The following is a 108691-nucleotide window of genomic DNA, read 5'->3' on the forward strand; positions in this document are numbered from 1 at the left end:
CTGTCTCTTACATATGTTTGTGAATATGAGCTTCCATAGGGACATCCTCGATCGGTCATTATATCAAAGGTTTTCATTGTCACATTAGAACTTTTCTGTTGTGGATGTTGATATTTGGGGTATGCCAGTGACGGATCCAGAAATTTTAATAAGTGGGGTCAAGTTATCTCATAAAAATTTATATAAAATTTTATAAACGCGTAAGCGTGCGAAAATTATATAAAACTTTATAACGCGTAGCGTCAGTCACAACATTTTTCAACAAATATAATAGTTTATATTATAATAGTAGTTATATGTTCTTGCCAACGATATTCTCTGAGATAATTGGTTAAAGATTTCATAAAAGAAAATTTTATCTTAAAAATAAGCATTATTTGTATCGATATAATAATTATAACTTTTTATAAAATAAAAAAACTACTTCTTTTGATTTATTAACTAGTGCTCTTAGAACACTCATTATCCTTCTTAGTTTTGTAATTTTTATAATGTAATAAATAGACTATGTGAAGACAATAATACTATATAAACAGGGGTCAAACTATATATATATATGTGTGTGTGTGTGTGTGTGTGTGTGTGTGTGTATGTATCTAATTTTGGGTTAAAAATACAATACACATGTGGAGGCAAGTGGGGTCGCTTGACCCCATTGCCCCCACACTAGATCCGTGCCTGGGGTATGCTCTATGATCTTCTTGCCTAACCAAACAACTTTCAATCACGTGACGCTGTGTAGATCAGACTCTAAGGTTTTGTTTTCGAGTTTGGAGGAAAATTGAGGGGAGGGTTTGAAAAATGGAAGGAGTAAGTGAAAGAAATAGAGGATATTGAGAAGAAAAAAAAAAGGTTTGGGAGTTTATTTTTCTTCCAAATATAAAACCCTCATCATTTTCAAGAACTAAAAAATTGTATTGGAGGAAGGATTTAGGGAGTTTGGAAGGGTTTATATGAATTATTCAAATTAATCTATGTTATTATAATATTTTTAAAATTAAAAATATATTACTCACAAATATTAATTTATCATCTTTAAAAAAACTCTCTTATAAAAAATGTGAAATATTTCTCAAATTTTCCCTATATTTCTCACCACTTAAAGCTCTTCATTCCCCTCTCCTTCAAACTCCCAAACAAAGCCTAAGATGTTGATTACTACCATTAAAAAAGGGTGCACTAAAATTGTCAACCTCAAAGGTCTCTTGATCGAAATCCTCAATTTGATAAAGGAAAATGCTAACAAATGCTCTTAAGGCATTGTTTAAAGTATTCAAAAGTAATAATTTTTATATTAAAATTAGTGTAGTTATGACTTTTACATGTATTTAACTTGTATTTTCAAAATAAAATTTCCTATTTTAGGTTCCTTAAGCAATGCATGTATGGTACTTGTTAGGCTGGCCCTTTGATAAATGATTCTACCCTATGGGTTCATTTATAGGGTGATTTTTTTGGACTATTTTGGAGTTGGGACTTGGACGATCTTCCCCACCTTTTTTGTGTCTTCCTTTACAATTTGATGTAATGAGATCTACTTTATTCGTTTTGTTTCTTTGCTTTTGAAGTTTAAACTCTAAGGTCTTCTCTATTTTAATTGATCTATCATCCTCTCACCATAATATTTTTTCAACAAAATAAATTACTCAATCATTTACATTAGAAGTCAAACATTACTCCCTCCATTCCTTTTCTTTTGATGTTTTAGAGCTTAAACTTTATTCCAAAACTTTTGATGTTTTAAAATTTTTAATACTTGTTATCCAATTTTACCCTTGTTGAAAAACACACTTTGAAAATTGGAAGTTTAAATAATAAATGCAATTTGTGTGGTGAGTTTCAATAATTAAGGAGATTAGAATTTTGAGAAAAAAAAATCAAGGAGTAAGTAAGGGTATTTTAGTATAAACCATACAATTATTCCTATAATTTAATGATTCCTTAATATTTGTGCAATCACCTAAAACATCAAAAGAAAAGGAGTGGAGGGAATATTATTTTTGTTCATTAATTTGTGTTAAATTTATGCTCCATATCAAATTTTTCTGCATTCATCCATTTCTTCCAACTCTTGTCTCAAAAAATAATCCATATCTTTGTTGTATATTTTTTATGTGAAAATTTCATTATATGCTACTGATAAAAAAAATTAAAATACCTGACAAACATTAAGTTTTCAAAGTTTTTATGGTTCTTTATCAGTAAAATATAAATTTAAGAAATCATAATTATGTTCTGAGTTTCTCAAAATAAAATCTCTAGAAAATAGACATAATATTTTTTTCTTAATTAAAAAGAATATCAATTTTTGTACAATTATAAATAAACTTTGTAAATTACAGAGTATTCTTTTTCTGAAGATAATTTTTATTTATACTTAAACTATTGGGTTGTACCCAAGTGCATTTCATAAGATGGTAAAAGAGATTGGTCTCTTTCCCTCAAAAAAAAAAAAAAAAGAGATTGGTCTCTACAATTACGTTTAGGAGTACCGTTTAAAGGAAACATTTGGATTGTTGAAATAGCATTATTGTGGTTAGACTGACATTAATTGAGGTAATGAGGTCCCCTGTTTATACGGGGCAGATAAAACATGGTTAATTGGTTTGTGAAACACCAACAATGTTCACAACACACAAACAAAAATTGTACCTTAGCAAGGTGACAGAAGGTGTGAGGGAATACATTAATTGAAAAGAGTCCTTCTGTACGCAATTGCTCACCAACACACTGAGTCACTGCACCACTCTGGTCCTGTGTCCTGCTTCTTTTGCAGTCACTGTGACACACCAGTCACTACCATCCATCATTCTCTTCTCCCACCCTTTTGCCCCCCTGTTATATTCTCCTTTTTTGTTTTCACCCTAATAACCTTCTTTTTTATCTTTGTAATTGTACCTACCCTTTGCTTTTTCTTTCCCCTAAAATATGCAAGGATTAAACAAGACCTGAAAAGTCACTTTGGCTTTAATACATCTTTGACTCTTTTTCATTGCTTCCTCTCTCTTTGTATCTGTTGTTTTAATGTTTTTACACATATTAGAAAATGTGATTAAGTTCTTATTATGAAAATAAATTAGAATGATTTTGAAAAATTATTTTTTCTTGAAGACATGGGAAAAATGATTAAAAAAATCGAAAAAAGAGAGAGTGAAAAATTGTGAAGTGTATGATAAGAAGAAATCATTCATGATGCATTAGTATTGCAAAGTAACTTGAAATAAAACATAAATATTTTTTTCAAAATAACTTAAAATACATAAATGAGTCAAAGAAAATAATAATGTTTGACTTCTACCGTAAATGATTGAGTAATTTATTTTGTTGAAAAAATATAATGCAAAATGGATGTTGACGTATTTGGAAAAAAAATGAGTCAAAGAAAATTGATGTTTTTGAAGTAACGTGTGTTTTATCAATTAAATGGTACAATTGAAAAAGAATTGTAGTTAGTAATTTATTCAACAACCAATAAAAATGATTCACATTAACGAATTGATAAGTGGAGTAAAAATTATTTTGTGGATACCACTTGAAAATTTACTCATGTGGCTAATGCTTATTAGTTGTTGGGTAAATTATCTACTCCTCCGGTCATTATTATAAACGAAAAATCATTTTCTAGATTCTTCAAACAGCTGATGTATATGATAAGTTATATAGACTAGATGTATTAGTTATTCAAAAAAGCTATAAAATTGTTTTTTTTCCTTATAATTGTGATCAAAGGGAACACAATTCTTCAAAGGTATCATAGACCTCAAATTAATTTATATTAAATTGAATAGTAAAAATAACATTCGCTTCATAATATTTTTTAAAGTGACATTCATTTTAAAATAGATTGACTAATTTCTGCTTATTTTTAGGAAGGGAAACTTATACAAACTCATATACTAAATGTTTATAATTTTGTATGTTATCATCTCTAAAAAATACTACCAAAGCATATTTTTTGGTTTCCTATAGACTTTCATCAAGTAAGGTGAATTATTTGAAAATGATCGATCTAGACTACTCTTAAAGAATTCAACATTCGTCCATTCATACGTTTTTTTTAATAAGCCAAATGAAACTTATATTAAACAACAAAATATTCTCCTCTTAGCACAAGATGTGCAAGAAAGAGCAATAGAGTTCAAATAGAATACACCCAAAAGAAGAAACACAGTAAAAACATTAAGCAGTGATATTGTTTACACTCTGTTTGAATTATGGTGTTTCTTGCTCTGCATACCTTGTGTTAGGAAGGCTTTTTTGTTGTGGTAAAATATTTCATTTTTGCCTCTTTAAAAAAAAAACACTGAGCAGTGTTGAAACAATCCAAAAAAACGTCATCATCCAAATAACCCAATAGAAACATTTACAACATTTTTCTTCAGCCACCCCATCGACAAATAATTGAATTTTTCCAACATATGAGACATGGATTTTACCGTATTATTAAAGATCATATCATTTCTTTCTTACCAAATCACCCAAACCGTAGCAAGCCACAATAAACGCATAAAAGATTGCCACTTTTTTCGGACAGCCTGACAAATAAGTATAATGATGAAAATGATCCACAATAGAATCCGGATCAACTGAAGAAACCCCCCACCCAATCACGAACCAAGTACCATAGAATGCAAAAAAATATTACGATTTAAAAACAAATGGTGATCCGATTCCATCCCACCACAACCAACAACACAGAGAATCCTCATTAAGCAAGACACCATGAACAGAACATCTTTATGTCAAATCAACTCAAAAATCGCTCCAACCTATTGTATTTGCATACCAGTAATATAATGATGGTCATGCAAACTTGTGCCTTAAGGTCACATGTTAAGGAACCTAAAAAAAACAATTTTGCATTGGAAAACATAACATTTTAATTTTTAAAAAGTTGAATGCACGACTTTTGATGCGTATATTTCTATAACAAGTTCCTTAACATGTGTCTTTGAGGACACAAGTTAGCATTTGCCTATGTACCCCCTAGGACTGAATGCACACCCCGTTCATACGTTGCAAGAATCTAACTTTTAATCTCGTTGATTTCAATGCTTATTATTACTCATATGTAGGGGTGTTCGCGGTTCGGTTTGGATCGGTTTTGAGGTAAAAAATCAACCGATCCAAAATAAAAATCATGTGCGGTTCGGTTCGGTTTGGATGATTATGTTAAAAAAATCCGAACCGATCCGATCCAAATATATGCGGTTTAATTTGGATCGGTTTTTGGATATCCAAAGTGCAACATGTAATTTTTTTTATTATATTAATATTAATCATACACCGTAAAATAATATGTTTGATACAAAATATGACACAAATTTATTAAAAAAGTTAACCCTACACAATGAAAATGATTGATTATATTTGAAATAGATGAAGTAGTAATAATATAGATTAAATTAATGCAATATATAAGATTAAATACCAATAAGAAATATATTAATGCAATATATAATACTAATAAAATAATAAATAAGTATAAAAATTTACTTTTGCGGTTTGGTTCGGTTCGGTTTTGAAAAGGTAATCCGAAATCCGATCCGATCATAGCGGTTTTTCCAAAACAACATCCACACACATCCAAAAATATTCGGTTTTTTGCGGTTTTCGGTTTTTATGGATCGGTTTGCGGTTTTATTTTGGATCGGTTTGGATTTGAACACCTCTACTCATATGTGTGTGGAGTTTTTGCATTTTTTAGGATAAAATTATGTGTGGAGGAGTACTTATTCTAGACAACATCAATAGAGTAGCATTTAATACCACGATTGACGATAAATGAATTGATGAATTTTCTGCAGTTTCAAATCCCAATTAGAAAGCATACCTCGATTCACGATGAAAGAGCTGAAGAAGGAAATTTGGTTACATTTTTTTTTTTTTGCGAGAAGAAAATTTGGTTACATGTTAGTCTATGCAAGAAAAAAAAAAAATACAGTACTCTACTCACTCTCATTTCAAATACTAGTTACTCAGTTGGCATGGTTTTGTAAAAAAAAATAAAAAAAACTTAAATATATTTTTAATCCCTACAAAATTATAAGTTTTTAAGTTTACTCCCTGCAAATATTTTATTCACTTTTAGTCCTTATTTGCATTTTATAGGGACTATTTCAGAGGACTAAAAATATTCATTTTTTGTAAAAAGTTTTTAAAATAGGGACCATTCTTACAAACTATAATATTACGGGGGACTAAAATTACCATTAAAATCTTATAGGGACTAAACTTAAAATCTCATGATTTGTAGGGACTAAGTTATTTTTCACATATTTTCAGCTTTCTTTCGTTGGTTTTGTGATTTCGCCGTCTATTACGACTTTGTTTATTTTGATTTCCCGTCTTTTTGCGGTGTTTATTTGATTTAGATTGAAAGAGTAGTTTTGATTGAGCGAAGATTCAATCAATGACTTTTGCATCATCAACGATGCAGATCCGAAAACTTGAGTATTTTGGTGGCTTGAATATGGTCATATTTGTCGGCATATGTTCTATGTTGTTTTATGTGTTAACATTGATGTTGCGAGTTTGTTCGTATATTCATCCATTTTATTTTTAACGATTTAAAATTTGTATTGTATCAATATACTCTATCAATTTGAATTTATTATGATAATAAAAAAAACACAATTATTAATAAGAATTATTTTGTAAAGTTGTACTCCCTCCGTCCCAAATTATAAGTAAAAAAAAAAATCACACTTATTAAAAAAAATTAAAAGATAAGAATTTGGAGTATAGTTTTTTGTGTTTTCTTTGGATAAACTTTTATAGGAAGATGTAAAAACAATTTTCATTGGCTATTGGTTATGGAAAAAAATGAAAGAGAGAGAAAATTGAATGTAATTTGCATTTAATTTTATGAGAATAAACAAAAGTTTTTCTTGGAAAAGAGATTTTTTAAAAAAACAAGATTAAATAGGATAAAAATTTGTCTTTTTTGCTTATATTTTGGGACAAAGAAAATGAGTTTTTTTTGCTTATATTATGGGACGGAGGGAGTATATATATATATATATATATATATATATATATATATATATATATATATATATATATATATATATATATATATAGGGGGCTGTTAACTTGCACCCACCTAAAAATACTAAGGTGCAAGTTAACAAGCTGCACCTACTAGTTATTTACCAAAACACCCATGTTTTTCTATTATAAACAAATATTATTTATGCTATTTACAAAAATGTCCTTTTAGTTAAAATAAAGTTTAATAGAGACAAAAGGGTGTTTTAGTAAAGTACAAGTAGGTGCAAGTTAACAAGCTGCACCTACTAGTTATTTACCAAAACACCCATGTTTTTCTATTATAAACAAATATTATTTATGTTATTTACAAAAATGTCCTTTTAATTAAAATAAAGTTTAATAGAGACAAAAGGGTGTTTTAGTAAAGTACAAGTAGATGCAACTTGTTAACTTGCACCTTAGTGTTTTTAGGTGGGTGCAAGTTAACAGTCCCCATATATATATATATATATATATATATATATATATATATATATATATTATCAGTTCTATTTACTTATATAAAATAAAGTAAATCCAACTAATTTGATTCTACTTAATGTTATCCTTTGCAAAATATTTTTAGTTGGTTCTAATTTATTCAAAATAACATTCGATTTCTCCAAAAATAAACCTCAATAAAAATATATTTTAGTTGGTTCTTAATCTATTTTGAATAAGTTTTCCATTTTTATAGAACAGAGTTCTAAATGAATGATACTTTAAAAAAATAAACGACCTTGTTAATTCTGAAATACTTTTATAAAGTGAGTATAACAAGATATTGGATCAAGAGGAGATGTTATATATGTTATAAGAGGGAGGAAGGGAGAGAGAGGGGCGTTAAATTTAAGAATAAGAATCTAAGGGTGCCTCTTGATTTAATAATGTCGGATGTCCAATCTCATTATCCTTATTCTCCTTTGATTAGAGATTGGATTGTTAATTTTGATCATACCATTCCTCAAGGCGACAAGTGTGCGGATTGACTTGCAAACCCTGATGCTCTGAAGTTTTGAATTTTTTGCCCTCATCAGCTGCAGCACAACACTCCCTCCTTGCTCATGTTCTTCGAGTTGCTCGTCTCATAGTGTAGTTTTTAATTTGTTGTCTTTTTTCTTGATAAAAAATCACATAAATTAACCTTTTTAAAGGAAATTATATTAAGTAGGAAAAATGACTCTCGTCATCCCTTAACTTAATTTTAGGTAACAACTTCGGCTTCTATCTTTTTTCATGTCATTTTCGTCCTTTTGGTAAATTTGTATACGAATTTTCAAGTTTCAAATCATGATTTTATTTCAATATAATCTCTTAGAATTCAAATATATATGTGGTCTTTCATTCATGTACTCTTATGAATTTTATATTTGATGCTTGACAATCGATATGTAAACAGATCAAAAAGACGAAAATTACAAGAAAAAACGGATCAAAAAGACGAAAATTACAAGAAAAAAATACGAAATTGTTACTTGAAATTAAATTAAGGGAGCTGGATAGTCATTTTGCCATAATTATATTAACTAACATATACTCCCTCCGTTTCAAAATGAGTGTCGTTTTAGATGTTTACACACATATTAAGAAATGCAATGATTAAGAGAAAGAGAATGGTTATTTTACCAAATTATCCTTATTAACTATTGGTTAGTTTTAAAAGTAATACTTTGGAAGTAGTGTGCAGAATATTAATTGAAGGGTACAATTGAAAAGAAAAAGTTATTATTGCATTGGAAACTGAAAGCGACACTCATTTTGAAACAAATTTTTTTGGCTAAAGCGACACTCATTTTGAAACGGAGGGAGTATCTAGTTATTATAATTTTTCTGCTATTGTACTTTTAGTTATTTTTGAGTATGAAGGAAGTACACCCCGTCAAAAGAAAAAGAGTACGATGGAAGTTAATTATTGTGACGGTATTTATTAAGGAAATACACTAGTAGTATACTAGTAGTACTTGGTATATAGTATCATAGCATATTATACTACTTTAGTGTATAACTTATAATATAGGTGCAAGTTGGTGACAATATTACAAAGTACATGTAGCATGATATCACCATTATACGGGATGTCAATAAAAAAAAGGAAAAAACATTATACCGGATCGTGCAGTCGTGACGTATAACCACAAGTTTGAAACTTTAAGTCTGGGAAACCTAAATACTAGAGAGATTGTTAACATAGGTTCCTTTATCAGCAAGTTAAGACAACTTTTTAACACTTCAGAAAATTAAGTTAAGTTAAGATAACTTAATAACCATTTCATATCATTAAAGAATTTCAATAATTTTGTCATTGCTCATTGATAATTAGGAGAGGAATTGAAATTGGAGATAATATGTGTAGGAGGATTTGGGTGTGCTGAAAGAGTAAACCATTTTTATTTGAATGCATTTTTTTTCTTCAATTGTGTGGAGAAAAGTGTTGAAGTGGATATAGAAATGTATATGGTCTTGGTGAATGATATGGAATGAACCATTTAAATCAGTTTTTAGGAATATGAATGGAATGGAGGAATGGTGATAAAAGAGAGAATCTTGTTTGTGTTGTTCGCTTACATTCCGATAAATTTGGAAAAGTATATAAACATAATCAAATCAAATTTTCTAAACAAAATGGTTGTTCAAGAAGGTGTGAAAAAATCACAACATGGAGACGATTTGATGTGAAATTTAATCAATTGAGCAATGAGTTGAGAGGATTAAATACTTCTTCTAGAAGTGGTTGTTGGGTTAAGCCTCGAGCCCCCGATAATCACAAGTCTCAAAATTATTGATTAGTAAAACTCGTCCTTTGTTGAGATCGACAGTGGTCATTAGGGGTGGACAAAAAAACCAAAGAACCGAACTGAACTGCTGACCTGAACTGAACCAAAAAAATTGAATCATTACTAACAATTCTGAAACTGAACTGAAACAGTTCGGTTCATTTCGGAATAGTTAAATTCATTTTAGTTTAGTTCGGTAACTAAAATTCGATTTCGTTTGTATTTTTTTTTTATATTTTTTCAACAGTATCAATAATAACAGTTCAGTTCAGAACAGTTCAATTCGATTTGAAACAATTCAGTTCAGTTCGAAATGCAAACAATTCGGTTCAGTTCAGTTATTTTAAATTTAGCAAATAGTTCAGTTCCGTTTTCATCCCGAATCGAACCATGCACACCCCTACCAAATGATATTGTTTTCATTTATTACGCAAACCATGGTTTTAAAGGCACTGTTGATTAGTAACACATTAAGTTGTATTTTTTTTTAGATTTATTGTTCATTAGAATTACATATTTTTAATTCTAAACACAATAGATTTATTAAAATATATACACAGACAAGTGCGCGCGAGCGCCCCTTATTTTAATAACTCACCATCACACTTTTTTTTTTACGGAATACACTAATTATAGATAAATTTAAAGGGTTGCTTCCAAATGATATAAACATCTTCATAACCTCACATTCAAATGCAAGTGAGAGTTGTTTTGCATATTATTGTATACATGAGTACCGTACTTGTTTGAGAGATATGTACAACATTTCATGGATGAAAGATAGGTATGGTTTAATGATTTGTTAAATAATCATCAATAGAGTATTCAACATCATTGGCTTTCTTATTTTGTGGTTGTTTATGGAACAGTGAGAACATGATATGACTCAAGAAACTTCGAGAGAACAATATGAAATTGTAAGTATCAATTCAACTTTGTCCTTATCTATTGTTACTTATATGTATATCAATTCCATATTGGTTTGTACTAAATATTTTGAGTAATGTACAGGTCTGTCGGAGAACTTTAGTAGCTCATGATGCAAGCTCTCACGTGATGCAATATGGAGATCTAAATATGAATAAAGATTGTCTCCTTACATACTTTGGTGCACATCACACTAATTGCATCAATGACAACAATACTTATTCTATATCAATTAAATTTGCTCTTTTAATCTCCCTTGTACTTGTTATAATAATGAATATAATTTGAGGATTTTATAAAACTTATTTAGAATTATATGAGAGATAATGTAACTGCAGAAAACTTTTTGGTGTCTTCAGATCCAATAAAAGTGATGTGACATGAGATAGTGATAAGGTGGTGTTTAAGAGTGGACCAAATGATATTGTTTCCATTTACTACACAAACCATGGTTTTGAAGGCACTATTGATTAGTAACACATTAAGTTGTTCTTTTTTCGAGATTTATTGTTCATTAGATTTATATATTTTTTAATTCTAAACACAATAGATTTATTATTATATAAACACAAACAATTGCGCGCGCGAGCGCGCGTTCTCGCACCTTATTTTAATTACACACTGCCACACTTTTTTTTTGACAAAATACACTAACTATAGATAAATTTAAAAGGCTGCTTCCATATGATATAAACATCTACATAACCACATCTTCAAATGCAAGTGAGAGTAGTTTTGCATATTATTGTGTACTTGAGTACCGTACTTGTTTGGGAGATATGTACAACATTTCATGGATGGAAGATAGGTATGGTTTAATGGTTTGTTAAATAATCATCAATAGGGTATTCAACATAACTGGCTTTCTTATTTTGTGGTTGTTTATGGAACTGTGAGAAACATGATATGACTCAAGAAACTTTGAAAGAACAATATGAGACTGTAAGTATCAGTTCAACTTTATTCTTATCTATGGGTACTTATATGTATATCAATTCAATTTTGGTTTGTACTAAATATTCTGAATAATGTGCAGGTGTGTCCGAGAACTTTAGCAACTCATGATGCAAACTCTCACGTGATGCAATATGGAGATCTAAATATGAATAAAGATTGTCTCCTTACATACTTTGGTGCACATCACGCTAATTGCATCAATGACAACAATACTTATTCTATTTCAATTAAATTTGCTCATTTAATCTCCCTTGTACTTCTTGTTATAACAACTAGTAAGAATACCCGTGTTGACGCACGGGTACCTGTCGGGGTAGACGATTTTTACAATGAATATAATTTGAGGATTTTATAAAACTTACTTAGAATCATATGAGAGATGATGTAACTGCAGCAAACTTTTTGGTGTCTTTAGAGGCAATAAAAGTGATGTGAAATGAGATAGTGATAAGGCGGTGCTTAAGAGTGGACCAAATGATATTGTTTTCATTTACTACACAAACCATGGTTTTGAAGGCACTATTGATTAGTAACACATTAAGTTGTTCTTTTTTTGAGATTTATTGTTCATTAGATTTATATATTTTTTAATTCTAAACACAAAAGATTTATTATTATATATACAAACGCAAGTGCGCGCGAGCGCGCGTTCTCGCACCTTATTTTAATTACACATTGCCGCACTTTTTTTTACGGAATACACTAACTATAGATAAATTTAAAGGGCTGCTTCCATATGATATAAACATCTACATAATCACAACTTCAAATGCAAGTGATAGTAGTTTTGCATATTATTGTGTACATGAGTATCGTACTTGTTTGGGAGATATGTACAACATTTCGTGGATGGAAGATAGGTATGGTTTAATGATTTGTTAAATAATCATCAATAAGGTATTCAACATCATTGACTTTCTTATTTTGTTGTTGTTTATGGAAAAGTGAGAAACATGATATGACTCAAGAAACTCTAAAAGAACAATATGATACTGTAAGTATTGGTTCAACTTTGTTTTTGTTCATTTAATCTTCCTTTTACTTCTTGTTATAACACTGAATATAATTTGAGAATTTTATAAAACTTATTTAGAATTATATGAGAGATGATGTGATTGCAGAAAATATTTTGGTGTCCTTAGAGGAAATAAAAGTGACGTGACAGGAGGTAGTGATAAGGTGGTCTTAAGAGTGGACCAAACGATAGGGGTGAGCAAAAAAACTACAAAACCAAACTGAACTGCTGAACTAAACAAAAAAAACTGAACCATTACTAATAATTCTGAAACTGAAACAATTTAGTTCGGTTCAAAACAGTTCAGTTCGATTCAAAACAGTTCGGTTCAGTTCGGAACAGTTCAGTTCAGTTCGGTAACTAAAATTCGATTTCGTTAGTTTTTTTAATATTTTTTCAACAGTATCACTAATAACAGTTCAGTTCAATTCGGTTTGAAACAATTCAGTTCAGTTCAGTTATTTTAAATTTAGCAAACATCTCAACTTAGTTCTACTTTTCATCATTAAATTTTTTTTATTGGTTCCCGTAAAATAACCTGGTGTTGTATGATTGCATAATTTGAGCATGACCGTCACCAAACTTTTTTTTTTAATGGAAAATCAAATATAAACAAAAAGTTTCTCCTTTTACTCATTAACTTGTGCCTTAAGGGCACAAGTTAACATTTCCCTATATAAATATACCAAGTTAAAAAATGTGAGGGGCATTTTGGAAAGATTGACGATAACAATAAGTTAATGTTATGGAACTATAAAAGAATGAGACGTTAAATCTTCATCTATAACTCTATGACACTAATTACCTCTCTTATACATCAATACTTAAACTTATTCATTGTGGTTGTGAAACATTACTACATATACAATTTTTTTTTAGGGAATTACTACATATACTTGAACCCTATAATTTCAATAATATGTACTGTGATGTTGCCTCACACTAATTTCAATCAATAAACTTCTTGTGACATTGCCTCTCATTTAAGCTAATAAATGATGGTTGTTTTAAGGGTTATGTAACCAATATCCTTAGGACATTAGTTAAGGAAACTAAAAATAGTAAGTCTGCATTGAATTCAACAATTTTTTAACTTTTCAAAAGTCAAATCTACCACTTTTCATTATTTTCCAATACAACATTTCTAAATTTATACTCTTAACTAAAGCCCCAAGAACACTTTTTAACATTTCCCTTGTTTTAAACAAAAGGATGAGTATCATACCCTAGGGCAATATAGAAATTAGGTTCAGGAGCAATTGACTGGTTCAGAGAAAACAAATTTTTACAGGCCACATTCGCATGACATATTGATGTGGTTCAAACTTAAAAGCATTATTTTTACGGTTAATTTTAGAGTCAATATTTTCAAAATAAATTGACCTAGTTTTTTTAGAGGCCTACTACTCAATTTATCACACCTTTTTCCTTTTTTATTTACGTAGTTCTTTATACTTACTTGATCAAACTTTAATGAATAACAAGAAGAGTCACAATATTCATTTTAGTAATAAAATGTCACAATAGTCACCTTGTTAAATAATAGGATAAATAGTCATTTTTGTTTTTAAACGTGTAACGAGTAGTCACAATAATCCATTAATGCATCGAAACTTTAAAATAGTCTCTAATTATGCAGGATGTTAGTCAAAATATTATCTTTATGTGTCGTTAATATTGTCATATTAGTATCTTTTTTTTTTTTTTGTGGTGTCTAGGATTCGAAACCCAGACCTTGCATATATTATGCATTGTACTTACCAACTGAGCTAAACTTACGGGGACATTGTCGTATTCAGGGGCGGATCCCTTCACAATGATAGGGTAGCCCTTGCTACCCCAAAAGAAAAAAAAATTGTTGGATTGATTGTATCTATTTATATTTAGCTACCCCAAATAATAAATATTGAGCTACCCCAGATAAGTTTGGTTTTAAAACATTAGCATAAATAAAAAAGTGAAAAAATTATTACATCCTTGATAGATTTATTCGTATTGGTTTGATATTTTTAGTTTCAATAACAACTATAGAGAAAAAAACTCAACAACAATAGTCAAACAAATGAAATGGATAATAAGTTCTTATAAATAACATATTTGTTTACATTGAAAAGACATTAATAATCTTTTTATTAAACAGTCAATTATGAATAAAATTGACTTCTTAAAACATGTTTTGCCCAATTTTTTTAAATATTTGTTGTCAATTTCAATTTTATTTGTTGTTACTTGAATTTACATTTTATATAAGAATGAATTATTGTGATTTTTTGTACGAATTGTTAAGTTTCGAATTAAATTTGTTTTTAGTATTTACAACACCTGCAATTTTTAAGTTAAGTTTCTATCATTTTGTTTAATTTTAGTCCTTAATTTATTTTATGGAGATTAATGCAAGGCTGAAAACACTTTTTTTTGTAAAATTTTAAAAGATGAGACAAAAATTGAATAAATTTTTGTAAGAACTAAACCTATAAAATTATAGGACTAAAATATATTTTATCCTTAAATTTCTTATGTTAGTTTTAAAAATATTTTATTTTTGTTTATATTTGGTCCCCGCGTGGAATTGTTGCTAGCTTCGCCGCTGGTCGTATTGGTCTCTCAATATACTTATTTATTCATATTATTCCTTATAAATATTTAATATAAATATTTAATAAGTGTCATATTAGTCTATGTATGAATAAAGTTAATGTCACTATTGAGGAACTATTTCAATGTGAGAAACTATTTTGATTAAAGAAATACAAAATCAAATACAGTAGAAACGCTTTAAATTAATACTCGGTAAATTAATAAACTCTCTAAAATAATAAATTTGTCCGGTCCCGAGTTGGGCTAATGTAAAAAATTGAAAAACTCGATAAAATAATAAGATAATAATTTTTCGGGAGATCCCTTTATAATTTTCGGTCCCAAGAAAATCGTAAATTAATAATCCATAGAAACTGAAAAAAAATATATTACTAATTTACTGTACTTCAAAAGTCATTATTGATTTCCAATGCATATGAACACAGTAGTTACTAATTTACGTTGAGTCCCAAGGTTCGCTGCAACGTAATTCTAAGAGGCATAGACTAATTTGCCTTTTTGTTTGGTATGTACAGTATAATTACTTAAAAACTCTTTAAATTAATAATTATTAATTTATCGATAAATTAATAACTCTCTAAATTAATAAATTTCTCCGGTTCTGACATTATTAATTTATAGAGTTTTATCTGTAGTACTATTTTAAAATTTTGATACGTAGCCACCCATTACACATTCAGATATGAAAGTGATTATCATCCCTTAAATAATACTCCCTCCGTCCCATAATAGATGACCCATTTGAAAATATGCAATTTTGACCTAACTTACTTTGACCATATTTTTCTACTACTAAAAAGATACTCCTTCCGTTTCAAAATGAGTGTCGCTTTAGCCAAAAAAATTTGTTTCAAAATGAATGTCACTTTCAGTTTCCAATGCAATAATAACTTTTTCTTTTCAATTGTACCTTCAAATTAATACTCTGCACACTATTTCTAAAGTATTACTTTTAAAACTAACCAATAGTTAATAAGGATAATTTGGTAAAATAACCATTCTCTTTCTTTTAATCATTGCATTTCTTAATATGTGTGTAAACACCCAAAACTACACTCATTTTGAAACGGAGAGAGTAAATAATATCATACACCCTCCGGTCACTAATATAAGCAAAAATCTACATTTTAGGTTCATTCATTTAATGATGTACGTGGTCTATAATAAAGACCATGTGCATCATTAAATGAATGAATCTAAAATGTAGATTTTTGATTATATTAGTGACCGGAGGGTGTATAAGATATCGTTAGATTCGTCTCGATGAGTATTTTCAAAATATCAAATTTTCATAATTTTTTCTAATATATTATTCAAGATATTTAAGTTCAAAATTATGCATTGATATATGTAATAGGGTCAACTGTGTCATGTATTATGGGACAGATGAAGTAATAAAAACAGGAGTCGATGAGTTAGTTTTGTTGGGTCAAAAGAAGGAAAAAAATAGTGAGCAGTGACGGCTGAAGCGGAAGGCAAGATGTGGAACGGAACAGTCATTTGCGGGGGATAGCTTAAGGTTTAGTCACTTCAGAAAAGTGAATGAATCATCAAAAGCTGGTAACATGTCAATCAAAGCTACATTGCATGTGCTCAGTATAGTCGTCAGTAGTAGGAGCTCAAGTCAAGAACGGGAGGAGAAGGAAGAAGAAAATAAAGAAATTCATCACATGGTCTTGTTAACTTGTGCCCTTAGGACAGGGGCGGTTTTAAGGTCCGGCGAGCTCGGGCATCCGTCCGGACTCCGGCCCAAATTTTTTGCAATTTCTTATGTAAATCCTCTTGAATTTCTTATATAAACTCCTATAAATTGGGCAATTTCTTTAAATTTTTTATTATTTGCTTGCAATTTCTTATGTAAACCCCTATAAATGTGTTGCAAAAAATTTTTCGCCTGGGCTTTATAAAAATCCTGGCTCCGCCACTGCCTTAGGGCACAAGTTAAGAAGCTTAAAATAGAAATTAAAAATAAATTTTACATTAAAAGTATAACTTTTACAACTTTTAAGACATTGAATACACAAGTTCCAAGAAAAACCTTCTACATTTAATTTCACACCACTCTTCTTTTTTGGGCTATCTTAGACTCAGTACACCCTTTGACCGGAAATAGCAGGTCATGCACCTCGTAGCTTGTGCACCTATTTTATATAGAGAAATGCTAACACTCATTTTTCAACATTTTTTCTATCATATAGACTCGGACATTTTCACCAGATAAAATCAATGTAATGTTTCACCACTTTATGTAATATCTATTTGTAAAATATAAATACATAATTTAAACCAATAAAAAAGAGTATTCGAAAGAGGGAGTTGCTAGCACTTCTCATTTTATATAAAAACTTGTTAGCAAGTGTTTAAGAATTCATAAAAAGAAATTTTATCTTAAAAATACAAGTCAAATCCATGTAAAAGTCATAACTATACAATTTTTAATGTAAAAGTTACTATTTTTATATGCTTAAGTAATATTTTAAGGACATTAGTTATCATTTTTCTTTTATTTATGAATCTTACTAACCAACTTGGACACTCTTTACAGATTCTAAAATAAGAAATTATTTCATTAAAAAGTCAAATATTTTGATTCTCAATGTATCGATCCCACAAAATTTCATAAAAAAGTTAGCATTTCTCTTTATTTATTGAGTCACGCTAACTAGTGTCCAGGGCATTAGTCAAGGAAGTCAAAATAAAAAAGTTTTAAGTCAAAAATAATATATTTTTAGACATCTAAGGAGTTGACGGTACAACTTTCAATACATTAGTACTATATTTGCTTCCTTAGCTAATATCCAAGACATCGCTATACATTTTCCTTTATTATTTTATTTTCAACAAAGAAAACAATTTTTTTTCGTTCATGTCCATATGTACGCAGGGCCTGGTTGAAGATTAACCATAGTACTACTAGTAAGAGGTAATTACTAAAATGCCCTATTTGGTGAATGTGTGACAGAAAAGACAAGTGTTGGGGAAAGTAGTGGAGAGTGTACGGGAGAGGGAGCGGTGACAAACAATATAATAGTGTTGACGCGCACGGTACACGGACGTATGCTGCAGTTTCCAGTGCATAAAGAGAGAAAATACATTCATCATTGCGTTTCGCAGCAAAAGCCTGAACTAACTTAACTCTCCAACCTTCGTTCACACCTTTTTTTACTATGGAAAAGTTGTCCTTCATTTTTTACATTTTATCCAAACAAATCTTTAACCATTAGTTAATACTACCTCCCTCCCGGTATAATTGACCTACTTTGGTTTTTCACACAGATTAAGAAAAGTGTATAAATAAAGGGGAAAGTGGAATATATTGTATTGGGAATGATAAAAGTAGTATTATTTAGTGTTATATTGTATTGGGAATGATGAAAGTTGTATTGAAAATTGAAATGGGTCAGTTTTTTTGGGACACTTTTTTTTAGAAAATGGGTCAGTTATTCCGGGACGGAGGGAGTATTAGATTTTAATTGTGAGTCAAAAATATCAAAAAAAAAAAAAATTACATTCTTAATCTCTTAACTTAATTTTAAATAAGAGTGTAGTTATTTATCATTTTTTTCATTGCAATTTTATCTTTTTAGTCTATTTGTGTATGAATTTTTAAATTTTAAATCTAAGATCTATATGAAAGCATAGATGAAAGACCGTATATTTAAAGATTGAAAGTTCATAAGAAAATTATAGATTTGAAACTTGAAAATTCATATAGAAATGAATCAAAATGACAAAAATGGAATGAAAAAAAGACAAAGCACCTAACCTATTTAAAAGGACTAAACTTCTAATTTTGTCTAATCATCATTAGACAATCGATCAAAGTGAAAAGTACCATATTTTATAAACTCTATTTAAGTCTTATCTTTATTTAACGTGAAAATCGAATTTTCGCCCGTACAATTCTTTAACCCAACATTAATGATGGACTTAATGTGTAGATATGAATAATGGTTTATTTGATTAATAGATTCGGATATTACATTATATTTTTATTTAACACATTTTTACAAAACCGACTTATAAAATAAGGTGTTATCACTCTTTATTCTATATGTGCATTTAAAAGATTGTCACATTTGTATTTTTTTTCTTCTTTCAATTATGTCCTCTAATGAATGTATGCATGAAAAACAAAACAATGGTAAATAATGTTGTTTAATAAAACGTCATATATCTTGACAATTTATTTTATTTCTTAATGAGTGTGTAGAAACATTTAACGACACTCGTTTTAAAATAGAAGAGGAATGAAATAAAAATAATAGAGGATGAATTAATAAAAATATCATATTTTTAAGGATGATAAAAATATCATTTATTAACCATTATTTTATTTAATGCACATGTCCATTTCAAGTTTTTGGGGATTTCAAACTTCTAATTTTAATACTCAGTTTGCACTATCTTCTATAAATCACTAAAAAAAAAATACAGTTTTAGTAATGTCAAATACATTGAAGTCACAAATTCAATGCATATACACTATACCATTTTAGTGCTTATTTAAATGTGGAAATTTAAAATTCGATGAGTAACATACAAAAAGGTTGATATCATCATATCATATCTGCTATATGCCATGTATTTAGATAAAGAAAACTTGATGATTGGATTTTGGATTTAGCAGAAGAGGGAAAAGGGCAAGGAAGATAGTTTATTTTGTTTATTATAAGTTTGGACCGTGTAATCAACTAATCATGAGAGTAAATAACCCATGATTTATTCTTAACTGATATTACTAGTATAAGTATAAATTTACCAAACATATAAAATCTGAAAATATAAATAAAAAAAATTCCCAAAAAAGAGAAGACAGTTAAGAAAATGACACTGATGAAAGACTATAAATAACAAGAATGATAGTTAAGGAAGGTAAAATAATTAATAATAAAGTGATTTAAATATATAAAGATAGATTTTAATGAAGAAAAAGGAAATTAAGTATTGGCTGGTCCATGAAAGGTGTTTTTGCTTGCTCTTGTGGCAGTGTACTCAAGAAACTAAAAAAAAAAAAAAATTCTATTTCTCTTCTCTCTCTCTCTCTCTCACTCTTTCTCTATATAACATTTCATCTCCTTCAACTCTTTCTTTTGCATTTTCTCAAACAAATCACATGCTGTGAAAATTTCTTTCTCATGCCGATTCTTTCACACCTCACTGTAAGCTCTCTCTCTCTCTTCTTTCTCTCTCTATAGATATATATTCGTTCATTTGTTTATATATAGATATATATATATATATATATTCATATCGATCAAACGAATATTTCGATTTTGAGTTTGTCACTGATGGATCTAACAACTTCCATTCTCCGCCGAAACCCTACGATTCGTTTTTTCGTCTTTTCAAACTTCACTTGCACGCAAACTACGTCATTTTCAGATCTATCGGTGCAACTTTCTTCATATTTTCACATCTAGTTTCGTTTTTCTTGATTCTGTTTATTTTCTTTTGAGATTTTTTTTTGTCGTAGCGTGATTTGAAATGTGTTAGTAATTAACAGAGTTTTTTGTTGACTAGTTTTTTTTTTTTTTGTTTCATGTCGGTTAATTTCGTGTCAAAAGAGGATTAAAGAGATCACGCTTTTAATGACCTAGATTAATTTAATAATTTCATCGTTGAATTTTTTGATTTCACGATCACGAATCTGTACGTACGTGATGAAGCTTCGTTGAATCAATCATCAATTTCATTCCTCAATTTCCATGCCTTTTTATTATTAATTTATTTACAGCTATTACTACTACAAAATTAATCATTATTATCTTCATTTGACTCTCTCTTTCTCTCTCGTGTTTGTTTGTGTAGAAAATTGAAATTCAATTCTGATATAGTGAAAGCTAGATACTATTTAGATTAGATCACTGTTAGTACTAATTTTTTATTAGGGATTTCATTTAATATAATATAATCTCATTTTGATGATTTAATTAACTTTCAGAAGTAACGTTGGTGAGTGAGAGAGAAAGGAAGAGAGAAGAAGAAAAAAATTTAAGATCGGAAAGAGATGTCGTCATCATCAAATTCACCGTGTGCGGCGTGTAAGTTTCTCCGGCGAAAATGCACTCAAGAGTGTGTTTTTGCACCGTATTTTCCACCGGACAATCCTCAAAGATTTGCATATGTACACAAAGTTTTTGGAGCTAGTAACGTGGCTAAGCTGTTAAACGAGCTTAACGCGACGCAGCGTGATGACGCGGTTAAGTCGTTGGCTTATGAGGCCGAGGCGCGGCTGAGGGATCCGGTTTATGGTTGTGTTGGTCTTATTTCACTTCTTCAGCATAAGCTAAGAGCTATTCAAGGTGAACTTAATAATGCTAAGAAGGAACTTGCTACTTATATTGGTCCTCAGGCGCTTCAAGGTATTCCCACAACGATTCTTCAGCAACAGCAGCAGCATAATAACCCTTTTGGTAATTCTCTTTACCCTTATAATGGTGGTGTTCCCGCGGTAACCGCGGGTGCACAAATGGTGATTCGTGACCCGCAGCAGATGCCTGCTGCGGCTCAACATCAGATCTTGGAAGCTCAACAATTGGCTGCTGCTGTTGCTGCTAGAGAGCAGCAAGAGATTTTTAGGACTTTTGAGAATCAACAACAGCAGCAACAGCAAGAGTTTTTGAGGTTTAGTGGTGGGTTTGATGTGGATTCAGTTTCTAATTCTTCTGCTGGTGGTGGGTTCAACCAAGTGTCCCCAGTTTCTGCTGTTGGTGTTGCTGCTGATCAATTGTCTCCTTCTTTGGCTTTGGGATCTTTTGATAACACTTATCATCACATGCAACAAGCACAACAAGGACAAGGAGGAGAATCTCATAATCTTCATCATCATCATAATCATCATCATCTTCCACTTCAGGCTCAGCTATTACTTCCACCACAACAGAAGCAAGCACAGCCACAAACTCATCAACAACAGACGGAAAGCGAGGAGTGTAGGAGTGTTGGACTTGGTCCTTCTTGTTGATTTTCAAATTTTGCACCTCTTGCCACTTCCTGCTTTTTCGTCAAACACTTTTCAGACTAGGTATGTTTTTTTTTTCTCCATGGCCCATTTCAATATTCTTATTGTTTGTTAATGAATGATGAATGATTTACCTTTTAAAATTTTGTTTTTTTTCTTTATTGGGTTAATTCATGATGACACTTGATGTAGGACTGTTCACGTGGGTTTCCTTATACTTGGTAATCTGTGATTATGAATGATTTCTATCAATGCTTTTTGTATGTCATTGTAATTATTAGAAGAAAGATAGTACTAGCTTTTTTCATTAACAAGGGCAATCTAGTTTGGTAGCAGGGAGAAAGTTAATAACTCATTGTGGGGTAGTATAGTATAGTAAGCAACTAAGGAAAAGGGTCTGTTAGGGGAATGGTCTTTTCACAATCAGAGAAGTCTAGTCTGGTTCCTCAATTATGAGCACTTAATATATAACAGTAAATATGGCTAACTTTGGTTTTGCCAGCACGGCATATTCTATTGATTTGTCTGTCAAGTTAAAATGTCATCATGCAGGGTAATAAAAACAAAGTTTACACTTTTTAGGGAGAAAATGTTAAAAATATCGAATATTATGCTCTGAAGTCAAGTAAGGTACCTGTAGGTATTACTGGAATTCGGCAATCTATCAATTCAAGACATTGGCTTTTGCAAACATATTAGCTATCCTAGCATCTTGTGTATAATTTGTGTATAAATAATAACAATAGCCTCAAAGTGATTGCTCGTGTTTACCTAATGAAAGAGATTATAAGTTTTGTATATTTTGAAAGGGAATTTGTGGAAACCGACATACCAGCCAAGTTGGTATAAAATACAAGTTATATCCCATTGTGGGCACATCTTGTACTTGGGGTTAGCTACTACTAGTATTGATATATACTTTGATTTACCCAAAACGAAAATATCCCAATTTCAATATTTTTTACAATAGGTAGTTTGGTCAGTTCCTTCAAAAAAAAAAAAAAAAAGGTAGTTTGGTCAGCTTATATTGCATCCTTATATCTTCACAACTATGATTATTTGAAAACACTTTTTCTTGATTTTCCATGAATGTTATATGTCACAAACAAGTTCATGTTGCCTCTTTGAAAAAGGCTTTCATTTATCCGATAGAAAGATAGTAGTCCCTAAATTACTTGTTAGAGGACATGTGGTATACTTTACGTTTCATGCAATGATTAATCATTATATATATATTTAGTGATCTAGCTAGACATCAGCTATTCAAATCTTTTGCATAAATTTACAAGCTGTTGATAACATTCAATGTATTATTTGTTGGGCACTTCTTAACACCTTTCTTAATTTGGCTGCAGTTCTTACCTGCCGGATACTAATGGATAGACAAAAAGAAGAGAGGAGTAAAGCATACTCCTCGTAACAAAATATAAGAAAACTCATTCCAAAAAGTCAAATATTTTTTGTCTAAATTTTGGATGTACATTTGATTTTGCTTTGGATCTTTTGCTTATATTTTGTTACGGAAGGAGTATTTGCGAGATTCATTTATCCGCATTGCTTTACTTGGCTTTGAAGGAAATTTCCAAGACACAATCGGAAAAGTAAGCTGATTATTGATGATTTTGGAGACTTTCTTTATTGAATCTAAAGCAGTGGCTACGTTTTAATTGATTCCTCTTTTTGGTTAAAACCTAAAATGTAAATCAGAATTCAGAAAGCTTTTAAAGGCTTTAATTAGTAGCTCCTTTTCATTTTTTTTTTTTTTGTTAAATAGCTCCATCTCCTTTGTCAAATCACTTTTATCGTCATAGCTTCAATGTCATTTGGCTATAAATTCTAACTAAGATAACACAAAACTTGACAATCAGTTTTGTTGATGCTATTTGAATAGTGCTCTAAATTTACAAATTAAAAGACAATAAAGTAAACACAATATATTGACTTGATGGATCTTACATCTTAGCGATTAAAATTTTGAAAGCCAAAAACTTTTTTTTTTTATATATTTAGATTGATAGTTTTCATTCTTTATGTTGAGATAATAAATATACAAATAAATGTGATGTTTAAAATTTATCTTCTCATAAATAAGAAAAACAATAAAAAAAGGTTTTAGTCTAGTTTTGAGTTAACTCCACTACGTGCAAACAAGTCAAAAGAATGTGTTTTTTTGGTTTATAAAGTTAAAAGAATATGAATGCCCAAGAACAATTTCATAATAAGGTTAAAAGAATATCAAAATACATGCATATGGATAACTAATATATTTTTATGCATGCAATGTATTCTTAAACTCTACCCTTAAACCAATAAAGTATTTGAGGTCATGACCATTAGATTAGTCTCGGTTTTTTTTTTTAGGAATAGTCTCGGTGATATTATGTACTATAAGTTTCATAAACAGACTAATAATTACTATATGTTTATTTTTATCAGAATACATTGTAAAAAAAAAAAAAAATAGTTACTTAATACCGAAGGTGTTGGGTCTAGCGAAGGAGCTTAGACTCACGTAACATCACAAACCAAGGTTCAAATCTCAATTGAAAGTAAGTAGGGTTAAATCGGTTTGTGATGTTACGTGAGTCTAAACTCCTTCGCTAGACCGTTCAAATCTCAATTGAAAGTAAGTAGGGTTAAATATGTTTTTAGTCCTTATAAAATTGGGACCTTCTAAGTTTAGTCCTTGCTTAATTTTAATGGCTTTTTTCATCCCTACAAAAAAAATTACTTGCAATTTTAGTCCTTGCTAAAACAAAGTTTGTTTAATTATCTTTAAACTCTTAGATTTTTTAACGAACTTTTTTAGACAAGTTTAGAGCATTATGAAAGGTTCATTTACTAAAATCTAGAATTTTTTAACATGAAATGAATTAAATATGAATTTTTTAAATGACAAAAGTTCAAGTTAAGAGTAACAAAAATATGGACATAGAAATCAATTTTTTGCGATAATTTTTTGCGGAGGAACTTTTAAAAAAGTTCTTAACACGTCTGCAAAAAAATGTTGAAAAACTTAAGAGTTTAAGCATAAATTAAATAAATTTGAATTGAGTAAGAACTAATATTAAGTGCAGAAATTTTTTATAGGGACTAAAATAACTATTAAAATTAAGTAAGGACTAAACTTAGAAGGTCCTAATTTTATAGGGACTAAAAACATATTTAACCCTTGAAAGTAATACTTACGTCTTGAACAAAATCATCTTTAGTATATCAGAATACATTGTAAAAAAAAAAAAAAAAACAAGATAGTTACTTAATACCGATGGTGTTGGGTCTAGCGAAATTGATACTCACGTAACATCATAAACCAAGGTTCAAATCTCAATTGAAAGTAATACTTACGTCTTGAACAAAATTATCTTTGGTATAAGGAATCTAAAAAAAAAAAAAATTGATACTCAAAGTTACGTAAAATTTCACACATGACACATATTGTATGTCTCCATTAAACATTCGACGATCTCTAGAAACACATCTAAATTTAACTTTAATCAGGCTTTTGTAAACATCGCAATATATTTATAAACAACCATGCTATACACAGCGAGAATAATTATCCCGAATATCAAGAATGAAAACCAGCCAATCAAAAGCAGCTTTGAGCGGATATCACAGGAGGTGGGGAGAAAAATATGGAAATCTTGAAATAGTGGATTAGTGTCATACATGCCATATGTGTTGTGAAACAGTCGAGATGGTTCTTTTCGCTTTAAATAGCATTTTTCATTTATAAAATTGTAGTACTATTAATGACTATTGAATACTTTATCTATGTATATAATGTATCAATAATTGTTAGAAGATAGAAACTCAACAATAGTCATTGTCCAAAATGCAACTGAGCATAGTGAGCTTGGATGCTGATCGGTACACTAAAAAGTTTCATATTGTTTTATGGGTAGTGTTAACTTGTGTCCTAAGGGCACAAGTTAAGAATCTATAAATGGAATTAAAGTATAAATTTTGTCTTGAAAAAATAAGATTGTAAATTTCAAGAATATTGAGTGCACAATTACCAACAAAATGTTTCTATCTTTGATTTCTTAACTTGTGCCTTGAAGACACAAGTTAGCATTTTCCTTGTTTTATTATTATTTAAATTTGGGATTAAGAGTAGTTTATAAATAATGCTCACACTTTCTAATTCAATGAAATGTTGTTTATAAATGACAAAATCACGAGGGTTTTTTACGAGACACCAAAACGAACAATATCTCATAAATACAGCTTGAGGTTGAAACAATACCACAGTCCGTCAGAATTGAGGGTCCAAACCATATAGAAAGGGTGACATGAAGTCAGAACATACATATCTGAATTTTTGGGGAGTTTTGAAAAATCACGTTGAGTCATTGATATTGTTAACGTTTCATCGTTATTTTCAACATCTCTCACCCCTAAAGTGAGATTCCCTTTCCACGGGAATGTAGTTCTGGTGCATGACTCATGTTTCCAAAGTCTGAACGCCATCTCTAATCTCATTTCTGTATAGCTTGACAATCTTTTTCTATATCTTCCTTGGTTGCCAATTATCCCTATTTGTTACTTATAGATGTGTAATATACCATAAAGTCAAAAATGGTATATAAATACTTCAAATAAAAAAGCTACTTCACGGCATGTGCATCATTTTTTGAGTGATTTGTACACAACCGACAATATTACGTAAACAAATTTTCATGTACAATTATAAAGATCATAGTAATTATTTTATATGAAGTCAATGAGTGGCTTCTCGATCGTCAAATATAACGTCCTTTAATTCTACATTCTGCATATACTGTTATTGCACAATCCGTTAGTAAATCGTGGGCTGCTATACAAGGATTTCATTGATTGACTTCAATTTCAATATGGCACAATTGTGTTTTTTTTAGACAAAACGATAAACATTACCTGAAATTAACACATACAAACTACGACAACAAAGTTTGGATTCGAGTTCAGATGTAGACATACAAACTAACAATATTGACATTGTTAGTTAAGTTATGTCTTATGGACAATATGACATGAGTTTGATTATAGTTTTTTATTAAAAAATATTTTAATAGTCTATACTTGTTAGATTTGATTATTTATACTAATTAATTAAAGAAAGAAATTATAAAATAAAAAAAATTCATTTTGTAAATATGACACTTAATTGTAATATAAATAGTAGAAAATAATCCAAAATGCCTTTTTTTAACGTCGGTATTTGGTCTAAAGACATACTAATTTGAGGGACTAATTTCATCGTTCACTGTAGGTATAATTGAAGCAAGAACAAAGTTTTGTATGAATGGATCCAAAGTAGGAACCGTTGATACAAAATGGCATGCAATTGATTTCTTTTGAGTTTTTTTTTTCATGAAAACTTGCTAGTGGGTGGATATGTATTGCGAGCTCAAGCATTTCGCAATATCTATCTATTTATTTATTCAATTATTTACAAGTCATTGTTTATCAATTTTCAATTCACTAATTAACCATATTTTAATTAGTCTTATTTTAATTTATCATAGTGCCTCGATGTCATTGTCAGGCTAGGTCAAAATGTTGGGAAGAAATTCACAAATGATGGAGTGATTTTATTTTAACTCATATCTCGATACTATATAGGATTATAAAATGTCTTGATATTTTTTTTTTTTTGAGGGAAAAATGTCCTGATATTAACACATGTATTTGAATATTTTGGGCGTATATGATATTTTTTTTTTTTAAGGAAGCTTATATGATGTTAAACCTTATTTATTTTTAGTGCATTTTTTACTCATTCTTGGTATTTCCTTTCATTCTTGAAAGTCTGTTTTAAAAGAACAACTTGGGTTTTTCTCGATGCCTCAAAGGCTCAAACAATACCAGCTATATCATCATTTGATTCATGTCTCATTATATGGAAGTCAACCTCTGGCAGGTGAATTCTGATGCCAACAAATCGGAAGAAGATGCCATAGGCCATAGCATAAAGGAATTAGAATATTTCGTCGTATATAATGTAATATTATCATGACTTGTCTTATTCAATATAGTCAACAGGATGGGGATAGAAGTAAAAACAAATAACAGTAATTTTTTGTGTAAAGAAATAAGAATGGTGAAATTTCCCACAACAACACTGCCAGTAAAAACCACTAGTACGGATGTCTATTATTGTGTTTTTTGTATCTTACTAGGATACAGCTCAATATGCATGACCCTTCTTTAAGACTCATTTTGGTAATTTAATTTTGTATGAGTTTTTTTCTTTTAGGATTTTATGAGATTATGCAATTATTTAAACATTTCAATATCCATATACCTAATTTTATCCGACAAGAAGTGTGCTTGGATGTAATGGTTAAGACTAAGCTTTATACAATGAGCTTAATTTGACATTTATGTTAAAATTTTCTATCTTCAATTTTTTTTTTACTAAGACTAACGTTTATAAAATTCAAGTTTAGTCTTCTGGTTAGAGTAATGTAAGAAAGTTAGAGGCGCTATGAGAAGTTAAGTCGTCCTAATTAGGTTGGCACTACGAACATAGACTAGTTAGACAAGGACAACCATCTCAATTAGGTTGGCACCATTGATCTAATCCACAACCACCATCCAATTTTTTAATTAAATTAAATTAGAGAAATTACAAACCATGGGGAATGTAAACCAAAACTCATGCCCATCAAGAAAATCTGAAGTTAGGAAGCATATTCCTACTACAAAAGAATTTCTCATAAAGAGAGGAATGAACTTCCATCAAACAAAGTCATGACTGAAAACACCAAAGTTAACTAACCTATATGCACAAATATTAACTTCTATAGATGTACACAAAAATTAAGCTTCAAACGGTTGGACCACCTATTTTGAAGCTTTCGGTGGACGATATTAATATTTTTAAGCAGCCACAACCAGACTAGAATCACATTATTCGAATCATAAATCAGATAATAACATTGCAACAAGCTGAGGATAACTTACAAATAAATCAAGTTTTTTCATTCATACATTATTTTATTCATTCAGGTATCAATCAAGTTTATTTGATTTAAAACTGGTGATAATATATTCAAGGAAAATGCTAACAAGTGCACTTAAGCATTTGCTAATTAGTCTAAAAATAAAATTTGTCTTGAAATAATGCATTCAAACACATTGAGAGTTTAAAAAATAACCTTTTTTACATCAAATTTATAAATTATTTCTATATTTGAATCCTAAATAAATGCCCTAAAAGCATTTGTTAGGAAGACCATATATACAAATCATGTGTCATGAGAGGTCAGCCTCGCAAATAGAGCCCCATACTTAAGGAATAGTAATCTATCTATATTATATAAATTTAAGACCCTTTTTTCAAGTTTCAATATGGCATTGACACGTGGCACTCTTGAGAAACCAAGCATTCTCAAGCATTTGGATTTCAATAACTTTCTATATTTATATTTGTAACCATATATATCATTTATATTATAATTTATATTATAAAAAATATGTTAATTCAATTATAAATGGAGATTGAGAATAAATAGTCATCTTATAATGGTTGTTTAAGATATTATTAATAATGATTTTTGTGACGGCAACAAGTTTGTTAGACATTCTTAGAAAAAAAATGATTTTATTACTACAAATCGAAGAAGCCCGCGGAAAACTTAGGTACAATTCTTTTGGTGCTTTTGGTATGGTTCTTAACTGAAACTACAAATTTTTTGGATATAATAAACTCTGAGAAAATTATGAATTTAAGAAAATCAAAGTGAATTTAGTTAAGAACCATACGAAAATCACCTAAGAAATTGTACCTAAGTTTTTTTTTTTCTAAATTGAATAGGTGCATTAGTTACTTTCAAATAGAACCATTTTTTTTAAGGAAATAGAACCATTTTTATTGGCACCGAAAAAAAAAATAAGATTATTTTGTTAATGTCGGATACGTAAATTAATATTGACTGTTTTTATTGGACTAAAAAGTATACCACAATTAGTTTATCAAGAAAACGTCAGTTGTTTTTCTATTTTATTTCTTTTTCTTTGTGTCAACTTCGTATCTCTCTATCAAATCAAAATGGCCTCAAGGATCGACTTGGTTTCTGATGTATCCCCTTCCAAAGAAAGTTGGAATATCAAGGTTCGAATCGTTCGTCTTTGGTTTGTGAGAATCCGTACATTAATATGTACTTTAAATGAGTTTTTTTTTGTGTCTACAAAATAATGCAGGTCAACACATCAATATATTCAATAGAAAATAATGCACTTTAAACGCATTTTAATGTTTGTCCAAAAGTTTTATTTTAGTTCAGAATTACCTAATATGCATAAAATAAAAATAATAATGTCTAAACTACCCCACAAAATATGTCTATAAATTAGATATCCATATCAACAACATTGCACATCACATGCTTCTATCCTACTTTTTTTCATAATTTGTTGTTTGTTGCTTTGTAAAATCAAATGACATCAAGTGTGATTATGTTCTAATGTATTCCATTTTAAAGAAAATTGGAATATCATGGTTCAAATAGTTTTTCTTCAACAATTTTTTTTTTTATGCTTATTGTTGTAAGAGACATGTACAAGACAAACTTTCCTATTCTTTGGTAATGGTTTTTTGACGGATAACAGGGTTAATTTATGATTTATCAACATGTTAATTTTTTGATTTAACGTTAGTCATATTTTTTCCATTATTTTTTTATTGATTTAACGTTAGTCATATTTTTTCCATTATTTTTTTAAAAAAATCATTTTTTTTAAGGTTATGATTTCGAAGAAAAAAAGTGTATATGATTTATTTATATTTATATTTTTTTTTTACGATTAATTCATTTTTTTTAACAAACACACGAATATTTCATGGTTACTTTTGTGATATAAACTATTCCTATACAATTTTTTGTTATTGTCGTGATTTTTAATTATGCAATTTTTTTATAGATTAGGAGCCATTATGAATTGTCATGATTTATGTCTATTTTTTATTTTTTAATTGTCATTGAATCGTGAAAATATAAAAATATTTATTTGCATTTTGTCAAAGAAAAAAAAATCAAAATATATGATTATTGATAAATTACCATTAAATTCTTTTTAATTAGCATATTAATGTTAATTATTACCATTAACTCACAAATCAAAATATTGAAGTTGAAAACCCCATAAATCAATATGGTTACTTTTTTATTTAAATATTACGTTTTTTAATCTGAATTCAAACTTGACGTTCTCTTTCTAATCCGAATTGAAAAATGCAACAAGAATTGTGTTATTTTCACTTTAAATGTATAATAGTCATTCATGAAAATTTTATAATAAATCATAAGGTGATATTTTAAAGTTTCATCAATCTTTTTTTATGGATAAAAAGTTAAAAGTGAAAAGAATATATCATTTTAAAATCATTAATGTCATTTTTAAATTGTAATATTGTCTCCCAAGAAGTCACTTGGTAGAGAGTTTCTCTCTTCAACATGAGAAACTCGGTTGGATACCCAGCACCTAGAGAAATTGTAACATTATTTTCTATCATATAAAAGAGAAAAGGTGAAAAGAAAGAGTAATAAAAAAAGTGAAAAGAATATATTTTTTTTAGGAAAAAGAATATATTATTTTACATATTACGGGTAATGAAATGATTTTTCCACTTAATTGTACATCAATTGTATCGGCTTGATAATGTCATTATAAAGGAACTAAGAAGTGTGTCATTAAAAAAATGTTAATTATGTTTTAAATGAATAAAAATCATTAATGACAATTTCAATGTGGAGGTAACAACATTGATGTAGTGCAATTGTTGGTAATTTGATATTCTCTTTCTACCATTATATTTGAAACAATAGCAAAATAAAAAGTGGAGAAATTGTTGATAGTGAAAAGTTAACTCAATTTGCTATCATCTAAGCTATTATTAATAATAGCAAAAGAAAAAGTGGAGATATTGTTGATAGTGAAAAGTTAACTCAATTTGCTATCATCTAAGCAATTAATAAATTAGATTTTTTTAACATAGCAAAACATTCAATGTATTTTCTCTCAACTTTCGACCACAACAAAGCTTGGTGACATTCTTTCAACAAAAACTTAGTGACATGACACTTCACCCTTGGTCCATAACTTATTTTTTTTTTCTTTTCCAAAACATTAAATACATAATATACAATATTAAGTATATTTAGTTTGTCATTTGAAATCGTTAACACTTAATATTTTTTTGTAACCAAAAAAATATTAAGTGTTAACGATTTCAAATGACAAACTAAGAGATTTACTCACCAAACATGTAAATCAAATGACAAATTACAAACCTTAGCTTTATAATATTATATTGATGTTGAGAAACATCTTATAATCAATCACTATGTCGTCACAATTTTGGTTTTCAACGAGTTATCTATGACCATTTTTTGCGGAATAAACAGTGAAATTAGTCCCTAAACTATCACTCTCTCACCATTGGTACACGGAAGAATTAGATAATTTAAGATTTAAGCATTCGTACACTGGAAAAATTAAATCGAGAAATGTTGTAAACATTATTGTGGATAAAGAATGAAAAAAAATGATATTGTGGATGTAAAGATGATATGAGATTGGATTGTAGCCTACAAATTTGCAGTTAAATAAGACATCTTTAAAATTTTTTGAAAGGAAGTATTCCCTTCGGTCCTTAATATAAGAAAGAAAACCAAAAATCATCAAGACCAAAAAGCACATTAACTAATGTAATTTTGTTAACAAATTTCCAGATATGTCCTCATTAAATATATAATGTTACAAAATCGAAATAAGCATCACTTAAAAAAGGGATATACACTATTAACTACACATTGTACGTAGTTTAATTAAATTGCAGAACAATCTAGAGCAATTTGATTTATCAGTGGCTAGCCATGTTCTTTTCATATTCCAACTTAAAAAACACGCTTATAGGAGTAAATTAGAGCAACACACTAAAATTTAAAACAATTTGAATCAATAAATATGACATTTAATAGTAGGAATTAAATAAGGGTAAAAGTCGCATTTAGTCAATAAATATACACTCAAAATTAAGGAACAAAAATTTTTTTGAAAAGTTGCTTATATTAAGGAACGGAGGGAGTAAGACAACTTTAATGGTATTAGTGTTTACGCACCTTAGGTAGGATTGAAAGAATATCCTAAAGTAAAATTTTGGAAGGATTTAAAAGGCTTAATTCAATATATACCACAAGAAGAAAATATTTTTTTAGGAGGAGATCTAAATGGGCATGTAAGGAGTGTTTGATAAGTTTTGAAGGCGTGAATGAGGGTATAGCCTCGGGGAGATAAATGCAAAGGGTAAATCCATCATATATTTTTTGTTGTCTTTTGATCTTTAAGAAAACAAAAGGGAATCTTATTACATACAAGAGTGAGATGTCATGTTTTCAAATAGATCTATTTCTTATTAGTAATTCTGACAGAAAGATTTGTTTGAACTTAAAGTTTTACATAGAGAGAGTTTGACTATCCAACATATAGTATTGGTTATGGATGCAAGAGTTAAGAGAAGAGTGAAGAGGAAATGCCCCAGTTGGGATACAAGGATCAAGCGGTGACATTTAAAGGATGAAAAACAAAGTGTTTTCCTACAAAATATTATAAAGGAAGGTTGCGTGAAGCTACATAGAAGTGAAAATGAAATGTGGAACAAGATGACCATATGAGATTAGAAAAGCAGCAAAGAATCTTGATTTTGGACCTAGGTAGAAGTAAAGAATCTTGGTGAAACTAACATGTTCAAATTAAAATGAGAATCAAAAGGGGATATTTTTAAGTGTGGTATAGGTGTAAAAGTATAAATATTTACGAAAATTATAAGAGAGCTAAGAAAGGGGGCAAGAAGGCATGCAGCAACACAAGCTTTTGATGGGTTATAATAATCCTTACACACCAACGAGGGAGAAAGTTTATATATATTTTTGTTAAGGGACAAGAAAGAAAGAAAAGATATATGGATCAAGTGAAGTGTATTAAAAAGGAGATAGTAAATTTATTGTTCAGGAAAGAGATATAAAGGTAAATAGAAGTAGTATTTTTAAAACGTATTTAAATAAAAGTAGTATTTAATGAAGGTTATATATATATATATATATATATATATATATAACCATACTCAAACACGGGGTAAAAGAAATGTTGAAACAGATGATTAACAATACGGCGGTTGGGCTTGAATATAGATACCTATTGAGTGTGAAAAATTCTTTGGGAAATTTCGTCCTCAAACCTGAACCCGCCCCAAACTTAAAATTTTCCCCAAACCCAAACATATTACCAGAAATTAATATCCACCATTTTTTTATTAATCTAATCCATTTAGTTAGGAAAACACCCAACACCATATTTGATATCAAACAGACATCTCTATAAGGTAATTAGTCAATTTTAAACTAGGGGTAAGATTACAGTGATTAAAAGTTCAAGAATATCTCAAATGTGTGGATAATATTTAGAGACTTGCATATTACATATCAATATATTTCTACATTCGGTACAGGTTCAAAGTGGGTATCTATATCTTTAGAGACTTGCCAATCATAATAGGAACGTGGGCTACCATAGACATTATCGAAAAACCATTTTCAAAAGGTGAATTTGACAATAGTAATTCTAAGTTTTTTTTTTTTAATGTCAATGTAATATATTCTTGGGGAAAATATATTTTGTTGGAGAGATCAAAACAATTGTCCTTTTTTTTATGACAAATAATAGTAATTAGTTGTTAGATTAATATTTACTCCTTCATTTGAGTTTGACCCAGTACTTCCAACTCCTTATTCCTTAACTCAAATCATTTGAACTACTCAACCCCCGAAACAATTTATTAGTTCGGATAAAAATACTAATTAAAAATAAAATATAGTTGTAAACTACATATATACTTTATATTTGTAAAAACAAATATCTTAATACAACTATATAGTATATATTTTTTAAAAAAACTACACAATATAACAAGTTATATTTTTTGTCAAAAAAACTTTATAATTTATACTGATTTATATATCAAACAACTTAACTATTCACTAACTTTGAGTAAATTAATTTTCAATTTAAAATAAATTTTATTAAACATTAATCAATAAATTAATTTCTCGAGTAAAAAAAAATAAGTACGCTTATTTCCCGTGCTTAGCATGGGTATCACACTAGGAAAATAATATAAAGTTCCTTGATATTTCATTGAAAAGGTTGCATTGCATATATTCTCTTGCTATCATTTTTCTTCAGGTGTTAATATTAATTTCGTGACTTTACATTTGATATGCAGATCTGTGTATAGGTGACGATGACTTGAAGAACCTGTGTTTGATTGAAATTGAAATGCTGCTTCAGGAAAACGGACGATCGCTTACAGACTTCAAATCTATGCCCAGGCCAAACGCAGCAGACATGCCAACTTTCACAAACAAGCTTATCGTTGATGAGCTAAATTACAACAAAGATGAACTGGAAAAGACACACACTGATATGTTACTAATGAACAAAGATGTGTGCATGACAAGATCATGGAGTCCGTTGGTTCTGACAACGGTGGATTCTTTTTCTTATATCGTTACGGTGGTACTGGAAAAACCTTTATGTGGAAAACATTGTCGGCTGCTGTTAGATCGAAGGGGTTATTTGTATTAAATGCTGCATCCAGCGGTATAGCGGCTCTTCTATTACCAGTGGAAGAACCGCACACTGGACGATGGCAGTCCCTATTGAGATTAATGAGGCAACATCGCTTACGATGGAAAAGGATAGTCCTATGGCAGACCTGGTGTGTGCTGCAAAGTTGATAATTTGGGATGAGGCTCCAATGATGCACCGATGGTGTTTTGAGGCAGTTGACCGATCATTGCGTGATATCATGTCCAAGATTGATCCCCTAAACGAGTTTAGACCTTTTGGTGGAATGACAGTAGTTTTAGGTGGTGATTTCAGGCAGATATTGCTTGTTGTCCGAAAAGGAACGAGGCAGAATATTGTTGATGCCTCAGTCAATTCATCAAAGATATGGGCTTATTGTAATGTGTTGAGGCTTACTGTTAATATGAGATTGGGTGCATCTTTGGTACCTGCAGAGCATGAAGAAATTGCTAATTTTGGCAAGTGGATACTCTCAATTGGAGACGGCAACGACGCTTCGGATGAGAATGGTGAAATGAAAGTAGAAATTCCTGAAGATTTTCTCATATCAGACACAACAAATCTGTTGATGCCTCTTATAGACTTTGTGTATCCCAATTTGAATGATAACCTTGGTGACCCGCTATTTTTCCAAGAATGGGGAATACTCGCACCAACGCTTGATTCAGTTGAGCATGTTAACGAATATATGATGTCACTTATTCCAGGTGAAGAGAAAGAGTATTTAAGCTCTGATTATGTTTTTCGATCGAGCAAAAATTCTGATGTCCAGAGCGAGTGGTTCACAACAGAATTTCTTAATGGTATTAAGAGCTCTGGAATTTCAAATCACCGGTTGAAACTAAGGGTGGGATGTCCAGTTATGTTGATGAGAAACATCGATTAGGCCAATGGACTGTGTAATGGTACGAGGCTAACAGTTACACATCTAGGGAAGAGCACGATAACTGCTACCGTAATTACATGAAAAAAGGCAGGTACCAAGGTATTCATTCCCACATGAATCTTATTCCGAGTGATCCAGGACTACCCTTCAAATTCAGGCGCATGCAATTTCCATTGACGCTTTGTTTTGCAATGACAATAAATAAAAGTCAGGGTCAATCTTTATCTCGAGTGAGAATTTATCTTCCTAAGCCTGTGTTCACGCATGGACAACTTTATGTCACTGTCTCTCGAGTTACTTCTAAAAAAGGTTTGAAGCTGCTCATCTTGGATGAAGATAATAATGTTTGCAAGGAAACCACAAATGTTGTGTATCGTGAAGTTTTTCAAAAAGTATGATCATTGGTTATGTTTTAGAATTGTTGTTGTTATAATTTAGAAAACTAAAGTTGCGTATTGTTTGGAAGTCGTTTTTTTTTTTAACTTCTTTGTAAGGCGTACTGGTCATTACAGGACATGCAATTTCTATATAAGCAGATCCTCCTGCCATTGACTTTTAATTGATGCACTTTTCAGGTATAACAATACGCGAAACTTTTTTTTTTACATCGTTGTTACCCTAAAATACAATATTTACATTAGACCATTTGTTTTGTAAAAAATAAAAACAAATAACAATCGGCGTTTTGTAGCCCAAACTATATTTATACACACCCGTAAAAAATTTAATGTTTGCATTCACAGACTAGGTGTATACATCTGACACTGACTATTATATAAAAAAATACAAATTTTTTAGTTTTATGATTAATAAAATACTTTATGTCAGCAAATAATAATATACAATATGTCGGCGTATTTTTGCAAAAATATTACATATGCTAAGTTTAACAATGAGTACATCTTATACTACAAATAATTTGTATAAGTATAAATCCAAATACTTTAATCGTTATGTGCAATGTTTAGATATTTCAAAATATATACAAAATTAAGATGATATTTTTTTCCATATCAAATTTAAATTATAACCACACTTATAACTTTAAGATAATATAAAATCTATTCATTTGATAAAAAAAAGTTTTTTATTTCCCGTGCTTGGCACGGGTTGCTATACTAGTATATAAAAAGCATGTACTCAAAAAAATTGAAGATAGAAAACTGCAGTGTATAATATAATAATTAAATTAAGTGTCTTTCTTTTACTGCAAAACCGGGTCAGAGACCCAAAAAAACACCAAGGACTTTTCTCTTGAAAACTCAGTTCCAACACATTGTCATTGATATTGATAATACAATCCATTGGAAACAACAGTTAATTCGTCCGAAAACACATGCAGACCCAGCCTGAGCTTATGTCCTTCAACCAGCAAATGAAGAGGCTCGTATAAGTTTTGTTGAGAGGAAATTGCAAAAATTTGATAACCACCTAGAACCAGCTTCTGTGGAATGCTAGGCAAGGTTAACCACACGGGCGAGGCTCCATAGATCAGCAGGGAGTCACAGAGCAAAGCACCCGAGTAGGGGAAACAAAAAAAACCACCAATGTCATTCTTATGACACTTCTTTTCACAATTACATCACTTGCTAAAGAAAACGAAAATCAACCATGAGGGTGGGGAGCATTAAACAACAAGAACCCTGAAGCATTGGTCAAATTTGTCAGTCTGTAACCTTACAAATGTTCCCTCACTTCTTGTTTTTGGAACCAAGAACAATGTATGCATTCTAATCTGAATCAGATGACAACTCAGGAGGACACAATGTGGCAACCATTTTAGACAACATCTCCTGCATTTCCACCAATTCTTCTTTTCCGAAGCCCCAACCCCTAAGTAACTCTGCCCCAGCGGCTCCTCGTGTAATTCCATACCGGTGAAGATTTTGCAGGTTATACTCCAAAAGTGGCAAGACAGCACTGCTGGAACGTAATCTGGCAGCCATGGGAATGGAATGGACGTCAAGGGATCCTTTTGATGAAGAATTAGTCAGTTGGTCGCTCATTAATTCACCGTACTTGCCAACCTGGTTTCCAAAGATTGATGGAAATGGCAAGGGAATAGGCAGGGGACAACGAGCAACAGATAGATGGCTGAACAACGGCCTTGTATCGGCACGTTGATAAGCAGCATCAACTGCATCTTTTACTTCACAAACAGAAGCACGACGACCTTCTACTGAACAAAAACAGCAAAGGGGTTGAGAAGAAAATATCATGCAGTAAACAAAACTTGGGAACAAACGGAAGAAAAAAAAATTAACCAAATAATGAAGACAAATCATTTGATAATTCCAACAGACCACTTCACACATTCAAGCTTGGGAAGAATATACTATTCATAAAATTTGCACAAGTTTAGCACCTTCTTCAGGCAAATTAAAATTGGAATCATTCCGTTGGTTATAAACATTCTGTGAGAGTGGGGGATTATGGAGGGTAGGTTGGAGTTAATTTGGACTTCCAGGGAGTAGGGAGACACTAGGAACTCTCACATTGCCTATACTATTTTCTTTAATTGCTTTTGCCTTTCCTGTTGTGTATTTCAGAAACAAGATCCCGCAATCCCTGTCATACAGGACTGAATATTTCATCTAATACTCCCTCCGTCCCGGAATATCTGACCCATTTACTAAAAAAAAGTGTCCCAAAATAACTGAGCCATTTCAATTTTCAATACAACTTTCATCATTCCCAATACAATATAACTCTAATTAATACTACTTTCATCATTCCCAATTCAATATATTCCACTTTCCCCTTTATTTATACATTTTTCTTAATCTGTGTGAAAAACCAAACTGGCTCAGATATTCCGGGACGGAGGGAGTACATTTTACCTCACTGTCTGGTACCCATCATATTATTAAGCATTTTATGATAGACAACAATTTGGTAGTTGCCTTTCTTTTCTTTTTTTTGACAGAAGGGAGTTGCCTTTAATTAAACATACATTAACATAATTCTAATCTTTTCAGATGTATAAAACATGTACTGTATATCTTTTTCATTTCTATTTGTTCTTTTGGATGTATGAAGATCTACAAATGTACCAGTTAGTGGGGTTGACAAGATGAAGGATAATCTAATAGTTTGAGATAGAGAAAGACCAAGAAAAATTTTAGGTCAAAACGTCAAGAGAGATTTAGATTTAGATTTTAGAGGTAAGTGGTCTATTTTTATTTTTTTTTAATACAGGATGGGGAATTAGCGTCTTCTGATCCATGTAGCCGAACTCACCTAGTGAGATAAGACATGGTTGTTATAGTTGTTGCTTGATACAGAGACATTTTACTTTGCAACCTCCAGTGATTCACAGACTGGCCAAATACAGAATTACAGATATCCTAAATATATCGTTTTGACCATGATCTTACTCGGAACAGTAAAATTGATTTGAAATCCAAAGAATCTACTATTTACTTTAAACCATTATGCATATTGGATACAGGATATCACTAAACATGATCAATGTCATTGATTCAATGATAAGATATTATGGTGCCGTTTGATCAATGTAATGGATATCATTTAGTGGGAAAATGCTTTGATCGGTTGGTTGGTGTGCTTATTAGATACAGGGTAAGATCATTGAAGTGGAGAATAATGTTAAGTTTAGAAAGACAAGACAAGAGGATACAAGGGAAATCATTAATAATGTTTAACATTAATAAATCTCAATGCAAAATACCTGATGCAAGAGCTCCATGGACTGTCAAGTGTTCAATTGCCTGTAAGTCTTCACCATCCTCAGAAATCATTGGGGTCAACGGCTGAAAGTTTTCTAACAAACACGGTTCATTTTGTCCTCCTGAATTTCAACAAAAAGACCAATCAAATACATATCTTATCAAGATTAACTCAAATTATTCAAATGTACCTGTTAAAGCAGGTGTTGGCATGGCAACATCCAGAATTGACACCATATTCTGCCGTCCTTGCCCTGATAACATTTGTATAAGTCCATGAAAATCCACAGCCCCGGAAACAGAACATGCATCTGCAGTAGGCCCAACTGGTGCCATTCGGAAAGGAAGACTAATGGAGTGTAGTGCAGCAGCATAAACTGCACTTGAGTGGTAATGTTTCTCATCTTCAATATGGAGGAATTTGGAAGCTTTACCTATGAAATTCAATGAAAAGGGAAACTTAAGACCAGAAGAAAAACATCAAAAGAAGGTTTAGTATAATTGAATAAGAGAGTTGGAATCTAGAATATATGTATCAATGAGCCAACAACAATACATTTGGCATCAGTGAGAAAACCGCATTAATATTAGAATAGATTACAACAAAGGAATTTAAGGCCATCAATCCCAAGTAACCATTTAAGTGTCAGAATCTTAAAAATCATTAATTGCAGCCTATTATCAAAGATGGATATTGACCATTGAAACTGATAGTATGATGATAAACTCTACATGACAAGAATTATTACACTTACTTAAGGAGGGCAGGCCAACAGGTACAATAAGTTTACAATAGGATGATAGTCTTGAAAATGATATAGCATCATGAAGCTCCTCTAAAATTTTACGGTTCCGGCTCTGAAGACGTGCCCGTGGACCAGAACCACGGACAGTATACAGCATGACAGGAGTGTTTGTATATTCATCCACAATGTTCTCTAAAAACTCAGAAGCCACGGAGGAGAAACCACCAGAGTCATCAACTACAAATTGAAATCCCTGCCAAATTTTAAAGAATGATTGTTCAAGGAACGTCATACCAAACTGAATTATTTTTTAAAGCCTAACGGAAAAAGGCTATGGCTAAGATCAAAACACCATATGTTTTGTTAGCATATCAATAGTACCATTAATATATAAATATCACACTGAAGTAAACAAAGATAAACAAACAAATAGGTTTGTGGAATGTGATGTTGTAATGTTACCATGTCAGTTTACAGTAGCATTTACAGAAATACGGATACCGTACTTCAATTAACAGGTTCTAAACAAGTTTATGAAATACTTAGTTCGTTGTAAAATAAAATGCATAGAAATAATTAATTTGGTACATTAAATACAAGCACTATTACCTATATTCAAGGCATAAGCATATTTTTAGGACCCTTGAGAAAATGAAAAAAAGAACAAAAATTGACCAAAAAATGAAAACTTACAGAAAAACCAGATGCTTTAAGATATTGCACAAATTCTTTGTTTCATTACAAGAGTGACAGGTAAAAATACGTGATAACTATTCCCCAAATCAACTACTATATCAAAAAAATAAAATTTAGTTACCTGTACATGGTCACATTCTTCAACAAAAAAACGAAGCCTATCACTAATTTCTTCCCCTTGTGAAGCCCATGCAAAAGAATCCCTTCCAATTCCATAATTGTCAAAATCGCCAACATCTGTCCAAACTCCATTTAATTCATATAGACTTTGGGGGTGGAAATGTACTTTTGAGTAATCTGTCCAAAACTGAACTCCATTTTCTAGACTCTCAGTTATATCCCTATCCTGGTACTCGCTTGGAGAACCACTCGTCTCATTTACCATATTTTGGTTTTCTTCTTCATAAAGGCTTTGTAGGAACAAGTTTTTTTTCTGAGGTTCAGAGGCTTGGGTGGAAACTCCACCAGTCCTGCACATAGGTCTATGGACATTAGACGCATTTGAACATAATTTTAAACCAAGAGACTATGAAGACATAGCTGGTGAAGTAGGTTTGATGTCCAACAGTAAAAAGATACGACTAAACGGATTCTGCAAGTGGAAAACAGACCATTTTTAATTTTATGCATACTCTTAAATCTCAGTTTTCTTAAGTGCATCTGTAGCGAAGATCTGACTTCTCTATTACAGTAATCAGGCATTGCATATATAAAACCTATTCACTAACCTTATACGATGTCTCAATATTGCTAATATTTACAAAAGAAATCGCCAATTTTCTTAAAGCTAATAATCTAAAGAGAAAATTTGTACAACAAAAATCAATGTCCACAAGAATGTCAACGTTAGAGTTCCTTCCTCAATCCTCTACAGTTTTTCTACTCTATATCATTTATCATTGAACTTTCATTATAAAAGCATAAGCTGAAAAAGCTCTCACCATGTGAAAACGTCTGATGTTGCGGGAGCAGCCTCCTTATACAGTGTACCGCGTGAGCTCATAGATCCAAGGGATCCTGAAAAGGTTAACAGATTTGGAAAAATAGATTACAACGAGGGAAGGACTGAAGGAGTGATATTCGCACTTGAAAGGAAAACGGATAAGAGATTATACAATTAATCTCATACTAAAATATGTTTACAGTGATACATACTATCATCATGCGATCAGCAGAAGACAGAACAAATGGAAATTGCAAGGATTTTATTTGAGATAAAAACTGGCATCCGAAAAGGAGACACCCGATATGCAAGATGTTGTATTTACTTCAACTCCATAAAGGTAGAAAAGGCAAGCAATGTTGCATAAAATGATAAAAATCTTAAATATGCGGGAATCATGTCAAAAGCAAACGTCAGGAATTGTCTTCAGTGAAAAGTCAACAATCTCAAAAATGTACTATTTATTTATTTTTTTTACGGTAAAAAAAAAAAAGTACTATTTACTACGAAGATATAGTAAATTATCTTTAGCAATTACAAAATAAGTTGTCTTCTGCTTTTGGCATTGTAAGTTATAAATATAATATAGCCAGTCCTCTTGTTTAGATTGTTTCCGATTTTCCCATCAACTTAACAAACCCATCTGATTTCTATCTCCACAAAAAAAAAAAAAAAAAAAAAGCAGGTAATTGGTTTCGCAACATCACTGAACCTTTGAACCAGCGAAATAGGTCCTACTACATACTATTACTATGACTTTTTACCAATACTTCGGGTGTTAGTTCAGGAGAATGTAATACTATCCCTCAGGGAAATAAATTTTGAGTAGGGGCCACCATATATATAAATTTGTAGCATTAAATATATAAAACATTTTCTGTTTAAAAGAATAAGGACACATTATAATTGTTCTCTACGAATTTTAATATTTTGAAAACATTGAACGACTTTCTCATTTACAATGCCAACAAAAATGTGTATCTCTATTTAAATAATTAAAACAATCATTTAGCTATTTCATCTCTCATGCGATTTAGTATGAGTATCTGATTCTTGATAGAATTCATAGCAGAGAAAACTCTTTCATATGTGATGTCACTATAGTCCCTGAATTAAAAATTACAAACACATCGCCAAGTGTGTGTTTTGTTAGTAATTTTATGGATTAAATTGACAAACGAAAAACACATTTGAAGACTAAATTAAGCAAGTAAAGACACAATTAAGAACCAAAAGAACTAACAAAAGATACATTTGAATACCTCTCATGTTTATTGAGAGCAGGCGAGGAGTGTATGTATCAATGCCCTGCACACATTTATGAAAGATAGATAAGCATATATAGAACAGTTGATGCTTCTAATCAATAAATTCAGATCATTTGTCGCTATTTTCACAAGTCACTATTAATAAAAAAAAAGTCATTCGACATTCAAAAGTATAATTAACACTTAACAGAACCTAAGTAACTGATGCTTAAAGTTTGCTTTAATGAACATGGACATGACACATGGAAGCAATAGTTCAAAATTGCGATCTGCATCAACAATGTAAAGGTTTTAGAGGTCTCCACAACGGCATGCAGCCTCGATTGTGGGTGTATCGACTACATTTATCCATACTTTTCCGCAATAACAAGTTCAATGCGCAATCGCAACCTCAATCTAGAACCATAAGCAACAGACCAACTAGATAAGGCCACATACAAGATCATATTCCATCTTGCACCAAAAGACTTTTCTTTTGGCCTTAAACCTCCTGTTCATATGGGATAGTGGGCCTATGGAGTTCGTCTCGGAAATAAGTAAAGTCTGATCAATGATTGTTTGAGACAAAGATCAAACTTGGTTGCTCCTGATAGTTCCACCTTAACTAAAGTTCATTAACCACTCGAGGCAAACCACAAGAGACTTCTAATAACATACAAGATCATTTTTTTCCTCGAAATAATAGTACTTAAAATGAAATAGTTAAAGTAGAGAAAATTGCACCTGTAGTGTCTGACCGGTACGATAAAGCACATCCATGTTAAGATCATGATTCTTGAACACTGAATCAGCTTGAGGGTCCGCGGCCAACCCAATCAACTCATCCTAACAATTCAACACACAATAATTATCACATAGTCATGTAAAAAAAAACACTAAAAATGCTTACTAAAACTAAAAAAAAAAACATTTTGAACAATTGGTTGCAATTTGAAACAGATAAACAAAGCAAAGAGAATGTGAAGTGAAACCTGAAAGTTCCAGAAGTGAGAGCCAACGTAGTTTGCATAATCACCAACTTGAATTGTTACAATTTCTTTCATTTTCTCTATCTATTCTACAACAGTTTCAAAGTAGCATAATCGCATTAATTTCTTCACAGAGCAAACAAAAGAGAGTCTATTTCGAAATTTATCATTGAAGGCACCTTAGACTAAGCAAAGAAGTTGTCGCAGAGCACAGGCAGTAGATGCGGCGGAGGGCGGTGCCGGCGCGAGTTTGCAGGCCGAGAAGCTTTGGCAACGGGTTAGGGGTTATGAGGAAAGAGCTTTTGTTAAACTTTTCTTTTCGTTAAGGACCTCTTTGTAATTAAATTATGGGGAATTAATCACTTTAGTCCTTGAATGGGGAACGATTCGTCAATTTAGTCCCTGAATGCAGATAATATGCAAAACAGTCCCTGCATGGTCAATTTAAGGGACTAAAGTGACTAACGAAGTCTACATTCAGGGACTAAATTGACTAACGGAGTCTGCATTCAGGGACTAAATTGACTAACAAAGTCTACATTCAGGGACTATTTTGCAATTTATCTGCATTCAGGGACTAAATTGACGAATCGTTCCCCATTCAGGGACTAAAGTGACTAATTCCCCTTAAATTATCTACGAATTGAACTCAATACTTTGGAATAATTCGTTCTTTGGTGAAGCTTGTGCTTGTTAATCAGTTCAATTAATTAGTTTGTATTTTTGTTAAATTTTTAATCCTTTAAAAAAAAATTCATCAATATTTATTTTTGGTATTAGTTAACATTTTCCTAGATGAAATAGTAAAGTAATTATAAACTCATACATATAAGTGAACAATTTTATGGTTCAACAAACTTCTTTTTTGTCAAAAAAAAATTTATGGTTCAGAGAACTTATGAACATGAGTTTAGTTTTATGTAATGGAACAGAGAAAATTTAATGGATGTGCGAGGTGAAACATGATCGAAAATTGGTTTGATTGTAGTTTTGGTCACTTTATTTTCACTCGTTCAAAAATTGGTCGCCACATTTTAAAATCAATTGTTTTGGTTTATCCCTAGTATTTATGGACTCAAATATGGTGATGTTGCATGTTTTAAATTGATGGTTCTTTGGAAGAGTTTTAATTGATGGACCCTAAAAAAAAATTGTACATTGATGATGTAGGATGGCCGGTACTCATGAAAGTGAAAGAAACCCTTCGAAAAACTTATATTTCAGCTTCAAAAATGATTTATTTTTTTTGTAATTTGATTAATGACATGAAAATAATTAATCAATCTGAATGACTTTGCATCATCATATAATATGTCAAGACATTTAAAATATATCATATCATCATTTTTAATTCAGAATTTCAAGGAAGTGACCAAAATTGGGGAATTTTAAAATGCAGAGATCAAGTATATAATATAAAAAAGACTATTTTCTTCTTAAAATATAATTTGAAAGGACTATTTTCATCAATGGATAAAATATAAAAATGTTTTATTGATTGAATGTTGAGTATATATACAATAAAAGATACGAGAGTTACCACCTTATTGATGGAATTGTAGACTATATGAGGTATCAATTAATGTTCCTTAACCGTGCTTCCTTTTCTTAAAGTGATTGATGCTAGGAATTGAACTTTGTCCTTTAGCTGTAGATTTTTTAATTGCTTCAGTGTGGTTATTTTTGAAATTTTGTTACTAGACTAAGAAATGCACGTAAACAAAAATAAATGCATAATGACAAAGGAATAAAATAGCAAAAAATAGTTTGTGTTTGATTAATTGTGTGTTGAATACATAGTAAAAAGTAAGTATTTATAAGCAAGCCTATTTCGACTGGCCAAAACGAAATGGCCTACAATGCCTAGCCTTGCTCGGCTATTTGTGTGGGCAGTGTGTTTTGACTTTGAGGATATATGCATGCACCGATGAATTGAAAAGAATAACGGTGATTATTCCCACGCATAAAAGGAGTAATAATAGTCTCAATCATTTAGGGACGGATGCAGAAAATTTGAATAGTGAGGACATTATATATCTATTTCAAGTTTGTGAGATATTTTTAGGGAAAGATTGGATACACATTTCACATGATGGAGCCCCCTTCAAAAAAAAAAATCCACATGATGGAGTCCTCGTTTGGACCATAATGTCTTTCTTCTCTAAAGCTCAGATACTTCAAAATAGATGACGTACTGTATCTTCTATGTATCACGCACCGATACCTGCCTGATACTTCCCGATACGTATCAGGAGAGTATCCGAAGATTAAATTTTATTTTTTTTAAAAACAATTATCCGATACTTTTCAGATACATCTGGGATACGAGAGATAGGCGGTGGAAAACTCATATGTGCGGGCTACCTGATGTTTCTATTATATTTGGTATATATGTAATTGACTAAGTAATGATGTTTTCTATTTAGGATATACTCCCTCCGTTTCAAAATGAGTGTCGCTTTAGGCTCTGGCACACAGATTAAGAAATGGAATGAAATAATCATTGGATATAACGCTTTTACTAAACTGTCCTTACTTTATTAGAAAAAGACAAACTTAAAGTTACATTGAAAATTGTGTGAGAGAAAAGTTTAAGAGGGTAAAGTTGAAAGAAAAAAATTAAAGTTGTATTAGAAATGTAAAGCGACATTCATTTTGAAACAAATTTTTTTTTGCTAAAATGACACTCATTTTGAAACGGAGGGAGTATCATATATGTAATTGTCTAATTGTCGCTTTCTTTATTATCAGTATAACTTACATTTATATTTCTATTGTTACCGTCATCTGTTTTGTGTCTCTTTGTTTGTTTGAGAACGATGTTATTGTTGATTGTTGTGTGAAGACAATTTCATTGTTGTGCCTTATCGTTTTTCTATGTCTGTTTGGTCTAGGTTTTACGCCAATTTTTTTTTGCTTTTGAGTTTTAGTCCATATTTTTTATTTTGAGTTTTAATATGTAGTTTAAATTTAATTTTTTATTGAAGCATTCCAGCCGTATCCTATCTTGAATTTTAAAATTTTCCCGTATGCGTATTGATGCCATATCGTATCATTGTCTGATTTTGTATGTGTAAATTTAGCTGGACTGTTTGACACCAAGAAAAAATTGACAAACATCAAATATTCTATCTAACCCTTTATGTGTCATCCTTAATAAGATCCAGCCAAAATGCTCAAAAGCACATTTATTTCGATAAAATTCAGGCACAAAATCTGTCAATATTCTAATGCTATCAAGAATAGGGTACCAGACAGATTTTGCACTTTATGATCAATGAAGCAGATAAGCTTGTACTCGATCATGTTCAAATCAAGATATCCCAAAATAAACATGAAGATATGGCTAGAAGCCTAGCACATGGATGGATGGCTGAGAACAACACAAGTATTTCGTCCACACAATGAACCTTTTCATGGAAGTGTTACTCAAATAAACACAACATCCAAAATGGAAATTTTTTAGGTGGATTCCATACTGTGTGCTGTGCCATTTGCACAAAATCCAATATCTAAAAGCCAAACAACAACATAAGAAATCAAAGCAAATATCATAAATGAGAATTCATCAATGACAATTGTACAGATAAAATACAGTTACATGCAACTGTACTGGTTATAACAAAAACCTCCATCAATATCAGATATGAAAGATTCTGCAAAATATATCAGCAGCTCTTTCCACAATAGTCTAAAATAACCATAGCATAATTATGAAAAACAAAATCACTATGGCATAAAACTTAATCTCTCTATAGTTCTCTTTGTTAGATATATAATATAGTATCTTTATGTTGTTAACTTCTCATTCTTCATCTATATGTTTTATTATAATATTGTCAGCACTCAGCAAAATTTAGAGGCTTTGATTATTTATTCAGCTTCATGCTGCTGCTCCTGATCACTTTTCCAATTCCTGCAATCTGATTGCTCATCTTCAGCATCCATACTGTTTCTTCCATGGCTTGAAAGACCTTGAACAGATCCACCAAGGAGAAGAGGAGTAAGAGGACCCTGTGGAGAAACAGACTCTGAGAAGTTTCCCTTTGATGTATCTTCTTCACATTGATCTTGAGCCATATACAAGGCTAACTTATTAGCCTCCTGAATTGACGAAACTGGGAATCTTCTAACATGAAGCCTATACTTCTGCATAATCACAAATGTGCTACATCAATTGCTTGACATGACATAACAAAAGAATCAAATTAATACGAAGAAACTAATAATCGTATTAACCATGGATGGTTTGGAGTTTGAGATGAAATATTGTCACTCACTTGCAAATGGCTTTTCACTTCATCATTTGTTAATCCATCCACTTGCATCTTTTCCCTAATTTGCTTAGGAGTGGCTGCTACAAAAAAGAAAACCAGTTAGGCTCATACACACCCTACATAGCCTGTGTACGGTCAAAATTTTTTGCAATCAGCAAGATGGAAACCTCCAATCTTAATCGAACAGTTCTAAGTTATAACAAATAGGTGCCTATACTAATCCCTAATAACATGTCATGTAATCTTGATCCCTATACACAAGAGTGGGATTCCTGTAGTGGTTGTCTCAGTTGTAAGATGCAGATCAGATGGCTTCGATTTCAAGCTGAACTATTTTACACAACTATAAAATCGTATGATATCCATACAACGACTAAGATTGATTAAATACACTAAATCCACATATTTCCTAACTGCAGGTAATCCAGATTGCTCCCCCCACCCAATACAAGACCCACAATTTCAATTCCAAATTGGAGAATCAACTCTATTACCAAATCCAAAACAAAATATACACTAAGAAAATTCCTATACCATAATAAATCAGAGCAACACTTAACACAACTAATTAACAATCAATCTGAACAAAAACAATTTACCATGTGCTCCACCAAGCTGTTGAAGTGCATCAACAAATCGGTGATGAAGCTCCGACGACCAGCACCTCCTTTGTTTCCTGGAACTCTGCTGCAAAGGTTGCGGCGGCTGAGGTTGATTCTGTATCTCAACACGCAACAAAGACGATCCAGAACTACCATCACCACTCTTTGAATTTCCATGACTCACTTCAGACACCAAACTAAAGCTCTTAGCTTGTGAAACCTCCTTCAACAGATTTTCATTAAATCCCATAAATACCCCTCCACCATTACTCTTCTGTAACACAATCCTACCATCATCACCTTCATTGTTCTACCAAAAAAACATTTTTTTTTTATCTCAAATCTCACTTCAATAAACAAAAATCACAATTAAAAAAAAGGTAATTTACTAATTTCTAAAAAAATATTAAAATTACCGTTTTTGTTTCATTAGTCCATAGCTGAGCTGAACTCATCCAATTCTTCTTATTATCACAGTTTTCTTTCAAATCTTCCATTTTCATCAACCCAACTTTTTCTTTTTCATCATTCAATCTTGCTATAGCTACATCAATTAACAGCAAAAATAAAAAATTAACAAAAAAGAAAAAGGTTAAATCCAAAAAACAAGAAATACCACAAAAATTAATTAGAAAATTAGTTACCATCATTAAGGAGGAGTATGGAAAGAGGGAGTTCACGTTTGAAAGCAAGAACTTTTTTCATTTCTTCTTCCAAGCTATGAACTAAGTCATCAAGCATTGAAAGTTTCTGAGACATGTCGTTGGTTTGAACAACGTTGTTGAGGAAATGAGAAACGGTTTTTGGAACAGAGGCTAAAGTCAAATCTAAGTTCAATTGTTGTTGTTCCATGATGATGTTTTTTCTTTTTTGTTACTCTGAAAATGAATGAAAGTGAAAAGAAGAAGATAGAGATTCATTTATATAATGAATAAATAAAAGGATAAAAATTGAGATTCACGACAAAAAGATTTCGTTCGCGCATTCGGGTCGTCGCGTCTTTGTCCCACTAGGAAAATATGCACACATTCTTATTTTTTATTCTCTTCTTTTTAATTTTCTATTTTTATTTAATCAATTTTACATTAATTTTATTAACTTTTTGTGTTAACTCTTCGATTTATAAGGAAAATACGTTGAGTTCAGCCAAAAAATTAATCTATGTAAGAATAGAACTTTGATTTCCTTAAACAATTCGTATTTCGTGAACGCGTTCGTTACTTATTTGAGTCTAATTATTTACTTATTTTTTGTTTAGTTGAGTCTAATTATTTGGATAGATTAAATATGTTTTTGTCACTTATAAAATTTTAAATTTTTATTTTTAATTCTATATAAAAAAGTTGACTTTTAATTAATTAAAATATTTTCCATCAACGATTAAAAAAAAAAGTCAATTTTTTCGGTCAACGAACTTATCTCTTTAAGTCAACTCGTGTTTTCTTTGAATTATTAAATGATTTTATGAAGATATTTCTAGACAAACATACACATATTGCACCAATAACTTAAATTTCTTAACCAGAGGTGGATTAAATATAATTTTTTTAAATGTTTGGATTTTAATAAATCAAAATAACATAAATCTAAAACTAAAATTTAATTTTGCATAGATTACTATCCGAACAAAGAGATCGTATCTGCAAAGTTTGACAATATTATGATAAGATCTTGGGTCATTTTAATTTCTAACAATACTAAAATATTGACAAAAATATTTATGAGAACTCAAAGTGGAAGATTTTTTTTTTTTTATAGAGTGAAATTAAAGTTATATAATTTTATAACAACTATGGAAACATATTTAATTCCAAAGAAATCAATAATTTTACATTTTTTTTTGAAGGATAATTTTACTATTTTTAGTATAACTATGTGTCATTTTTCTATATTATTCATAATTATTATTATTATTATCTATTTCACATGAATATTAAATATTATTTGACAAAATAATACTTAATACTACTTTAAATTTTAAAAACAATAAAATTAAAGAAAGTTTTCCAAAAAAATGATAGTTAAAACGGAGGGAGTATTCTGGTAAAAAAAAAAACAGAGAGAAGGAAGCTGGGAGTACAGTAAAAAAAGTCAATTAGGGGAGAAAAGAAAAAAATGTATGTAGAAGAGATTTTCAGGGATGAAAATATTATTGTGGAAGTTTTAATTTTTTTGTTTGAAGGAAAAATCTGTGAAGTTTTTTTCACTAAATATTGTAAATGGTTTTTTTCCTAGTGGCCAGTGGGAACTGGGAATCTTTGGATTCCTATGCTCTAACGCGGCGAAACGTAATGTAAATAATTTATTATTTAGGCTTAATTAATGATTTGGTCCCTTAAGTTATTTGTTGGTTACATTTTGGTCCCATAAGTTATTAACGTTACAATTTGGTCCCTTAAGTTATTTGTTGGTTACATTTTGGTCCCATAAGTTATTAATGTTACAATTTGGTCCCTTAACTTATTTTTTGGTTTCATTTTGGTACCTTAACTCTTCCTCCGTCAACCACTCTGGTCCTTTATGTTATTAGAGTTAAGGGATCAAAACGAAACCAAAAAATAAGTTAAGGGACCAAAACGAAACCAAAAAGTAAGTTAAGAGACCAAATTGTAACGTTAATAACTTATGAGACCAAAATGTAACCAACAAATAACTTAAGGGACCAAATCATTAATTAAGCCTATTATTTATTATTAATTGATTTTGAAAAAAAATTAATTAATGTTCTGAGTTGATTGATGTGCTTTTCTTAAGATTCTTTTTTTCAGTTGTCTAAGAGCATCCACAATGGAGACACCCATTTTTGGATACTTAAATGGGTCTCACACGTACACATCACTCTTTTATCATTTTTTAATAGTAGTACCTAATAAGCACTCAATCCCTCCAACTCAGATCTCACACAAAGTTCTTAAATGGGACCCACTAATCAACTATCAATAACTTTATATCACTACATTTCAATTTTTTAATATTAAAAACGTGTGGGTCCCGTTTAAAGTTGGGGGTCTTAAATAAGACCCCGGGTCTTAAGAGACCCCCAAAAAATAATTCCCCAATGGGGGTACCTATTAGGTACGGTGTCTTAATTGATAAAGACACCACCATTGGGGATGGTCTAATGATCAAAGATAGTTGGTGATAAATCCATTCAAAATTAATTTTTTTTTTTATAGTGGCCGGAGTTTGAACCCCGAACCTTGCATATTTTATGCATTGTCCCAACCAACTGAACTAAGCTCACGAGGACTCATTCAAAATTAATTAAAAATCGGGGTAGTGCCCTTAAAAAAACATTTTTTAGATATATTTAGAATACATACATTATTTATTAAATAAAATTCGATAGTCGATTTTTTATTATACTCTCTCCGTTTTAAAATTAGTGTCGTTTTAGCCAATTGCACACAGATTAAGGAATGGAATAAAGTAGTCTAATGTCATAGCAATTTTACTAAATTATCCTAATCAACTATTGGTTTGTTTTTCATTAAAGAAAAAATAATACTTTGGAAGTAGTGTGACATAGTATTAATTGAAGGGTACAATTGAAAAGAAAAAATTATTATTGCATTGGAAATGTAAAGTGACATTCATTTTGGAACAATTTTTTTTAACTAAAGCGACACTCATTTTGAAACGGAGGGAGTAATATTAATCGAATGACATAGTTGAGTGAACAACACCTTATCCATGACCATTAAATTGTCATAATAAAGAGTGAGTAAACCTACTAAAGCGTGTCATAATTAAACTTAATCACTTCGCTCTTACAGACTTCGTGTTTGGGGGTTGTGTACATGCATAATAAATATAGTCTCAAAAGGCGATCTAGGGCGATAAGTTCGCCCCAACTATCAGATAAGACCAACACACCACCGACTATTAGATATGAATAACCAATTCATCGCCATCTATCAGATAAGAAAGACCACGTCGTCGTGAGCTTAACTCAGTTGGTAGGAACAATGCATAATATATGCAATGACCGGGGTTCAAACCTCAATCACCACAAAAAAAAAAGGACCACGTCAACTCATATAGCAAACACATGAGATATCCAAGAGCGAGGCTCCCAAGACAATAGGAAAAGAGGTTGTCTACCATATCTATAAATATATCCCCCACTCAAGCAGTAAAACCTAAGTCCAAACCCGGGCTAAACTAGAATTACACGTGTAGCTCTGATTCCCTAAGATCTTTAGGATATGTAGGACCCGGGAAACCCTTATCGAGCTCACGTCTAAATCGCACCATGTATATTAATGTACTTTCAACAAGTGCAACCATCATCACTATTCTATAGTGTTTGACATATTCTTTTATAGACAATGTTAACAAATGGTCTTAGAAGAATAGTTAATGAAACAAATATAGTAAAAAATATCTTGTAATTTGTGTACTCAAACTCTTAAAAGTAAAAAAGATTTTCTTTTCAATTACACACTCTTTTTTCATTAAGGGTATGTTTAATAAGGCTAATAAGTTAGTTTATAGAATATAAACTCGCATGATGAAGAAAAGATTTGTTTAGTAACCGTCTTTTCATTACGAACTTTTACTTTACTATAGCCGTTCCAAATCATAAGAAAAAAATTCACTTTCTATATCCTAAATTATAAGAAAAACACCAACTTGTACATTGTTTAATGATGTTGTTTTGAAAATCATCTATTTCAAAAATAAATTTTTGCTTATTCTCATGAAATTAAATTCAAATTGTATTGAATAAAATAAAATAATATGATGTCAAAAATCTGTTAAATGGTTGTAAATTGCTATGATTATAAGGCACGCGCTTTATTCTGGTTGTAGCTCACTTATTTCCTCTGGTGCTAGCTACAATCTAACTTAGATCATTCAGAACATATCACTTTAAATTGAGTGCTTAGATAGGTCTCTTATGTGCACATCGTTCATTTTACCGTAATATTTAATAAGCATCAATTTGCTCCAACCCAACACTTTAAAAAAAATTATTAAATAGGTCCCACAAATAAATATATATCATTACATTTCAATAAAAAAAATTATTTTATTAAGATTTATTAAATGGGACCCGTAAAAAATGAGGAGAGATGGTGTTTCCATAGCCACCCTTCTTCATAGGCACTCATATATTCACAATGAACGTGCCTATTTAATATGGTGATAAATAGGTAAAGCATCTACCATTATAGATGGTCTTATGTTTGGGGACAATCAAATAAAGCCGTTGAAAACTTACCAAAACATCTTTATTACATTTTAACCCAAGAGCTTTTTATGATCCTCTTATTTGTATTGCTCTCATTATTTATGATCAAATGAAACGAGATTCTTTGCTTAAAAAAAAAGCAATGTTTATCAACACGATGATTGATGATGGCCAGTTCCTTGATGTTCTTTCTACTTTCTTTCTAGTTTCTATTCTCTCACTCTTCCTACAATGACCAAAATCAGACGTGTTCCTTATCTGTCGTTAGTGTATCTTCCAATTAAGAATCTTGCATATTATTTATTAATTATTAAAAATACTTAAAACAAATTTTCACCACCAACCAAATAACAACACGAGGGTTGGAACAATTTTTGACGAACAGTGAAGATTCTTCTTCGGTTATACAGTCATCCTTGTCCGTCCGCTACCAGCTATGTTAATCGTGGCTTGCAGAATTTCTTGAATTATTATTTTCCATCAACGAAACGCACTAAACAACACCATACACCACTTGGGATTCCATTCCTAGATATTGGTTGGATTCCAAGCATCGACACGTTTTAGGACCTTCCATATTATTACATTAAATTAAATTTTATGTATACATTATCCCTTTTGTTTCCCCACTTTCTGACTTTCACATTAACAAGATTAAATAGACAAATTATTTTTTGAACTTGTAAGTATCAATCAAAATAGCTTCTGATTTAACAAAATAACTTGACGGTTGATGAGTATTGAGTTCCACAAAGAACGAACTGTTTAGAAAAATATGAATTCGATTTTTAGATGAAATTATTTTTTGTTCGACTTTACTGAAAGTAGTTTGATGAATTTCTACCGTTAAAAGTTATGACATGCCCTAATAAATAATTCGTGACCCCTCTATATTGTTCATACATCAATGCATGAGGATATTACATATGATTTAAAAGACAAGTTGATTAGGTGAAAGAATCTCATAAATTAACCCGCACATTGATTAAAATTGGATCAATTTTATCCAAGCCCTCTCCATTTATTTCCTTCTCCAAGACTATAAATTAGAAGCCCCTCTTATATCTTCTATATGTGCCCGCCAACAAGGTGAAGAAGCAAAAGCATTACATAAAAAATATGGTCTTAGTTGAAGGAGTTCAAATTACCAGACTTAATAAAATAACGAACAATTTGAATAGTTTCACAATTGACATTAGAGATCATGAAATGAGAAAGCTTAGTAAGAAAACACCTCAATTCGAGCAATTAATTTATTCTTTTATCTCTTTTGCTTTTTTGTTCTCTCTTTAATATTGTTTTTTTTCTCTTTTAATGAAAAGATAAAATCTATTCGGGCTTAAACCTTCTTCGTTCGTTGTTACCAAAAAAAAAAAAAATCCTTCTTCGTTCGTCTTACACTAAAAGAAAAACCTTCATGAGAAGATAAAATCTATTTAACTTTTTTTTTTCTTCTCACTGATTGTAATTAACTTTACTTAAGATGTATCTGACACTAATCGTAAACATCTCTTCTATATGAGATTTAAACATTTAATTTATCATATTGTAGAAGTATAATATTTTGTGCTAAACCCAATGTTAGCTTCATTTAAATATTTCTTATCTACTTAGTTTGGAACTCACATGGGTTGTCTAATTTCTCACAAGTAATAATAAATAAGTATAATGAAATGAAAACTCCTAATATGTGATGTTAGAGATAAGGATAGTAGGATACTTCCGCGATGGGGATTGGCTGATTTAGTTTATGTTGTGGAAACTGCAAAGACAAACGTAAAGAAATGTCCTTTTCCTTTTTCCATTTTCATTGTTTATTTCGTTTATATATCCTATCAAAGAGACCACGAGTATTATTGAGAGCCATTGGTTGTGCCTTTATTTTATATATACTACACTATACCATATGTTTATGTTTATTATCCGCACTGTTGACGGATAGCAACTTAGGATTTTTATTGATATCTTTTGAAAAAGTTAAAGTTCAATTTGTATAAAAATGTTATATGCCGTCTTCGTGAACAAAGTTCAATTGTCAAATATGTTGCTATGTCTAATGATCTTGTATTATCCTTTTATTCATCTTAAAAGGTAAATTTGTAACCACTAAATTATTTGATAAAAAATATTATACACATGTGTCCAATCACAACTCACAAAGTAAATTTAATTTGGGTAGATATTTTAGAAACTAAATGGTATAATGATGAAATTTAATTAGATTTATATGTAAATTAATTCTACACTACCAAAGTTAACTACTTGGGCTCTACAAGTATTGACTTTTAAAAAAAATATATAAAATATATAATAAACATATTTTTTTGAGGAAATATAATAAACATTTTTTTATAAACTAATTAATCTAATGTATTCAATATTTTTTTGAGATCTTATAGATATTTTTCTTCCCAATCAATTCTCAATTTTTATCATGGTACATTGCAATAGGACATATTCTTCGTCCTGTAAAATGGATACGGATAGATATGATGCTACATAAGATTTCAGGTGAAGAAGGCTAGGGATATATATACATTCATCCAGATCTAGCATCTAATTAATAATCAATATTCCATGATAATGTTTTTAGGGTGAAATATGTCTTTTTATTTGTGGAACTGTTTCTATTATGCTCAGTTCGTTGTGTTCATTTCATTTTCAATCCTAATGTTGACTGACATGTTCTTTGGTTCCATGCCAATTTGACTAATGCCATAGCAATGTGAATGTCCTCCCACTCAATGCAACATTACATTTAATAACTAAAGTAACGACCTGCAAACTGATATTAAATAAATGCAATAAAAAAGTTTAGCTCATATTCTCGTATAATTTATAGCAAAAAGTATATATAAATATACCCTTCTTACGATATTTTTTTAATTTTAAAGAAAAATAATGAAAATGCAAGCAATGTAACAAAAAACGTCGCCGTCTGTGGGAATCGAACCCACGACCACGTGGTTAAAAGCCACGCGCTCTACCAGCTGAGCTAAGACGGCTTGGTAGTTGTATATTGTTAAGTATATATAAATATGCATTTAATAATTCATCATTCTCATTATCTTCTACCTTATTTAATGGCCAACTTCAACATGAATTCTTTCGAAAGGTAAGCACATTTGAATTATACTTTAATGTCCTATAACATAGCAAGAAAATGAGAGAAAGGTAAGCATTGAATAAACATTGAGAATCTTTAAAATTCAATCGAGAGTTCTTCCCTACAATCAATTAATAAACATTGATAAATAAACATTCTTTGTGTACTAGAGTTTTAATGCTTACTCCTACTTTGTATACACAATTTTTTACATCACTAATTTGTATAGAGGTGAGCAACTGCTACTTTTTAAGTAGCTTGATAATCACTATCAAAACTGTTAATCATCAGGGGACAATAAAATAATGTCCAAGATGATGCATTTGCGGTTATAGCACAATCAAATAATTTTTTTTAAGGTTATTATGTAATTTAATTCATGTAGCCGGCCTAACTTAGTAGGATAAGATTTGATTGTATTTGTTGTTGTACACCATGTATCATGTGTGTAATTTAGTTTAGTGAATGACGAAAATTGATTTTTAATGAATTGTTTTATTGATACGGAAAAAAAGCAAGGTGAATTGCGTCTATGTCTTTGCTTTAGGTTAATGTACATTACAAAGATAAAATCACATCTAATCAAGAATGCTCAATACACGTATGATTCCCAACACAAGTTCCAAATCGCTCCTACCATAATACCAAACATATATTTATACATCTCAAAATCAATTTTAGGTCTAAATTCACTTTTGCTAACCGTGAAAGTAATTAAAATTTACTTTCAAACTACGTTTTATGCATCCTGTAATTTGTATTTTTTTCCTTCAATTTTTAATGAAAAAAGTCAAAGTACTTTTAATTTCTTTTATGATAATTGAGTAATTGTTTTAAATATATAAAAACATAAAAAAATGCAATTTTTTCAAGCACTAGAAAGTAACCTCTAAAAGGCATGTTGGAAAACATTTTCACCTTTAATTTTGTTTCAAAGAGTATGGTGACTTCAAATCCGAACCCGGGAACATCAAATATGCCACAATCTTTTTCTTCTATCATATCAACTACAACAAAGACACTTTCATTTTTAAACCTAAATCGGGAACCCTCCATGTTGAACGCGCAAGCGGACCATCCCGTAGACATGTCCTAAATCTAATGAATTGGGGCGGCGTAGATCAATATGGACCATCAAAACCCGATCCAAGGACAACTCGTCATAATCTGCTCACATGTGTCCACTAAAGAATATTGCTCGGATAAGGACTTGAGGTGTCTAGAATCCCTAGTTCCTCGCAATAAAGGTCAACTCATGGTCTCATTCCATCATGTACACACAATTTCTACCCTAAATACCTCTTACCCTTGACGCTTACTAACTTGGCCGTCAGAGTGTTTGCAGCTACGCCATCCTCCTTCGGAGAAGAATGAAGATATTGATCAAAGGCCAACGGTTCAAAGACAACTCCATTCATACCACATATCTCAGGTTCGGCAATGACCAAAACCGATAATTTATTTTAATATTTTTTGGGTAAGCAAAGAGGGCTAAATCCAAAAAGAAAGACAAAGAAAACTAGAAAATTATACTAAACTTGTTGGCATACAAACCTCAATATTCTCGTCAAAAAGTAAATGTTGCATTGTCCTATCCTACTCATGCAGACCAAGAAGATAAAAAGAAGTCAAAGTCACGCTACAGCTAACAGGCCAATCTGCACTAAGATTACCGCCACACATGAGAAACTTTTACCTACCAATTGCACGGAATCAACCTTGGGAGGTCAGGCAAATCCTCCTCCCACCCCTCCCAATAAACCAAATTCACCAAGACTGATAGAATGATAATAATACAGATTTCCTAAATTATATTGATAAATAATCTAGATTTTAAGCCGACTGAGTCATGATGCTTACTCTTTTCCTCATGTATTAATATCAACACTATCAATGAATTGTCAGTAGAAAATGGAGTCAACATTATCCTTGCATATTCAGGAACTAAAGATATAACAAAACTTTCCACTACCAAGTGGCAAAACATGTTAAAAACGATAATGGTCAAGTAAAGTTAAATTCTTTGATAAAACTTCACTGAAAATCTGTCATTACACTAATTCCTATTCCTCCAGTTTGCAGACCATGCTGAAAAGATACATAAACGGATGCCTTCCAAAACTATTTTGATAAATAAACAAAATTAGCTGAATTTCCCATGCATAGCCGCATAACAATGTGCAAGCAACTCACTGCTCTGTCTTTATGAAATGAGGTGCCAGCAGTTTTGTAACAGTAAAGCCAACGAAGGAGTCAACATCAAAGAGTTCTTTCAACTTTTCATCACATAATATTTGCCTCTTGTTTGAAGGATCCTTCACAAAGCAGTCAATAAAAAATTCAATTTGTTTTAGCTAACATGTACAAACACAATAAGTTCAAGATATATGCAGCTAGCAATTAGAATTTTCCATGCTAATCAGGGGAAGTTGGTGATTAACAAATTCATTGGTCAGAAAAAGTGTACAACTGTGATAAGGAAAAAAATGGTCAAGCCGATAACAATTGACCAAAGAAAGAATCTGAACAACATTAGTTAAATTAACTTCAGCTTTTTAGTCTCTTATCTCTTATAAATTATAGCTTTTTTATATAGCTGGTCTTATGTTCAACAAATAAGAGGATTGGTTGAGTTAGGTTGACAACCTAACATGAAACCAACGTGTGCATTTTATGTTGTAACAGAAAAATGGGAAAGAGTGGAGGGTCAACAACCAGCAATTAACTGTTTAAAAATGATGCATGCTTGTGCATTACCATGAAAGTTACATCTTTACCCCTCCACCCTTACCAATTGCACTGCAGCTGAGTACCAAAATGAATAAATTTTGAATGACTTTTCAAACTTAAGCATGCAAATTACCACTAACGTACACAAACCATCAAAGCTTTATTTAAGCAATATATATGGCTGGAGGACAATTTAGAGCAATAACAAACCTGAAGGTTGTTTCCTTTTATATAATCCCACATTCTTTTAATGACATCAGATCTTGATAATTCACTTTCTCCAAGGAACTTCGCAAGGGCTTCAGATAGCTGAAGTGGAGCAAGAAAACCTTTTCCTGATCCTACTTTCTGCCGTTTTTCCTTTCCTTTCGGCTCATCCGAATCTGTTATATAAGTAAGGTATTAGACACAAGCAACATGGTATAAATAAATGGCTATTTTCATTCGTAAACATGAATACAGGTAAATAAAAATTACAAATGTGTACCATAGGTTTCATTAAAAAGTTTATCCACTAATTGTGTTTGAAATGATTTCAAATAATGTGGAACTTATAATATGCAGGAAGAGGATGTGATCAGGTAGAAGTATAGAACATTAACCAAATTAATTAACCATACCATCATCGTCTCTCTCTTGTTTCTTCTGCTTTTCCTTTCGTGCAGGCTTTTCCTTTGGTGCCGGCTTTTCCTTTGGTGCCGGCTTCACCTGGATAACTATATCAAGAGATGAAGTGTCAACAAAGAATTGTCTACAAGAATAAAATAGGGAAGATATTATTTGCAGTGTGATGAAATAAAATTTAACAAGTAGAATGAAAAAACATATATTAAAAGTCAGTAAAAGTTCTTTCATAATGCAGTAGTATAATTATATCACGCTTAGAAGAGGATCCAAAAAGCAATTACTTTGACAAGAAATCTCAAAAAGAAAACTTCATAATTTCATGACATTAGAACCCCTAAAATCACATGAGGACCACCTGGAGGAATTTAAAAAAGGATTAGGGGTCTTGTCTAAAAATTTATAACGGAAACTAACATTCTAAAAGAATATCCAATGTCATGTTTTGAAATAACAAAAAATAGTAAGAAGGAAGCGTAAGGTTGTAGGAGCATACCATCATCTGAATCCAATGGCCAGATATGCTTTGCCAATACTTTATTCATTTGGAACATATTGATGGTGTCAACACCAAAAAGGGCACGCAGCGGTTCATCGCAAATGATATTTCTCCTATTGTTTGGGTCTTGCAAATTTTTCTCCCTAATATAGGCCCACAATTGCTTAACAACCTAAGGTCACCATAACAAACAAATGCCGCAAGGCCAGATACAGAATTACACCAAACACTCACATTTAAAGAAATTTTGAATATTCTTAACTGTTAGTATTGGGGCATCCTATCTCTACAAAAGAGGGTGGAAAAAGCAGTAGAAAAAATTATACCTCAGTCCTGGCCATCTCTGGTGCTCCAACGAATTCCTGAAGTTGCGGAGACAGGCTACATATTTTGCAAAAACCGCCGCCGCCTTTTTTCTTTACTACCTCGTCACCTGACTTGTTAGATCTGAAGTACAAGATGAAACAGTCGCTGTTAAAATGAGGGTACCTCCTCCAAAAGAAATATTTACAACTATAGGTATTTGTCTATATTGTCATTGTAATTATATGCTTGCATGTAAAAATACAAAAACAGGACAGTCTTCTCAAATAGTTGTTTAAATTTTATGATCACTTCAAAAATAGAACAAAACTCCTCCCATGTCAAGTTATCAGTTATATTGGCTACCAAGAAGACTGCAATCTTTCTGTAAATATTTTCCTCTTCAATTGATTTAGGTAAAGTTGCATCAGCCTTCAGAACATATTTGCCTTGCAAAATATTGGGAGATCAACAATGCATAAACATTACGACAAATATAGGGAAAACAATTACATGATATTTTGTTTATTTATTGTTTGGAGCAGGGAAGGAATTTAACTTGGAGTTCAACAAGTTAAAAAGGCCAAATGTGGAACATTTCTCCTGCAAGCAATCATGCAAGTGCATAAGTATCAATATTTCACTTCAAGGGTCGAACCATAGCAATGATTAGCTAAACCGACTAACCACTTGTTAAGTAAACTGGATTTGAATATCCAATATTGTGATCAAAAGTTTCCAAGGAAATTCTTGGAAACACAATTTACAGCAATACAGACTAATTTTGCTCAAGCCTCAACTGTGGTTCGCCAAATTTTCTGCATCGGTGGAGACGAGTCAAATGACAAATGAAATCCACTTCACATTCAACAGTTTCAAAAAGGAGGGGGTACGGGGTAGAAAACAAAAGCTCGATCCCAGCATTGTCGAATAGATACACAAAATCACTAATTCGACAGCAGAGTGATAAATAAGTATAGGACGAACAACAGAACCAACAAGTAGTTTAGTGTGTATGAAAATATGTATTAATACAATCTTAACAAATGTCGAGGTCATAAAAATTAAATTTTGATTTCTTATTCGGCATTACAGCAAGAAAATGTATCGATAACAAGATTAAATCATAAGACACTTTTTGCTGATGTAAACCTGCAAGGCAAGTAAAACAAGATGAAAATGCATAAAATAGCTAAAAAAAGTACACTTTTTGCTGATGTAAACCTGCAAGGCAAGTAACCACATCACTAACTTCAAAAGCACACAAATTTTACACAAAACCACCAATGAACAAAAAGAGTAAACGTCCTAGTGGACCCCAATCACAAAACAAACCCATGTGCTTATGTTATCATCATAATCAGAATCATTAGCATTACAACAATATCATTAGAACAACAATAGCAAATGACAGCTATATACATAAAACAAAATCAAAAAATTAAAATTAGGTCATGATGCAATTGATCGATTGCAAATGGCCAAGAATCTATAAGGAGAAATCAACAACTTTCAGTCACTTTTTAGTACTGTATCTCTGCGTAACTGCAAAGACTAAACCCTCGAGCCGGATATCGTCAATCACATTTTAAGTATCATCGAATGCAGAATCAAGTAAATAAAACAATAAATTCAAGCAAAATCAAAATGCAATTTTTTTAATCGAAACAAACTTGAAGGAATAATCATAATCAATAAACAGAAAAAGAAGAAAAAAAACTAACTAACCGTTCTTTCTTCTTGTTCTTCGTCTTTTTCACACTACCTCTGGCACGCTTCGGTTTTTCTTCTTCCTCATTATCATCATCTTCTTCATCGGAACCTTCTTGGCTTTGTTCTGGTTTATCATCAGCATCTTCTTCTTCTACGGCGTCGTTTTGTGGTTCATCGTCTTGTTGAATGGTTTGAAGGAACAAGTCGACCTGTTCTCGAATGAAAGACTTCCTATCGGATAAATCGATACCGAAATCGGATTCTAACTGACGGCGGACGGTGGAGGTAGTGGTGGTGTTGAGGTCGGAGTTACGGAGGAACTCACGGAGGCGGTCGATGAGTTCCGATTCGGATACCATGTTTGGAAATGAATGAACGAGTTGGGTTTTTTCTTGACTCAGTTGAGAAGAGAAGATTTTTGCCCCAACTAGGGACACAGATTGAAATATTTTCGCCCGTTTCTCGTTAAGGAATTAGGACAATTGCAGTTGCAACTCCCCCACACGTGCCCCTAATGTCTCTGTGTTCTCTCTATGTACGTGTTGTGTATACAATCTGCTTTGTTTTCTCTATATTGCCCCTATACGCTGAGGGTTAAACCGTAATTTTCGTCTTTAACGTGGGAGACGTTGTCACTAATTTGGATAGGGTTTCCATGCGTTCACGAGAAGCATGCATTTACACGTTTGGACATTGTTAGTCGTTCGATAAATATTAGACGATTTAGATTTAAGTTTGATATTTTGAATTACAAAATAAAAATTTGTATTTTTTGGATTGTTTGATATTGATGGGTCGACAACTAATATCTCAATTGACAATTGTGTGACTACACGAAATCCAATTTCTACCAGCTCATTGTAGTATCTAGAATGTGTCTGAATTACAAGAACTTGTTTAAGGGTCTATTTGGTAAGACATGTTTTTGAGCTTATAGCTTATGTCATATGTCTTATAAATTTATACGATTAAAAAAACATGTTTGATAATTGTCACTCTTAGATTAGCTTATAACTTATTTTTAGTAGAAGTATGTCATATCTCTATAATTTTATGGATCAAATTAGCTAACAAAATACATACATGGTGACTAAACTAACCAACAAAAGACACATACGAAGATCAAATTGAATAAAAAATTATTTTTCAATATATTTTTGTAATAATTTGATACACTCCGGAAATAATCAGCTAAGGGCTACTATTATAATACACTAAAAAGTCCTACAACCCACATTTTGAATCCAACGGAAGAGCTCAAGTAAAGTCCAAAATGACCAATACCTTAGAATATAGAAATGGTGTTGTGAACATATCCTAGAATTACCTTATTTTGTTGCGTTTTTGAGTGAAGAGAGAATATTCTTTTAATAACTATATTTTCTTTTTTTGCGTACACGATAAAGGAAAATTGACCTCAAGTTTGGATAGGCAGGAAATGGCTTTAGATCCTGCGTCACGTGCATAAAGTTGGGCTTTCGTGGTCGGGTCACGTTTGGAAAAGAACGTTGGTGTTTTCACTACCAATGTTTTTTAATAAAACACCAAAAATCTCAGTAGTTAACTACCGTCGGTTTTCTAGTTATAACCCAGCAGTAATTAATTACTGGTGGGGTGTTTTTGATCTTACATGTGTTATTAGGAAGTTTTGGATGTTAGAAAAGCAATTTTCTTTGAAAAAAGACGTGTGGTTTAACGTCAAAGAATGATGGGCCGAGCTTTTTGGAGTAAAGTTGCTAAGTGGATTATCATGATGGACTTTCTTTCTAGCTTATATTTTGACTATTACTTTTCCCACCCCACCCATTTCTCACGCTCCCTGTAAATTTTACAAAAATATCTATGAGGTTTTCAGATTTTAAAATCCGAAATGATTTTTCACTAATTCGGATTTAATAATCTGCCGTATCTATAGATAATAATAAAGCAAGGTTAGTTTTTCGGCAAGTATGACATTCGTCATCTTCTAAGAGCATGCTTATTTGATACTCTTTTTAACTATTGCTTAATAAGGAAACTATTGTATTTCTTTATTTTTTTATTTATTATTTTTTAATCTACCAAGAGTAACATTGGTATTTGTCTATACTTGTTACACATTTATTAATTTTTTTCTTTTTTAAAAAATCAACATTTTTCCCTTTCATTTGCACCGAAACTATCTTGGAAGTTGGAACTTTCAACTTTGAAACTACCAAAATTATATTGGCATGTAGGAGTATGTTTGATTTTGAATGTGTAAGTGGAGTTATAATGAAATGCTTTAGGTTCCAATGTACAACGACCCAATTGAGTGCTCTTGCTGACAAGTACATTGAAAATGGAAAGTCCTCTGGTCATCTAGCCTTATTTTTGTGCTTGACATCGTTCACATTCTTCCTTTTTTATGCTTCTATTTTTGTTCCACATCATAAGGGTGTAACGGTTCGGTTTGGATTGGTTTTCAGTCAAAAAAATATTTGAATCGATGAAACCTTCATCGGTTTGGATTGGTTCGGTTTTCACTGTTTATCAAAAAAGAAACCGAACCAAACTAATCGTTTTGCTTCGGTTTGGATTGGTTCGGTTGATCGGTTTATTTAAAAATACAATTAAAAAAATTCATATTCTCACAAAATATTTCATAGAACTTTGTATAATTGTATTTCGTATTTTGTTTTTTCATGTTCTCTATTTTTCAAACAATTTTTTATGACTAATCTTACTCAATATTTCATACATATGATCCAAGATTCATTTATCCATCATTCTTCAAAAACAACTTCATCAAACTCAAATATTTCAATCAGTCATGATCCATACATGCATCATTCATCAACAAACACAAAAATTCCAAAAAGAACATCCTAAAATTAAACATAGTCAAAATAACAAATCCATGCAAACTGAAATTAAACATCCTGATATTTAAGCATCATGAAATAATGGTCGCCATGAGTATAAATCAATGGCATAAACATGATAAAATTAACCAAGAGATGAACGATCTCAGCGGTGATCGGTGACGATGAACAATGGGTTTGGTGTGGTTGACGACTAGGGTTTCTTTTCTAGTACAAAAGAAAGAGTCCGACTGATGAGAGGAGATGAAGATGACAGAAAGTGATTGGATTAAAAAATATTTTATGTTTAATTTTGGGCCTAACCATAAGTTGTGTGAGGTAGGATAATATTAGTAAAATAAGGAGTGTGGTTATCATCGGATTGGTTCATCGGTTTCACGGATCTCGAAATGAAAAACCATGAACCAAACCAAACTAGATCGGTTTTGATTGGTTAGGATCGGTTTCAAACCGAACCAAACAAGGTCGGATATTTTTTCACTTTGGTTCGGTTTGGACTTTCGGTTTTATTGGTTTTGTCCGAACCACTTACACCCTAATCATAACCTTCAGCCCTGGATACAGCTTCCCTCCATTTAACAAGGTTTCCATTTCATTTTTGTTACTTTCTTCTTTAAATTTTACTGATACTTTATTTTAATTCAGTTTTATTAATTTTTTGGTTATCTCTCATCTAGGTGTTGGCAGATTGCAAAATGGAAGATTGTCTATATCCATGATTGAAGGTTTGTCTCTTACTATTATTACTCTTCTTCTTCCATTTTGGGGTCTTCTAATGGTGAATATTGTTTTCTAAAATGGGATTGCATGTTCAATAAGGTAATAGAAAGTAATTTTCATTTCTCTTATCTATAAGCTTTGGCTTTCTCTTATCTATTATCAACAATTTGACCATTCTTTGAAAAGGTTAATATATGTATATTTTTTCTTTTTAGCAAAATATATGTCAATGAAAAACTCTTTTTCTCATTATTATTTTTATGGTATCAATTGTTTGCGGTTCTTTGTTTACCTGTTTTTTGGGTACATGTAACTGAGCTTGGTTAATGTTATACTACATACATTTTAGTAATATCTTTGGGCTTTATTTACTATTGCAATATAATTAGTAGTATATTTGCCAAAAAAATAAATATAAATTTTCATTAATCTGTCAAGTTAGTCCAGCGGCGAAGCTAACATAATTTTTATGAGGAGGCCAAATATAAACAAAAAATATAATATATTTTAAAAAATAATATATTAAACTTAATCAATAAATAAAATAAATTTACAATAATTTTTACTTATATTTAATGAAACGACAACGAAGAAAATAAAATCTGAAAATAATTATGTATAAAAGTTGAGCTCTGTGAAGTTTTAATAAGTCAAATTTATCTATAATTGACATTAAACTAAATAAATTATTAATATTTTATTAATATCATCCCTTTTTAAACCAACAAAATTGTTTGGAGTAGCCAAGTAAAAAAATAATGGGGTAGCTACTTACAAATCTATACTAATTATTGAAGTTTTTTCTCTCTTTTGGGGTAGCCAATGCTACCCCATCCATATGCAAGCATTCGCCCCTGAGTTAGTCCATCAATTCCTTTTATGAAATCAATTGAATTTTGAAATATAATTAAAAACATTTAAATGATTGTAAGTTTGTAGGTCTTTTAAACCTTCATTGATGCATTATTGTATTCTTTTTTCTTGAATGATTTTGGTTCAATTTAACAAACCGAAGGATGATGCTTCATTTTTTATTTTTTTTGAAGAAGGATGCTTCATATTGTTAATGAAAATGTTGCCATTTAATGAGAAGTGACTGTCATAATTAGTTGGTTTAATCAACCTAATTTCATTCTCTTGATTTTCTTTCTCTTACTGCTAGAACACCTCATGTCTCCCAGTGCATCAACGCTAGAGATTCCTAAAGAGAACAATTTTATGCCAATCAACTACTTTTTGAAAGTCGTGGACAATTTCTGGAATTTGGTGAATGAGATTGCTTTCTATGAGGAAACTCGATTGTTTTTTATTAATCTCCTGTTATATTTGTTGCTCTATCTCTGTTATGGAACTCAAGCAAATGTCTTCACAAAGTGGTTGAGAGTGTGCTAAGAATCCAGTAATTTTGGTTATTAATGATTGTGGTCTCAAGTCCAATTTTGATGTGAATATTGGTTTTTTTATTGTAGATGAAGAGATAAATGCCGACATGGTTAGTTTAGCTAAACTTTATAAGACTGCAGTTACGAAAGTTGAATGCATGATGTGATCCATGTTTATGTTTCATAGACTTCTACATTTTCTATGAAACACCAAGAGTAAAGCACATTATTTGGAGAGTGAATTTATTGTTTTTTTTCTCTAAAAAATTATTGTTTTTTTGTCAAGTTAGATGTTGTGGTAGGGATTTTTATTCACATTGAAACATTGGCTCATGTAATATTTTTTTTTAGAGATATATGTAATGACAAATTCACACACACAAGCGGAGAGGTTGAAGTTCGAATCTCAACCACAATGTATGTTCTAACAATTGTAACATTTTTACGAATTGATTGATTTAATTATAAGCGTTGAAGTTACAAAATTAAATTTGTGTTTGAAACTTTCTTGTCATATTGCTATTTTATATTTTTTTTTACAAATATTGCTATTTTTATAACTCGCTAAATTTTAACTATAAAGTAGTATAACTAAAAAAATTAAATAACTAGAAAATACAAAGAACAATTAGAGGTTGAATAGATTTAACATAAAGGTAAAAGATAAAATCAATTTTAATTTTAGACTTATATATTTCTTTTTTGAAGGGTTTATATAATTCTTTTTAAATCGAGGTAAATTACATACAAGATAAAATATTTTATATGAAAGTTTATATTTTGTATGGAGTCATTATATTGTTAAATAAAAAATATTTATTTGATGCTATTTTTTTTATTAAAGTGCTTAAATTATCATTAACTTTTTTTTTAGTAATCTTAAACTTTAATCTACATTGTGTATATTTTCAAAACATATGTCCCGTGCTCCCCGTGCGATGCACGAATTAACACACTAGTACTTATGTATAATCAGCAATCAGAACCTCTTTTATTTCAACAATTTTGAATTTTGCTTTTAAAAACAACCAAAAAACCAAGTAAAAAAATGCTAAAAACCTATCAAATAAAATCATAAAAATACCACAAAAAATTCTAAAAATCAAATAAAACTAATGCAATTTTTTTTCCGGGTTTTTCTAAGAATATGAAAAATAAAATAAAAATAAAAATGGGTCTAAACGATGAAATTTTGAGGGGCGGAGTCCCGTAAATAGTCTCTTCTACGGGAGTCTTGATCCTTGATTTTTTCCTGATTCTCTGTGAAAGTTTCGGAGCAATCAGATCAAGTAGTCTGAATATCGTTTTTTTGACCGGGAACAACTAACAATGATCTAAAACTAAGATGATAGTTAGGAAGATTAATATTATTCTTAAATTGGTTATCCATGTTACAAACAAGTTCAGAATTAGCGTTGATACAGTTCGGATTATATAATTCGAACTGTTTTTCCCTTGAAAAGGAGTGTTTAGGGGTGTTTGAATTCTATAATCCGAAAAATCAAACAATGCGCCTTATTTTTGAAGGTTTTTAGATTATAAAATCCGAATTGATATAACTCAGTTCAAATTTTAAAATTTAAAAATCACAGGGACATTTTTAAAAAAAAGTTATAGTCCATATTTTACATACCAGTTTAGATAGATTTTCTATAAAGTGCAAAAGGAATCTCAACCTATTTCTTCGCTTTCTTTGATATTTTGGTGTCACTTTTACATTTCCTATTGAATTTATGATGACAAATACTTGATCATCATCCCTCAAAAAAAAAAAAACGTGATCATCAAAAACTGATCGCGAAGGAGCGCATCACTTTCGTGAAGGAAAGTGCCAAAATAAAATAAGATAATCGCATTGGTTGAATTTATTTTTTGCCTTTAAGTCACATGAAAAATCTTGTATGGACACAATATTATTTAGATACTCTTACATTAAATGAGCAAAATTTAAAAAAATTATTTAATCACATCAATTGGCATTATTTAATTTTATTCTTTTTATTTTTTTTTGGTTTTGTATATGTGGCCAAATATATTTATTTGAGTTTGTATTCAACAAGTATATACCTCTAAAGCACGATGGATAATGAATATCTGTATAATAAAGTATATTTTTTATGAGCTATTTTTTTTGACAAAATTTCTTATGAGCTATTTAAAATTACTTTATTTGCCTGACCAAAAAAAAAATTACTTTATTTTAAAAGAAATAATATATATAAACACTCTTTCATCTTGTTTGTTTCAAACACTCCTTCAATTTACTAGTTATATTTGTTACTTTTTTTATATAAAAAAAATATACACGTCTTCATTAATAAATGATGGATGCCGTCTTCCTGTGAATTTATCTCGGTTGAAAAAGATATTGTATTATATATATAGAGGTCGGGGTTCGAACCCCAATTTTATTTATCGGCTTTTCTTATAAACAAATCACGCCAACCTCGTGAATTTTAGGGAAGCAATTGTTTTAGATTGATTCGATGTCTATAAATTATGTACTTGTTAGGTCAAAAGTATTCTCGTTGCAACATGCTATTGGAACAAGTCCATAAACATTGGATTCGTCCAATCTCATCGTTGCTTAATCAACGATTAGTTAGAGTTCTTTCATTTCATAATGTCTCTGCAACATATAACACATCATTTACCGGCCTCATCAACTCCAACGACTCCACATATGTCTATAAAAGACACAATTCATCACAAATGCAATATACACAACTTCTATTCTTTCAATACCTCTATCGACCAACACTTTTTACCAGTGAAAAATTATTACTAATAAATATTTTTAATATTATTATGTAAATAAGCGACAAAAAGACACATAAGACAGGATATAAAGAGTGTTTTAGAGTGTGGTAGCAGGAGTATGTGATATTGTTGTACCTCAACAAAGAAAACGCGTGCGTATGAGGAAGTGGATAAGGATTGAGAATTGGTTGGTACGGTACTTGGTAGCGGTAACTGGTAATTAGTAAATGCGACACTGAACAGGGAACACTAGCACATTCTTATGGACGGCAAAAAAATTAATAAAAAAAAGCCATTGATCATATTACCTTACATGCGAATCCTTAAACTCTCTGAACTGAGTCAACGGTCTTTCTTTGTTAGTAGGGGTTTTGTTTCGAAATTGGAAGGAATCCTTAAACTTTAAGAATTGTATCCTCCTATGCTATCTAAAGCAGCCAGCCCTTGTCTAAAAAATATCTTCCAAACTAAAGTCAAGTGGCTGCGACCTGACAATAACACACGACCAACCCAACCCAACCAAAGGAAACCGACAGAATCAGTTTACAAAATAATAAAATATAAATCCACTTGCATGTTGCTTAGTAGATTAAGACAGTGACACCATGAGAAAAATTTAATAGTAAAAGTTGGAATCGAAGACAATGTTGCTGCTGCTGCTGCTGCTGCTTAACAGGCAACAACAACAATAATCATTCTATTCTCTATCCTTTACTTCCTCCTCCGATCTCCGTTCTATGAATCCTCCTCCAACCATGGATATGCCGATCATGCACGACAGCGACCGTTACGATTTTGTTCGAGATATTGGATCAGGGAATTTCGGTGTAGCACGACTCATGAGAGATAAACACACCAAAGAACTTGTTGCTGTCAAGTATATCGAACGTGGTGATAAGGTTTAATTCCATCATTTTTAGTATTTGTTTTCCGTTAATTACTATGTTTGGTTGTTATTCATTCACGATGACGTATCATATATGATGATGATGATGATATTAGTTGAGTTTCTGTTTTTGTTTTTGTTTGTTTCCTGTTCCGGAAATTTAGGGAAAATGTTTCTTGTTTTTACTGATTCAATCTGAATAATAATATCATCCTTGTATAGTTGTATTCATTCAATTCAATTATTATGAAACACACAAAAGGAGTTTATGTAGGTCATGAATAACAACAACACCTAGCTCAACTAACTGACAACTACTTATAACTAATTACAGAATTAGTTAACTAGCTTATCTATAAGTAGGAGCTAATAGCACTGCTAACTAATCAATTCAAAATGCCAAAGCTCGTCTACCAATAATTATTATACACAGTGCACTATTTTTTTTTTTTTTTTTTGCGTTTTATTCTCCGTTTTCCAAGTAAACGCAAGTTCTGGTAATCCATAGTCTGGTCGCAGGGTTATTAAAGTCTAGTCAAGAATTATATCAAATTGGGTTAACTAGGAATTATAAAGAATTGGTTGCTCACTTTCCTCAATCCGAAAGTTTAGGTAGATTTTAGGTTTACATACTCGCAATAGAGTTTTGAACAAGGAAAGGAAGTTTGGTGTTCCAAACTGTACTTTTGGTTTAAGTATGATCTTTTAATTCAACTTTTAGTGTGGAATATTTGTTGCTAGTTTCTTTATAATTTTGGTTGATAGAGTGTGAGACTCATTTTCCTCGAATCATGTTATTGTGCATCGCAGATTGATGAAAATGTTAAGAGAGAAATAATCAATCACAGGTCTTTGAGACATCCTAATATTGTCAGGTTTAAGGAGGTTGGTATCTTTATTATGTTTCTAAATCCTTCATGTCAAAAGGAGGATATTTATATTTACGGAAAATGTTCTGTGAAATTCACTCAGGTCATTTTAACACCTACGCATCTGGCCATTGTAATGGAATATGCATCTGGAGGAGAAATGTTTGAAAGAATCAGCAGAGCAGGACGTTTTACTGAGGATGAGGTCCATATACAACTAGTTTACTTTCCCTACACCTCTCATTCTTTGAGAAGAATTTGTACCGGTTATTTCGTTTAACTTGTTAACCCAATGGTATGTTGCAGGCTCGTTTCTTCTTTCAACAGTTGATATCCGGTGTCAGCTATTGTCATTCAATGGTAATTGAGCTCCTCTCCCATCCCCACTATCCGATATGAATTGTGTTTAAACTACCTTAGAATGTAGTATAGTTAATGTACTAATGTACCAATCTTGTTAGTATTATGTCTGATGCATCAATCTTATGTATAATTTGTCTCCTCATGAAGCAAGTGTGTCACCGGGATCTGAAGTTGGAAAACACTTTGTTGGATGGAGATCCAGCACTTCATTTGAAGATCTGTGATTTTGGATACTCCAAGGTAAGGGCTTATTTGTTTATAAAGATTTCCGTTGTTTGAGTCTGTGCTTTACATATTTTACTGCGATTGGTGTGCCGTGGTCGAGTAGTTTTTACCTTATAATTTTTTTTTTTTTCATGAATGTTATTGCACCTCTGTGAATTGCGACAACTATTCAGGCTCCTTAAAAACTAGCATTCCTCCAAATTACTTTTTGCATCTGATTGTCCTTCTTTACTTTTCTTATGAATTCCTTTTATTTATGTCGTAATTTTTTTGGTACATTGCAATTAAAATAGAGCTTCATGTGTAAATGCAATGACACCCTATGTCCTTGAATTTTTCGATCATCCTTTTCATGAATTCAATTTTCTTTTGGCTTGTTAGCACCTTCATATTCATTTTTCCCAAATGAATTGGGACTTCTCATGTATAGATCACTTATTATTCTCTTTCATTTCAAATAAATTGAGTTGTTTAGATCAATTTCTTCTATTTTTAGAAATCTAATATATCTTTTTCTTTTTTTGAACAAGAGAAATCTAATATATCTTGTTCTTGGCAGTCTTCGGTTCTTCATTCACAACCAAAGTCAACTGTGGGAACTCCGGCTTATATTGCCCCAGAAGTACTGCTGAAGCAAGAGTATGATGGAAAGGTTAGAGTCATTAGTTTATGGTCTTGTTCTTTTTCTGTATAGTATTTCTTTCATAATTTGCAAAGAAAAATTTGTGAGATAGTATATAAGAAGCTACATCAAATGATATGTCTAGACTCTTAACAATGACTAATTTTCTTTTGTGGTTGTCATTTTCACACAATTCATGCCCTTTTAAGGTTGCTAGTATGCATTTTGAGTATCTTAATTGATTTCTTTAATGTTTCCATAAATTTGATATCAGGTTGCAGATGTATGGTCATGTGGAGTAACCTTATACGTGATGCTAGTGGGATCATATCCTTTTGAAGATCCCGATAATCCAAAGGACTTCCGGAAGACAATTCAGGTTGATCAGATATTAAGCTGTTTGCATGTTTTCTTTATGCGCCTCTGATTGTGTGAGCCCGACTGGTTTTGGTTGGTTCCCTGCAGAGGGTTCTCAGTGTCCAGTATTCCGTTCCAGACTTTGTTCAAATATCTCCTGAATGTCGTGAAGTTATATCAAGAATCTTTGTTTTTGACCCTGCAGAGGTAATTTCTATTTTCTAATAACTCACTTGTATTTAAATATCACTTGACGAACACTATACAGCTCCTGAAGAATTTTGTGAAATAGATGCATTTTTTTACGCTACCAATCCACCTGCTGTTTAACAATCCAAAAATTCTTCTCTTGGTAGGATATTCCACTACTAAATAAGTCAAGAGGATTTCTTTGAGCATATCTTGTGATTTCTGAATATGTCCATTAATTTTGATTTTTGATGCTATCTTTGTCTGTTTCAGCCTGGTTTGAAGTTATGAACCCATATTTATTTATTTATTTTAAATGCTATGAACCCATCTTAGTTTAATTTATTTGTTGCTTACAGGTTTCGTCATTCTGGCTTGCTTTTGTTACCAAGTTAGAATTTCAATATTTACTCTGCACATAGTATCAAGATCTTGTTTTGGATTTAGATACTACAATAGATTCAATTTCTTTTCTTTGTTGTTTTATTTTGTATTAAGTGAACTGGTTAGTGAACTCATGGAGATTCCACAAATTTACGCAGACTCTTGAGTTTAGCAACCTTGAGTATATCTACATATATTAATATTATACTGTTTCATTTTCGAGGTCCTGCACTTCTTTGGTTCTATGTGTAGCATTTTTAAAATGTATTGTTCATAGTTGCATCCATTACTACATAATAAAAAAAAAATCGTGATTATAGGCAACAGGGAAAAATGTTGATTGCAAATTATTAACTGAACCTCATGATTATATAAGAACATAATAGGGATTATTAACTTCCATTCTTGCTAGTTTATTTGAATCTTAAGAATCTGGATATTAATGTTGCAGAGAATCACCATTCCAGAAATATTGAAAAATGAATGGTTTCTGAAGAATCTTCCTGCTGACTTGGTGAATGAAAAGTTAACGGATAACCAATTTGAAGAGCCAGATCAGCCCATGCAGAGCATAGATACAATCATGCAGATCATTTCAGAAGCTACCGTACCAGCAGCTGGGAGCTATTTAGACCAGTTTATGCCTGATAATGATACGGATGATGATATGGATGATATGGACTCTGACTATGAACTTGATGTAGATAGCAGTGGGGAGATTGTATATGCCATATAATTTAATTATCATCGAGACCGCAAACTGAAAAGAGAGCTTTATGGTCTTCTCAGCATCAAGGATAAAGAAAAAATTCCGTGACTATTTCATGCAGACTGGTTGATGCACAAAGTTCATCACGTTGATTTATATGTTGTATGCTTATTTGGAACATCCATTGTCCACAACATTTATCAGTATCACTTTTGTGAGTCGAGCAACATGTTTTTTTTATGTATAGGGATCATCTCTATTTCTCAAAAGATGGTTTCACTACTATGATTTAGGGTGTATAATAACATAATTTTAGAATTTGTTGCATAATTAAGTTTTTATACACCAAAAATCATGATAATGAAGCTCTCCATTTCTTTTCACAATGGAGAGGACTTGTACTCGTTTTGTACATTCTAAAAGGGTTGTTGGCTGAGGAGTCCTCAGTGAGGATAACGTTCATTACCTTTTTGCTCTCTTGTTGAATACTTTGTTATATTTATACACATTATCCTTGGTTGTGGCCTGCAAGTTAAGGGAAATATTGTTTGAATTTCACTGCACATGCACACATACTTTCATGACCTTCTACCTAGAAGTTCTTGTGTTTATCCTAGTAAATCTTACTCTTGTACGCCATATTTGGTTAATCACAATTTCCGTCGGAATGTTTCTGTATCTGTACCTCTTTTTATGCTTCAGTGCATGCTAAATGCAACTAAGATGGATGCGATCACAATTCTACAATCTATATTAGTAGAAATGGGGTGGACAGTACAAAAGTTTTACCTCCTGAACTAAGATAAATTAGTTTTGTTCCTTCTAGGACATATAGTTGAAGGGTTAAAAAATTCAACCAAGGAGAACAGGTCCTTATTTCCCATCTAAACTCTGTAAAAAATTCAAACCGAAAAGTTAAATATTTAGTTCTATGCTGATGTATTCCATCTAATTCCATTTCACTTTATCTAATTCCTATCTCACTTTATTGTAATTGGCTACTGGCCATAATCCAATAACATACATAACACAATGAAACTGAACCAAACAATCAAAAAGGGATACTTTGACCCCTCAATCTGCAAACAAGTATTTTGGAGTACTGTAATTCTGATGTACATAGATCCTATTTTCTCTTCAAATGAATGAGAAAATATGGTGCTAGTTTGTTACAGAATAATAGTCATGCTACAACACATGGAGTTATCTTTTAGGCCACATAGAGTATATTACATGTACAGTGACACCAACTCCTGCTTTGTTCACTAGAGTTACATGGACAAGATTATGATAAATAGGAAAACATGTGTAGCAACATTGCTTACATGTTCAATATGACTTCAAGTCACTTTTTTCTACGTGAAGCAACACTCAGGAACGAGTTCCATGAAGCCAATTTAAGTTAATCTCGACTTTAGGCATATCTATCTTCAGATTGGGAATGTTGGGAAAATGTTCCCATAGGGCAGCACCTTCTTCATCACAGATCACATGTATTTCATGCTTTACATTTCCAAAATTGATGACAGAATAAGGAAGTTCACTCAAGTTTGAGCAACCCTTCATGTAGAACTTCTCAAGCTTTTTCAAGTCACCGATATCGTTCGGTAATTTTGAAAGACTAACACAGTCTGAGATGTCAAAACATCGTAGCTTGTTAAGGCCGCTGACAGATTCTGACATCTCTACTAAATCAGAACAGGAACAAAGCCTTAGCACTTCCAAATTCTCCAACTTCTCAATATCTTGAGGAATTGCAGAAAGCTTGTGACAGTTTGTGATACTTATCTTCTTCAATGTAGTAATGTTAGAGAATCCATCAGGCAATTTAATCAAATCATTACAATAGTCAATGCTCAACTCCACTAGATTTGGCATAGCATCTGAAATTTGGATAGAACAGTTTTCAAAAGCATCCCTTGTATTGCACATATGAAGGGATAATTTTTGCAGATTCTTCAATATGCATAGGTAAGGGACTGACACCTTCTCCAACCTTATTCTTTTCAAGTTTGATACAAACCCAAGTAGCTCAAACTTCATTAACTCAGAACGATGGAAACCGTAATTTGTGACTATTAAAACTTTCAGTTTGCTCATTTTGTCTGTGAAATCCGGCAATGAGTACTGGTCAGACTGAAGATTCAAAACCAGAACCTCAACTTCATCAGGTTGCATGTCACACCAATCAGAAGAAAATGTTTCATCTGTAAAAACAACTTATATCAAAATAAGCATTGAAGGTGATGTATGACAAGTGAATGAGTATTACATATTGCAGCCTCTGTTACAAAATAGTTGTCATTTAATGATTTTAGTTTATTTAAATTTTTTGTCACTTTCAGAAAATAAACAAAAACTAATTGCTTGAGTTTAATCTAACTTTATTCTTATCTTTTAATACTTTCTATCAAGTGAGGTGCAAGAACATTGCAAGAGTGAACATATAATCCAGTCAAATGAACTCAAACTTTGTGAAACCTTTGGCAAAATCTTTTGAAGACAATTATTTTGTAACAAATGGAATTCATTTGCAAGTGTGCATATGATTTAGACATAGAAACATACCAGTTGAAATAGACAATATCCGGGCAGCAACCTTTAGTTGTTTCTGTTTTACGAACATTCCGGCGACGAATGAGTGCACTCGACTAAAGATTCCTTGCTGATTTGGTCCTATCCACCAATCAGGGCGATTATCTCCATTCAAGTCAATGATCAGTCTTTTTCTCTCTTCAAATGATTCCCCTTTGCTTTGATGGATTGCCAGTTCTCTGAGGAGATCATGCATCATGACATAGTGGTTATTGTAGTACATGTCTGTTTCTGTTGCAACTTTCCTGTACAACTACCATAATTTAGTAACTGAGGGAAGAACCAAAACAAGGGCAAGACAAATAATCTACTATATTTGATAGGATAGTTTCACTTATTTGCTTTATAATAACAAGAACCAAAAAGATATTGTTTACCTTGTAGCGATGACATTAATCAAGTTTCTGGTGATTAAATCATGGACAATGGCCATTGCATGTGTACCATCTTCATCTAGGTTATGCAATTCTGCCCACATATCAATGAGGACAGTAACAGGAATCCTCTGGTCTTCAGGAAATAGTCCCATATCCATGAAGCACTCCTTCTCCTTGATATCCTCTAACATATCCAAACTTTGTTGAAGGTAACAAAGCAAGTCAGTGCTATTAGACTCGAGAATGGATTGATTCTTTAAACGTTCCTTCATTTTTTGCCATGTTACAAAAGGCTGCTTACGAAGTGATCCCGCAGTGACCTGAAGCGCCATCGGTGAACCCTTACAGGCTTTCACTATCTGTGCGTAGAAGCAAAATCAGCGAGTAACATCAACGGTTTGGGTAACTAACTTGTATGCAATTGTATACTAACAAGGGGCTGTTTGGATTGACTTAAGCAGTCTTATCTACTGGTATAATCACTTTTGAGACTGTTTGAATTAACTTATTTGAGCTTATCTACTGGTATAATCCCTTTTGAAACTGTTTGTGAGAGGATACGAAAACAGCTTATAGCAATTATATGAAAACAATTCAACTTTATGTTATCTTTTGTTATAAAAATAGACACTTATACGATAATCGCTTAATTAAGTTGTTTATTTAAACAGGGCCCTAGTCAGTTGACAGCTTTGAAAACTAATTATGTGTTTTTATTCATAAATAATTTGTTTATATCCCATAGTAGAAGATTTAACATAACAAATAAACCATAAATTTCTGCCTTGTTGGTCACCATATAATCATGTCTCATTGGTGCAATCAAAATTTAGTTGGAATGAAGAGAAAGAAGTACCTCATGGACAAGTTTTTTATCAGGCATGTTGTCATTTGATTGAGCAAAGTGAAGGAAAAGGGACACTGCATGATCATGATCAAGTGGATCCAACTGGTATGGGGCGCCAAATCTTCTAAATGCAACCCTTGAAGTCACCAAAATCTTATAATCTGGCATTTGGAATTTGAACCTCTCAACAAGGCCTTCTGAGCCAGGCCAAACATCATCCAAGACTAATAATATTGGATTTCTCCCAACTTGCCTCAGCAGAAGTCCCAATCGGTTAATTGCGTCTTCGTCGGTTTGAAATTCAGGCACCCGAAGTCCACAGTGTTCAAATAGTGTTTGTACAATGGTCTTCAAGTTGGGAGTTTTTGAGACGGTGACAAAGAAGATGTTTCCACCAAACTTGCCTAGTCAAAATAAAATAGCTTTCAAAATCAAGGAGACTGGATTGTAATGAAATGACGCACAATGGATTGTAATAAAATGAAGCAGAACAAAATAAAATAAAGATGACAGAATGAACAACATAATGTCTCATTCTATTCCATCCAATCCAACCATAACAAGAGGTTAGATGCTATTTCAAATTAAATGCATCTCATACAAGACTACTAACTAAACAAGCAAGTAAGTTCACAAGATTAAGGTCATGTTTTGATAAACAACTTAAGCGCTTATCATATAAACACTTGTGTACAAGCTATATCTATGACAAAAAATAAAGTAAAGTCAAACTATTTGTCGCATACACTAGAAGTTGTTTTCAAAAGACCCTATGAAGCTTCGTTGTTCCCTGGGATTGGCTGCGCCAGTACAGACCAAGGGACAGTCTCATGCAGACAGTTTCTATTGGATGTAAATAAGCTAAAAATATTTTGTTGACATGTTATAAGTTGTTTGTATAAGCCCTCTTAAATAGTCTCACAAAGTGTTTATGCCAGCATATAATCTCAAATAAGTCAATTCAAATAGATAACCCTAAAAGAGTAGCAATAATTTAGTGGAAAAAAGAGAAGCAGTTAGTTAGTTACTACCTTTGACTTGTGGATTCCAACACAGTTTCTTAGCAAGAGTGCTTTTACCAGATCCACCCAAACCAGTCAAAACAAGTACAGAAACACCATCTTTCAATAATTGAATCTTCAACTTATTCAAAGGCTCATCAACTCCCATACACTGAGGCTCTTCAGGAGCACCACACAAACCCCTAATTTGATTCCCATCAAACTGACCCAAATTCTCCTTTCTCATCAAAATCTCAAGTATTCCATCCACCTTATTCAAAACCTTCATCAAATCTCTTTTATTCTCAACTGGAACATCAACAGACAAGTGTCTCTGAAGCCTGTCATCTTGCTTCTTAAGCTTTCCTTGATAACGTGGAAAAGAAAGAAAGTTCCAGAGAGTAAGTTTCTTACTTTTTCTTACAAGCTCTTTACCTTCTCTTATATGAGTCTCTAATTTTTCTATCTCTTTTCTGGGTTGATCCAAATAATCATTCACACTTTTCATTTCTTCAACCAAAGGAGCCAAAGCATTCAAAGTTTCTATGTTCCTTTCAAGAGTAGGACCAAATTCAATACCTTTTTTGATTGTTTGAAGAGCTTTCTTCACCACCTCTCCCATCACAGCTCCACTTAATGCATCCGCCATAACTACACACAGAAGTAGAACACAAACCTTATTAAGATTGCAACTCTTGTGTTTGTAACAACCAAAGTACTCTTGTGTTTCCTTTTTGTTATTGTGGAATTAAATGTTTTGTAACAAAACTACAACTATGATAAGATATTTATAGCAAAAATGTTTCGTTGACTTATAATTTTTGGTCTTGTTATTTACAGTATATTTTATCAAAAGACAATAGACATGTATATGTTTTTTTTTTTTTACAAAACACGTATACGTATATGGTTATTGGTTGGTAGTTACTAGGTAGTACTTGATTTTGAAAGAAAGAAGTTACTTGGTATAGTAGTTAGTTTGTTGCTTCTAATGGTTTAATACCGCGTTTAAACTAAATAAAACTTTCCATAAACAAATCACACAAATAACTCTACACATGTTGAATTTTTTTATTTTTTAACAAAAAGGGAAGAAGAAAAAAAAAACAAGGAAAAGACCCAGGTGGAACAAATTCAACACTTATGACATCTGCTAAGAGGATAGATGTCATATTATGATGGATTTCATACAAAATAACAAGACTACTATCTCTCGGGGCACCTTTTTAGCTAGGAATTAGCTCCAGCGTTACCATCACGTAAATTATGTCGTAAACTAACAACCCAATCTCTACGAAGAAGGTGTTTAATGATCGTTATCAAATTTATGTACTTGTGATATACATTCAGATCATTTTGGATGAGGTCAACAACAGTAGTTGAATCAGAGAGGCACATCACATGCTTAAATCCAGTATCCCAACCCAACTTCAAACCATGATATAACCCAAAATCTCAGCATGGAGAATGCAAGGTCTACATTAAGAGCTACTGAATCCATAATAGGTCGTTGCTAACTGATTATATGTCCATACTGAATCCATACTAGGCTGACTATATATGGTTCGAACTGATTATACGTCCATACTGAATCCATACATTAAGAGCTATTGAATCCATACTAGGTCGTTGCCTACTAATTTTCTCAAAGAAACCATGCAAAAAAGGACTTGTATTATCACGAATAAGACCACCAAAACCTCTCAAGTTGGAACCGAGGAACACACTGCCATCAACATTAAGAGCTACTAAATCCATACTAGGTCCTTGTATACGGACCATACGTGCATGCGTTGAACACTGTGAGAGTTAGAATAAGCAAAAAAACTCAAGACATTATGTAGAGATGATAACACTTGAGTGTCAATTTCTTGGACAAAATGCTTGATATCCTCAAAGATACATTTGTTGCGAGAACACCAAATCTTCCACATGATAATGGGATGAGGCTAGTATCTGAAATAAATTATTTCATCCAAGTACACAAATTATCTTGAGAAGACATAAGGACTACACGTCCTTGACACGCAGACAAGAAAACAAAGCATGTAACATATCTTCCCTACATTGATTACAAATAAGGCATAAGTTAGAAGAGATAAGATTAAGAGACAAAAGGACCACACGTCCTTGGCACGCAGACAAGAAAACAAAGCATGTAACATATCTTCACTACATTGATTACAAATAAGGCATAAGTTAGAAGATATAATATTACGAGACAATAAAACGGACCTGAAGAGAGCAGAGTCGTGGCACAATTGCCACAAGAAGAATTGAATATTTGAAGGAACACAAAGACGCCAAATCCAATTCCAACTTTATTTCCCGAACAATGAAGTATGGGCTCCCATTAACCACTGGTAGCCTTCTCGAACAAAGTATATGCCAGATGTACAGTTGGTCCACACCCACACATCAGGAATGTCATGCACAAGAAAAGGAGGAGCCGAATTAATCATATTAATAATGTTGGTGGGAAGTATGTAACATAGGCGAGAAAGTTTCCAATCATTCCCATCAACAAGATCCATGATACTCCAGTTCATATCATGGTAGTGAATGTAAGGCACACGAGTACATAGAGGTTCCTTATCTAGCCAAGGACTATACCAAAATCTAGAGTTATCATCCCACAATTTGAATTGAAACCCATCTTTAAAGAGCTCAATAGTTTTGACAATAAAGTTTCAAGTAGGAGATCCCTTTCAAGTAGCAGCATTTAAGACCAAATTTTCCCCCAAGTAAATATCCTTAAACATCTTGACCCATAATTTATCTTCAGAGTTAATATCCCACACCAACTTGCCAAGGAGAGCCACATTCTGGAATCTAGAAATGTGAATACCAAGGCCACCCAATTTCTTGTGACAAGTCATTTTATACCAACTAACCAAATGAATCTCTTTGTCGTCTGATCCCTTCCATACAAATCTACATGCAACTTTATCAAATTAATCACAAATAGATTGAGGATACCACTGAATTTACATCCCATAAGAAGGTATAAAGTTTTTTTGAAGAAGCTAAATAGCCCGCTCAAATTGGCACCGAGAAGAATCGAACTTGAGACCTTGAGGAGGAGCATACTCCAAGGTCTCAAGTCAATACCACCAAACAAGAAGGTATAGAGTTAATAACAGCAGTAGCAAGAACCAAACAACCAGGCTTATTAAGGCGCCTCCCTTTCCAAATTGACGACAAATTAAAATTATTTATTTGTCTTCTACTATTTATAATGGAAGACAAATGAATAGTTGTCTACCAATCAAATAACTCTGATGCCTCTCATTTTGCTTCTTAATATAGATAAAGTTATTCACTTTTTGTTGATTGGTAATTTTATTTGGAAAATTCTATGGTACACCCAATAAATTTGGGTGTATCGGTACACCAAGTCGTTAAATCAAAAATAAATCAGTTGTTTTTTTTGAAGAAAAATAATTATTTTCTATCATCGGCAACTATAATAATTAAATTTTATTTACCAAAAGCTTCGACAAAATAAAATTTAATTTTTACGAATTTTTATTACTCATAACCATGAATATTGATTATTTATTATGACAAAATATAAATTTTTTAATATGATCCTTATAAACAATGAAATGATGTTTTTTCTTATGATATGATGTTTTCTAAAATATAAATATTGACAAATAACTTTTTATTTCATAAAAATAATCGATAATTTATAAATTTTATAAAACAAGAGTATCGATACACTGAAATTTGTGAGTGTACCGTAGACGTTTCCATTTTTTTTTTTTAAAATTGTTGTTCACACATATCATAATGCTGAGAAACACATGTAAAATACGTAATTACCCATCGGCAATTAACTGCCGAGAAATTCAAAAATCGCCTGCAGTTAACTACCGAGGAAAACCTCGGTAGTTAACTGCCGAGAAATGTTTCATCAGATGAAACAGTCACCTGCCCCCCCTACACACTATTTCATCATCACCTTTCTTTCCTCTTCCATCTAAACCCCCAAATCCAATAATTTTTTCATCAATTATTGCTCCAAAATCATTGAAGCATCAAACATAGGAGGTATTAACACACTTTTGACGTAAAAAAACATGTATTGTGCATTTTATTCGGTTGATTTTTTGCGGATTTTGTGGTATTCAACGTGAGTTTACGTAAACTCACTGTCATGGGAACCTCGGCAGTAAACAGTCAAATTATGGGGGCCTCAGTAGTTAACTATCGAAGTATAATTCGGTAGTTAGGTGCCGAGGAAAACTTGGAAAAATTTTGAAAAACGAAAAACTGGCAGCTACTGCCATTTTTTCAAAAAAAAATTTCTTTGTTTCTTTGTTTTTGTTTTTTTTTGTTTTAATTCATTATGGCATTCATGTTTATGCATTAGTTAGTTGTTAATTAATATTTTTGTGTTGTTTAATTATAGTAATGGTAGAGAACGCGGAAGATGTTCCGGGAGAGACAAAACCAAATTTTGTCGAAATTTTCGGAGATGTCAAACCGCCTAAGGTTGAAGTCAAACCAAACATTGATGAAGCTTCCATCCATGTTGAAGCTTCTAAATATGTTGACTCCGGTGTCCTCCCACTTCATGCCCACGAGGTTGACACGACTAGGTTTTTTTTCAGACGACATTAAGTGGAAAGATAAAGAAGAATTGCTTGAGTGGGCACGTCGTCAAGCAAATAAGGCAGGATTTACAATTGCTACACAAAGATCAAGCTTGATCAATCCAATGTTGCGCCTAGTGTGTGAAAGGAGTGAAGCTCACAAAATGCCGAAAAAAACCGAAGCATGCGTCAACGGGCTCAAGAAAATGTGGGTGCTTGTTCATGGTTAGTGCATATCAAATTAGGCAAACAAAGGAATGGGGATTAAACATTCTTAATGGGGTTCACAACCATGCGATGGAGCCGGCTTTAGAAAGACACATTCTTGCCAGTAGATTAAAGGAGGACGCCAAGAAGATTGTACGTGACTTGACCAAGAGCAAGATGCTTCCAAGAAATATTTTGATAAATTTGAAGAACAAAAGACCACATTGCATGACAAATATCAAGCAAGTGTACAATGAACGTCAACAAATATGGAAGGCAAATAGAGGAGACAAGAAGCCGTTGCAATATCTAATCTCGAAGTTGGAGGAGCACAACCATACTTATTTCTCAAGAACACAAAGTGAAAGTACTACAATTGAAGATATCTTTTGGGCTCATCCAACATCCGTTAAGTTGTTTAACAATTTTCCAACGGTTTTGGTTATGGACTCCACCTACAAAACCAACATGTACAAGATGCCAATGTTTGAGGTAATTGGAGTCACTTCGACCGATTTGACATATTTGGTTGAGTTTGGATTTGTGACACATGAGAAAGAGGAAAACTTTGTTTGGGTTTTAAAAAAGTTGCGTAAACTTCTTACGTCAAAGATGAATATGCCTAAGGTGATTGTGACTGACATGGATATGTCTTTGATGAAAGCGGTTGGAAATGTTTCCCCCGAAAGTTATGCAATGAATTGTTACTTTCATGTGCAAGCAAATGTTAAACAAAGGTGCATCTTAAATTGTAAATATCCTTTGGGAAAAAAGGATGGGAAAGAGGTGAATAATCGCGATGTTGTCAAGAAGATAATGAGGGCATGGAAAGCTATGGTTGAATCGCCCACTCAAGAGTTATATGCAAATACATTAGTGGAGTTCCAAGATGCTTGTAGTGATTTCCCACTTTTTCTAAAGTAAGCCATGACCACCTTGAATGAAGTGAAGGAGAAAATAGTGAGGGCATGGACAGACCATGTGTTGCATCTTGGTTGCAGAACCACCAACAGGGTAGAATCGGCTCATATGCTTTAGTAAAGAAATATTTGGACAATAGTGTGGGTGATTTGGGTACTTGTTGGGAGAAAATACATGACATGTTGGTTCTTCAGTTCACTGCGATACAAACAACATTTGGTCAGAGTGTTACCGTATTGGAACATAGATTCAAAGATGTCACTTTGTACTCCGGTTTAGGTGGTCATGTGTCTAGATGGGCTTTGGACAACATTGATTTTGAAGAGTCACGATGTAGGGAAACATTGTGCATGGACAAAGAAATTTGTGGTTGTGTTTAAAGGACTTCTTACGGGCTTCCATGTGCATGTGAAATCGCTACTAAAATCCTTGAAGACAAGCCAATTTTATTGGATGAGATACATCATCATTGACATAGGTTACGTATGGGCGAAGAAAGTAATGACCATGGTTTTTCTGTCGATAAAGAATGGAACGGTATTCAACAACATCTTAAGAGACTCCCTTACGAAATGAAGCTTGAAATCAAAGAGGTTTTGCGGCAGTTGGCATTTCCTGAAACCACCATGATGTCTCCACCACCACGAAAAGTGCCAACCAAGGGAGCCAAGAAAAAAGTGGACATTGCGAGGTCTAAAGGAAAAATTACATCGACTAGTCGAATCCCTTCTTTGTGGGAGGTTGTTGATTCCCAAAATCCGGATAGTCAACTGTCACCATCACCAACAACTTCATCATATAAAAGAAAAAAAGGTGCTCGTCTTGGTAAAACATCACTTTCCCCGCTTCCACCACCTTCTCGGTATCCAAAGCCTAAGGCTATTCCAGTTATGAGGTCTATTGATTATATGCCACGCTTCATGATTCCATTTATTGAAAAAGTGGTTGATGTTATAGGCAATGGACATTGTGGATTTTGGGCTATAGCCGAGTTCATGGGATTAACGAACAAAATCATATCATGATTCGTAGACATCTTATTCAAGAGTTGAAAGATCATAGAGATGATTATGTTGAAGTATATGCGGGTGAGAATCGTTATAACTACATTTTAAATGGCTTAAATCTTCCCGCAAATATGAAAGGTTGTGCACATCTTGTTGATATGTGGTTGACTTTTCCAGACATGGGACACATTCTTGCCAATTATTACAAAAGGTGTGTGGTTGTGTTGACAAATCATGAAGTTGGAAAATCAGAATCTTTTTTCCCACTAAGAGGGCCACCACCGCCGGGTAAGAAAAAAACTCCCATCATGTGCCTTGGGGTAATTCTGAATCATTTCGTGCTTATTTATTTAAAGAATGGTTGTCCACTACCTCCATCATCTACGGAGTGGCACAATCACAAGAAAGAAGATGCGGTGACTTGGGAAGATGAATATTTGGATCAACATGAGTTGTTCCAAAAGCTCATGGTTATTGAAAGTGAAAATAAACCGCTGCAACCACAAAAGGAGTCAAACAAAGCGGCGCCTATTTTTTTGGACACTCCCGAAAAACCAAAGCAACAATTTGAAGTTATTGCGGAAGATGAGGAAGATTCTATTTCACTTGATCTTCCCCAATCACTTGGTCTTTAATGAGTGTTTTTTTTGTCGGTGTTAATCCTTTTTTTTGGTAGAAATTACACCGACGTATATTTTGGGGTCGAAATTGTAACGCCAATTTTTTGTGGCCAATATATAAGTAACATTATGTAATTTATATAAATATATGATAATATGACTTTTATGTGGTGAAATTAGTGCATACTTGTTAATGTTTACGCATTTATGTTTACGCATTTTATGTACATTTTATTGATTATTACGTTTCAGTTAATTGCATCCTAATGCTTTTGTGAAGTGAAACATGTTTAAGGTTGCAAAAATTGAAGGGCGTGTTAGGTACTCTGAGTTTAAAAAGACGGTTAATGTTATGATAACGCCGACCGACTCTCTTGATGATTTGAAGGCACAACTTAGCACTTATTTTGAGCATCTTGGTGAAAATCAATATACACGTCACTTGTTTGGCCAAATGCCATGCATAGACCTAGGAGAAGATAGAGATGAATATGCATGGAAAACAGCAAGCTATATGCCTTGGCTTATTGAAGACGACAACGACGTCAAATTTATGTTTCGGAATATGGTGGAAAATAATATATTATATATGTATATTCGTTCCATATGCAATTGCGTTGAATGTAAGTAGGGATTTAATTTAATGATATGTAATGAGTTGTAATGTGTTGTTTAATTATGGACACTATGTAACTTTTTGATGAATTTCAAACTTTTGTGTATTTTGAACCAAATGTCGGTTTGATTTAATTATGGACAATTGTAAAAATATTGTATTTTTCTTGTTTATGACTGAGTTTAAATGTTGTATGAGTTATATTGGCTTTGGAAATGCTCTGGTTTAATTACAGTAAAAACTGGCCGAAAAATGGCTTGGAAATGCTTTAGAATTATGCAGAACCCACTGTCTGCATAATTGTTTTTCTCGGCAGTTAACTACCGAGGTTTTTCTCGGCAGTTAACTGCAGCTGATTTTTGAATTTCTCGACAGACAACTGCCGAGGGGCAATTTCGTATTTCACATGTGTTTCTCAGCCAAACCAGATGTGTCAACATCAATTTTCTTTTATTTTATTTTAGTTTTGTATCTGTATTAAGCGTTGTCACTATTTTACTCCATCCATTTCAAAATGAGTGTCGCTTTAGGCTTTGACACACATATTAAGAAATGGAATGAAATAATCATTGGATGTAACATTTTACTAAACTGCCCTTACTTTATAAGTGAAAGACAAAATTAAAGTTGCATTGAAAATTGTGTGAGAGAAAAGTTGGAGTACTTATTGAGGGTAAAGTTGGAAGAAAAAATTAAAGTTGTATTGGAAATGTAAAACGACAATCGTTTTGAAACAATTTTTTTTAGTTAATGTGACATTCATTTTGAAACGGAGGGAATAATATTATACTCCCTCCGTTTCAAAATGAGTGTCGCTTTAGCCAAAAAAATTTGTTTCAAAAGGAATGTCGCTTTCAGTTTCCAATGCAATAATAACTTTTTCTTTTCAATTGTACCCTTCAATTAATACTCTGCACACTACTTCCAAAATATTACTTTTAAAACTAACCAATAGTTAATAAGGATAATTTGGTAAAATAACCATTCTCTTTCTTTTAATCATTGCATTTCTTAATATGTGTGTAAACACCTAAAACGACACTCATTTTGAAACGGAGGGAGTATCATATAACCCGAGCACATGTGCAGGGCCGTTTTAAGGGATAAGCCTGCTAAAACCTTTATTTTTGACCTACCAACAAAAAATTATTTTTTGTTAAATTTTATAAGCAAAAGACCTCGTAAGCAAACAAGAAAAACCACATATATAAAAAACTTGTTTTAGGCTTAACTTAGTTTTGAAAATTATTGGGCCGACCACAAGTTTGCTGGGAGCTTGCTTTTCTGCAGAATTTTCTGCATGTTGGCTGCATGGTTCGGATTGGCGTGGTTGCAGTCGTGCACCCAAGTATAGTTAATTCTTGTGTTCTTCCATCGCCTTCTTCTCTTCTATGTTTTTTTTTTTTTTGACAAATTCTCTTCTATGTTTTAACTACTACTGTTTTAATCGTAATTTTTCAAAAACATTTTGTTGTTGTCTGCATCTACTTTTTTTTGTCTTGTTGTAATTGGTTGCTGGCTATAATCAACTAACATACATAATTAAATCCATAATGAGAGTGGATCAAACAAAAGAAGGGATACTTTGATACCTCAATCTCTACAAACAAGTATTTTGGAGTGTGTAATTCTGATGTATACAAATTTATGAATCCCATATACATGATACCATACATCACTGATACGCCGATACGGGAAAATTTTAAAATTCAAGATACAATACGGCTGGGATACTTCAATAAAAAATTAAATTTAAACTACATATTAAAACTCAAAATACAAAATATGGACTAAAACTCAAAAGCAAAAAAATTGGTGCAAAACCCAGATCAATCAGAGATACAAATACTATTTTCTCATCAAATGTTTATTCCAGAATAATATACAAACGGAGTAATCTTTTAGGCCACATTGACTATATTACATTTGTCCAACACAAGCTCCTACTTTGTTCCCTACAGTTACATGGACAAGATTATTGTAATTGTAATAGGAAAACACACACAAGTTTAAAAGTTTCAACACAACTTCAAGTCACTTTAACTTCATGAAACAACACTCAGGAACGAGTTCCATGAAGCCAAATTAAGTTAATCTCTACTTTAGGCATATCTATCTTTAGATTTGGAATGTTAGGAAATTGTTCCCATAAGGCATAACCTTCTTCATCACAGATCACTTGCATTTCATGCTTTAAATTTCCAAATTTGACTACAGAATAAGGCAATTCACTCAAGTTTGAGCAACCCTTCATGTAGAGCTTCTCAAGCTTTTACAAGTCACCAATATCGTTCGGTAATTTCTGAAGACTCACACAGTCTGAGATGTCGAGACAACATAGCTTGTTTAGGCCTGCAACAGATTCTGGTATCTCTTCTAAATCAGAACAGGAACAAAGCCTTAGCACTTCCAAATTCTCCAACTTTCCAATATCTTGAGGCATTGCTGAAAGCTTGTGGCAGTTTGTGATACTGATCTTCTTCAATGTGGAAATGTTACACAATTCATCGGGCAATTTAATCAAATCATTGCAATAGTGAATGCTCAACTCCACAAGATTTGGCATAGCATCTGAAATTTGGATAGAACAGTTTTCAAAAGCATCCCTTGTATTACACATATGAAGGGATAATTTTCGCAGATTCTTCAATATGCATAGGCAAGGGACTGACACTTTCTCCAACCTTATTCTTTTCAAGTTTGACAAAAACCCAAGTAGCTCAAACTTGATTAACTCAGAACGATGGAAACCGTAATTGGTGACTATTAAAACTTTCAGTTTGCTCATTTTCTTTGTGAAATCCGGCAATGAGTACTGGTCAGACCGAAGATTCAAAACCAGAACCTCAGCTTTGTCAGGTTGCATATCACACCAATCCGAAGAAAAATTTTCATCTGAAAAAACACCATATATGGAAATAAGCTTAGGATATGGTGGATGACACGAGAATGAGTATTTCATATTTCACCATCTGTTCCAAAATAATTTTCATTTAAGGATTTAGTTTGTTTTAAATTATTTGTCACTTCAGAAAATAAAATAAAAATTTAATTGCATTTAAGTATTATCCAACTTTATTCTTAACTTTTAACACTTTCTATTAAGTGAGATGCCATGAAAGAACATTGGTCAAGTGAACAGATAATCCAGTCAAATTAATTTATAAACATTGTGAAACCACTTTTGGCATAGTCTCTTAAGAGTTAAGACTATTATTTTTGTATCAAATGGAGTTAATTTTCATTTGTAAGTGTGCATATAATTTAGACATAGAAACATACCAGTTGATATACACAATATCCGGGCAGCAACCTTTAGTTGTTTCTGTTTTACCAACATTCCGGTAATGAATGAGTACCTACGACTAATGATTCCTTGCTGATTCGGTTCAACCAACCAATCAGGCCAATTATTTCCATTTAAGTCAATGATCAGTCTTTTGCTCTGTTCAAATGACTCCCCTTTGCTTTGATGGATTGCTAATTCTCTGAGGAGATCATGCAGCATGACATAGTGGTTATTGTAGTACATGTCTGTTTTTGTTGCAGCTTGCCTGTACAACAAACGTAATTTAGTAATTGAGAGAAAACCATAACACCGACAAGTCATGAGAGAATGCATTTCAAATTACATCCTTCCTGAAGTGGTATGCGTAAACGCTTTATAAACTTAACATCAATTGATATTGTTTACCTTGTAGCTATGACATTAATAAAATTCCTGGTGATTAAATCGTGGATGATAGTCATCGCTTTAATACCATCTTCATCTAGGTTATACAGTTCGGCCCACATATCAATGAGGACGGTAACAGGGATCCTCTGGTCTTCAGGAAATAGTCCCATATCCATGAAGCACTCCTTCTCATTGATATCCTCCAACATATCCAAACTTTGTTGAAGGCGACAAAGCAAGTCAGTACTATTAGACTCAAGAATGGATCGACTATTTAAACGTTCCTTCATATCTAGCCACTTCACAAAAGGCTGATTACGAAGTGATCCAGCAATGACCTTTAGCACCAACGGTGAACCCTTACAAGCTTTCACTATCTGTGCATAGAAGCGAAATCAGTGAGTAACATAAAAGGCTTGAGTAATAACTAGTGTGCAATTGTATAATAACTACGGGCTGTTTGAATTTGCTTATTTGAGCTTATCTACTGGTATACACACTTCTGAGACTGTTTGTTTGTGAGAGTTTATGAAAACAGCTTATAGCATTTAGATGAAAAGAATTTGACTTTATTTTGTCTTTTGTTATAGAAATAGCTTATACATAAGTACTTATATGATAAGTGTTTATGCTATAAACTCTTAATTAAACGGTTTATACAAACAGGGCTCTTCTGAGCTAACAACTTTGAAAACCAATCATGCTTTTTTAATTCAAAAATGGTTTGTTTATATCCCATAGTAAAATATTTAATATAACACAGAAGCATAAATTTCTATCAGTTTGTCAGGAATAATCATGTCTATTTAATTAGATTGAAGAGAAAGCACCACATCAACAAGATCTCTATCCTTCATGTGTGAGCTGATGTGATTCAATTGAGCATAGTGACGGAAAAGGGACACTGCAGGATCATGATCAAGTGGATTCAACTGGCATGGGGTGCCAAATCTTCTAAATCCAACCCTTGAAGTCACCAGAATTTTATAATCTGGCATTTGGAATTTAAATTTCTCAACAAGGTCAACTGAGTTAGGTCCAACATCATCCAAGACTAATAATATTGGATTTCTCCCAACTTCCCTCAGTAGATTTCCCAATCGGTTAATTGCATCTTCGTCGTTTGTAAAGTCAGGCTCCTTAAGCCTGCAATGTTCAAACAATGTCTTTACAATGTTCTTCAAGTTGGGAGTTTCTGAGACGGTAACAAAGAAGATGTTTCCACCAAACTTGCCTATTCAAAACAAAACAGCTTTGTAAATCAAGGAGAATGGATTTGTATTGTACTGAAATGAAGTCAAATGGAATACAATGAAATTAAATTAAATTGTATTGATATCTTATATGATTGAATGCCAAATGAAATGAAATTGGTTTCATCTCATACACCTAAATTAAGAGGAGTAAAAAAATGAAACACATAAAGTTCCATTCTCTGCTATCCAATCTCAATTGGAAATCAGTTTAGATTAAATTTCTTTAAAGGTATTGGTGGAATATAAAAGAATAAAAGATCTAGCAATTGCAATAACTGTGAGTGTTTTGAATAACAGCTTTGCATGAGTTGAAATCAACTTCTCCATAAACATCTTCAAGACTTTTCTAAGTGAATAACCACAAATGTATTTTAATTGAGAAAAAAACCCCAATGCTTATTATCCTTAATAAACTTGAAGCTTATACAAACTGGTCATTATCAATCCAAACAAGGAAAGTTAATGCAATTTCCTAACATAAGGTTAACGCCCTGTTTCAAATTAAATGCATGTCATACAAAACTACTAACCAAACAAGCAAGGGGTGAGGGGTGCCCTTTTAATTTGGTCTTGAAGTCTGGTGGGCCGATCACTTTTGATTCGAGATCGGGAGTCAGTTCTTTGGTTCAAGTTCTGTTTTGGGCTTATTTTGGTGTTCTTTTGGTGGACCGGAGGTTGAGAGGTGGGGGAAGCTGATTGATTTTTAGAATAAGACTCTTTCGAATATGGCTCAATTTTGGTGTTGAGGACTGGGTGTTTCAGTTAGAGGGGTATTTCTTTTGGGGTGAGTGGTGGCGATGGGTGGTTGTGGACATCGTTTTTCAGATGTCGTTTTCGTGAAGGAGTCTGTTTTAGGTGGTGATGGTTATTTTGGTGGGTGTTGTCCTCGTGGGTGTGTTGGGTGTAGGGGTGTCTTTTATGGTGTTTATTTCAGGTGTTCCGCCTATATACGGCGTCTTTAGTCTGCTTTCTCTAAATTACCGATCTCAGTTTGTCTTGAGTAGAGATCGGATTTTAAATAAAATTTGTTGTTCAAAAAAAAAAAAGCAAGTAAATTCACAAGAGTAACGCCCTCTTTGGATAAACAATTTAATTAAGTGCTTATAACATAATCTTTTATCATATAAGTGTTTATGTATAAGTCATTTCTATAATAAAAGATAAAATAAAGTCAAACTGATTTGATATAAACTATAAATTATCATAGAGAGCTCAAGGAAATAAGCTGAAAACACCTTATGAACATCTATTTTTGTAAGTTCTCCCAACTAGTCTCACAATCACAAGTGCTTATTCCGGTAGATAAGCTCAAATAAGTCAATTTAAACATACTTCGCAATAATTTAGTAAAACATAAAAATGGAAGCAATTAATTAGTTACTACCTTTGATTAGTGGATCCCAACAGAGCTTCTTAGCAAGAGTGGTTTTACCAGATCCACCCAAACCAGTCAAAACAAGCACAGAAGCACCATCCTTCATCAATTCAGCCTTCAACTCATTAAATTGCTTAACCATTCCAATAAATTCAGGGTCTTGAGGAGCACCGTACAAACCCCTAATTTGATTCACATGATTATTATTATCTTTCAGATGAGTCAACACCTCCATCAAATCCCTTTTATTCTCAATTTGCACAATGGACAAATATCTCTGAAAAGCCTCATATTGCTTCAGAAGCTTTGCTCGTTGACCAGAAAAAAGAAGAAACTTCCATAGATTAAGACTAAGCTTCTTGCTTTTTCTTATAAGCTCTTTATTGTCTGTGTATTTCTCTAATCTTTCTATCTCTTGAATAGTGGGAACCTTTTATCTGTTCAACCAAAGGATCCAAATCCTTGGAAGTTTCTATGCTCTTTTCGAGAGTGGGGACAAAATCTCGAGCATTTTTTATTGTTTCAAAAGCTTGATTCGCAATCTTTCCCACCACAATCCCACTTAATGGATCCGCCATAATAACTATGCAACTCTATTTGTGCGTGTGTGTGTGTGTGTGTTTTCTTTGCGAGGATAAAAGCAACTCTTGTTGTGTTTTGTTGTTGTTGTGGAATCAAATGTTTTCTAAGATTTGATGAGGAAAAAACTGAACTATGATCACTAGTTATTTATAGGCACTGCAAGATATGTTGATGTTACCCACTTTAGCTTAACCTACAAGCAAGTATTTTTTGAAATCACGTATGCTTTGATGCATTGTCAACCATGGCTAAGTCCACACGTTTGCTTCTCTGCAATAAATATTTGTCTCTCACAATGTTTTAGTTGACCGATACCAGATATTCCTCATGGCTAAAAATCAATGGAAACTTTTGGTACGACATTGAAGGATAACCCTCATTTTGTTTAAGTTCGTTTAATTGTAGTTTTTACATATACAAGAACACTTAATGATTGTTTTAAAGGTAAATTTAGTAAGGTGTTTTTAACGGAAAATGCTAATGGGTCAAAGAAACTAATAAATAAATAATGTATTGCGAAATGGTGAGAAGTTGTATATTCAACTTTTTGAAAGTCAAAAAATTGTTGTTTTAATAAATAAAAAAAATATTTTACTTTTTTAGCTAGTACTCCAGGCCTATAGTCAATATGACCATTTTTTAATTAAATTTGATCATCTCCCTAACCAATAACCATGCTCGAGAGACACTCATATGTCTCTATGTTGATGGCTTGTTAGTCACTAGTAACAACATCAACGATATGAAGAAATTCAAGCAGTTAATAATGAAAGAATCTGAGATGACAGATTTAGGAAATTTGTCTTATTTCTTAGGCATGGAATTTATAAGAATTGAGAAAGGTATTATACTACATAAGAGCAAGTATGTCAGAGAGGTTCTGAAAAGGTGCAGAATGTTTGAATGCAATCATGCAGCATCACCTGTTGAAGCAAATTTGAAACTTGAGAAGTGTGGTGAGGAAGAGAAGGTTGATGCAACCTTGTTTAAACAAATTGTAGGATCATTAAGGTACCTATGTAACATCAGACCAGACATAGGCTTCTCAGTTGGTTTAGTGAGCAGATATATGGATGATCCTAGAATCTCTCATATGAAAGCTGCAAGAAGAATTCTCAGATATCTAAATGGCACAATCAACTATGGCATCTTCTTTCCTTCAAGTACAGATGATAATGATGCATTGATTACTTGTTACTCAGACTCAGATTGGTATGGAGACAAATCTGACAGAAGAAGCACAACATGTTCCTTCTTCAAGGTTTTTGGTGCACCAATTTCATGGTGCTCTAGAAAACAATCAGTGGTGGCATTTTCCTCATGTGAGGCAGAGTATATTGTAGGCTCTTATGTGCATGCCAAGCTATTTGGATTGAATCTGTGTTGAGTGAGTTGAAGATTCATGTCAGGAAGCCAATTGTTCTACAACTGGACAACAAGTCAGCCATCGACTTAGCTAAGAATCCAGTTCTACATGGCTGAAGTAAACACATAGAGGCTAGATTTCATTTCTTGAGGGAGCAAGTGAATTATGGGAAGCTAGAGGTGAAACACTGCCCAAGTGAATCTCAACTTGCTGACATTCTGAGTAAGGGATTGAAGACTGATAGGTTCTTGTCTCTTAGAAAGAAATTAGGAATAATTCAATTTGATTGATTTGTATGACTGTTGTTCCATAGTTGGATTATAGGGAGCATGTTGTGGATAAATCCAACTATGTTCATTGGTTAGTTAGTTAGTTAGTAACTAACTAGTTAGTTAGTTGGTTGGTTGGTTAGTTAGTTAGTAACTAAATTCAATTGATATACCTCATATCAATATCTTGTATCATAACCACTATTCAATACAATTTCATAGTTTTACAATTCACCATAAACAAAACTCTCTTCATCCTCTCTATTCTCACCGCAGAACAGAACGTTCTGAACTCTCTTTCTCTCATCGTTGAGTGTAAGCATCAAGCTTGCACCAACAGAAATGATGATTATATGCAACTCTTCCGTTTGATGTTCAAAAGGTATGTTGTTTTGGAGTATTAGGGGGGGGGTGAAGGGTTGTCTTCGAGATTAGGATGTGGTATTGTGCCATCATATAACCCAAGCATACATGTTTGCCGGGAGCCAGATTTTTGGCACGTTGGCTGCACAGTTCGGATTGGTGTGGTTGCAATCATGCAACCCGAGTATAAGTGAATTGCTATAATTCTGCTGTATACAGATCCTATTTTCTCTTCACATGAATGGGAAAACATTGTGCTAGTTTATTACAGAATATTATAAAAGGAGTAATCTTTCAGGCCACGCTGAGTATATTACATTTATAATACAGTCCAACACAAACTCATACTTTGTTCACTACAGTTACATGGACAAGATTATGGTATAAATGGAATAACATATGTGGAACAACATTATTTACAAATTTCAACATGACTTCAAGTCACTTTATCTTCATGAACCAACACTCAGGAACGAGTTACATGAAGCCAATTTAAGTTTATCTCTGCTTTAGGCATATCTATCTTTAGATTAGGAATGTTGGGATATTTTTCCCATAAGGCAGAACCTTCTTCATCACAGATCACATGCATTTCATGCTCTAAATTTCCAAATTTGACTACAGAATGAGGCAATTTGCTCAAGTTTGAGCAACCCTTCATGTAGAGCTTCTCAAGCTTTTGCAAGTCCCCAATATCATTCGGTAATTTCTGAAGACTTACACAGTCTGAGATGTCGAGACAACGTAGCTCGTTGAGGCCTGCAACAGATTCTTGCATGTCTTCTAAGTCAGAACAGGAACAAAGCCTTAGCACTTCCAAATTCTCCAACTTTGCAATATCTTGAGGCATTGCTGAAAGCTTGTGGCAGTTTGTGATACTGATCTTCTTCAATGTAGTAATGTTACAAAATTCATCAGGCAATTTAATCAAATCATTACAATAATCAATGCTCAAATCCACTAGATTTGGCATAGCATCTGATATTTGGATAGAACAACTTTCAAAAGCATTCTTTGTATTGCACATATGAAGGGATAATTTTCGCAGATTCTCCAATCTGCATAGGCAAGGGACTGAAACTTTCTCCAACCTTATTCTTTTCAAGTTTGATAAAAAACCGAGTAGCTCAAACTTGGTTATTTCAGAACGATGGAAACCATAATTTGTGATTATCAAAACTTTCAGTTTGATCATTTTGTCTGTGAAATCTGGTAATGAGTACTTGTCAGACCAAATATTTAAAATCATAACCTCGGCTTCATCAGGTTGCATGTCACACCAATCCGAAGAAAATTTGTCATCTGCAAAAACATCATATATGACAAAATAATTGAGATAATGTATGACATGAGAACTAGTATTTCATATTGCACCATCTGTTCCAAAATAATTGTCGTTTAAACATTAAGTTTATTTGAATTGATTTTAAGTATTATCCAACTTTATTGTTATCTTTTAACAGTTTCTGTTAAGCGAGATGCAATGAAAGAACATTGATCAAGTGAACAGATAATCCAGTCAAATGAACTTATAGACATTGTGAAACCACCCTTTATCAGAGTCTCTTGGGAGTTAAGAAAGTTATTTCTGTAACAGATGGAGTTAATTTTCCATTTGTAAGTGTGCATATAGTTTAGACATAGAAACATACCAGTTGATATAGACAATATGCGGGAAGAAACCTTTAGTTGTCTCTGTTTGACCAACATTCCGGCAATGAATGAGTACATACGACCAATGATTCCTTGCTGATTCAGTCCAATCCACCAATCAGGACGAGTATCTCCATTTAAGTCAATGATCAGTCTTTTTCTATGTTCAAATGGTTCCCCTTTGCTTTTATGGATTGCTAGATCTCTGAGGAGATCATGCTGCGTGACATAGTGATTATTGTAGTACGTGTCTGTTTCTGTTGCAACTTTCCTGTACAACAAACATAATTTAGCAATGGAGAAAAAAAAACTAACACCGACAAGACAAATAACTTAAAACTATTTGATAGAATATTTTTACTCCTTTGCTATAAAATGACAACCCGAAATCCATGCATTCTTTACTTCTTCATTTACAAATTGTTTAAATCACAAGTCACGAGAGAATGCATTTCAAATTAACATCAAGTGATGTTGTTTACCTTGTAGCTATGACATCAATCAAATTTCTGGTGATGAAATCATGGACAATGGCCATTGCCTTTGTACCATCTTCTTTGAAGTTATGTAGTTCTGCCCACATATCAATGAGGACAGTAACCGGAATCCTCTGGTCTTCTGGAAATAGTCCCATATCCATGAAGCACTCCTTCTTGTTGTCCTCCAATATATCGAAACTTTGTTGAAGGCAAAGCAAGTCATTGCTATTAGACTCAAGAATGGATTGACTCGTTAAATGTTCCTTCATATTTTGCCATGTCTCAGAAGGCTGATTACGAAGTGATCCAGCAACGACCTCAAGCGCCAATGGTAAACCCTTACAAGCTTTCACTATCTGTGTATAGAAGTCAAATCAGTGAGTAACATCAAAGGCTTGAGTAATAACTAGTGTGCAATTGTATAATAACTACGGGCTGTTTGAATTGGATTGTTTGAGCTTATCTACTTGTACGCACTTGTGAGACTGTTTGTTAGTGAGAGTTTACGAAAACAGCTTATAGCATTTAGATGAAAAGAATTTGACTTAATCTTGTCTTTTATTAAAGAAATAGCTTATTACTTAAGTACTTATAGATTAGTGTTTAGGCTATAAGCTCTTAATTAAACTGTTTACACAAACATGACTCTAGTCAGCTAACTTCGAAAATTATTCATGTTTTTTTAATTCAAAAATAGTTTTTTTGATATCCCATAGTAGAATAAATATCTATCAGTTTGTCAGAAATAATCATGTCTATTTAGTTAGATTGAAGAGAAAGCACCTCATCGACAAGATTTTTATCCGGCATGTATGAGTTGCTGTGATTCAATTGAGCATAGTGACAGAAAAGGGACACTGCAGGATCATCATCAAGTGGACTCAACTGGCACAGGGTGTCAAATCTTCTAAATCCAACCCTTGAAGTCACCAAAATCTTATAATCTGGCAATTTGAATTTGAACTTCTCAACAAGGCCTTCTGAGCCAGGCCAAACATCATCCAAGACTAATAATATTTTACTTTTCTCAAATTGACTCAGCAGATGTCCCAATTGGTTAATTGCATCTTCGTCGCTTTGAAAATCAGGCACCCGAAATCCACAGCGTTCAAATAGATTTTGTACAATGTTCCTCACGTTGGGAGTTTTTGAAAAGGTAACAAAGAATATGTTACCGCCGAACTTGTCTAGTCAAAACAAAATAACTTTCTAAATCAAGCATAATGGATGGTATTGTATTAAAATTAGAGATGATAGAACCAAACTACATAAAGTTCCGTACAACGCTATCCAATCTCAATTCAAAGTCAGTTTAGATAAATGGAACAAACCCAGAGTCTCACAAGTACTAATGTCCACTCCAAACAAATAGTACTAGTAATTTAGTAAAAAGAAAAAGAAGAAGCAATCAGTTAGTTAGTTAGTTAGTTAGATAGTACCTTTGATTAGTGGATCCCAACAGAGCTTCTTGGCAAGAGTTGTTTTACCAGATCCACCCAAACCAGTCAAAACAAGCACAGAAACACCATCTTTCAATAATTCAATCTTCAACTTATTCAAAGGTCCATCCATTCCCATGCATACAGGCTCTTCAGGAGCACCACACAGACCCCTAAATTGATTCCCACCAATCTCTTTTATATGTGTCAACACCTCCATGACATCCCTTTTAATCTCAAATTGAACAATAATAGACATATGTTCCTTAATCTTCTCAATTTGCTTCTGAAGCTTTTGTTGGTAATGCGGAAAAAAAAGAAAGTTCTTAAGCTTCTTGCACTTTCTTACAAGCTCTTTGAGTTCTCCTACGAGAGTCTCTAATCTCTCTATCTCTTCTTTGGGTCTTCCCAATGAATCATTGCAACCTTTCAATTCTTCTACCTTAGATTCCAAAGCTTTCAAAATTTCTATGCTCGTTTCGAGAGTGGAATCAAAATCTCGACCATTTTTTATTTTTTCAAGAGCTTGTTTCAGAATCTCTCCCGCCGCAGCCCCACTTAATGCATCCACCATAACTATGGAACTCTTGTGTTTGTCTCTCTAAACAAAGAAAGTAATTAATGTTGTTATTGTGGAATAAAATGTATGAACTTAAGTGAACTATGAACTCAAGCCAAGGAACTATGATCTGTAGTTATTTATAGGCACTTCAAGATATTTTGGTGTTCATGTTACTCCATTTTAGCTTAGCCAACAAGTTTTTCTTTTTCTATGATCACGCGTTTTTCTTTTGCATTTCTTGATTCTTTGATGCGTTTAAACCCTATCTCATTCACACTAATTTCACACGTTTTTTATTTTATGTTTTGATGGATAATTGGGAAACCTTTGTTGCGGTAGATATTTGTCTCTCACTATGTTTTAGCTGTATTTTAAACTTGACTCATATCAAATCTTCACTCTATCAGAGTCTTATTTTATTATTTTTGAGCGGGGCACTCACGTGTTGGTCTTTATGCTCTTTTTATTGTACTAACATTTGGAAATTATGAACAGTGATCTTTTATGACATTTTGGTTTTGATTGAACCTAAAAATATAAATATTTATTTCTTTCAATTATAACAAACCAAACTAACTATGATTATCTATTTCAATGACACAAACATATAACAAAAAATCAATCTAAATTCTTTAGTTTTTTTATTGACATCAACAAATTTTTTATTATAGAAAAAATTGTTTAAGTGTATAATTAGGATAATGAAAAAGTAAGCATAGATATACTCGTATAGTTTGTTACATTTTTTTAAGGATAAATTAAAAGATATTGGACATGAGGCATGATCCATTGACACCAGGTGTAAGTCAAAAGACTTACACTAAATTTGAACCATTCAATCTAATTAATTCATTGGTTCACAATGTTTCTTACGTGGAACGTAAAGTATAGAGGCGCATAAAATGTGTTTCCTCTTTCCCCTTTCTCAACTTACTATTTTATAGGGAAGTCTATTTTTTTTTTGAAAGAAATATGCTTATAGCATTTCATTAATAATGAGAGTTTCAATACAGCTGGGTATATCATAATAAATAACGGGACTAGCGAGTAACGTGGCCTCTCGTGCAAGAGAATGAGCAACACCGTTAGCTTGTCGCCTAACAAACTCCACCCTAGAGTTAACAAAAATAGAACTAAAAAAGGAACGACAAGAAGAAATAATAGTGCTAAATTCAGACAGATCGTTCCTAGTAGAAAGAAAAGCATCAACTGTGAGCTTAGAGTCCAATTCAAAATCAACGTTGTCAAATTGCATATCATTCACCCATTGGAGGGCTGCGTGTAGACCCAGAGCTTCCCCCACATCAACCGCAACTAGGCAAGGATAGCTAACAGTCTTAGCTAGAACAAATATACCATCAGAATCTCGGATACAGATACCAATACCTGTGCGATTGAGCTGCGAAGAGAAAGCGGCGTCGATGTTGCATTTGAACCGTCCCGGCAAGGGGGCCTGCCACGTGATGATAGGAGGTTGAAGAGAGGAGGAAGCTCCCCCATCAATAATCGGTGGCATCAGCTGAGGAACCGAAGATACAAGAGTAGCAGGGGAATTGGCCAGCTGCCAATCAACAACCATATCCTGAGCGCGCTGCACAACTGTGGCACTGGATTCCGTAACATCATCCCAAATTCGAAGATTGCGGTGTTTCCAAATGCTCCAGAGCACTGATGCAAAACGCTGACTCAACTCACCAGATAAATTTTCTAATAGAGAGAAAATAGCATCTGTGGTAGAGACACTGGTAGTTAGCGCATGCTGAACGGAATTCCACAAACCAGTCTGATTCCAAACCTGAACAGCAAAAGGACAATAAAAAATACATGGGTAAGATCCTCATAATTTGAATCGCAACTAGCGCAATTTGTCGGGCAATGAACACCTTTGTCAAGAAGCCGTACACGAGTCGGCAAACAACCCCGACACATGCGCCAGACTAAATTCCTAACCTTAGGCGGTACCTTCAAATTCCAGATTCCCGACCAAAAACCCGGCCGCCAAAGGTGTGAAGAGTCAACTAATTCAGAAACACATAACCTGTAAGCACTACGTACTGAGTATCTACCATGTCGTTCTGCTTTCCAAATGACCTTATCAGTATCAACCTGAGGAATGAGAGGCGTATGAAGGATTTTATCTGCAATATCAGTGCTAAATACCTGTCGTACTACCTGTTCATTCCAGCTTTTATCGTACAAATTCATCAAACTATTAATAGTAAAATTGTGGACAAAGTGAGCTCCTTGGATATTACTAGATATGCACTCCCCATTAGCAAGCCAGGGTTCGTTAAGAATAGAAATAGACGCACCTGACCCTATGCTCCACCGAGCTCCACCTCGTACAACAAACCTAGCTCGCATAATACTTCGCCAAACATAACTGGGGTTATGACCTATTGAAGCCGTAAGGTAAGAGCCAGAGGGGAAATAACGTGCTTTGTAAATACGCGCAACAAGTGAATCCGGTTCTGTTATAAACTTCCAACCCTGTTTACCCAACATAGCCAAATTAAAAGCAGTAAGGTCTTTGAAACCCATACCTCCATGTTGCTTAGGCGCGGATAGCTTCTCCCAATTCATCCAATGGATGCCTCTCTGTGTCGTTCTTCCGTGTCCCCACCAAAAGGAATTCATCATCTTCTCAATCGAATCAACCAGAGTAGAAGGCAAATGAAAGATACTCATAACATAAGATGGAATAGCCTGCAAAACAGATTTTATCATAACTTCACGCCCTGCTTTAGATAAACACTTACCACTCCATGAATTAATTTTATGCCAAACACGGTCTTTAATATAAGCGAAGGTTGCGTTACGATCCCTGCCTATCATGGATGGAAGGCCTAAATATTTACCTGTGCCTAAAACTACTTGAACCCCAAGGATGTCAATGACTGTTTGCTTGAGAGGATCTGGAACATTACGACTGCAATAAATCTCGGATTTAGGCAAACTGATAGCCTGACCAGAGGCGGTTTCATACAGAGTCAGGATATCCTTCATAACATTGACTTCACCTACATCAGCTTTGAAGAACAAAAAACAGTCGTCAGCAAATAAAAGATGAGAAACCGGGGGTGCCCTTCGACAAATTTTTGTACCCGTAAGGACTCCTCGAGTCTCAGCGTCTCTAATTAGTGAAGATAAACCTTCAGCACAAATAATAAATAAATATGGAGAGAGAGGGTCCCCTTGTCGAAGCCCGCGCCCCGGGATAATGGGGCCAACCTGTTCACCGTTAACAAGCACAGAGTAATCAACAGACTCAACACACATACTCATCCAATGAATCCACTGACTATGAAAACCCATTTTATCCAGCACAGCACGCAGATAATCCCAATCCATTCGGTCATAAGCTTTACTAATATCGAGTTTCAAAGCAACATACCTGTCCTCTCCACGTGTCTTAGTTTTCATGAAGTGTAAAACCTCAATTGCGACCATAGTGTTGTCCAAGATAGACCGGCCCGGGACAAAAGCAGATTGGTTGTTAGATATGCAATTAGGCAAGACATCCTTCAACCTGTTTGCTAACACTTTTGATATAATTTTATACAACACATTACATAATGCAATAGGGCGCCAATCTTTCATGCTAACCTGCGAAGAACCTTTCGGAATAAGAGCAATATTTGTAAAATTCAAGTCAGGTGGAAATTGACCAGTGTCCAACCAAGTACAACATTCTTTAAATATATCATCACTACATAATTGCCAAAAATGTTGATAGAAACCCGGGCTATATCCATCAGGACCCAAACATTTGTCCGGTTGCATTGCAAACAAAGCTCTACGAAATTCCTCCTTGGTAAAGGGAGCCGTGAGTTTCTCATTATCAAGAGCAGTAATAGATGGGTTAATAACACTAATAACAGAGGAAAAATCACCACCTTGCTTTTGAAAAATATTCACAAAATAGTTTCTCGCTACATCACGTAAACCTTGTTCATTAGTAACTTTATTCCCTACTTCATCATCAAGAGAAAGGATGCGATTTACCTTTTTACGGGCCGTAGCCGAAGCATGAAAAAACTTTGTGTTTCTATCCCCGTCCTTATACCAATGTGTCTTTGCTCGTTGTCGCCAGTAAGCATCATCTTGACATAGTAGCCGCTGCATCCTTTTTCTCAATTCAAACATACGAATCTGGTCCTCCCCTGAGTGCCCTAGCCGTGTATTATGTAACTGTCGACGACAATCCTCAATGTCAATTTTAAGTTGATGACAATGAGTTTTGCGCCAATCAGACATATCTTCTGCACACGCAGACAACTTCGGAACAAGAGAATACGAAGAGTGCACCTGCCAAGCATTAGTAACAAAATCCTTAAACCCTGGTTCTAAGTGCCACGCATTTTCGTAACGAAAATTGCGCCTATGATGCTGAAGCCGAGGTGAAGGAGAACACTTTAATAATATAGGATAGTGATCGGAAGCAGGTGCGACAAGAGTTTCAATAGTAGCGTTGGGAAATAAATTAAGCCACAAATTATTTGCAAGAGCACGGTCTAACCTTTCCTCCACCGCACGAGGCGTACCAAGACTCTTAAACCAAGTAAAAGGATAGCCCTCAATTGGAACATCTGACAAACCGGAATCGATAACTGCTTGACGAAAACCATTGATGAGCCAAGATGGTCTAGGGTTGCGCCCCCTCTTCTCACTAGCGTCGAGAATATCGTTGAAGTCACCAAAAATGCACCAAGGACCTGCAAACTGATTAGATAATTGACGGAGAAAATTCCACGCGGCAGTTCTACGACCTCCATTAGGATAGCCATAATAGTCGGTCATTCTCCAAGTACCATGAACAGAATCCACAATCTCAATAGTGATATGATTATGAGAAAAATCAATAAGCTGACAGTGTAAAGAATTGCGCCAAAATAAAGCTAGACCCCCGCCTCTACCGGTGCGGTCTATAGGAAGACAAGAATCGTAACCAAGCAAAAAACGGAGTTCTTCAATTTTATTACGGTGAGCTAGAGTCTCACTTAAGAAGAGAATATCCGGATTGAAGTGCCGGACTAGGTACTTAAGATCGGGAATTGTACTCGGGCTACCTACACCCCGACAATTCCACGCTACTAAATTCATTTTCCTTGGCAGGCCTGATCATCAGGACCCGCCATTACATTTGATTCATCATACATAGGATTAGAAAATACATTCATTTCAAAATCCCCCCCAGCACTAACATCAGATCCTATTACATCATTTCCCAAAGTCCCATCAGCAGCAAAGGCAGAAGTGCCATTCTGAAAGGCAAGCGGGCGCTTTCTCTTTTTCAACTCCGAACCAGCATCATCATTAGTACCATTACCGTCACCTTGAGAGAAAACAGCACCAGTAGCATTGTAAGGCACAGCAGGCAGTCCAAGCACCAGTGAACGCCCCTGCAGCATATTAGAGGCCGAGGCACCAGAAGATGGGGAAGGCAGGAACTGAATTTGACAGCCAGAACCTGTCACACCTTGTTTTGCCTGCACCGCTGTTTGAGCAGCAAGAACATCCTGTTTAATAGCAAGAAGAGCATTATCAACAGCAAGCATACGGTCATTAAAATTGTGTAAATTCACAGCAGGAACAGCAGCAGTGTTGCGGCCAGCAGGCTGTGCAGATTGGGACACATTTTGGCTCGGCAAAGCATCAGGTATAGGGTCCTGCAGCCATTTGTTGTTAGCAGCCGACCCTATACGCATAGAAACAGGCTTGAGATCAGGCCCCCAGTTACGCACACCGTCATCGGAGTCCAATTCGAACAAATCCGGACACACCTTGTCCGAATGACCAAGAATGCCACACCTGTAACAAAAAACACCCAATTTCTCATATTTAAACAAAACAGTAACATAAGAACCATTGTTTGCACGGACTTTCCACTCCTTTTTCAAAGGCGCAGTGACATCAATACACACTTTGAGACGCATGTACGAGCTGTGAATGGTGTTACGGCTATCATAAGTGTGTAGAGCACCAAGAAAGCTTCCAATTCCTTGACCAACCTTTGGTTGAATAAATCCGAAAGGCAAACCATGGACCTGCACCCAAATGTCCAGATGATTCAGTGGGACAGTGACTGGGACAACACCAGGAGCAATACGAGCCATAACTATATGAAAGTTATCATAGAGCCATGGACCCTCGTCCAAAATGCGAGCAGCATCAAGTTTGTGATGGAATTGGAACAGAAACCGATCAGCATCTGATTTGATGATGGACACACGTTTGCCTGGTTTCCATGCTCTGGCCATACGTTCACTGAAGTAAGCAGCTTTGATTTCACGATCGGCCAAAACACGACCAATCAAACAGTGCTCAAGGATGGGGGATGATTCGGTATCAGCAGCTAGGTTAAGGGTCAACCCCTCATCGGCCAAAGTGAGACCATCAATGTTGAGGTTCGTGGGAT

The 108691-nt window shown here is 32.7% G+C and overlaps 6 protein-coding genes, 1 long non-coding RNA gene, 1 other non-coding gene and 5 pseudogenes across 19 annotated transcripts; 5 read left to right on the forward strand and 8 right to left on the reverse strand.

Moving 5' to 3' along the window:
* Nucleotides 1-20398: 20398 nt before the first annotated feature.
* LOC146919838 (LOB domain-containing protein 10 pseudogene) lies at nucleotides 20399-24007 on the forward strand (annotated as a pseudogene). 2 transcript variants are annotated; one of them, XR_015011613.1, is made up of 3 exons: nucleotides 20399-20465; nucleotides 21248-22330; nucleotides 23623-24007. The product of XR_015011613.1 is annotated as an LOB domain-containing protein 10 pseudogene, transcript variant X1 (transcript). The 2 variants fall into 2 exon arrangements; XR_015011614.1 differs by having other exon boundaries at nucleotides 21251-22330.
* A 13933-nt stretch (nucleotides 24008-37940) lies between these two features.
* Nucleotides 37941-45408, reverse strand: LOC146919839 (plasma membrane, autoregulation-binding site, misato segment II, myosin-like, tubulin/FtsZ protein). 7 transcript variants are annotated; one of them, XM_085713237.1, is made up of 10 exons: nucleotides 45281-45408; nucleotides 45105-45185; nucleotides 44857-44958; nucleotides 44128-44173; nucleotides 42864-42939; nucleotides 42044-42392; nucleotides 41236-41479; nucleotides 40672-40914; nucleotides 40483-40602; nucleotides 37941-38967 (listed from the first exon to the last, which is right to left on the reverse strand). In XM_085713237.1, exons 2-10 carry the CDS (start codon nucleotides 45174-45176, stop codon nucleotides 38522-38524), a joined length of 1698 nt encoding a protein of 565 aa, XP_085569363.1. In that variant the 5' UTR covers nucleotides 45177-45185; nucleotides 45281-45408; the 3' UTR covers nucleotides 37941-38521. The 7 variants fall into 7 exon arrangements, with proteins under 7 accessions (XP_085569363.1, XP_085569361.1, XP_085569366.1 ...); XM_085713235.1 differs by having other exon boundaries at nucleotides 37941-38970; XM_085713240.1 differs by having other exon boundaries at nucleotides 37941-38970; nucleotides 42044-42404.
* Nucleotides 45409-48633: 3225 nt separating this feature from the next.
* On the reverse strand, nucleotides 48634-50876 carry LOC146919840 (Homeodomain-like superfamily protein). 2 transcript variants are annotated; one of them, XM_085713243.1, is made up of 5 exons: nucleotides 50625-50876; nucleotides 50397-50524; nucleotides 49978-50290; nucleotides 49382-49455; nucleotides 48634-49250 (listed from the first exon to the last, which is right to left on the reverse strand). In XM_085713243.1, exons 1-5 carry the CDS (start codon nucleotides 50830-50832, stop codon nucleotides 48975-48977), a joined length of 999 nt encoding a protein of 332 aa, XP_085569369.1. In that variant the 5' UTR covers nucleotides 50833-50876; the 3' UTR covers nucleotides 48634-48974. The 2 variants fall into 2 exon arrangements, with proteins under 2 accessions (XP_085569369.1, XP_085569368.1); XM_085713242.1 differs by having other exon boundaries at nucleotides 49382-49458.
* Nucleotides 50877-58109: 7233 nt separating this feature from the next.
* On the reverse strand, nucleotides 58110-58182 carry TRNAK-UUU (transfer RNA lysine (anticodon UUU)). Its single transcript has one exon. It is a non-coding gene; the product is annotated as a tRNA-Lys (tRNA).
* Nucleotides 58183-60133: 1951 nt separating this feature from the next.
* On the reverse strand, nucleotides 60134-64659 carry LOC146919842 (uncharacterized). The gene is made up of 6 exons (XM_085713244.1): nucleotides 64168-64659; nucleotides 62463-62583; nucleotides 62134-62308; nucleotides 61634-61729; nucleotides 61224-61396; nucleotides 60134-60598 (listed from the first exon to the last, which is right to left on the reverse strand). The coding sequence occupies exons 1-6, from the start codon at nucleotides 64509-64511 to the stop codon at nucleotides 60473-60475; spliced, it is 1035 nt and encodes a 344-aa protein (XP_085569370.1). The 5' UTR covers nucleotides 64512-64659; the 3' UTR covers nucleotides 60134-60472.
* A 2874-nt stretch (nucleotides 64660-67533) lies between these two features.
* On the forward strand, nucleotides 67534-69336 carry LOC146919843 (uncharacterized). The gene is made up of 3 exons (XR_015010706.1): nucleotides 67534-67578; nucleotides 67673-67720; nucleotides 68878-69336. It is a non-coding gene; the product is annotated as an uncharacterized LOC146919843 (long non-coding RNA).
* Nucleotides 69337-72475: 3139 nt separating this feature from the next.
* LOC146919844 (serine/threonine-protein kinase SRK2I-like) lies at nucleotides 72476-77003 on the forward strand. Of its 2 annotated transcripts, XM_085713252.1 has the most exons (9): nucleotides 72476-72756; nucleotides 73554-73628; nucleotides 73716-73817; nucleotides 73919-73972; nucleotides 74123-74215; nucleotides 74760-74852; nucleotides 75097-75201; nucleotides 75288-75386; nucleotides 76204-77003. In XM_085713252.1, exons 1-9 carry the CDS (start codon nucleotides 72595-72597, stop codon nucleotides 76486-76488), a joined length of 1068 nt encoding a protein of 355 aa, XP_085569378.1. In that variant the 5' UTR covers nucleotides 72476-72594; the 3' UTR covers nucleotides 76489-77003. The 2 variants fall into 2 exon arrangements, with proteins under 2 accessions (XP_085569378.1, XP_085569377.1); XM_085713251.1 differs by having other exon boundaries at nucleotides 73554-73817.
* Nucleotides 77004-77500: 497 nt separating this feature from the next.
* Nucleotides 77501-82042, reverse strand: LOC146919845 (putative disease resistance protein At5g66900). The gene is made up of 5 exons (XM_085713250.1): nucleotides 81312-82042; nucleotides 80290-80684; nucleotides 79434-79792; nucleotides 79030-79301; nucleotides 77501-78668 (listed from the first exon to the last, which is right to left on the reverse strand). Exons 1-5 carry the CDS (start codon nucleotides 81928-81930, stop codon nucleotides 77833-77835), a joined length of 2481 nt encoding a protein of 826 aa, XP_085569376.1. The 5' UTR covers nucleotides 81931-82042; the 3' UTR covers nucleotides 77501-77832.
* Nucleotides 82043-82269: 227 nt separating this feature from the next.
* On the reverse strand, nucleotides 82270-84160 carry LOC146919846 (uncharacterized; annotated as a pseudogene).
* Nucleotides 84161-85629: 1469 nt separating this feature from the next.
* On the forward strand, nucleotides 85630-88677 carry LOC146919847 (uncharacterized; annotated as a pseudogene).
* A 2388-nt stretch (nucleotides 88678-91065) lies between these two features.
* LOC146919848 (putative disease resistance protein At5g66900) lies at nucleotides 91066-96257 on the reverse strand (annotated as a pseudogene). The gene is made up of 5 exons (XR_015011617.1): nucleotides 95570-96257; nucleotides 93760-94163; nucleotides 92948-93306; nucleotides 92536-92807; nucleotides 91066-92148 (listed from the first exon to the last, which is right to left on the reverse strand). The product of XR_015011617.1 is annotated as a putative disease resistance protein At5g66900 (transcript).
* Nucleotides 96258-96908: 651 nt separating this feature from the next.
* On the forward strand, nucleotides 96909-97529 carry LOC146919849 (secreted RxLR effector protein 161 pseudogene; annotated as a pseudogene).
* An 849-nt stretch (nucleotides 97530-98378) lies between these two features.
* On the reverse strand, nucleotides 98379-102382 carry LOC146919850 (putative disease resistance protein At5g66900). The gene is made up of 5 exons (XM_085713254.1): nucleotides 101712-102382; nucleotides 101056-101459; nucleotides 100276-100628; nucleotides 99793-100064; nucleotides 98379-99442 (listed from the first exon to the last, which is right to left on the reverse strand). Exons 1-5 carry the CDS (start codon nucleotides 102283-102285, stop codon nucleotides 98607-98609), a joined length of 2439 nt encoding a protein of 812 aa, XP_085569380.1. The 5' UTR covers nucleotides 102286-102382; the 3' UTR covers nucleotides 98379-98606.
* Nucleotides 102383-108691: the final 6309 nt, after the last annotated feature.

This window comes from Medicago sativa, chromosome 5, assembly GCF_051527215.1.
Source record: "Medicago sativa cultivar Bolivia chromosome 5, Bolivia_mono, whole genome shotgun sequence".
Lineage (NCBI taxonomy): Eukaryota > Viridiplantae > Streptophyta > Magnoliopsida > Fabales > Fabaceae > Medicago > Medicago sativa.

What these genes read in the sequence shown, in the direction of transcription:
- LOC146919839 (XM_085713235.1), bottom strand. Translation starts at nt 45,176, where the DNA reads ATGAAAGAAATTGTAACAATTCAAGTTGGTGATTATGCAAACTACGTT. An exon ending in CTCACTTCTGGAACTTTCAG is followed by an intron (nt 44,959 to 45,104) that starts GTTTCACTTCAC and finishes TTGAATTGTTAG; the next exon opens with GATGAGTTGATTGGGTTGGC. An exon ending in CCATGGAGCTCTTGCATCAG is followed by an intron (nt 38,971 to 40,482) that starts GTATTTTGCATT and finishes GTTTTTGTTCAG; the next exon opens with TAGAAGGTCGTCGTGCTTCT.
- LOC146919840 (XM_085713242.1), bottom strand. Translation starts at nt 50,832, where the DNA reads ATGGAACAACAACAATTGAACTTAGATTTGACTTTAGCCTCTGTTCCA. An exon ending in CATACTCCTCCTTAATGATG is followed by an intron (nt 50,525 to 50,624) that starts GTAACTAATTTT and finishes TAATTGATGTAG; the next exon opens with CTATAGCAAGATTGAATGAT. An exon ending in ACAGCTTGGTGGAGCACATG is followed by an intron (nt 49,459 to 49,977) that starts GTAAATTGTTTT and finishes TCTTTTTTGTAG; the next exon opens with CAGCCACTCCTAAGCAAATT.
- LOC146919842 (XM_085713244.1), bottom strand. Translation starts at nt 64,511, where the DNA reads ATGGTATCCGAATCGGAACTCATCGACCGCCTCCGTGAGTTCCTCCGT. An exon ending in CAGAGATGGCCAGGACTGAG is followed by an intron (nt 62,309 to 62,462) that starts GTATAATTTTTT and finishes TGGTGACCTTAG; the next exon opens with GTTGTTAAGCAATTGTGGGC. An exon ending in ACAAGAGAGAGACGATGATG is followed by an intron (nt 61,397 to 61,633) that starts GTATGGTTAATT and finishes CTTATATAACAG; the next exon opens with ATTCGGATGAGCCGAAAGGA.
- LOC146919844 (XM_085713251.1), top strand. Translation starts at nt 72,595, where the DNA reads ATGAATCCTCCTCCAACCATGGATATGCCGATCATGCACGACAGCGAC. An exon ending in ATATCGAACGTGGTGATAAG is followed by an intron (nt 72,757 to 73,553) that starts GTTTAATTCCAT and finishes TGTGCATCGCAG; the next exon opens with ATTGATGAAAATGTTAAGAG. An exon ending in TCAGCTATTGTCATTCAATG is followed by an intron (nt 73,973 to 74,122) that starts GTAATTGAGCTC and finishes CTCCTCATGAAG; the next exon opens with CAAGTGTGTCACCGGGATCT.
- LOC146919845 (XM_085713250.1), bottom strand. Translation starts at nt 81,930, where the DNA reads ATGGCGGATGCATTAAGTGGAGCTGTGATGGGAGAGGTGGTGAAGAAA. An exon ending in ATAAAAAACTTGTCCATGAG is followed by an intron (nt 79,793 to 80,289) that starts GTACTTCTTTCT and finishes TTCTACGCACAG; the next exon opens with ATAGTGAAAGCCTGTAAGGG. An exon ending in ATTAATGTCATCGCTACAAG is followed by an intron (nt 79,302 to 79,433) that starts GTAAACAATATC and finishes GTAGTTGTACAG; the next exon opens with GAAAGTTGCAACAGAAACAG.
- LOC146919850 (XM_085713254.1), bottom strand. Translation starts at nt 102,285, where the DNA reads ATGGTGGATGCATTAAGTGGGGCTGCGGCGGGAGAGATTCTGAAACAA. An exon ending in TTGGGATCCACTAATCAAAG is followed by an intron (nt 101,460 to 101,711) that starts GTACTATCTAAC and finishes TGTTTTGACTAG; the next exon opens with ACAAGTTCGGCGGTAACATA. An exon ending in ATAAAAATCTTGTCGATGAG is followed by an intron (nt 100,629 to 101,055) that starts GTGCTTTCTCTT and finishes TTCTATACACAG; the next exon opens with ATAGTGAAAGCTTGTAAGGG.